Source organism: Sebastes umbrosus, chromosome 20 (genome assembly GCF_015220745.1).
Source record: "Sebastes umbrosus isolate fSebUmb1 chromosome 20, fSebUmb1.pri, whole genome shotgun sequence".
Taxonomy (NCBI): domain Eukaryota; kingdom Metazoa; phylum Chordata; class Actinopteri; order Perciformes; family Sebastidae; genus Sebastes; species Sebastes umbrosus.
In genome coordinates, this window is record NC_051288.1 from 26,865,366 (window position 1) to 26,966,657 (window position 101,292).

At 40.6% G+C, this 101,292-nt stretch overlaps 5 protein-coding genes and 1 long non-coding RNA gene across 8 annotated transcripts; 2 read left to right on the forward strand and 4 right to left on the reverse strand.

The window, feature by feature from the left end:
• Window positions 1–9,915: 9,915 nt before the first annotated feature.
• LOC119479214 (poly [ADP-ribose] polymerase tankyrase-2-like) lies at window positions 9,916–10,417 on the reverse strand. Its single transcript, XM_037754567.1, has 2 exons — window positions 10,318–10,417; window positions 9,916–10,221 (listed from the first exon to the last, which is right to left on the reverse strand). The coding sequence occupies exons 1-2, from the start codon at window positions 10,412–10,414 to the stop codon at window positions 10,025–10,027; spliced, it is 294 nt and encodes a 97-aa protein (XP_037610495.1). The 5' UTR covers window positions 10,415–10,417; the 3' UTR covers window positions 9,916–10,024.
• A 4,267-nt stretch (window positions 10,418–14,684) lies between these two features.
• LOC119480008 (neoverrucotoxin subunit alpha-like) lies at window positions 14,685–24,986 on the reverse strand. Of its 2 annotated transcripts, none has more exons than XM_037756068.1 (4): window positions 24,909–24,986; window positions 18,657–18,756; window positions 16,538–18,001; window positions 14,685–15,402 (listed from the first exon to the last, which is right to left on the reverse strand). In XM_037756068.1, the coding sequence occupies exons 2-4, from the start codon at window positions 18,730–18,732 to the stop codon at window positions 14,858–14,860; spliced, it is 2,085 nt and encodes a 694-aa protein (XP_037611996.1). In that variant the 5' UTR covers window positions 18,733–18,756; window positions 24,909–24,986; the 3' UTR covers window positions 14,685–14,857. The 2 variants fall into 2 exon arrangements, with proteins under 2 accessions (XP_037611996.1, XP_037611997.1); XM_037756069.1 differs by lacking the exon at window positions 24,909–24,986 and adding an exon at window positions 19,438–19,442.
• Window positions 24,987–26,460: 1,474 nt separating this feature from the next.
• On the forward strand, window positions 26,461–27,159 carry LOC119478984. The gene is made up of 3 exons (XR_005204581.1): window positions 26,461–26,552; window positions 26,609–26,951; window positions 27,117–27,159. It is a non-coding gene; the product is annotated as an uncharacterized LOC119478984 (long non-coding RNA).
• Window positions 27,160–27,674: 515 nt separating this feature from the next.
• On the reverse strand, window positions 27,675–30,300 carry LOC119478983 (hydroxycarboxylic acid receptor 2-like). The gene is made up of 3 exons (XM_037754100.1): window positions 30,177–30,300; window positions 28,593–29,200; window positions 27,675–28,504 (listed from the first exon to the last, which is right to left on the reverse strand). The coding sequence occupies exons 2-3, from the start codon at window positions 28,992–28,994 to the stop codon at window positions 27,812–27,814; spliced, it is 1,095 nt and encodes a 364-aa protein (XP_037610028.1). The 5' UTR covers window positions 28,995–29,200; window positions 30,177–30,300; the 3' UTR covers window positions 27,675–27,811.
• Window positions 30,301–35,621: 5,321 nt separating this feature from the next.
• LOC119479548 (hydroxycarboxylic acid receptor 2-like) lies at window positions 35,622–39,695 on the reverse strand. The gene is made up of 3 exons (XM_037755301.1): window positions 39,295–39,695; window positions 37,930–38,464; window positions 35,622–36,451 (listed from the first exon to the last, which is right to left on the reverse strand). The coding sequence occupies exons 2-3, from the start codon at window positions 38,272–38,274 to the stop codon at window positions 35,759–35,761; spliced, it is 1,038 nt and encodes a 345-aa protein (XP_037611229.1). The 5' UTR covers window positions 38,275–38,464; window positions 39,295–39,695; the 3' UTR covers window positions 35,622–35,758.
• A 1,149-nt stretch (window positions 39,696–40,844) lies between these two features.
• Window positions 40,845–94,695, forward strand: stxbp4 (syntaxin binding protein 4). 2 transcript variants are annotated; one of them, XM_037756012.1, is made up of 22 exons: window positions 40,845–41,473; window positions 50,605–50,678; window positions 50,808–50,903; window positions 51,011–51,080; window positions 52,005–52,079; window positions 61,509–61,588; window positions 62,578–62,725; window positions 63,869–64,001; window positions 65,745–65,851; window positions 66,680–66,899; window positions 68,487–68,568; window positions 69,190–69,272; window positions 70,885–70,981; window positions 71,962–72,086; window positions 73,243–73,332; window positions 73,472–73,537; window positions 79,801–79,980; window positions 80,100–80,216; window positions 81,343–81,392; window positions 84,871–85,007; window positions 92,244–92,301; window positions 94,163–94,695. In XM_037756012.1, the coding sequence occupies exons 1-22, from the start codon at window positions 41,418–41,420 to the stop codon at window positions 94,320–94,322; spliced, it is 2,304 nt and encodes a 767-aa protein (XP_037611940.1). In that variant the 5' UTR covers window positions 40,845–41,417; the 3' UTR covers window positions 94,323–94,695. The 2 variants fall into 2 exon arrangements, with proteins under 2 accessions (XP_037611940.1, XP_037611941.1); XM_037756013.1 differs by lacking the exons at window positions 92,244–92,301; window positions 94,163–94,695 and adding an exon at window positions 85,164–86,561 and having other exon boundaries at window positions 40,847–41,473.
• The last annotated feature ends 6,597 nt before the right edge of the window (window positions 94,696–101,292 follow it).

The following is a 101,292-nucleotide window of genomic DNA, read 5'->3' on the forward strand; positions in this document are numbered from 1 at the left end:
TTTTGTATTTATTTTGTATTATTTTATATTTAATTTAATTGTGTGTATTTATTTATGATCGATTTTCCCCTTACATTTCACGCCTTATTTATTTCCCCAAACTTATTTATTTCTGTATTCTTTTCTTTATACATTTCTTTATGCATTTCTGCCTCATTATGCAAATGAGGGGGCTTACACATATTAAGTACATTTTAAATTTAATAAAAATAAATATATAAATAAATAAATCAATGACTTCATAAATAAATAAACATGCCATTAAATGCGGCAAAATAGTATTAAAAATAAATGTAGCCATTAATTAGTTGATAAAATGTGACATTAATTGCATAAATAAATGCATAAATAAATGCATAAATAAATAAATAAATACATAAAAAATAGATGCAAAAATAAATGAATAAATAACAAAATAAAATGAATGAATAAATAAATTTCCCCTGGTAACCAGAGTAACCCTGTGTTTAACGTCACGACGCTGTGAATTGTGGGTAATTCCCTCTGGCAAAGTCTGCAGAAATGCGGACTTACGGAAAGAGTTCATAAAGGGCTGAAAATGTCTGCAAGAGCCCTCAAGGTCTTGATGATTTGACAGTGGGACGGTCCTGAACCCTCACGGACTTTGTGGGAACGCCCCTCAAAATCCGTGAGTCCATCCGTGCATCCGTGCGTCACATGACCCTCATCCTGCAGGTCTGAGCGGTCACTCGAGTGTCTCCTGCGATATCAATCAGGACGACGAGTGGAGACATTAAAACAGCCGAACACTGACACACTCTCGCTGTGAGAACCAGCAGTGATGTTGTGTCTGAGTCGAGTGCAGCAGTTAAGTGTCTTTCTGCCGTTTGAAGCTTCTGCTCCACTTCGTGGAAGCGTGGAAGCGGGGAAGCGTGGCTGCGGTCGCGTGGCGGCGAGGTCAAAGGTCAGGAAGACAACAAACACAACGGGCCCTTGAGAGCTGCTCGCCGACACACTTTGATCTGCAGGAGAAGAAGGAGGCGATTGTGTCCGAGCCTCTTTTCATGGCGTCAGCTCGCTGCCTTCACAACGCCGGCTTTTAAACAACGGTTCAGTCCGTCAGCAGAGACGGACTGAGACGCTGACACTCAATAGATCGTCCGTTTCATTACTTTATGTTCAGATAATGAATACACAAATGTCAATTACAGTAATCTGCATGAGATATAAAGAAAAATAAATGGTTATAATAATAATAATCATCTGTTTGATCTCTTTGGCCTGGAAATTTAATTTTAAAAATTTTAATAAAATATCCCAAAAATAGTCAGAAAATATCCAAAAAATAAATAACGTGAGTTCCACCTTAAATATTAATAAAATAAAAAACTAGTAAAATATCCAAACAATATTGGAAAAATAGCAGAAAAATATTAGTAAAATATCGTAAAAAGTATTAATAAATTATCAGACAAAATCTTAGTAAAATATCCAAAAAATAAATAAAATGAGCTCCACCTTAAATATTAGTAAAATTTTAAATAGTAAAATATCTAATCAATATTAGAAAAATATTAGAAAAATATCAGAAAAACGTTAGTAATGTATCGGACAAAATTTCATAAAATATCCTAAATAATATTAGTAAAATATCAGAAAAAATATTAATAAATAATCAGACAAACATATGCAAATAAATTCGTAAAAATCCAAATAATAAATAAAAGTAGCTCCACCTTTACCAACTGCAACATTAAAGTGATGAAAACATTAATGCATCAATAATTAGAATAAAATAATATATATATTATGAGTACATTTATTTAGTATTTTTGAGAAAGCTGTTATCTTTGCCACCAGACTGAAGAAAACTGTAATTTTAGGGTTAAATTTTACCTGGTAGAACACGGGAGTTATTTCCCTGCATCGACACACATCCCATCTGCAAAAACACTCAGAAAATACTTACATACGGACTCATAACAGCCTACATTGCGATCCTCTGTATGTTTTGACAGAAAACAGTTGTGAAATATAGTTTAATTATGAGTCTGGAAACTGTTTGACATGAAGACGTGTCAGAGGAAGACCCATCTGAGCAGCTCGTTATTGACGTCTTTGTTAATCATGACGTAACTGCAGTCGGCTGGAATCCCACTAAACTTCTCCTGATTCTCCAGTTTACAACTGAATGTCAGTCTGACGTGTCATTGGCTGCAGCAGGCCGTCCGTCAGACTGACAGCCGTACAGATTGTTTGAACACATGCCAGCTTCAGTCAGCGTCGCGCAGTGTGTACTCGCATCTGGACCGAGATGGTTGGTTTCCATTTCATCCTTTAGGAAACGGCTGCTGTTTGTCAGAATCATCACCTGAACTAACCTGCTGAACTTTGTTGTACTTTTTTGTGAACTCAAGTTGTTAGTCATAAATCATAATACACACACAATAAATTGTGAAAGCATATAAGAGCTAAGAACATTATGATAGTATGTCATTAGATGGGCATCCCCATGCTCTTATTTCTCATAAGTTGTTGCAGCAGTGTTTGGGTTGAGACCATTTGTTACACAGATTTGGTGCTAAATTTAACCAGTTTTTATCACTTGAGAATTGATAAAAATTATCAATAATCTCTCCAAAATACCACATTAAGACACCAAGACCTTGAGGAACACCATAGAAAAAGACATGCTGTGATTTGGGATCAAAAACTTTTGACATTTCTGCAAGAATTGCATTTTTTAGTAATTAGATGACGAGCACTTCTGTTGTGTAAACTGCTCAGAAACCCCCTTATTGTCAATGTAGCTAGGAAAGCCATCCATCCTCTGAATGCTCTAGGTCTCTAGTTTGATCCATCCATCCTCTGAATGCTCTAGGTCTCTAGTCTGATCCATCCATCCTCTGAATGCTCTAGGTCTCTAGTCTGATCCATCCATCCTCTGAATGTTCTAGGTCTCTAGTTTGATCTATCCATCCTCTGAATGCTCTAGGTCTCTAGTCTGATCCATCCATCCTCTGAATGCTCTAGGTCTCTAGTCTGATCCATCCATCCTCTGAATGCTCTAGGTCTCTAGTTTGATCTATCCATCCTCTGAATGCTCTAGGTCTCTAGTTTGATCCATCCATCCTCTGAATGCTCTAGGTCTCTAGTTTGTGGCTGTAAAGTTTCATGAGGCTGTGATTATCCTAGAGGTCACCACAGGTCATTTTATACAGGAGATCAATGAAATGTCTCCTATGGGGACTAACCTCATCACACATGAATACAGTTGGGTTCATTGGATCCATCAGAGTCTCAGCTTTACAGTGAGACCCAATTTATGGAATTCAAGACTGTTTAGGGACCCCAGGATGCAGAAATATTCAAACCAATCATTTAGAATATATTGAATGAGAGGTCAAGGGACCCTTTTGTTTTTTCCTCACCAAATTTAAGCCTAAATTTGGAGCCTTATTTAACCTCCTTCCCAACAAGCTAGCATGAAATGGTAGCTACCACTGAATTCCTTAGTTTCATGATGCCAGTACCTGCCCAGGTGTAAGTCACAAGAACTCATGGTAAATGACAAAGCACACTAACAAGTTCAACTTCTTAGTCAGATGTTTTTATTAAGACTTTTCAACATGTAAACAATTCCAGGAAAGCTGAAGCACCGTCACCAAGTTCACCTGCAAAACAAGGAAAAGGTCAAGTTTAGTCATGATGAAATCAGTTATACAACAGCTTAAACCTCATTTTGATCCTTATTTGGACCCAGGCACTGGTCGAGTCTTGCGTTGTGCTTTGGCGGCCTTGTAGGGAGACTGGTGGTTCAGGGTACTCTGGGGAGTACTTGGTGTGGGAAAGGACTTCTCGTGCTCGCTGGTAGCCATTACTGGACTGGATGATGTAGGATGAGGGCGGCAGAGGGGACGGCTCACTCACGCTCTCTGGCATCTCAGAATTAGAGTCCCAGATGCTGAAGTCTGGGAAAGCATGAGACGGCATCCAGTTGTTCGGGTCAGGGAACGAGAAGTCAGCTCCGCCTGCAAGCTGCATGTACCAAGGAAGGTCGGGGGCAGAACCAGCTCCATCACCAGAGTTTGAAGTTGCAGGAGCAGAGTCAGGATAAGAGCTGTCTGTCTGGTTGGAGGACGAGGTGTCAGCTCCCTCTGCAGGCTGCGTGACTGAAGGTTGGCCAGGGCCAAAAGCAGCGCCATCACCAGAGTTGGAAGTTGCAGGAACAGCGTCAGGATAAGATCCATCCGTCGGGTCGGAGGACGAGGTGTCATCTCCCCCTGAAGGCTGTGTGACCGAAGGTTGGCCGATGCCGGAACCGTCACCAGAGTTGGAGGTTGCAGGAGCACCAGCATAAGGATAAGATCCAGCATAAGGATAAGATCCAGCATAAGGAACCAGTCCATCATCAAGCCCACCAGTGGCTGCTGTGTTAGGACTTGCCTGACCTCCTGAAAATGGAGGCAGAGTTAAGCAAATGGGAGCATGGACAGTAAAGTTAATGTCAAGCTTCAGAAGGATTATTGGGAGACTTACCACCTTTTGCCGGAGGGTAACTGTTAGCATGAGGAGAAGATCCAGCACCATAGTTGTAGGTTACAGGAGCATCGAAGTAAGGAACAGGTCCGTCACCAAAGTCCAAGGTTGGAGCCATCTGCCCAGCAGCAGGGTATGTTGAAGCCCAATAGAATGGGCTGGATGCTGCCTCACCTGAGCCCACATTGGAGTTTCCATTGGTGCCGGTAGCAGACTGAGGGACTGCAGGAGCACTCGGAGCACCCTGGGAGGGTGCCGCGGGAGCACTGGGAGCTCCCTGGGAGGGGGCCTGGTTTCCAGTGGGAGAGCTGACTTTCCAACGCTCTGGAGTTATTGGAAATGTTTGGATCAAACGAGTCGGTTAACAATCCTACGCAGCCACCACTGGAAACAAATTCTACTAATAGTCTAGTAATATTAGTGGAGCCTGATCTTTATCTGCAGCTGTAAACAAATACTGTATTTAAACAGAATGTGTTCTCCTAAGTAGCAAAAAAAACATTTGAAATAGTTTTATATACAGAATTTTGTGTAGATTATTCTGTACGTGTGATTTTATGATTTTAGTTATACATGTGCAAAATGCTTAGATGCTAAAGTTAGCATGCAAACGACATCATCAAGCACAGCTAGTTGAGACTAATAAGCTCAGTCTGACAGAGCTGAACCTTTAAATTAATAAATAGAAACCAACAGACAGAATCATTATGAAGTCTTTTATTTCCTTCCAACATGTCTGTGCAGAAACATCATCCAGCCTCCGAACAAACGGCAGCATTCAGCCTGATGCTGCAGATTAAAGACAGAGGAACATGGATCACACAGCTGGTTGATGACTGTGTTTCATACACGGCTCAACTTTATCATAACTTTAGTTTGGAGAAAATGCTGCATCTTCACTGTAATCAAACAAGACTTCCAGGCTGTGTTTAGTAGTTTAACGGGATTGTTTGGAAGGTTTGAGGTACTTACCATAGTCAGTGTATTACCTAGTTGGAGTTTAGAGAAACAGACGGGAGCAAAGTGATGTACTGCTGTGGACACCTACAAAATAATCAATACCAGTGTACTCTATATTTATATTTTCACGGCTTTACCTCGCTGTCAGACAGCCCTTTTATGACGGGGAACTGAAGGTGTTATCTGTGCTTCAAAGCCATCAGACTCCATTGACAAAACTAACCGACTAAGGCAGGAACTCCTGATCTGTCAAGTAAAATTACTGTTTTCTAAATGGAGTCTGGCTGCTTTGGCGAGAGCATAGATAACGGCTTCAGTTCCCTGACAGAAACACAGACTGTATTGCTGTCTGATGGCGAGGTAAATCGGCAAATATATTCTAGTGTATACTTACTTTTTTTATTGATTCTTTTAAGTGTCTAAAATGTGTTTTGCAGCTGTACATCACTTTGCTCCAAACTCCCGAACTATCCCTTTAATTACTAGATCTCTGGTCTGCTGCTGCTCGACAGCGGAGCAGCTGGGCTGAAATATTCGTAACATTTTGCTATAAAAGCAACACATTTGGCACAAATGTAGGTTTATATGTTATGAAAAGATATAGATATCGGGGTGCCGCAAATTTGGCCCCCCGAGGGCCGCGGCAGCCATTTTTCAAAATGGCCGCCAAATAGGTGCTAAATATTCCTAATGTTGCAGAAAACAGATTTTTTTTTTGCTGTTGATGATTTCCAAGATGTGTTCAAGCTGATTAGATCCGATGTCAGAAGACCACAGACATGTTTTTTCCTCTTTATTTTGAAACACATGAAAATCAAATAAAAGGAGCATGAAGGTCACCTCAGGGTCAAACTTCAATTAACCCTGTTCAACCCTGAACTTCAAGTTCTCAACTTTATCTCGTGATATCTCTGTCAATCTTACTGCTAATGAAAAGAAAAATGCACCGATGGAAAGCTGAAGATCTCACAGTTCTAATGGTGTATTGGTCGTCATTCCATCATAAAGGCAAGGAGGTAAAGTTTGACCTTGAAGTGACCTTCATGCTCCTTTTATTCGGTTTTCACCTTTTTTCTCAGGTTAAAAGCTTTTAAGCGGCACCCTTAAAAAATAAAGTGGGATAAAAAACATGTCTGTGATCTTCTGACATCTGATCTGATCAGCTTCAACACACCTCGGAAATCATCAACAGCCATGAAATCAGTCTTCTGCAGGAATTAGTAATATTTAGCGCCTATTTGGCAACCATCTTGAAAAATGGCTGCCACGGGCCTCAGGGGCCAAATTTGCAGCGCCCCTATATCTATATCTTTTCATAACGTATAAACCTACATCTGTGCCAAATGTGTTGCTTTTATCGGAAAATGCACAATTGTTATCGGCTAAGAGAGGAGGTCAACCAGCAGGAATGAAATCATGGATTAGATGATGATCCGTGATGATTTGTTCCTCCAAACTAAAATCATAAATGATGTAAAACAGCATTTTAATAAGTAGACCTTTCATTTGAGGATATATAGTTTTCTTTGACAGGCATTTATCTAAAATGAGCGCAACAGAAACACCAATCTAATGCACTTCATGGTTGAATGTTTTTCCCTTTAATGACCTTTTTAAAACACACAGCGAGGAGCTTGTTTCCAAAATGTCCACAAATCCTTAACGTTCATTTTTCATTTAGAAGATAAACGCTGTAAATATGAACAGATTTTAAACCCTTTAAATAGCACCATGTTGTTCTATCAACCGGTTTGAGGAGTCGGTGAGATGTTAACTGTCACATTTTGGATTCAAACGTTTCCCGTTGAGCGGATGGTTTCCTCCAGTCAGACAGCACCACAGCACTACAGCACCACGCATTAGGGCACAAAACGTCCCCCATTAGAGCCCATTAACTTCACATTACAGACGACAGGAGAGGAACTCACTACAGCAGAGCAGTCAGAGTTCATTAACAGACGTGGCATTCTTTTTTGTTTTGTTTTTCCTCCTTCGTAGGTTTTTACAGGCCGACTGCAGACTGCAGAGTGAGAACGTACGGTAGAAAGAAAAGTTTTTAAATCAGGTTTGACACACTGCAGAGTCAGCATGCTTCACCCACACTGAGAGGAAAGGGACGGAGATATGAACACAAACTACTGCTGCCAATAGAGATCTCAGGCCTGGTTAACGCATCATTAATGTGAGAGCTGTGAACTACAGGAGCGTTGTCACAACGCGGATATGCGGAGAGACAGAAATTGATAAAATTGCTGTAGAGTGAATCGTTGTCTCCGTCTGCTAGAGACAGAAAAAACAATGATAGAACGATGCTCAACCATCTGTTCAGATTGTTGTCAGTTAGTTACAGAAATAACAACTCTTATTGTGCAAAATAACTCCCAGCTAACAGCGAAGATGAACAGTAACGTCAGACTGAATAGGATTGAGCATTTAAAAGTGTTGTAATAATTAGATCCCCCTGAATGTTACACACTGGTCCTTTAAATCAACTTGATTTAATGAATATAACTCGTCAGTGCATTCCTCCCTTTTGTGTGCAGCGAGTGGGAGTGTAATAGCGTCCAACGCGGCGTTTATGCATATACAGTAGGTCTATGGGTGAGGCCTTGTCGTGGACATCCAGTCACGTGGTTCTGTATCAGATCTAACGCTCTCTAGCTGGACTCTGGCTTCTACCTCACATAAAGACATAAAGACATGAAATGTGATAATAAGATGAGATGTTGTGGTGAAGAGCAGCTCAGCCACGACGCTCCCCGTCCTGCCGCCCGCTCTCTAAAGCTACCGCATGTCATTTGACACACTAATAGCAGCGCTGATTGCCCGAGTGGACGTCTATTCACGCCGGATGCTCAAGTGCCACTTCTGAACCGCTGCCGGTTTCAGCAGAAGACATTACACGTCCAATCGTCTGAGAACAAGCTGTGCTCTCCACTTACAGGGCGACTATCTGGCATCCTGCTCTTCAGTGTCGGAGACAATCTGCCCTTCAAAGGAAAACTGAGGCTGACCTGACAGAGCTGCAGGGGTCAAAGGTCACCTCAGACTGCCTATCAACATACATTATACTACCAGGTTTCCACAGAGTGTTTGGGTGGTTCACATTATGAAAAAATAAAAACAAAAAAATAATAATAAAAATAAAAATGATATTAATATATGCACAAATTGATAATAAAATTAAAAAGACATATAAACATGATACAATTATAAATAAAAATAAAAAATAATAATAATGATACAATAATATTAATATATAAAAAATTAATAATAAAAATGAAAAAGACATATAAACATGATAAAATAATAACAATAATAATACAGATCAAAATTAAAATAATATATGCACAAATTATTAATATAAACAACAACAAATAAATATGATAAAAATAGAAATAGAAATACAAACTAATAATAATAACAAAAAATATTAATATATGCACAAATTAATAATAAAATGACAAAAGACACATAAACATGATAAAAACATAAAAAATTAAAAATAAATATATAAAACTAATAATACAATATAAATATGTATTAATATATGCACAAATTAATAATAAAATGAAAAAGACATAAAAATATGATAAAAAAATAAAAAAATAATAAAAAATAAATGCAAGAGTAATTAAAAATAATTTAACAAATAAATACATTTAAAAATTAATAAAAAAAATAAATAAAAGGGAAAATCATGCATAAATAAATAAATACATTTAAAAATAAATACAGAATAAATAAATCATAAATGACATTTATTTTCAATATTTATTTATTTATTGAGTCATTTATTTATTTATTAATTTATTTTTATTTTTGTGGCAAGTTCTGTCCTCCATAGTCCAGAAGGTGATGTCCGTCTAACTGACTCCATGTGAACTCATCTGTGTTTAATAGATTCCTGCTTGCTGCCTGCTACAATGACTAAACTTCTACCAACTGGAACACAAACAAATCACCAACCACAGCTTTCAGAACGTCTGCTTTCTGTGAAAAACTGTAAATGTATTCAAATGTGATGAGTCACTTTAACAGAAATACAAAGGAGCGTTGTATAATCAAGGACGTTTTAAATATGGAAGATCTGCTCTGCTGTTGCTTCTTCTACACACAACGAAAGATTTCAAACTCTGAACAGGTTCTTTTTATATTTTTTTGTGCCATTTTTCAGACTTTTGTTCGAACATTTGTCACACTTTTTATTGAACATTTAAAAAAATGTTTTTAACAAAAGCCCTCACACATTCACATATCTGGAGGTCAGAGGTCAAGGGACCCCTTTGAAAATGGTCATGACAGTTTAGAGCGTTATTTAACCTCCTTCATGACCAGCTAGTCTGACATGGTTGGTACTGATGGATTCATCAGGTTTTATAGTTTACTATGATACCAGTATCTTCTCTCTAGCTTTAAAACTGAACCGCTACGACCTAAAAATCACAAGTTCCGTTAATGCGTCAAATAAATTAGTTGCGTTAAAACGAATTTGCGTTACCGGGTTATTATTAACTTTGATAGCCCTAGAAAACACGACAATGCCGTCTCACTACGTACACCTTCAACTCCGGTGACCCCCCCAAGCACAGTATCTGTACACCGAGTACACATTGACATCTTGATTCTTCTTCTTCTCATTATTAAAGGTAGAAACGTTGTTTACCTCCTCCACCGACTGGAACTCTTTGTCGTCGGCTGCGAGGTCGATCAGGATCGTCCCGCTGTTGGCTGTATTCAGCGTCAGGTAGGGGTTCACACCTGACACACACACGCACACACATTATTACACACATTGATGAATATGTGGTGTGTTAGAAAGTGTGTCTTTAGTGTGTGTGTTGTGTGTGTCCTCACTCTGCGGCCCGCTGATGAGCCTCTCCACTCCTTTGAGGATCTTGTGTCGGTGTCCGTAGGCGTTGACACCGATCTCCTTCAGCTCGCGGTGACCCATCTCCACCAGCACATCCAGAGTGATCTGCACGCACACACACACACACACACACACACACACACACACACACACACACACACACACACACACACACACACACACACACACACACACAAACTACATTAGCCATAAAAACTATTGTGTCTTCAGTTTGCTCTGCTGCCCCCCAGTGGCCAAAATATCAATAAATGCAGCTTTAACATGTTGAGTGGAACCAACAGCACTGTTAGTCTGAGTCAAGGGTTGTTTTTTTTATTACCTATAAATGCAACATTTATAACTGGACTCTATTTCACTCACTATTTTCATGTGAAAACTTGTTGTCAGCAGAAATGAGTTGACAGAAGCAGCTTGTTTGGATGCAGCTGCAGAAACAGCTGTCGTAGAGAACAACCCCCCCCCCCCCCAAAAAATCAGGGAATTTATTTATAAATTAATTAATCAGCTGATAAAATGTAAAACACATTCGTTGTTGATTGTTTGTCTGGGGGTGAAAGTAGATTGAAGTTCCTCTCTTCATGCTGCCTCGTTTTGAATGAACCTCGTTCCTCTCCTAATCCGAGGCAGACAACGACAACTTGAAAATACCAAACTGCTGTTTCACTGTAAAAAAACAGGACCCCAAAATAAAGAGAAAAATAAAAGAGAGAGTGGAAAAGAGAGGAAAGGATGAGCTGAGAGAGAGATGGAGAGGGATGAATATAAAACGATGGTTCAGTCTCTGTTTTAATCAACTGGTGTGTTTGTGTCCACTTCCTGTCTCTTCAATCAGCAGCTCATCATTCAGAGGACACGACGACTGTACTGGAAGAGTGTGTGTGTGTGTGTGTGTGTGTGTGTGTGTGTGTGAGAGAGTGTGTGTGTGTGTGTGTGTGTGTGTGTGTGTGTGCGTGTGTGTGTGTGAGTGTGTGTGTTCTCCCCTCCTCAGCCCGTAGGAGGCGGCGTTGTGAAGAGGAATCAGTCCTCCTTTGTCTTGAGAGTTGACCTCAGCTCCGCACCAGGTACTCCGCCACCTCCAGGTTATTGTAGCCCGCTGGGACACACCGGTTCAGATCAAGGTTATATATACATATATATATATGTATATATGTATATATACATATATATAAGAAAAGTTTTTTGTCAGAATAAAAGTCTGAAAAAAGTCCAAAAAAAGTTTGAAAAATGTCCGATACTTGATTTACATAAAAAATACTCTGTTACAGTAAAAGTACTAATTCCACCCTAAAAAGTCCTGCATTGAAATGTCAGTTTAATCAGTAAAATGTTAAAGTATTAAACTATTACTACTACTTATTGTTTTATTATGATTTTACTGGTGTAGCCGGTTGAGCTGGAGCTCATTTTGAACTATTAACTAATGATTATTTTCATGATGGATTAATCTGCTGATTTATTTATCCATTAATCGATTGATTTTTTTGTGTTGTAAAAATAGTGAGTAATGGCGTCGAAATGACCCAAAGTGACACCTTCACAATGTTTGTTTAGTCCAAACCTCAACATGTAGTTTTCAGTAAATATCGCAGTATAAAACCTGTGTTTTCTGTTTAAAAAACACAAACGTCGGAAGATAGCAAGTAACTAGTCCCCCATCTTTTCAGCAGTTTAGTCTCTAGTCTGATCTGGACAGCTGATGGTACGTGGTTTATTTACATGACGTGACAGAAGTGCATATTTCAGGGTATGTGGACAAAGAGTCCGATGTTATTAGCCTATAAATAAATAAAAAGACCACAAATCTGTCTTCTTATCTTGTTGGTTTCTTATTCTGTCAATAGGAAGACACAACAAGGTCGATATTATTCATCATTACAATAAATTATTAGTTCTGCGTTATTATAAAAAATATAAGATGCATTTCTAGGCAACGTAAACTGCCCCTGTGACCGTCAACCTGACAGTTCTTCATAAAGTGAGACTACAGGTTAAATGGGACAAAACGTATAAGCATTCAAAACTACACAGAGCAATGAGTCAATGAATCAAAACACTACAACAGTCTTAACTTTATGAATTTATTTTAATAATGTATTGAGTAAATATGTGTAAATATGTGATTACATTCAGTGATAGCTCTTGTTTATATCAATTAGCGTACAGGATATAACAAGCACACAGCCAGAAGTGAAATAAAAATATCAAGTAGAGACAAGAGGGAAATAATAATACACCATCCACAACAGGAGCTGTTCAAATTATTTCAACTTTGACCTCGGTTGCCGCTGACCTTCCAAAGTGCAATCAATGACATAACAGCTGCATCTGTTGTTGTTGCCTAGAAAGAGTAAACATACTTGCATACTTTTTAATGGCACATTATACCTGCACTGCCAGTCAGCGTTGCACTATGATTAGCCAGGTGTAATTCAATGGTGTGACCTGACTCCGCCTCTTCCTGCTACCTCAAGCAAGCCCAGCAAAAACAGGAAAAGAAGTAGAGCTCATACAATCAGCCAGCCCTGCCTTACCAATATACATATTGAGATACAATCACATTGGAGGCACAATCAAGATATAAAGAACACATTTGAGACACGTGGATCACATTTCATTATCAGGAACAAAAGTTCTTTCAATTGTTGATCTGAAGTGATATTAGTCTTCCATAATTGCTCTTGGTCTTACTTGATTTTTTTCAGGCATGTCTGACCACAGAGGAAAAGGCGGTCTTCACAAGTGACCAAAAAAACAGCGGACCCCACTACAGATAAAAACAAGTGTGTGTGTTAAGTGCTATCTACTGCCCTCCACCTGGACCCACCACCCAGCTCACCTGGACCCACCACCCACCTCACCTGATGATCTCACCAACCACCTCAACGCCACCCTGTCTGCCTCCCTCAACTCACTGACCCCCTTGAGAACCAAAACTGTTTCATTCAACACCTCCTCCCCCTGGTTCACACCCCACCTCAGAAAACTCAAACAGACCGGCCGCCAACTTGAACGCCTCTGGAGAAAATCATCTTTCACTGTTCACCTTGAAGCCTATAAATCTCACCTCATCACCTACAAATCATCACTGCTGCCAAATCTGACTACTTGACTCAGCAACCATTGCCAAACTCATCAGCACATCCAAACCCACCACCTGCTCCCTGGACCCCCTCAATCACTACCGCCCTATCTCCAACCTCCCCTTCCTCTCCAAAACCCTCGAACGCCTCGTCTCCACCCAGCTCCAATCCCACCTGCATTCCAACAACTTGTTTGAACCCCTCCAATCCGGCTTTCGCCCCCTCCACAGCACAGAAACTGCACTCCTCCAAGTCCTCAATCACCTCCTCACCTCTGCTGACACCGGAGCCCTCAACCTCCTCATCCTCCTGGACCTGAGTGCAGCCTTCGATACCGTGAGTCATAACATCTTACTCACCAGACTCCAAGACATCGGTATCGAAGGTACTGCACTCAGCTGGCTCCGGTCATACCTCACCAACCGTTCTCATTTCATCTCCCTTCACAACAACTCCTCTGCCACATCCACAGTCACACAAGGTGTCCCCCAAGGCTCTGTACTCGGTCCACTCCTTTTCATTATCTACATATTCCCCCTCGGTCAGATCCTACGCCACTTCAACCTGGACTTCCACTGCTATGCTGACGACACTCAGATCTACCTCAGCACCAACCTGATTCCCTCCCCCTATTCCAGTCCCGCCTCAGAACTCACCTTTTCTCCTCTGCCTACTCCTAGCCCCCCCCACTCCCCCACTCCCCGTACCCATTTCTCCCCGATATTGTAAAGCGTCTTTGAGTTCTCTAAAAGCACTATATAAGTTGAATTTATTATTATTATGATTATTTTTTAATATAATAATCATAAAATAATAATAATAATAATAGGGCCGTCAAACGACTAAAATATTTAAGCGCGATTGATCGTAAACTTGGCACATTTTTTTATCAGTTCAAAATGTCAAGAATTTATTACTCTTATCAACATGGGAGTGGGCCAATATGCCAAAATGTAGTGTACGTTTGGAGCGTTATTTAACCTCCTTCATGACAAGCTAGTATGACATGGTTGGTACCGATGGATTCATCAGGTTTTATAGTTTCAGATGATACCAGTATCTTCACTCTAGCTTTAAAACTGAGCTGCTTCAACCTAAAAATTGCAAGTTGCGTAAATACGTTATATAAATTAGTGGTGTTAAAACAAATTTGAGTTAACGCGTTATTATAGTGTTTACTTTGACAGCCCTAATTCTACTATTACTACTACTACTACTACTAATAATAATAATAATAATAATAATAAGGATGGGGCGGATGTGTTTACATTTTGTTATTTTTGTATTTAAGTTGTATTTTGTTTGTAGATATTTTCTTGCGTTGTTGTTTTACATTGTGTCAACATCTTGGTGCTTCACAATAAAAACAATCATTTTGTAATCAAATTGAACTGAATTTGGATTAAATCATGTGGTGTCACATTTACAGACACAGCAACACGCAGTAGGATTCATTCCAAATCCTGAAGGCTGGGTAAACAGGCTCAGAGAACTTGTTGCGGAAGGTGTGGATGTGACTCAGTGTGTCGGATGAGACCTTGTAGTAAGACAGAGTGCCGGCAGGCCAGTCCAGATACACTCCCAGCCGGGTGAAGTCAGGAAAAGGCAAATAATGGCTCTGACTATCATACATTGCAAAGAGAGTAGCTTTGGGTGAGAACCACAGGCGGCCGAGACACCAGGACATGGCATTATTTCCAAGCCTGCACCAGTCATCTTCTCCTTTCCTGAACAGTCCTCTGTAGCAAACACCAACAGCAACATTCTCAGTGCCGCCAGCACTCCACTCCAACTCCCAGTAACAGCGCCCAGTCAGCTCCTCTCTGCACAGAACCTGAGGATAAGGATCAAATCTCTGTGGGAGTTCAGGATACGACTGCCGTGCTCCGTGTGTCGCCTTCTTGTTGTCCTCAGACAGAGTTAGGGTCGGGCAGGCTGTGTCTGGGTCCAGGGTGAGCTCACGGGCATCTGATGGAGAGAACAAGACGTCATAATCTCAATGTGTCCAGGTTCACAAGTTACATTTGTTGATTATTATGAACTAGGACTGTCAAAGTTAACGCGATAATAACGCGTTAACACAAATTTGTTTTAACAAGCATAGATATACAGCATATTGTTTTATGCTAAATGCAGTACCTGTGAGGGTTTCTGGACAATATCTGTCATTGATCTGTGTTGTTAATTGATTTACAATAATAAATATATACATACATTTGCATAAAGCAGCATATTTGTCCACTCCCATATTGATAAGAGGATTAAATACTTGACTAATCTCCCTTTAAGTGGAGCGGATAGTGGAAAAATCATGCAAATAGTGACACAAGCACCAAATTTGGCATGATGATTCCCGAGGGGACGCTTAGCAAATATAAACGATTGGCCACCTAAAAATCCAAGATGGCGGCCATTTTTCAACATGGCTGTCAAATTTACTCACGGAGAATGTTTTTCTTAAAGAAATGCATGTACTTGGTCAATTTAAATGATTGTGATGTAGAGTTATATGTTTTCTGGTATGCTTGATTTTTACAGCTTTAACATCCTCCAATAAGTTTTTTCTTACTTTTTGGCTGTCCGGTGAGTCTTTGCTTTGTGGTGTTTGCATGGCTCAATTGGTTTATAGGCCTACTGTTGTAGACAGATATCAATAGCTGCTGTTGCCATAGGTGTAGGGGCTTAGTGGTAGAGGTAGTACCTTTGTTTCAGAAGTCAGCCACTTCCTCCAGGATGGACTACTGGCATTGGTTCTCACTACTTGCCCACTTTGAAACACATTTCCATTCAGAATGGGGCTAGATTATGTCCCATATCACTTTAAACTATCACTTTAATCTCTTTAGAAAGTGATCTCTTTGCCACCAGTATGGGCAGCAGGAACAATTACCGCTAAAACTAATGGTTTCAGTGTAAATTTTGGCATGAGTAATGTTTTAAGACAGACTTGAAAAAACATGAACAAATTTAAACAAATCTTGAAAACAAAAGCTCAAAGTGGGGTCTGTAATAGAATAAAAGGTATAGCCAATCCTGTTTCTGAAGGAGAATAATAGAGGGGTGCAGGGATGATGACAGTAAAAATAATTAAGTAAGTACTTACACCAGATTAAATCTCTTCTGTCTGTTACATTTTCCACATCAGTGATGTCAGGCTTTGAGAAGTCATCAGTGACCAGATTGCCGTTCTTGTAATGGTAGATGCTTGCTCCTTTGTATTTCTCATTTGCAACGGCAGCTACAAGGAAAGAGAATCTGCTGCTGTTCTTCAAGGCTTTGGGAAGATCTTGGAAAGCTTTGGCTTTGTCTCTCATTTTGGTTATCACTTCACTTGAGATGTACCACGGATCTTCATTTGTACATCTTGAATTGGATGAATTCAAGTAGTTTGCCATCTCATCAAGGCAGGGGTCAGCACTCTCCAGGGAGGTGAAAACAAAGCACAGAGCATCTTCTACATCTGGAGCAAAAACCTCTCTGTCCAGCTCGGACTGATTCAGGACGATCTTTACTCCCTCCATGGTCTCTACACAGGACCGGATGATGGTGATTTCTCTCTCTTTATTATCCAGCCACTCGGTTAATTTCTCGTGACTGAATGGTGACTTGTCTCGGTCTTCTAAGACTTCTTTTAATTTGCTCTCATCTTCTTCACCTGCCCTGATCAAGGGAATCTTCCTCGTCATGGTCTGTTGGAGTACAGATCTGAAATCGACACAGAGTGTCTGGAAACTGCTCAACTTTTCATGAATTTGTGGAAAATCTGTCACTACCTTGTCCTCCAGAGAATCATTGCATCGTTTTTCCAGATGATGCAGGTCCTGTAGAGCTTCTTGAGCCTTCCTCACTATTCCAACGCTGATCACACTCGTCAGCTCAGCAGCTTGGGGATTCAAGTTCTTCAGTGGCATCAGCCAGACCTTCACTGGCACACCGTTCTCTGCCTTTTCTCCCAGTAGCTTTGGAAGTTGTATGTAGGTCTTCACTGCATCTACAAATGTTGAAGGGTTGCTTTCAAGAATGAAGTCTCCAAAGAATTTGCAGGAGAATTTCTCAGACAGGGCTTTTTCTTTATCAGACAGCTTGATGTCAACTTTTCCCTCAATATTAAATGAGGGGATCTTATTTATCACAGCTTTCATGCTGCCCTGGATGTCCTGAACGCTGCTGGCTTCCAACTGCTCACTGTCAAACACAAAGAAAGCATTTGCCCCATAAAGGATACCTGTGACTACATGTGTTGCAAAGCCCTTTTCAATAACATCCGTCTGTTGGGTATTCATGGTTGCAATGTCAATCATTAACAGCTGTGTGAAGTCCGTGGTAGCTTTGTACTGACACGTCACTCTGCTCTGATTCTTGAATTTCTTATGTTCATTCAGATACTTGGCAGATCCTTCAACTTCAATCAGTCCACTCAGGAAACTGGCCTTCAGAGAAGCATCAACATCCAGCAGGGAGGACTTGTCTTCAATAGAATCAGATGTGGTTATTTCGAATTTACTGCTGTGGTGAGAGCTCCTAACAGTGTTCTTTTGCAGAGTTGTTTCATTCCACAATGTGGAACCTACCAACACAGACCACGTGTCAAAGCAAATCAATCAAATCAAATTGGGCTGTATGTGGCCCATGAACTAAAACGAGTTAGATACCCCTGGCCTAAACATGATCATAACAAGTTTGATAATGCTGTAGTTTTAACAAGCAGATGATGTATTGCAAGATATATATTGGATATTTTGGTTGGAAACTAATGAAATGTTGTCAGTGACCATTATTGATACATGTAACATTTTTACAATTTGCCAGATCAGAATCAGAATCCGGTCTATTGCCAAGTAGATTTTCACATATAAGGAATTTGTTTTGGTTAATTGGTGCATAACATACACACAGTAAGAAATGAATGAAATTAAATTTAAATAAAAGCAAGTTTTGCAGATATGTTCATTAACAACATTTGCTTATCATGTTGATAACAAATGTAATCCAGGTAGCATTATGTAATCTTCAAAACATATTTGCTGTTGCAAATCAGCTGTATCTAAATTTAATTTCTAGGAGATAGGGTTGCCTCAGGGACAGGACAGTTAAAACACTGATTTTCAGTCTGATGTTTGCTTACTCTTTAAATAATTTTATGCACTTTGTAAACTGATGAAGTCAGACCTCAGACAGATATGTAGATACCAAATACTTATTTTATTCCCCTCAAGATTTACCTGGTATCAGTTCATCTTTGCGACCGTCATACAACATTCCTAAGGTGAATGGTCGTCCCAGGGCAGCCACCGCCATGTCGTCTGAGGACAAGTCTTCTCGCTGGTGGTAAAAATTCCACAACATTATGTCAATGTACAGCGATGCCTCCAACCTTTGATCAGGTAGGAAATGAGTGAACTGTCAACCCTGCCACAGAGACTGGTAGACTAGTCAGAGAGTGTTTTGTTATCTCGCACAAAGACCGGTAAAATCAGGAGAAAGTTAAGGGAACTTGTTCCTGTAAAGGGTTTTAATGTCTTATAGAAAGTTTAAACAATTACACTATCAATGTACCAACTTTTCTCTAAGAGATCACAGTTTACATAACGTATTCTGGCAGCAGCCCTCTCTAAACTTATTTTACTTATTTATCCATTACATTAAGTTTACTTTATGTCCAATGTTAAGTAAGGGATAATGTACAACGAGCGAGTTATTTTAACTTAAACTTTATTAGCATTGTCATATCCATACAAATACATACATGAAATTAGACTTCTGTATTTAACCCATCCTGAGCGTTAGAACCTTAGTGAGGCCAAAAAATTGTCTCACCACAATGAAACGGCTCCTATGGGGACTAACATCATCACACATGAATACAGTTGGGCTCATTGGATCGGGATTGTGTCTCACTGTAAAGCTGAGACTCTTGTGGATCCAATGAGCCCAACTGTATTCATGTGTGATGATGATAGTCCCCATAGGAGCCGTTTCATTGACCTCACTGTATAAAATGACCTTGTGATGACCTCTAGGATAATCACAGCCTCATGAAACTCTACAGCCACAAACTAGAGACCTAGAGCATTCAGAGGATGGATGGATCAAACTAGAGACCTAGAGCATTCAGAGGATGGATGGATCAAACTAGAGACCTAGAGCATTCAGAGGATGGATGGATCAGACTAGAGACCTAGAGTATTCAGAGGATGGATGGATCAGACTAGAGACCTAGAGCATTCAGAGGATGGATGGATCAAACTAGAGACCTAGAGCATTCAGAGGATGGATGGATCAAACTAGAGACCTAGAGCATTCAGAGGATGGATGGATCAAACTAGAGACCTAGAGCATTCAGAGGATGGATGGATCAAACTAGAGACCTAGAGCATTCAGAGGATGGATGGATCAGACTAGAGACCTAGAGCATTCAGAGGATGGATGGATCAGACTAGAGACCTAGAGCATTCAGAGGATGGATGGATCAGACTAGAGACCTGGGGTCTTTCCCATTTGTTCTTTTATACGGCTTGACTCCTCTCCTCGCGTCTTAGTCCCACCCATGGGAGATGTGAGCGGAGGAGGCGAGGAAATATGTTTTTAGAAACATGAGACGTCGTTTCCTCTGAAGTGTCACGTGAAGCGACGTCCGTTTCTGATGACAACAGCAGCTGATCACAGCTGGATCAGCTGTCAGTCGGCTTCAACAGCTGTTTTTATCTGAACTGTACTAATAATACTAATAAAGAAACAGAGTTATCAGAGGAGCAGTGTTTCCTCTCTGTTTAACAAACACCTGCACATGAATAACAGCTGCAGTCTGTATTTCTACTGTGGACTGTGTCCTGCTTAGAGGACCAGGAACCATCTCTACTGTGGACTGTGTCCTGCTTAGAGGACCAGGAACCATCTCTACCGGATCAATATCTTATATTATTTATTCATTATTAGCGTCTGTAGTTATTGATATTCTGACAGTAAAAGTTATGTATTAGGCTGAATGTTTCAGGGAAAAGTGAAATGGTAACTCATATCAAACCCGACGCTCAGAAATTATCAGCCACATGTGACTGAATGGAAATGAGGATAAATGATGTAAAAGGTGAAAAGGTATAAAAGACAGACCCTCCTTCTCTCTCTGACTTTAACTGGATACTTAATAAAAGTGAATGAGTGAAATAACAGATGATCAAAAGAAAACTCTTTCTAATAAATGAAGAAAGTTATTTTAAGTCAGTTCGTTGTCATGTTTTATAAACCCCTCTCAGTGTCAGACTCCTTCAGTGACGGTGTGTGAAGCAGAGCTCCTGCAGGTCCTCCTGCTGCTGGATCACTTCACCATCAACATGCTCCGTCTGCTGTTCACACAGATTATAACTAGATGGTGAATCAGAAGACAACTAAACTATAAAACTGTTAATCTCTGATCTGTCTTCACTCCGGTATAAAACTCCAGTGATGTTGATGTATCTGATCAGTCTGATCGGCGCAGCGGCCAATCAATAACTGATATCCAGTAAGGGGGCGTGTCGGTCGGTGATAAACTTCCGTGGAGGAAACACTGGAGGATACACTGGTGTATCCTCGCTCATAGCTCCTCGAGCAAGCCTCCTCGCTCCTCGATCCTCGCTCCTTGATGTGTATTTTATGAATTGGGACGTCCTTCAAGATGGAGGACTGAGATCGATTTCCGGGTCACAGCCGGAGGATCGAGGAGACGAGGAGGCGAAAAAGGCTGAAATGAGAAGCACCTCTAGTGTTCTGCCCTCATCAAAGAGTCCCCTTCCTTTACTTGACAGACATAACTCTTCAACACACTGTAGTCAATAAATGATGGCTTTATTGTGCACCACTGTTATTATTAACAGCATGAGAATGGAGTAAAACTGAAATGAAAAAGGAAATAAAGGAAACAATGAGTGAGATAAGCCTCATCAATATACATTTCCATCATGCCTATCATATGCTTCATAAAGCATATATGCTATATATGGCTATCAATATATATTTAGTTAGCGGAAAGCCATTAACAGAACAGGTTGCATGTTGAACAATGACTAGTGCATTACACATAAAAAACATGGTTTAATTTAGCCATCCACACAAAAATAAACATTGATATAAATATGGGCATCTTATAAAGGCAGTACTTACAGACAATGCTTCCAAAAGTGATTCCAAAAGAAGATGGATGTAGATGCTTACTAGAGAGTTCCACAATGTGCTTTCTACTCAGGAATGCAAGGAAAAACAAAGATGGCAGCTAGGGTCTTCTTCTTCTCTCAGTTTCTGGCGGATCGCAACCAACTTCAAGGTGCATACCGCCACCTACTGTACAAGAGTGTGTAACATCATGTCATTTGCTCTTTACTCCTACTCTTAAATTCTATCCACCAATCCTGTGTCTCTTAAGAACATTAATAATGCCTTCCTGGTGCCTTCAGCCCCCTCACCCTCTGTTCCCAGTATCCCCATCAGATCCACAGTCCCGTCCCTCCTCTCTGACTTGGTCCTGTAGTCTTTTTCTTTCAGCCTCATACTTTTTACATTCAATTAGGATATGCTGCACATTTTCTTTAACACCACAATCCCCACACATGTCACTGTTCCTTTTCCCCATTAAAGCCAAAGTGCCATTAAGACCTGTGTGATCCAGTCTGAGTCTTGTTATGATGATTTCTTCCCTTCTGTTCCTTTCTTTATACGTCTTTGTTATGACCGACTTTTGTATTTTGAAATATCTCCTTCCTTTCTGGTCCTCCTCCCATCTTTTCTGCCATATCTCAACTCCTTTCCTTTTAATCACAGCTTTTCCTTCTCCTTTCCCAAGTAGAACTGGTACTGTAATGTCTTTTTGCAGTGAACTTTTTGCTAGTTTATCTGCAAACTCTTTTCCTTTCACCCCCTCGTGTGCTGGAACCCAACAGAATAATACATCTATACCCCCTCTGTGTAGTCTTAGCAAGCTATAGTACAATTCAATGATTAGATCTTGCCTTACAGCTTTTGTTGAATGTATACTTTCCAAAACAGCTTTTGAATCCGTGCATATCACCACTCTGTCAGGTCTGACCTCCTCCACCCACTGCATTGCAATGATGATTGCCACTATTTCTGCTGTGTACACTGATACCTGGTTTGAAATTCTTTTGGAAATAGATATTTTAAATTCTGGAATATAAACACCAACTCCCACACACTCCTGTTTATTTTTGGATCCATCTGTATATATTTTGAGATCATTATTATAGCTGTTCCTTAGGTACACACTTGTTTTAACTCCCACTTCATTTACTTGCCATTCCCTTTTCTTTTCAATGATACTCATGTCTATTTTAACTTCTGGGAGCAGCCAGGGGGGTACGTGTGGCCCGGGGCCAACAGCCAATGGCAAGGCCGCAACTTAAAGTACCAGTTAGATTTAACAATGAATGTTTTTGCTTAGAGCCGACAACGCCACCTAGGAAATACTTAGAGCCTAGGACTCTGATAAATTCAGGTTCTTTTAAATCAGGTGAGCAGAGTTAAAAAACAGGCAGAAGTCTAAAATCAAATTAAAACCAGATTTATTGCAATTAAAATAGCATGGGTCTAAAAATGAATGATTAATCTAAAAGCTAAAAGGAATAAAATGCTACTAGCAACAAAGTTAAAAACCCTATAAAAAGTCCAGTCCAATCCAGTGATCAAGTCCAACCCGGCTCTTTAATTCAGTCCAGTCCACTCCACTCCAGTCCAGTCCAATCCAGCGATCCTACCGTGTACGTGTCTTAGCTCCTCCCGTACTCTAACAGCCGTCTGCCCGTCTCGGCCTTCTCTCCAGCACCGTCCGAAACTGTGAAATAACAGAGACCAGGACCAGTAGTGTGTTCTCCACTACTTTGCTATCACAACTCCAGATAAAAGCTATCCTGGTCTGTTTTCAGTGTGTCCGCCACGTAAATGTACCAAAAGGGTACTTACGTTTTTTGAGTGAATCTGCGTTGGCGGACACGGTCTGCTGCATGTAGTCTCACAGGACTCTCAGGTCACTGGGCTGGTAGGTAGTAGTCAGGAGAGCTTTTCTGCTGCACTGCTGTCTCTGGACTGTCTCTGACTGAAGATCTTCTCCCTGCTGCGAGCCGCTCTCTCCTTTTGTGTCCTCTCCACCTGTGCTGCATCCTGCTAATTGCAGGCGCTCCGCCACACCTGCCGCTCCTCTCCTAATCAGTCTTTGATTGGGGGTGTGGCTGTCCATGGGTCTAGTTCATTACATCTTAAAACACTTCAATCTACATATTAAAAGCAAGCCAAACAACCAACATGCAGGATAAAACACAAAACAGAATAAAAACAATAAAACATGCAAAATAGAATAAAATCAACCATAAAATATAAATCATGCACAAGTAATTTTTTTGACCCTGTCACATACGCAGCTTATTGGTGTCGACCTGGTGAACTCTAAGGCCTCTAATCCATATGTCCTTACTTTTTCTTCCATTGTCCATCCAAATCCATACCCTTGAAACTTAGAGTATTCCCAACAGTTTTGTAATGTTACCTTTGTAGGATTTTCTTCTCCGCTTCCTTTTAACCTGACCCAGTATGCTAGAGCTAATTTCTCTCTTAATTCCAGTGTAGTCTCTCCTGCTTCAATTAATACTGCATTAATGGGTGTTGACTTGATAGCTCCGATACATAACCGTAATGCTCTACACTGTACTCTATCCACTTTTTGTAATGTCTTTGCTGCTGCTCCATAAACCATTAGCATTCAGAGGATGGATGGATCAGACTAGAGACCTATAGCATTCAGAGGATGGATGGATCAAACTAGAGACCTAGAGCATTCAGAGGATGGATGGATCAGACTAGAGACCTAGAGCATTCAGAGGATGGATGGATCAAACTAGAGACCTAGAGCATTCAGAGGATGGATGGTTTTCCTAGCTATAGATTGACAATAAGGGGGTTTCTGAGCAGTTTACACAACAGAAGTGCTCGCCATCCAATCGCCGAAAAAATGCAGAACTTCTTGCAGAAATCTCCAAAATGTCAAAAGTTTTTGATCCCAAATCACAGCATGTCTTTTTCTATGGTGTTCCTCAAGGTCTTGGTGTCTTAATGTGGTATTCTGGAGGGATTATTGATCATTTTTATGAATTCTCCAGTGGTAAAAAATGGTTAAATTTAGCACCAAATCTGTGGAACAAATGTATCAACCCAAACCTTGTTGCAACAACTTATGAGACATAATAGAGCATAGGGATTGACCATCAGATACTTCTATCACAATGTTCTAATCTAAACCCTTATACACTTTCACAATTTCCATCCATCATCTGCAACCGCTTTTCCCGTTAGGGGTCGCGGAGGGGCTGGAGCCGATCCCAGCTGACATTGGGCGAAGGCGGGGTACACCCTGGACAGGTCGCATGGCTTCAATAACCAGCAGGAGTTGAGCACAGTTAAAAGCAGCATTAGCTGTTAACATTAGCGTTTCTTACCTTCTATTGACTGGTCCTCGGTGTAACTTTACTGTCAGAGCACCTTCTTAAATACATCAGGCAGGTGCCACCTGTATGCATGTTGTGGCTTGAAGCAGCTCTGTGATTGGATAGATGGCAGGAGAGGGGCGGGTTGCACACAACGACAGTCAGAGTCACATGGAAAGATTTGTTTTTGACACGTGTATTATTTTTTTTCTTTTTCTTTTTTCAGATCTGGCTCAATAGCTCAACATAGCTGATATGATCAGTTAAAAAATGCCTTTATCTAAAGGGCCCCATACCAATCTTTGAGGTCGGATCAGGACATCCCTACCATTAACTACTGTTAAATAACAAGACCGCTCTTTCCAGTGTTCAGACAGGCCAGAAAATAATTTACATTTACTCCAGGAAGTTTAACAAAACCCAGCTCCTCTTCCCTACACTGACACTACTAACCATGTACGTGGCACAGCCAGGAATTCAAGGATGGTTGAGTAATTTGGAGGAAGTCATTTTTCTCATGTTAGAAATTAACCCTAATGGATAATAAGAAACTCAAACATCCCGAAGGTATCTACGACTTCCTCGTCCAGTATCAACATCCAGTATGAACATGCACAAACTATTCCAATACATGGAATTGTGCTATTATTCTCTTAAATATTTATTTGTTAAAAACTGTGAAAAGTATAATTGTTTTGTAATAATGAGAGCATCAGCAGGTTCCCTCTTGAGCTACGACACAATGTTCAGGTAAAATGGGCTGATATAAAAAGAGGGCAATTTCAGCTGAAATCATTTTAACAGTGAATGAACACTATTGTCTTTGGTGTAGCATAGTAACAACACCATAAATACATTTCATGCAATTAAAAAGTTGAACAAATATTTCATTGAGTAATGCATTTAAAAAGTAACTGACAATGTTGTATGTGTGTGTGTGTGTGTGTGTGTGTGTGTGTGTGTGTGTGTGTGTGTGTGTGTGTGTGTGTGTGTGTGTTTGTGTGTGTGTAGCTGTGTGTGTATAGGTGCATGCTTGTGTGTGTAAACCTTATTAGAATCATCGTATACTATATATACATGTACATATATGAAATGTGACCTCTGCATTTAATCCATCCTAATCATTTAGGAGCAGTGAGCTGCTGTGAAACGTCATCAGAACACCTTCGACAAAAAAAACAACACCAAAATGCATTAACATTTCCTGTAGCTCAGTCTTAACATCTCGTCTAGTCAGGTCTTGTTAGGTCTTAACATCTCGTCTAGTCGGGTCTTGTTAGGTCTTAACATCTCGTCTAGTCAGGTCTTGTTAGGTCTTAACATCTCGTCTAGTCGGGTCTTGTTAGGTCTTAACATCTTGTCTAGTCGGGTCTTGTTAGGTCTTAACATCTCGTCTAGTCGGGTCTTGTTAGGTCTTAACATCTCGTCTAGTCAGGACTTGACATCTCATCTAGTCGGGTCTCGTTAGGTCTTCACATCTCATCTAGTCGGGTCTCGTTAGGTCTTAACATCTCGTCTAGTCGGGTCTTGTTAGGTCTTAACATCTCGTCTAGTCGGGACTTGACATCTCATCTAGTCGGGTCTCGTTAGGTCTTCACATCTCATCTAGTCGGGTCTCGTTAGGTCTTAACATCTCATCTAGTCGGGTCTCGTTAGGTCTTAACATCTCGTCTAGTCAGGACTTGACATCTCGTCTAGTCGGGTCTTGTTAGGTCTTAACATCTCGTCTAGTCGGGTCTTGTTAGGTCTTAACATCTCGTCTAGTCAGGACTTGACATCTCATCTAGTCGGGTCTCGTTAGGTCTTCACATCTCATCTAGTCGGGTCTCGTTAGGTCTTCACATCTCATCTAGTCGGGTCTCGTTAGGTCTTAACATCTCGTCTAGTCGGGTCTTGTTAGGTCTTAACATCTCGTCTAGTCAGGACTTGACATCTCATCTAGTCGGGTCTCGTTAGGTCTTCACATCTCATCTAGTCGGGTCTCGTTAGGTCTTAACATCTCATCTAGTCGGGTCTCGTTAGGTCTTAACATCTCATCTAGTCGGGTCTCGTTAGGTCTTAACATCTTGTCTCATCGGGTCTTGTTAGGTCTTCACATCTCGTCTAGTCGGGTCTCGTTAGGTCTTCACATCTCGTCTAGTCGGGTCTTGTTAGGTCTTCACATCTCGTCTAGTCGGGTCTTGTTAAATCTTAACATCTCGTCTAGTCGGGTCTCGTTAGGTCTTGTCCTGTGTTCCCTTCAAACACCGTCTGCAACGCATAATTTAAAAAAGCATTTTTAAGATTTTGCTTGGTTACATCTCTAGACATATGAGCCTGTTTTTCACCCTCAATTTCGATTTAGCTGACATGTTTAAGCTAAAACGGTTCAGTACCTAAAAAGGACATTTGTTTTTCATAAATGGGTTTTTTAAATTTCAACTTTTCTCCCAACAGCTAGGTGTCAATGCAATCCATACAGACAGAAAAAGACCAGCTGATGTAGTTGATGATGTGTCCACTAGATGGTGCACATCATCCATCACCATCTACAGTGAACTGAGCAGAGGACCATGTATAGTGTATGTTGACGTACAAAACTGATGATAATACAGCAGGAGATTGTAATTATTTTAAATACAATTGGACATTCAGACTTTTCTGTGATAAAAATACTGCTTGTTGTTGGCTTAGCTGACTATTTTATCTGTGAGTTCAGCCTCTGAAAGACAGTAACGTTGGTCGGGATCGCGGGTCTCAGGGGGTTAACAGATGATCATAATTAAATGGACACAGATGACAGATGTGAACAAAACTTTAACAGCATCAAAAACAAATAAACACACAAAACAAGTAGATAACTTAGTACAAAATACTACACAAGGACATGAGGACAGTGCTCTGCCTGATCCAGTCATAATTATGGAGGGAAAGCTCTACATGGCTTCACTCCCTCTGTCGGCCCTCATGGATTTCAGTTCCTGCTGGGTGGTCGACTGAGATGCTGACAAGGACGCTGCGTTCTCGCCGTCGCCTGCATCCTGTCTGCAGCGCACGGCGCGTGGCAGCGAGCTGCAGAGGGCCTTCCTGAACATGGAGCTGGAGAAGACGTAGACGATGGGGTCCAGGGCCGAGTTCAGGAAGTTCAGGCCCAGAGACACGATGGTGAGCTGGGTGAAGGTGTAGAAGGAGGCGCAGTCCCACGGCCGGTACGAGCGGATGACCCACACCCCGATGGTCGTCACCGTGGTGGGCAGGAAGCACACCATGAACACCGCGACGATGGCCACGCACACTCGCATCGCCTTTCGCACCTTGTCTGGTTTCCCCATCTGTCGCTGCTTCAGGAAGCAGGAGATCCGGACGGAGCAGAACAGCAGCATGGCCATCGGGATGATGAACTCCAGCACCGTCAGGATGCGGTGCATGCCCACCAGGATGATGATGGCCCGCGACGCCTCTTTGTACGAAGTGAAGAAGAAGCACTGGGTTTTGTCCCCGCTGCCCTTGATGTGGTTGTACGCCAGCATGGGAACCCGAGGAATGATCACCAGCAGCCAGACGAACACGGATACGAAGGCAGCGTGGCGCTTGGTCATGCGGTTGAACCGGTGGTGAGGGTGGACCACCTGGAACCAGAGGACAGAGATGATGTTCCTCAGCATACGTTTGGACACATCAAACTGAGCATGATATAATAATACAACCCATACTCACCTTAAAGTAGCGGTAAATTGCGACCACGGTCATGAGTGCGATGCTGGCCGAGCGGTTGGAAAACATCAGGAAGAGGTTGATACGGCACATTCCGTCTCCAAACACCCAGTGGCCCCTGATCAAGGCGTCGATCCTCAGCGGCAGACTCACCAGCGCCAGGAAGTCGGCGATGACCAGATTGAAGAGGAACAGGTTGTTGGGGTTCCACGCCTTCAGTTTGAAGCAGAAGATCCACAGAGCAACTACGTTTCCCAGCAGCCCCAGTATGACATCAATGATGAGGACTGGGGGCAGGATCACACCCTCCAGTTGGATACCGACTGGTGGACAGCCGCCACCAGGGATCGGGGTCGTCAAGTTTAACACTGTGGTGTTGAAGTTTTCACTTAGCTCTGATTGCATTTTGGCTAATTTTATAATGTGTTTTTATGGGAAGACGATTAAAATCAGATTATTTTGATGTGCTTCTATTAAAAACCGTTGTGGGTTTAGTGGTTGAATACTTAGGAGGAAAATAACTGTATGACCACACCGAGGAAAGTTAAGAGATTCAGGAAATTTGCCCCTTCCTCTTCTCACCTCCTTCCTTTTTTTCTGTTGAATGAAATCTGTGTTAAAAAACAAACAGAGGGTAGTTTAGTGTTTGAACATGAACCAGCTTCACTTCTCCATAATTAGGTATTTTGGACAAAACGTGTGGAGTGACACAAGTCTAAATATCTTTTAAGATGAAAAACATTTAATCAAAAACAAAATAGAATAGATAGGTCTTAGTAAAAGTGGATTATTATAATGGCATATGATTTAATAATTAAATTAAATCAAATCAAATCAAATTAAATTAAAGTCCATGAATGTGAAAATTTGCCTTCGGCCTCACAGATGGTTAAATTACAATAGTAGCGGTATTAATATATAACAGTATATAATAGTAAATCATAATACATACAATAAATAGCACAACATGCCGTGTACAGACAACAATAATGGACATGGTTCCAGTGTGAATGTTTATGATTTGCATATATATATATATAAGTTATTGCATTTGGTATGTAAAGACTTTTAGTAATTTGTTTATTTTTAATTTGTCTGGCTTTTTGTTTAGCCTGTGTTTTTATATATATATATATATATTTATATTTCACCAGCCATATATATAATTCTGGATGGTTTATTTTTGTTCTTAGCCCCCAGGTGCTCATACCACGTACACGTTAAAAATTAAGTCACTTTCTAGTTCCAATTTTAAGTTGGAATGATACTCTACAACTTCACCTGAACATGTGCTTTTATTTAAGAAATTTAATTCACCCAATATACCAAAAATACTGACTACTCTAAACATTGAAAAATATCACAAATCAACTAAAACATCATATAACCTTACAAATCAAATTAAAGAACAACAACAACTGTAACTATAATAACTTTGGCTTGTTTGCTGACTGTAGGACATTAAAGAGTTTCTATTGAAGAAAAAGTAATTTATCATAAAACCCGTTTGTCACTTTACACACACACACACATATAGGTTAAATAAGACTATATACAGAGTGAATTATAGTAATATCAAGAACTCACCGGTCAGCCGTATGAAAGGATTTCATTGATAAACTGTTGATAAACCGCCGTCTGTGTATTTATGTCTCTGACAGGAGGATGTTCCTGTTTCATCATCTGACGTCAAGCAGTTACCACACCAGTACCAGTACACACAGTGTACACACAGTGTACACACAGTGTACAACCAGTGACATGATGTGGAAGATCAGAAGCCTTGCAAAACGTGTCACCACGGGCGAGGCATGTTTATGCTACATAAAATAAAATACAATAATTCAAGAGTTATAGTTTCATTGAATTCAAACATAAAAATCAACGTTGGTGTTCAGTATCAGCAGGTAACACTGATATAATTAGGAATTAATAAATTATCTGTTCTGGTTATGTTTATTTATTTGTTTCACACATAAAAAGACAAAAAAATACAATTCACATGAAAGGAATGTAAAATACGTGTGAGGGTAGAAACCTATAACGGCTTATATAAAAAAACACACCCAAAGTACGTACAATAGGTAAAAATACTATCATGACCAAAAATCACCAGTACATTTCAGATATTAGTGTTCAAAACATTTCACATATAAAAATATACAGTGTAAAGTGTCGGAGTAAAGTTCAAACAAAACAAAAAATGACAAAGAAGAAGATGAGTAATCACCATATTTACAGTTTCTAAGAGCGATCTTTTTTTTTTTACAAATCAGATGTTTTTGTCAGCAGAACATTTCTACGTCTCTTTTTATACACAGATAATCACACAGAGGAATCGATTAAATGGACATATTTTCATTCAAAAAGATAACTCCACGAAATCTGATAGAAAACTGACCACGGGATGTTTTATACGGAGGAAGATGAAGATTATCAGCCTGTCTGGTAATTGTGGAACTGAGAGTTGTTGTTAACAAATAATATCTAAAACAATGAGGTAAATCTGCGTTGAGTAGTTAAGATCACGATTTAGTTCACTAATGAGAGTTGTCAAATCTTCTATTTGAGGCAAAAAGGTTGGTGTCATCTGCAAAGAGCGATGGGAATGTTGGTTAACGCCGTTAAACTTTGTCACAGAGGATGGAGTTTGTGTTTGCATTGCTACTGAACCACCTCCTGTCATTTACCATTTGGAACATCTTTTTATTACATAACATAATGTTATATTTATTTCGTGCAAAAATCACAACTTAAAAAGTAATATTTGATGAGAGATAGTTGACTATAAAGTCATACAATTGTATTTCTATTGTATCTTAATATTTAGATGCAGATACACGCAGAAATATGTCTTTTTATTTGATTTTTGATCTGAATCAGAAATACTTTATTGATCTCGCGGGGAAATTGGGGTCTTTAATGAAGTTCTTTAAAATATATTTGGGAGTGAAGAAAAAATTGCAAGTGCTTCGCTGGGTCAGGAAACTCGGTGTTGGAAATGTTAAAGTAAAAATACAGGTGCTCTTCAAGGAGTCAAATATCAATAAAAACAGTGAATGGCCAGCTTATCCAATCCAAATTTATTCATAAAGCACATTTAAAAACAAAAAGTGTTGTACAATTAAAAATAAAAAGCATAAAAACAACACAATAAAACACTAAGACCATTTTAAAACCAACAGGACATTAAAATAATAAAAGCGTTAAGACCAATAGAAAGGAAAAAGGATTAAAATAGTCAACTCTCATGCCGAGCCAAAAGCCAATAATGTGTGGGGGACAGACCAACATGTGGAGGATGAGCGGTCCAGAGCTGGAAAGGCTCGGTCACCGCTGAGCTTGAACTTTGATCAGAAGTTACTGGTCAGTGGATCTGAGTGTCCTCGATAAAAGATGTGGTTTGAAAAGGTCTGAGAGATTTAACGATTTATATGTTAATAATAAAATCTTAAAATCAATCCTGAAACTCGCTGGCTCCCTGTGCGTTTACGTGAACCAGTTAAAAGACGAGCTGCCGCATTCTGAACAAATCTGCAGCCGAGACAAAGAGGCTCGGCTAACACCAACGTAAAGTGCATTACAATAATCAAGACGTGTGGAGATAAAAGCATGCACAACCCTTTCACTTTTCACTCACTGGAAGAGGAAGTCCTTGGTGGCAGTCTGGAAAACATCCGAGGGACTCTGACTGTGAAGTAAGAATCCTTTACTCAGACCTGGATAACACCGACCAACACGTTTCCACTCAACAAGTCTTCATCAGGGTGTTCAGTTTAGTGAGAACAGGTGTTTAGATTTAAAATCTAATCAGAGTCACATGACATGAGAATGCTACCAACTTGAAACAATAAAATGACAATGGATATATCAAAATATATGTATAAAGCGTGAAAAGACAAATAATGTGATAATATAAATTATAATGCTCACAAAATATTTTTAATTTAATTTTTTTAATTTTTAATTTATATATTATTTTGTATTTTACTTTTTTAAATATTCCTTATTTATATACTATTTTTTTGTGAGCATTATTATTTGTATTTTCACACTTTATACATATACAGTATTTTACTGTGTCCCTGACTGCCATCCTTTACCAAGGACTTCCATTCAAAGTAAGCTGGACACTGTTTTTTATTGTTATTTGGGAGTAATTCCAATTAGCCTAACATGCATATCTTTGTATTTTAGATTGTGGGAGGAAACCTGAGAATTAGGAGAAAATGCTGTCTTTGTGCTGATAGGATAGGTTATATAGTTACTCTCCACTACTGTCTAAAGCTAAAGCTGCTAACTTTAACCATCATGAAGACTGAGCCACTGAGAAAGACACTTCAAGGATATAATACTTTAAATATTTATTATATTTTCCAGATTTCAAGACAGCCAGTTACCAAATAAATGGTTGTGTTCTAGCTTGTGTTTTTCTGGGTCAATGACAGGTCACACTTCCTGTCATTTTCCTGCCTGCCGTCGTCTCTGACGCGTCATTGATGAGGCACCGCAGGTCAACTGGTGACTGACATTTAGAAATGGGTTTCCTTTCTGGGTACAAATGTACAAATGTACAAATGATGGGGGAAGTTTTTAAATCACAGATTTACTGCTGTTGCTCTTATATGTGACGTAACAGCATACTGGCATCTTCCAGTGTATGTCTAAGTTAAAATACGCTACAATAATATGGCTCCATATTATTCTGTTTCAGTTAAACAAGTCATTTTATTAAACTGTAAAAATATTCTCTCCCTTTTCAGTTATATATATATATATATATATATACACATATATATATATATATATATATATATATGCTGTTTTCTATTCGAAATTTAAATTTTCCGTAGGCTTTGACACAGCCATAGGCATTTGATACCGCCACACAAGGCACCCGATGGCGCCGGTATGATACGCACCGCGCATTCCATTAACTACAACATGAGTGTGGTGATGTAGTTTAAAGAACGAAAACACGGGAGGTGGATGGGTCCAACAACACAAGGCTTTCATCAAGGAGACCGCTGTTCATGTCCCGTGCGTCAAGTTTCACTTTCACATTACAATCAGCTGTTTTTTTCGTGTCGCGTTTTCACAACATTCAGCGTCACTTTCACTGTACAAACGTAGTAGTTTAAAGCCCAACCACGTAGTTTTTACCAAAACCTAACTGTAGCGGTTTTGTTGCTTAAACCTAGAGTGACGCCAAGGGGCGTGACACCAACGCCGAGGGGCGTGACACCAATGCTAAGGGGCATGGGGCCGTAATGCCAACGCCAAGGGGTGTGACGCCAACGCCAAGGGGCGTGACAATAACGCCAAGGGGCATAGGGGCGTAATGCCAACGCCAAGGGGTGTGGCGCCAACGCCAAGGGGAGTGACACCAACGACAAGGGGCATGGGGGGGTAATGCCAAGGGGTGTGATGCCAACGCCATGGGCGTTGGCATCGTGACGCTAAGGGTAACTATAGTGGTTTTGATGCCAAAAATATAGTGACGCCAAATAAAATGTCAAACGTGTCATTCTTCCACCAACAACACTGAACACGATAGCCCTAAATAATTTAGCATAAAAGGAATTCAACAAATTCAGGTCATGAACTGGCTCATAGTTCAGACAAAGAAGGAGGAAGAACACGTGGTTTGAACACAAAACTGAAAATACTTTATTAAAGTAAACTCCGTGGTGGAAGAAGTAGTCAGATCCTTTACTGAAGTAAAAGTAGAAATACCAGAGTCTAAAAATACTCCATTACAAGAAAAGTCCTGAAATAGAAAAGTTACTTCAGTACAGAAGTATTAGTATCAAAATACATTTAAAGTAAGAATGGCTTCTTTAGCAGTGTTATATTATTATAAATTATATTCTGTTTTTATCACTGAGGAGTACATGTAAGAGCATTCTACTGTTGTAGGTTGTCAATGTGGAGCCAATACTGTGTATACTACGGGGTAGATTAGTAGTATTACATCATATCATATATAGCCTAAGCGTAACCTATATGTTGTTTTTTCATGTAAAAAAGTGACAAGTAACTATACATTCTAAATAAATGTAAAAGTGAGTAAACTATAGAAACTACTATATACTAAATACTAAATTGAATCTATTTGATTTGTGTACAAAGACACGAATTTCCCTTTTGTTTTTGTGACGTGACGCATTCGTCGATTTCTGCTGCAGTCTTTTCAAAATAAAACAATTTAGGATTAGGAATATATCAAGTTGGTTAAGTTTAGGCAACAAAACTACATATTAGCTTTAGGAAAAAATTATGGTTTGGGTTAAAATAACTCCAGAAGTGCTGTACTTTAAGTACGGGAGATACGTGACAAATAAATCAACGATGACTTCTGGTTTCACACGGGACATGAACAGCGGTCTCCTGGTGAAAGTCTGGTGTTTTTAAACCCACTCATCCAACCCTGAGAGGGAACTTTATCATGTTGTATCCACCAGTGAATGTAGATGAGTGATGATGCTGAAAACTAAGAACGCAAACCAAACAAACAAAGGGGACCCTGCAGGAGAGGCCAGGTGTAAGGGCTACCGCGGCCTGCAGCCAGGTGAACCTCCACAGCAGATCTAGAAGCAGCAGATCTACATTAGGTTACTGCATCTAAAGGGACCAGTCAGAGAGAAGCTGATTACTCCGTCTGTGTTCAGGACATCTGAGGTCGCGGTCACATCCTCATATAACATCACTGCTGACAGAAAAAGACCAGCTGATGTAGTTGATGATGTGTCCACTAGATGGTGCACATCATCCATCACCGTCTACAGTGAACTGAGCAGAGGACCATGTATAGTGTATGCTGAAGTACAAAACTGATGATAATACAGCAGGAGATTGTAATTATTTTAAATACAATTGGACATTCAGACTTTTCTGTGATAAAAATACTGCTTGTTGTTGGCTTAGCTGACTATTTTATCTGTGAGTTCGGCCTCTGAAAGACAGTAACGTTGGTCGGGATCGCGGGTCTCAGGGGGTTAACAGATGATCATAATTAAATGGACACAGATGACAGATGTGAACAAAACTTTAACAGCATCAAAAACAAATAAACACACAAAACAAGTAGATAACTTAGTACAAAATACTACACAAGGACATGAGGACAGTGCTCTGCTTGATCCAGTCATTATTATGGAGGGAAAGCTCTACATGGCTTCACTCTTTCTGTCGGCCATCATGGATTTCAGTTCCTGCTGGGTGGTCGACTGAGTTCTTGACAATGATGCCGCGTTCTCGCCGTTGCCTGCATCCTGTCTGCAGCGCAGGGCGCGTGGCAACGAGCTGCAGAGGGCCTTCCTGAACATGGAGCTGGAGAAGACGTAGACGATGGGGTCCAGGGCCGAGTTCAGGAAGTTCAGGCTCAGAGACAGAGAGAGGGTGACCTGGATGAGTTTGTAGTACGAGGCTCCGTTCCGCGTCGTGTACGCACGGATGACCCACAACGCGATGGTCGCCACCGTTGATGGCAGGAAGCACACCATGAACACCCCGGTGATGGCGACGCACATTAGCATCGCCTTTCGCACCTTGACTGGTTTCCCCATCTGTCGCTGCTTCAGGACGCTAGAGATCTGGATGGAGAAGAACAGCAGCATGGCCATCGCGATGAAGAACTCCAGCACCGTCAGGACGCGGTGAAAGCCCACCAGGATGATGGTGGCCTGCGACGCCTCTTTGTAATTAGTGAAGTAGCACTGGGTTGTGTTCCCGCTGCCCCTGATGTGGTTGTACGCCAGCATGGGAACCCGAGGAATGATCACCAGCAGCCAGACGAACACGGACACGAAGGCAGCGTGGCGCTTGGTCATGCGGTTGAACCGGTGGTGGGGGTGGACCACCTGGAGCCAGAGGAAAGAGATGGGGCATCATTTTACATCATTCAAAGCAAAAATGTGTCAAAGAGCTGATGTTATACTGTCACATGATTCAGTCACATGACTGCTGTGTTTATAAGCTTCTGTTCCACCAGCAGGGATATTCTCAGACAGAGATTATTTAAATTAGCAAAACATAAATGAGTATCTGCTTCTGTATGGGATTAAATTATTTTTGAAACTGAAAAAATATATATTTCAAAGTCTCCTGGGAGCTGTAGTTGTTCAATGCTGACAGTCTTTTAACTTAGTTGACAGTAAACAGGCTGTTCTCATCCACCGTTTGTAGCTATACTACAAAAAGCAATGCTCTGTAATTCATATATATATATCATGAAATCAACTAATCCACGTAATCGTGAACCAGGAAGTATATAGAGCGACAAAAAAACACCAGATTTTCACCAGGAGACCGCTGTTCATGGCCCGTGTGAAACCAGAAGTCAACGTTGATTTATTTGTCACTTAACTTCAGTACTTAAGTTAGAGCCGTTCTGGAGTTGTTTTAACCCAAACAGTAATCTTTTCCTAAACCTAACCAAGTAGTTTCCTGTGAAGGCAGAAGTTTATTTTGAAAAGCCTGTACGCATGTAACGAACCATCATAGGCTCACAGCAATTCATGAAATTGTCACGAATTTTAATTTTTGACTTGTTTAGGTTTAGGAAAGATTGACTTGTTTAGGTTTAGGAAAAGATTGACTTGGTTAGGTTTAGGAATAGATCGACTTGGTTAGGTTTAGGAAAAGATTGACTTGGTTAGGTTTAGGAATAGATCGACTTGTTTAGGTTTAGGAATAGATTGACTTTGTTGGGTTTAGGAATAGATCGACTTGGTTAGGTTTAGGAATAGATCGACTTGTTTAGGTTTAGGAATAGATTGACTTTGTTGGGTTTAGGAATAGATCGACTTGGTTAGGTTTAGGAATAGATCGACTTCGTTAGGTTTAGGAAAAGATGTTGGTTTGGATTAAAATAACACTGGAAGTAACGTAAGTTAAGTACGGATGTTAAGTGACAAATAAATCAATGTTGACTTCTGGCTTCACACGGAGCACCAACAGCGGTCTCCTGGTGAAAGTCTGGTGTTTTTTGACCCGCCCATCCACCCTGACCTCTTCCCTACATGGCGTTCGAGGCTCTTTATACTTCCTGGTTCACAATTACATGAATTACATATGAATTGGTTTTGTGCTAACCATCACAAAAAAAATGTGTACAAATCAATTACAATTGATTTTCGTGACTAATTCACAAACTGCCGTGCGACCAGTTCCCCTGGCTATGATCACTTCACATAAACGTCTCTAAACTACTGGAAAGCCACTTGGTATCATACTGTAACATGGACGGTCTACTGAAGCGTAACAAATATGTCTGACATGTTAGAATAATTTTCAGATTCACCAGCAGAGTGAATATAATAATACAACCCCTCCTCACCCTAAAGTAGCGGTAAATTGCGACCACGGTCATGAATGCGATGCTGGCCGAGCGGTTGGAAAACATCAGGAAGAAGTTGATCCGGCACCAGACGTCTCCAAACTCCCAGTAGCCCTTGAGCAAGGAAGCGATCCTCTGCGGCAGACTCACCAGAGCCAGGAAGTCGGCGATGACCAGGTTGAAGAGGAACAGGTTGTTGGGGTTCCACACCTTCAGTTTGAAGCAGAAGATCCACAGAGCAACTACGTTTGCCAACAGCCCCAGTATGACGTCAATGGCGAGGACTGGGGGCAGGTAAACACCGTCCAGTTTAAAGGTGGAGTTTTCACTTCGATCTGATACCATTTTGGCTGATTTTATAATGAAACAGATGAATCAGGGTGGAGACGATTAAAAGCTGATTATTTTTAGGTGCTTTTATTAAAAAACGTTGTGGGTTTAGTGGTTGAATAAGTAGGAGGAAAATAACTGTATGACTATGATACAATTTGTCCCTTCCTCTATATACCTCCTTCCTTTTTCTGTAGAATGAAATCTGCATAAAAACCAAAACAGAGGGTAGTTTAGTGTTTGCACATGAACCAGCTTCACATCTCCATAATCAGGTATTTTGGACAAAACTTGTGACACGAGTCTAAATATCTTTTAAGATGAAAAACATTTAATCAAAAACAAAATGAAAGGGATAAGTCTTGGTAAGAGTGTTTCAATAGAATGTCATACGATCTCATAATAATGATAATAAAATAAAATAAAATAAAATATGTATTTAATTTAATATTTGTCCATAAATGTGGAAATTTGCTTTAATTTGTCGGGCTTTTTGTTTCACCTGTGTTTTATATATATGTATATATATATATATATATATATATATATATATATATATATACATATATATTAGTTGTTTTACTTTTTAAATGAATGTTTGTAATTCTGGATAGTTTATTTTCGTTCTTAGCCCCCAGGTGCTCATACCACGTACACGTTAAAAGTTAAGACGCTTTCTGTTCTCAATTTAAAGTTTGAATGATACTCTACAACTTCACCTGAACATCTGTTTTTGTTTAATAAAATTAATTCACCAAATTCAAAAATACTGACTACTCTAAACATTGAAAAATATCACAAATCAGCTCAAACATCATATAACCTTACAAATCAAATTAAAGAACAACAACAACTGTAACAATAATAACTTTGGCTTGTTTGCTGACTGTAGGACATTAAAGAGTTTCTATTGAAGAAAAAGTAATGTATCATAAAACCCGTTTGTCACTTTACACACACACACACATATAGGTTAAATAAGACTATATACATTAACATTTACTAGAGTGAATTATAGTAATATCAAGAACTCACCGGTCAGCTGTATGAAGGGATTTCATTCATAAACTGTTGATAAACCGCCGTCTGTGTATTTATGTCTCTGACAGGAGGATGGTCCTGTGAAGTTGATTTCATCATCCTGTTGTTGATATTATCCAGAATTCAATGTCAAGTTAAGGACAAGTGGCACTTCCTGTCATTTTCCTGTCTGCAGTCGTCTCTGATGCGTCATTGCCGTGGCGCAAACGGTGATTGACTTTCTGGGTAAAAATGTACAAATGATGGGGGAAGTTTTGAAATCAACTGTTTTTGCTGACTCAACAGCATACTGGCGTCTTCCAGAGAATCTCTGAGCTGCATTATCCTACAATAATATGGCTCCATATCATTCTGTTTTTTGTAAGTTTCAGGTTTCCTTTGAGACATTCAGACGAATGTTAGTCTTATTAAACAAAGAGTGTGGTGATGTAGTTTAAAGAGCGAAAACCAACACACCGGGCAGGCGGGCGGGGGGGAGGGGAGGTGAATCTGTCAGACAACACGACCTTCATCCAGGAGACCGCTGTTCATGTCTCGTGCGTCAAGTTTTACTTTCACGTTACAATCAGCTGTTCGTTCCTGTCCCGTGTTCACAACATTCAGTTTAATTTTCACTGTGCAAACGTAGTAGTGTTAAGCACAACCATATATACAACAATAGTGGTTTTGTTGCCTAAACCTAAAGTGACGCCAAGGGGTGTGATGCCAACGCCAAGGGGCGTGACGCCAACGCCAAGGGCCGTGACGCCAACGCCAAGGACCGTGACGCCAACGCCAAGGACCGTGACGCCAACGCCAAGGGGTGTGACGCCAAGGGTAACTATATTTATTTTGATGCTGAAAATACAGTGAAAGTACATCAGTAAATATCCCACTGGTGAATTTTGAAGCTTTTATGTGTCTTAAAAAAGGCGGTAGCTAACGAGTGGCTAAACGAGACTACTGTCATCACGCCGACTCGTCCTCCTTTACAGCCTCGTTGTGTTTATACTCACGCTCATGTGACCGTGGTGTAGTTCGTCTATAGCCCAACGTTAGCTTTTTACTTCTGATTGCATTCACACTTCAAAAATCATAAAAGTAGTGTTCATTAGTATCATAAACGTTTAGCTTATTTTCTGCAATAATCCAAAACCTAATGGAACAATCCCATTGGCTGTTAGTGGAGGGAACCAGGGAGATACTAACTTCCTGTTAGCCTACAGAAATACGTCATCCCTGGAGCACTCTGTTGTGTTTCTAACATTTAGTCATTGATATAAATGTGACAAAGACCACCGTATAATGTTATACAACCCAACACCACTGCAAACTACGGCCTCCAAGATGATCATCTCTAAAAGAGTGAATAAAGAGAAAGGGTCAGAGTTTGATCAGGTTTTAATTCGCTGATCCATTAATATGTCTGGATCAGCCCGGTACCATCCTTCACATTTGGTCAAGACATCTCTGACTACTAAAGCTGGCACAGCTCTCACTTTCTCCCCTTCCTCTTTCCCTCCTCTCCTTCCCATCTGTCTTTTTAATCTCACAAACATTTCCCGGCGATGATTCATACCCTGTTGTGTACTCAGTCAAATGAAATTTGAATTTCAATCTATGTGTGCTGAATCCAACCGCCTGCTCGCTCCCTACTTTTTAAGAAGGCATCAGTGCAGATTCTCCGGCGTGGTGTTTACAGGTGATTTATCTCTCCCCAGTGCGTCCCCGAGACTCCAAAGAGGCGACATTTTTAAGACATTTAAGCTGTTTTTAACGATAACGCTCTAATCTTTGAGCTGGAGAAAGGACGCACGCGTCTTCAGGAAATGTTTAAAGTTTCTGTGTGCATGTGCTTATGTTGTGTGTGTGTGTGTGTGTGTGTGTGACGGACGGGTATCAGCATGGATTAGTGAGTAAAGGTAAGCGTGTGTCTCTCCCTGTCTAGGCGGATTTCCATCCCTCTCCTCTCCACTCCGGTCACACACACCGACCTCGTTTGAACCGCCGCCGCCGTCTCATCTCATCCTCCTCCGAACCACCCGCTGCCGGCTCATGGCGCCGTAACACTCGCGTTTCTTTGTGAGTGATTGGTTGGTTTGGTGGTTGTTTTGTTTTGGTGCTCGGACCGTCGTGCGATGCCATTACTCCCTAAAGACACCGAGCGATTTGATGGGCTGTCTCTCCTCTACTGGTAAGCTAATTCCCACTCTGCTCCTCCTCCCTTCCTTCCCTTCCTTCCTTCCATCCTTCCTTCCTTCTCTCCTTTTTAAAAAAAAGAGGAACACTTGTCTCCTTTAAGGTGGTTTTGTTTTTCTGCCTCCATGTTGGGCTGCAGCAGTAGTTCATGTGGGTCACAGACTTCAGAGGTGAAATAGGTTTACAGCCTGTTTACCGGCAGATGCCTCTGAGTTTAAGTCCACATGCTTGTACTCGGTTCTGGGTCATGCATGTAAGAGCTGTTTTAAAGGGAGATACCAACAGTTTTTATTATAACAGCAGCACATTCAATCCAGTTTGCAGACTTTTCCTCCACCTGATTGCAGGAGAACATTGTGTACTTTTTACTCCACTGCAGCTGGAGTTTGTTCTTTTTTTACAGATTCATATTTAACTTCAACATGAGATAAATGTGGCAGGTAAAATCTCAAAATGATAAACTGTGCATGAATGATGCGAGCTAAATGTCTGCTCTAACGGGAGGGTTATAGCATCAGTAGGAATGTGCACCCAACATGTCGCACGGATGGACTGTAATACCTTTTTCTGTGTATTGGGGAATGTAGTGATGGGTAATTTACGTATGACATATAAAGTCATATAAATGTAAGGAAGCGTAAAACACAGTTAATAACTTTTCAAAATGTAACTTTATGGTTTTAAACAGTTTGTATAACATGAAATGCTCTTATTTAACAATCAAATCTTTGAATATACACTAATAGTGATAAAGAGGAAGTTCTTCAGGGTTCTCTTAACCCTTTAAAGCCCAAATATTGAAAAATCTAGATGTTGCTGTTGCTGTAGGAGGCCTCTGATACAGGAATTAAAAGGTTTTCAATTTTTTTTTATTAAAAAATATGAATATATATATATAATATATATATATATATTATATATATATACATATAAACTGTAGATAGTAAAACACTAAAGACCATAAAGACTCTAAAGACTCTAAAAACACTAAAGACAAAAGTGAGACTAAAACACTAGAGACACAAAGACACTAAAGACTCTAAAGACACTAAAGAAACTAAAGACCATAAAGACTCTTAAGACTCTAAAGACTCTAAAAACACTAAAGACTCTAAAGACTCTAAAGACTCTAAAGACACTAAAGACAAAAGTGAGATTAAAACACTAGAGACACAAAGACACTAAAGACTCTAAAGACACTAAAGACACTAAAGACCATAAAGACTCTTAAGACTCTAAAGACTCTAAAAACACTAAAGACTCTAAAGACTCTAAAGACTCTAAAGACACTAAAGACAAAAGTGAGATTAAAACACTAGAGACACAAAGACACTAAAGACTCTAAAGACACTAAAGACACTAAAGAAACTAAAGACCATAAAGACTCTTAAGACTCTAAAGACTCTAAAAACACTAAAGACACTAAAGAAACTAAAGACCATAAAGACTCTTAAGACTCTAAAGACTCTAAAAACACTAAAGACACTAAAGACTCTAAAGACTCTAAAGACACAAAGACACTAAAGACTCTAAAGACACTAAAGACACTAAAGAAACTAAAGACCATAAAGACTCTTAAGACTCTAAAGACTCTAAAAACACTAAAGACACTAAAGAAACTAAAGACCATAAAGACTCTTAAGACTCTAAAGACTCTAAAAACACTAAAGACTCTAAAGACACTAAAGACTCTAAAGACACTAAAGACTCTAAAGACTCTAAAGACACTAGTGAGACTAAAACACTAGAGACAAAAAAAGACTCTAAAGACACTAAAGACACTAAAGAAACTAAAGACCATAAAGACTCTTAAGACTCTAAAGACTGTAAAGACACTAAAGACACTAAAGAAACTAAAGACCATAAAGACTCTTAAGACTCTAAAGACTGTAAAGACACTAAAGACACTAAAGAAACTAAAGACCATAAAGACTCTTAAGACTCTAAAGACTCTAAAAACACTAAAGACACTAAAGACTCTAAAGACACTAAAGACTCTAAAGACTCTGAAGACACTAAAGACACTAAAGACACTAAAACACAAGAGACAAAAAAAGACTCTAAAGACACTAAAGACACTAGTGACACTAAAGACTCTAAATATATACAGTATATACTATATATATATATATATACATATATATATATTTATATACACACACACACAACAGTGAACAATAGGACCCATTGACTATTGACTAATGTGGTGTGGTGTGTAATTTTGGGCCTTACGGGGTTAACATGAACTGGGTCGGTGCTGGTTCCTGCTGGCCTGCTGGCTCTGCGCTGGTGTTACAGTGTGAGGTCAGTGCTGGCTCTGCGGTGGTGTTACAGTGTGAGGTCAGTGCTGGCTCTGCGGTGGTGTTACAGTGTGAGGTCAGTGCTGGCTCTGCGGTGGTGTTACAGTGTGAGGTCAGTGCTGGCTCTGCGCTGGTGTTACAGTGTGAGGTCGGTGCTGGTTCCTGCTGGCCTGCTGGCTCTGCGGTGGTGTTACAGTGTGAGCGTCCCCCTGGCAGCCGGCCTGTGTGTGATGTTAATCACTCGCGGCAGGTAACACAGATTATCAGGTATTAAGTGATCAGTTTAATTGCTCCCTCGTGTCCCAGCAGGCAGCAGTTGCACGTTGTCTGCTGTTTGTGGGCCTCAGAGATCTGCTGCTGCTGCTGTCAGCTGATTCATGTGAAAAACCACTTTTGTTTTGGTAGAGAGAGACATGCAACAACAGTCCAAAGGTCGGAATCCAACCCGGGACGTTGCGGTTATATGGCGCTGTCACCACCAAGTCGCCGCTCCGTGTAAATGTGTCGTAAACCCGAGTCCATCTCATTATCCTCTGGTCTATTTCAGACCGGGTCTCACAGGGATCAGGGTTTCCTTTGGTTTATGAACATCAGGTTCAGGTGGGTTGAGCATGGACTTGTTTCCAAAGACTGGACCACTGAGGACTTTTAGCCGTAAAGAGGGAACACCAACACAGATCGTAATCCGATTTGTGATCTGGAGATGCACGAACTGTATGTGGAGTCATAACTGAAGGTCTGTTGAATCTTATCCAGATATGAGACACAAGAAATCTAACAAATATTAAATAAATATTGAATCAACACTTTAAAGACACTCTAAAGACACTATAGACTCTAAAGACTGTAAAGACACTTAAGACTCTAAAGAATTTAAAGATACTAAAGACTCTAAAGACTCTAAAGACTCTAAAACACAAGAGAAACTAAGACACTAAAGACTGTAAAGACTGTAAAGACACTTAAGACTCTAAAGAATCTAAAGACACTAAAACACAAGAGAAACTAAGACACTAAAGACACTTAAGACTCTAAAGACTGTAAAGACTGTAAAGACACTTAAGACACTAAAGACTCTAAAGACACTAAAACACAAGAGAAACTAAGACACTAAAGACACTTAAGACTCTAAAGACTGTAAAGACTGTAAAGACACTTAAGACACTAAAGACTCTAAAGACACTAAAACACAAGAGAAACTAAGACACTAAAGACTCTAAAGACACTAAAACACAAGAGAAACTAAGACACTAAAGACTCTAAAGACACTAAAACACAAGAGAAACTAAGACACTAAAGACACTTAAGACTCTAAAGACTGTAAAGACTGTAAAGACACTTAAGACACTAAAGACTCTAAAGACACTAAAACACAAGAGAAACTAAGACACTAAAGACTCTAAAGACACTAAAACACAAGAGAAACTAAGACACTAAAGACACTTAAGACTCTAAAGACTGTAAAGACTGTAAAGACACTTAAGACACTAAAGACTCTAAAGACACTAAAACACAAGAGAAACTAAGACACTAAAGACTCTAAAGACACTAAAGACTCTAAAGACACTAAAACACAAGAGAAACTAAGACACTAAAGACACTTAAGACTCTAAAGACACTAAAGACACTAAAACACCAGAGAAACTAAAACGCTAGAGAGACTAAAGATGCTCGTGACACTAAAGACATTTAAGATTCTAAAGACTCTAAAGACACTAAAGACTCTAAAGACACTAAAACACAAGAGAAACTAAGACACTAAAGACACTTAAGACACTTAAGACTCTAAAGACACTAAAACACTAGAAACACTAAAGACAATGTACACCTTCACTCTCATTCTTCCATATCTCTTACTATATATACAGTATATATATGTATATATATATACATATATATACTGTATATATTACAGGTGGTCGTTGGCTGTATGTTAAGATGGATAATGTTATTATTTCACAATAAGCCTCTCCAGAGAGATCAGAGTAACCTCCGTTTCACCTTGAAATCTTTATTCATCCACTTCTCTGTACATTATCCCTTACATAACACACAGTATACAGTATGTAACCTGCTCCTGATGGCAGCAGCGCCGCCTCTCCGCTCGCTTTAAACACCGAGATGACACCAGAGAACAGTCAAATGGTCCTGAACGCTGATCCATACTGGAGCTTCTCTTCCATATCGGAGGCTTTTATCTGACGGCTGGAGATACACGCTGCTTTGCAGATTCAGGATAGCATGAAGCTACAGTAAAGATGAGTCAGTCAGAGACGTCTACATCAATGATCTGACCATAAACATATATATATATATAGTTATACAGTTAGATTGAGCACAAAGGGGTGTCAAAGAGTCTGAGCAGCCAGGAGGATGCTGTTGGGGAAATAATCCCCCCTTTAATAAACACATGCATGAACATTAAATCTGTGACGGCTCAGCAGAGAAACAGGTCTGAACCCAGATGTACGACTCAGAGACGGACAGGATGAGTAAAAGTTCACATTCAGTACAAAAACAACACGTCAAAAGACAAAACCAGGCAGGCAAACAGGGGTCAGACTGAGGGGCAGAAGAACAGATGGCTGAAGCTCTATAGAAGAGTTCTCATAGACAGTATGAAGCTCCATAGAAGAGTTCTCATAGACAGTATGAAGCTCCATAGAAGAGTTCTCATAGACAACAGACAGTATGAAGCTCCATAGAAGAGTTCTCATAGACAGTATGAAGCTCCATAGAAGAGTTCTCATAGACAACAGACTGTATGAAACTCCATAGAAGAGTTCTCATAGACAGCAGACAGTATGAAGCTCTATAGAAGAGTTCTCATAGACAGTATGAAGCTCCATAGAAGAGTTCTCATAGACAACAGACTGTATGAAACTCCATAGAAGAGTTCTCATAGACAGCAGACTGTATGAAACTCCATAGAAGAGTTCTCATAGACAGCAGACTGTATGAAACTCCATAGAAGAGTTCTCATAGACAGCAGACAGTATGAAGCTCCATAGAAGAGTTCTCATAGACAGTATGAAGCTCCATAGAAGAGTTCTCATAGACAACAGACTGTATGAAACTCCATAGAAGAGTTCTCATAGACAGCAGACTGTATGAAACTCCATAGAAGAGTTCTCATAGACAGCAGACTGTATGAAACTCCATAGAAGAGTTCTCATAGACAGTATGAAGCTCCATAGAAGAGTTCTCATAGACAGCAGACTGTATGAAACTCCATAGAAGAGTTCTCATAGACAGCAGACTGTATGAAACTCCATAGAAGAGTTCTCATAGACAGTATGAAGCTCCATAGAAGAGTTCTCATAGACAGCAGACAGTATGAAGCTCCATAGAAGAGTTCTCATAGACAGCAGACTGTATGAAACTCCATAGAAGAGTTCTCATAGACAGCAGACTGTATGAAACTCCATAGAAGAGTTCTCATAGACAGCAGACAGTATGAAGCTCCATAGAAGAGTTCTCATAGACAGTATGAAGCTCCATAGAAGAGTTCTCATAGACAGTAGACAGTATGAAGCTCCATAGAAGAGTTCTCATAGACAGCAGACAGTATGAAGCTCCATAGAAGAGTTCTCATAGACAGTAGACAGTATGAAGCTCCATAGAAGAGTTCTCATAGACAGCAGACAGTATGAAGCTCCATAGAAGAGTTCTCATAGACAGTAGACAGTATGAAGCTCCATGGAAGAGTTCTCATAGACAGACAGTATGAAGCTCTATAGAAGAGTTCTCATAGACAGTATGAAGCTCCATAGAAGAGTTCTCATAGACAGTAGACAGTATGAAGCTCCATAGAAGAGTTCTCATAGACAGTATGAAGCTCCATAGAAGAGTTCTCATAGACAGTAGACAGTATGAAGCTCCATAGAAGAGTTCTCATAGACAGCAGACAGTATGAAGCTCCATAGAAGAGTTCTCATAGACAGTAGACAGTATGAAGCTCCATGGAAGAGTTCTCATAGACAGACAGTATGAAGCTCTATAGAAGAGTTCTCATTGACAGTGCGGTGCTGAAGGCCTGATGGGTAACCTGGGAACAGGTGAGCAGGTAGGCAGAGGAGAAGTGCTGGCATCACTTTTTTGGTTGACGTTAACTTCACTGACTAATGAGTCACGGGACTAACGATACTAACAACCCACGTGACTCTCTGGGCTGACGATACTAACGACTCACATAACTCCCTGGGCTGACGATACTAACGACTCACGTGACTACTAACAACTCACGGGACTGACGATACAAACGGATACTAACAACTCACATGACTAGGCACTTACGTGACTAACAATTCACGTGACTACCGACTCACAGGACTGACGATACTAATGGATACTAACGACTCACATAACTACCGACTAACATGACTCACGGGACTGATAAAACTAACGATTCACGTGACTACCATCTCACGGGACTGATGATACTAACGACTCACGAGACTGACGATACTAACGATTCACCTGACTACTGACTCATGAGACTAATGATGCTAAAGACTCACGTGACTCTCTAAGCTGACGATACTAACAACTCACGTGACTAGGCACTTACGTGACTAACAATTCACGTGACTACCGACTCACAGGACTGACAATACTAACGACTCACGTGACTCAGGACTGACGATACAAATGGATACTAATGACTCACATAACTAACGACTAACATTACTCACGGGACTGATGATACTAACGACTCACGGGACTACTGACTCATGACACTGACGATGCTAACGACTCATGTGACTCAGGACTGACGATACTAATGGATACTAACAACTCACATAACTAATGACTAACATGACTCACGGGACTGATGATACTAACGATTCACGTAACTAATCAACGTAATGCCCTGACTAAGACTGATGTGACAAAATAAGTCAACGGTTTCACACAGGAAACTAAAATTTCCACCTGTTCCCACCTGTTCCCACCCGTTCCCACCCGTCCCCACCTGTCCCCACCTGTTTCCACCTGTTCCCACCCGTTCCCACCCGTCCCCACCCGTCCCCACCCGTTCCCACCTGTTCCCACCTGTTCCCACCCGTTCCCACCCGTTCCCACCTGTTCGCACCCGTTCCCACTCCTCCATCAGCCCTGCAGTATATACTGTACACTCTGGTTCATCCTCATTAACTCTCTGCCAGATCGTCTAATGTTCTTGCTGCGTAGCGTTCCAGCCTTCATCGTCTGGACTTGGACTTCTGCCTCTTTGTCTGATCCCTAATTGGTTTAAGAGTTTACCTTCTCCTACTCACCTGTCTGGTGTTGACCTCTGCCTGTTGGAGAGACTAGATAACCGGGTCATACTGAGCCGGTACTGTACTGTGTGCCCATCATGCTCAAACCTGCCCTGTAGAGGAGAGTGGGATGAGTTGAGCTTGAGGCATATTTAACCCTCTGAGACCCACAACAGACCTGTTTTAGTCTTCTTTAGGGGGGTCCAGGAGGTCTTTAGGCGGAGATAGCAGGTCGACAGTAGATGTCACATAGAGGTGGTGTACATCATCTGAATGCTGGGAACATGAAGATGCAGCTCAACAATGTGTGACAAGTTGTATAACAAGTATATGATGGTCATCCCCATGCTCTATTATGTCTCATAAGTTGTTGCAGCAATTTTTGGGTTGATACCATTTGTTACACAGATTTGCTGCTAAATTTAACTATTTTTTACCACTGGAGAATTGATAAAAAATTATCAATAATCCCTCCAGAATACCACATTAAGAGACCAAGACCTGGAGGAACACCATAGAAAAAGACATGCTGTGATTTTGGAGATTTTCTGCAAAGATTGCATTTTTCTGCGATTGGATGGCGAGAACTTCTGTTCTGTATCCCCCCTTTATTGTCTAATCTAGCTAGGAAAGCCATCCATCCTCTGAATGCTCTAGGTCTCTAGTTTGATCCATTCATGCTCTGAATGCTCTAGGTCTCTAGTCTGATCCATCCATCCTCTGAATGCTCTAGGTCTCTAGTTTGATCCATCCATCCTCTGAATGCTCTAGGTCTCTAGTTTGATCCATCCATCCTCTGAATGCTCTAGGTCTCTAGTTTGATCCATCCATCCTCTGAATGCTCTAGGTCTCTAGTTTGATCCATCCATCCTCTGAATGCTCTAGGTCTCTAGTCTGATCCATCCATCCTCTGAATGCTCTAGGTCTCTAGTTTGTGGCTGTAAAGTTTCATGAGGCTGTGATTATCCTAGAGGTCACCACAGGTCATATCATACAGTGAGGTCACGTTTAAAAAAATGGGTTGGGCAAGGAGGCCCCAAAAACGCTCTCATACCGGCCCTGAAATGAAGTCAGTCTGTCCACAACAATAGATGCTGTCTCTACACAAACCCTCTGACACACACACACACATACGTAGGCATCTGAAACAGGCTGTGCTCTGACGGCGAGCTGAGCCTCGGGACAGGACCAGCAGACAGCAGCATCATGTTAACCACGTCTGAGGAATCTCTTCGGCTTTAACCTGAACCTCTTCACCCCACACAGCGACCATCCAGGATATAATAACTGCTCCGTAATGCTCCTTTGATTATTTCTGATCACTGTTGTGGCTTCCGAACATCCAGGTCACCGTACGGTTCAACCGTCGTTTAAGAGGCGACAGATTTTATTGGTTTGGATGGGGATGTGGCTGGGTGGAGGAGGGAGGGAGGGGAGGAGGGCGAAAATGACCAAATCCTGTGATGATTTGATTGTTTTGTTGCAGCGGAGCACGGAGGAGAGTCGGAGGCTTTGGATGAGGCAGGATATGTTTTTGAATCTGTAGTGTTTTTTCTTGTTGCCAGGATGATCATGGGCCCGCACGGCATCAACCGAGCCGTACACAGGCTGGAGTTCTGCGACTGCAAGAAGGGACTCGGTGAGCATCTTCCCCCCGTGACCTGTCTGACCTCTGAATCATCCTTAACATATATACTCTCACGTTTCTAAGCTGCACTTCAGCATTGTTCAAATGTTTCCTCACTAACCTGAGCTCGTCTGTGCACAGGTGTGAAGATAATCGGAGGTTACCGAGAGCTGACAGGAGAAGAGTTTGGCATCTACATCAAGCGGGTTATAGCCGGTGGGCTGGCCGCTCTGGACGGTAGGTAGTATTTTGGTGTTTTGTCATTATTGTTATTATTATTATTATTATTATTATTATTATTATCATCCTCGCTCACCAGATCTGTCTGTCACTCTCTGTTCCAGGTCGGCTTAAGTCAGGTGACCTGATTTTGGATGTCAATAACACCAGTCTGATGGGCGTGACCAATGAGAGGTGAGTTTGATGTGTGCTGTGTCTGCAGTTTATCTTCTAGTGCGTGTGTGTGTATGAGGTATTTTGAATTTTTAGCCAGCGTGGCTCCGGGATGACAACGTCAGAATTGCCATGACATTTGGTTGAAATATTCCTGGTTCCTAGAGGATGTTTACTTTGGTTTGTATGAATGAAGCGGCTCAGTCGAAGCAGCGTTGATTAGTCATCCCTGCTAACTCCGCCCTGAACGTTCTGGTACTTTCAGAAAAGCCCCGTTTCGACCACAGGAACTTTCCCCCCGGAACTAGGAACCTTTTGAGGAACGTTCCTATGTTTCCACCACAGGGACCGGGGTCTAAATTAGGTCCCTGGGACATTTTCTGGGTCCCAAAAGGTCCTGGCCGGACAATAGTACTTTTTGAAAGAACCAGAACTTTCGGGTTGGAGTCTGCAGGGTTGACCGTCACTGATTGGTCAAACTGCTTCAACTGTACCTCTTCATTCATAAAACAAAGAAGTACTCTAGTATGGATTTAGGACTATTTTAGGACGAGGGGAGGACATTTCTCTTTATCTGATAACATTGAAAGTAAAGTCAGACTCTGCTGTCGGCTTCACGACTCATTAAAAAAAGTCTTTAGAGCGCCGTGGAAACGCGGACAACAGTGGGCTGAAGGAACCTTTTAGTTCCTTGAAAAGTAGTTTCAGGGATTAAAACTCTGGCATACTGGATGCCACAGCCTTTTTCAGGAGTAAAATGTCCTCAGAACTTAATTTCGACTTTGGTCCCTGCAGTCGAAATGCAATGAGTTTAAGCTGAGGTTCTTAGTTCCTGGGGAAAGTTCCTGTTGTGGAAAGGGAGCTTTGTTCTGTATGTATGAACTACAAATATGTTCACCTGCAGACCAGGTGTTGACGTTACCTCTCTGTCCTGTCTCCTGATAGGGCGGTGGAGATCCTGAGGACGGCCTCGCTCTCTAATCACATGTCCCTGCTGGTCGCCAGAGACGACGAATCCAGGTGAGTCTCGCTGTCATGATGCCTCACCCCACGTTTTGTTCTACTTCTTTTCTTACAAGTCAAACACTTGTTCACTTGTTGCATGTCTTCCTCCAGTCACATCCTGGAGGACACACCTCGTTGTTTGAGTTTAGATTCATCTAAAACTAGTCCTGTTTTAGTTAGAACATAAAGCTGTTTGGGTTCACCCACACAGTTACTGTTAGTCGTCCTCAGTTAGTAGAAAAGTCTCTAGAAATACAAAATGAGTTTAAGGTATCAATGGACTGAGACCAGGTCTCTAGACCAACCTGGATGCCCCCGGTCTCTTTATTCTATATTCACTCTTTTTAGTTTTTGTTGGAGATGGAGATGGAGATGGAAGCGTGTAACAGCGAGCGTCAGTGAGACAGTTGATCTACAGTAGAAGAAGCAGAGTTCAAAACCCTGTTTCTATTGGCCTTAATTAATTAAAGTCTTGTTCACACTACATGACTGACCGGAGACAGGAAGTCACACACTACAAGATCTTTCACCAGGAGGAATCCCTGATGAGGTCAACAAACTACGTTTTATCACGAAAACATACAAGAAATACACAGTAGATGACGTGATACCATACGGCAAGGTCTGAAATTAGCAGCCGCCACCTGCCAAATGCGGGTTAATTGTTGGCATTGGCGGGTGAAATCATCAGGACATCCGTCACTTTGGCAGGCAGGGAAACTGCTAGTGATGGGAATAGAGAACCGTAGTTGTCCTCTTTCTTGGCATCTCATGCCTCTGTGATTATCGATTCCTCTTATTGATGCTTTCCCACAGTTACGCTGCACAATGAAGCGTACGCAGGCTGGATCATGTTTCAGTTTGTTTGGGACCGGAGACACGGAGGAGAGAAAAAACAAGTTTTTTCTCTGATAAAGCCACTCTGTGAACAACAAATCAGTGTTTAAATCAACAGGAGGAGAGTTAGTAACTTTAGCTGTTTAGTTGCCGGTGGGCAGCACAGTCCTGACTGGATAAATACTGGAGATACTGACGTTAACGGAGGTGCCATTGAGTTATTGTTATGAGGCGTTCAAAGTCTGCTCAGCAAAATGACCAATGGGTGAAGTTAAATTACAACGTTATCATGATGTGTTCGAATGTAATCTGGTAAAATGTAGTTTTTGGTGAGAAACTTGAATAAATCCAGTTGTTTTTAGGAGATGTTTTCACATCAATATAAAATAGATATTAGAGAGAGAATTATGACCTGTTGAACTTCATAACAACTTACCAAGATTGTTTTAATCAAAGCAAATATTTAAATAATCATTAGAATTGTGTGATTTTATGGAAATAAACAGTATAAATGACAATAACAAAGTACAGTACAGTACTGTGTACACTACCCTCCCTCCACAGTGTAATTCCAACACTGTAATTTACCGTGTATATAATGTTTTTTATGTTAAATATATTGAACATTGAATGACATCAGATCTAAAATGTTATTGCTTCATTTAGCGTAGAAATTTCAAAAGTAGCAGACAAAAAAAATCCTTGCCTGCCACGGTGGATTCCTGCCAGGAAGTGATGAAAGTTCTGTTTCCTCACTCTTTTTACTATTAATTCCTCTTGGTGCAACAACAACTTTGCTCCGTGTTGCAACACATCCAGTAAGTTCCTGTTGTTACAGGCAACCCCTCCTCCTCCCCCAGGTTTACCATCAACCCGTGTCTTGCGCTCTCATTTGCTGCAGCCCGTGGCCAGAGTCCCCGACAGGTCCAGATATTTAGCGTGCTAGATATCTGGAATGTGGGACGCTTAAGCGCCGATGTGTGGCGAGCCAACAGCGATTTGTTTCTGATCTGGGGCTTTTTGTCGGGGAGCTCCAGAAACTGTCGGGGAGCAGTGAATCAGGGCTAAAGTCTGGAGTGTGAACCAGGCGTTAATAAAACACAACATGTCTTTGGACTAGGGATGCACCGATACCGATACCAGTATCGGATATCGGGTATCAGGTTTCAATTCAATTCAATTTATTTTATTTTTATATAGCGTCAAATCATAACAGAAGTTATCTCAAGACGCTTTATATATAGAGCAGGTCTTAGACCGTACACCATAGTTTAGAGACCCAGCAAGATCCACCAAGCGCACTGTGGCCAGGAACAACTCCCCGTTTAGCGGGAAGAAACCTGGAGCAGAACCGTTCACGATGCTGTGCTCATGTACTCGTACTCGCGCGCGCCGGCCCTCACTTTAATTGCGCCACAGGGTTTTGCTTGCGCCCTCTGACTCGCTCGTGCGTTAGACTCCTTGGTCCGTGTTTCAAGGCGGGTCGGGTGGGTTGCCGACAAAAACTCACTGTCTCACTTACTGCTGTTCTTTTTACTTTGGTGCACATGAAACCTAAAAGTGTTGTTTGTGTACTTGATGAAGGTCATGTAGACCGAAACACCGTGAATAAATATACCAGCACAAAGCACAGAAGTTTGCAGGACGTTCTGCTGCCGTCCAACACACCTGTCACACACCTGTAGTGCAGAAGTTACTTCAGTTATTTGTTAAACTTCTGATACAAACAGTGTTTGTAGAAGAATCCTCGACAGTGTGTGTGACGGGTTTATGAAGTTCTTCGGGACGATTCCCCAACACCAGCCGATGTCTCAGAGTCCAGAGGAGAAGACAGGTCTTATTACCTGGAGCTTTTTCCTGCCTTTGGGTTTGGTTTGATCCGTCCTCGGCGTTTCGCTCCGAGCTGACAGGCGGCGTTCCTGCGGTTTTTAACCAGCAGGAGATAAACTGACCTGGCACTCTGCTGTCGCCGCTGCTTTTCCACGTCAGCCTGAGACAAACACACAGTGACACAATAGGGACGCTCTGCTGACGGTCCACGGTGTGAGGGGTGGGGGGGGGTTCAGAGCTCCAGCTGATCACAGATGTGAAGCAACACAGAGATCAGCAGAAACTACATCCGTTTACAGGTTGCACTTTTTGCAGGGCGCCCGTCAGACGGCGTTTTCTGTGACTTATTTAGCTTTTAGATAACCTCTTTCTTTCAGCCCAGTATCCTTAAGAATTATATGATTCCCCACCTCATGATCTACATCCAATGACATGACGGTGCCAATGCAGGAAGTCATGTTTCCTTTATTTACAACATGAACATCAAATGGTTCACTTCCTCATCACTGGTCAGTCCCGTCTAACGGCGAAGTGTGTGATAGAGCTGCCGGTCCACAGGAAGAAATCGTGTCAGTGTCACGTTTTGTGTCGTCGAGACGTGAATATCACTCGTCTGCATGAAGACGCAGAGTTTTATAGGGACTGTTGTCATTTGACGTTTGTCACGTGTTGTGTAGAGACTGTAGTCTAACTCCAGAGCGGGTTACGTTGTGTATAAAGTGAGTAAGACCACTTATGGTGGACGGGTCCAACAAACACAGGACTTTCGACCAGGAGACCGCTGTTTGAAACTGGAGTTTTGTTGTGCAAGTTATGTGACGTGTGTAACGTATTTTCCGTACTGACATTATGTTGTTTCCGTGCGTTGTTTCCGTACATTGTTTCCAACAAACACAGGACTTTCATGCAGGAGACCTGCGAGTCACGTTTGTGACGTTTGTCACGTGTTTTCCATACTGATGTCACGTTGTTTCCGTATGTGTTTTATTTAATTTACCTACTTATTTTAAGCCCAACCATGACGTTTTCTCTTAACCAAACTAAGTGGTTTTGTCGCTCTATCACACGTTTTGGCGTGATATCGGGTTGCACTGGTTGTATTCCAACCGATTCGCCAGAAAAATGTACGTTTCTGCAAAACCACAGATACGTTGAATGAAGGACTGAGATGATTTAATGCTGTTAAAGCTCTCAGCGTGTTGAAGGGAGTCCTTTCATTTTCATCCTTATTATCACCAAACTAAAGCTGTGTGTGTGTGTGTGTGTGTGTGTGTGTGTGTGTGTGTGTGTGTGTGAAAGCAGCTTTGTCAGGTATTCACCTCAGAGCTCGACCTCGACTGTTGTTTGTTTCACACTTCAAAACAAATTATGATGATTATGTGCAGCTGCTGCAGCTGCTGCTGCTGAGCGGCGGGACGGCGGGTCACAGCGAGGACGCCACCGCCACTGCCGCCATGACATCATGGGATTTGTTTCTGGCGTCCTCACAGGTTCAACACATAATAATAAAAAAAAACAGGAAAACAAACTCACTGATGGAGTTCAGGACTCTGAATCAGATCGAGAATGAAAGAAGTAGTAGTATGAAGTTAGTCACAGTTAGTGCCACTTCAATAATACATTTTAAAGAAAAAACACTGAATACAAGGTGTTTTTATTTTCTAATAAGTAAAATAAATCTGCCAATTGCACATGGAAAATTTCTCTTGGTGAGATTTCCTGAAAAGAGAAGTAATATTTAGGTCTTTCGAGATAAAAACAGATGTTGAAATTAGTTGTGAAAACTCATTTAGAGCCATTTTTCACTAGGAATGAGGAAGTGCTGTCATAATGAGCCGTAAGCAGGACTTTCTTAAGATATTCAAATGCATTGTCAAATATCTCACTGGAATGTTACTGGTTTGGTAATTGTGTCTTAGAGGTAAAAGATATTTTTTAAAAGATGTCCTTATTTTACAAGAATGTCCTCACTTTCCAAAAGTGTCCCCACTTTGCAAAAAAGTCTCTATTTTTCCAAAAATGTCCCCACTTTCCAACAATGTCCCGTATTTGCAAAAATGTCCCCTCTTTGCAAAAATGTCCCCACTTTCCAAAAATGTCCCCACTTTCCAAGAATGTCCCCGCTTTGCAAAAATGTCCCCACTTTGCAAAAATGTCCCCACTTTCCAAGAATGTCCCCGCTTTGCAAAAATGTCCTCACTTTGCAAAACTCTCCCCACTTTCCAAGAATGTCCCCACTTTCCAACAATGTCCCGTATTTGCAAAAATGTCCCTACTTTCCAAGAATGTCCCCACTTTCCAACAATGTCCCGTGTTTGCAAAAATGTCCCTACTTTCCAAAAATGTCCTCACTTTCCAAAAATTTCCCCACTTTCCAACAATGTCCCGTATTTGCAAAAATGTCCCTACTTTCCAAAAATGTCCCCACTTTCCAAGAATGTCCCCACTTTCCAAAAATGTCCCCACTTTGCAAAAATGTCCTCACTTTCCAAAAGTGTCCCCACTTTGCAAAAAAGTCTCTATTTTTCCAAAAATGTCCCCACTTTCCAACAATGTCCCGTATTTGCAAAAATGTCCCCTCTTTGCAAAAATGTCCCCACTTTCCAAAAATGTCCCCACTTTCCAAGAATGTCCCCGCTTTGCAAAAATGTCCCCACTTTACAAAAATGTCCCCACTTTGCAAAACTCTCCCCACTTTCCAAGAATGTCCCCACTTTCCAACAATGTCCCGTATTTGCAAAAATGTCCCTACTTTCCAAGAATGTCCCCACTTTCCAACAATGTCCCGTATTTGCAAAAATGTCCCTATTTTCCAAAAATGTCCTCACTTTCCAAGAATATCCCCACTTTCCAAAAATGTCCTCATTTTGCAAAAATGGCCTCACTTTGCAAAAATGTCCCAAAAATGGCAAAAGGGTCCTCACTTTGCAAAAATGTCCCCACTTTGCAAAAAATGTCTTCACTTTGCAAAAATGTTCTCACTCTCCAAAAATGTCCCCACTTTGCAAAAATGTCTTCACTTTGCAAAAATGTCCTCACTTTGCAAAAATGTCCCCACTTTCCAACAATGTCCCGTATTTGCAAAAATGTCCCCTCTTTGCAAAAATGTCCCCACTTTCCAAAAATGTCCCCACTTTCCAAGAATGTCCCCGCTTTGCAAAAATGTCCCCACTTTGCAAAAATGTCCCCACTTTCCAAGAATGTCCCCGCTTTGCAAAAATGTCCTCACTTCGCAAAACTCTCCCCACTTTCCAAGAATGTCCCCACTTTCCAACAATGTCCCGTATTTGCAAAAATGTCCCTACTTTCCAAAAATGTCCCCACTTTCCAAAAATGTCCCGTATTTGCAAAAATGTCCCCTCTTTGCAAAAATGTCCCCACTTTCCAAAAATGTCCCCACTTTCCAAAAATGTCCCCTCTTTGCAAAAATGTCCCCACTTTGCAAAACTCTCCCCACTTTCCAAGAATGTCCCCACTTTCCAACAATGTCCCGTATTTGCAAAAATGTCCCTACTTTCCAAGAATGTCCCCACTTTCCAACAATGTCCCGTATTTGCAAAAATGTCCCTATTTTCCAAAAATGTCCTCACTTTCCAAGAATATCCCCACTTTCCAAAAATGTCCTCACTTTGCAAAAATGGCCTCACTTTGCAAAAATGTCCCAAAAATGGCAAAAGGGTCCTCACTTTGCAAAAATGTCCCCACTTTGCAAAAATGTCTTCACTTTGCAAAAATGTTCTCACTCTCCAAAAATGTCCCCACTTTGCAAAAATGTCTTCACTTTGCAAAAATGTCCTCACTTTGAAAAAATGTCCCCACTTTCCAACAATGTCCCGTATTTGCAAAAATGTCCCCTCTTTGCAAAAATGTCCCCACTTTCCAAAAATGTCCCCACTTTCCAAGAATGTCCCCGCTTTGCAAAAATGTCCCCACTTTGCAAAAATGTCCCCACTTTCCAAGAATGTCCCCGCTTTGCAAAAATGTCCTCACTTTGCAAAACTCTCCCCACTTTCCAAGAATGTCCCCACTTTCCAACAATGTCCCGTATTTGCAAAAATGTCCCTACTTTCCAAGAATGTCCCCACTTTCCAACAATTTCCCCACTTTCCAACAATGTCCCGTATTTGCAAAAATGTCCCTACTTTCCAAAAATGTCCCCACTTTCCAAGAATGTCCCCACTTTCCAAAAATGTCCCCACTTTGCAAAAATGTCCTCACTTTCCAAAAGTGTCCCCACTTTGCAAAAAAGTCTCTATTTTTCCAAAAATGTCCCCACTTTCCAACAATGTCCCGTATTTGCAAAAATGTCCCCTCTTTGCAAAAATGTCCCCACTTTCCAAAAATGTCCCCACTTTCCAAGAATGTCCCCGCTTTGCAAAAATGTCCCCACTTTACAAAAATGTCCCCACTTTGCAAAACTCTCCCCACTTTCCAAGAATGTCCCCACTTTCCAACAATGTCCCGTATTTGCAAAAATGTCCCTACTTTCCAAGAATGTCCCCACTTTCCAACAATGTCCCGTATTTGCAAAAATGTCCCTATTTTCCAAAAATGTCCTCACTTTCCAAGAATGTCCCCACTTTCCAAAAATGTCCTCACTTTGCAAAAATGGCCTCACTTTGCAAAAATGTCCCAAAAATGGCAAAAGGGTCCTCACTTTGCAAAAATGTCCCCACTTTGCAAAAAAATGTCTTCACTTTGCAAAAATGTTCTCACTCTCCAAAAATGTCCCCACTTTGCAAAAATGTCTTCACTTTGCAAAAATGTCCTCACTTTGCAAAAATGTCCCCACTTTCCAACAATGTCCCGTATTTGCAAAAATGTCCCCTCTTTGCAAAAATGTCCCCACTTTCCAAAAATGTCCCCACTTTCCAAGAATGTCCCCGCTTTGCAAAAATGTCCCCACTTTGCAAAAATGTCCCCACTTTCCAAGAATGTCCCTGCTTTGCAAAAATGTCCTCACTTTGCAAAACTCTCCCCACTTTCCAAGAATGTCCCCACTTTCCAACAATGTCCCGTATTTGCAAAAATGTCCCTACTTTCCAAAAATGTCCCCACTTTCCAAAAATGTCCCCACTTTCCAAGAATGTCCCCGCTTTGCAAAAATGTCCCCACTTTGCAAAAATGTCCCCACTTTCCAAGAATGTCCCCGCTTTGCAAAAATGTCCTCACTTTGCAAAAGTGTCCCCACTTTGCAAAAAAGTCTCTATTTTTCCAAAAATGTCCCCACTTTCCAACAATGTCCCGTATTTGCAAAAATGTCCCCACTTTCCAACAATGTCCCGTATTGGCAAAAAATGTCCCGTATTGGCAAAAATGTCCCGTATTTGCAAAAATGTCCCCACTTTCCAACAATGTCCCATTTTTGCAAAAATTTCCCCACTTTCCAAAAATGTCCCCACTTTCCAAGAATATCCCCACTTTGCAAAAAATGTCCCCACTTTGCAAAAATGTCTTTATTTTTCCAACAATGTCTCGTATTTGCAAAAATGTCCCCACTTTCCAAGAATGTCCCCGCTTTCCAAAAATGTCCCCACTTTGCAAAAATGTCCTCACTTTCCAAAAAATTCCCCACTTTCCAACAATGTCCCGTATTTGCAAAAATGTCCCTACTTTCCAAAAATGTCCCCACTTTCCAAGAATGTCCCCACTTTCCAAAAATGTCCCCACTTTGCAAAAATGTCCTCACTTTCCAAAAGTGTCCCCACTTTGCAAAAAAGTCTCTATTTTTCCAAAAATGTCCCCACTTTCCAACAATGTCCCGTATTTGCAAAAATGTCCCCACTTTCCAAAAATGTCCCCACTTTCCAACAATGTCCCGTATTTGCAAAAATGTCCCCACTTTCCAAGAATGTCCCCACTTTCCAAAAATGTCCCCGCTTTGCAAAAATGTCCCCACTTTGCAAAAAAGTCTCTATTTTTCCAACAATGTCCCCACTTTCCAAAAATGTCCCCACTTTCCAACAATGTCCCGTATTTGCAAAAATGTCCCGTATTTGCAAAAATGTCCCCACTTTCCAAGAATGTCCCCACTTTCCAAGAATGTCCCCACTTTGCAAAATTGTTCCCACTTTGCAAAAAATATATTATAGATATTTTGATACAAATGTACTTAAAACATTTTTTTTTTTTGCATGTTTTCAAAGTTGAACCGTGAATTTGTTTATTTCTACTTCATGCCACTGCCTCTATTTCATCATGTGTCTCTGATACTGCACCACTGAGCACCTGTTGCTTCATAAAAGAGGATTTAATAATGATTTAATAATGATTTAATAAACTGTTAACGTCTCTGTGTGATTCATTTTAGCTCATTTAACTCAGTCAGGTGTATTTTCTGTTGAAACTGGTCCGACAGGTGCTGAGAGTCTGTGACCTCTGACCTCTCAGATTAAAGTTTTAAAGGCTTTAACCGGCGCTGGGATCACATCAGCTCTCTTCGTCGTCCATGTGAGGGAGACAAACACTCACAGATCTGCTGCTCTGCTCAAACTGCACAGAATAACAGGACTGATGGTGAAGAAGTCTAGTTTCACATCTTGTTTTCATTTGGTCAGATCAGCTGATGAAAGAAAGGAAACAAGAAAAGGACAGAGACGCAGATAAATACAATATCTCATGTTTCAGTACAAACTACAGTTTACAGGTCGAACACATGAAGATGTCTGAAACAGACGTTTCTCTCTCTCTGTGTGTGTGTGTGTGTGTGTGTGTGTGTGTGTGTGTGTGTATGTGTGTGTGTATGTGTGTGTGTGTGTGTGTGTGTGTGTGTTTCAGGAGGGAGTTTTCTGAGCTGATGGAGAAGTACGGCTCTAATCATCATTCAGGACGAATCTCTCCCACTCAGCTCTGCACAGGTACAACACACACACACACACACACACACACACACACACACACACACACACACACACAGGTACACACCTGTGAGGACCCTCATCAGTTTATTAATCTAATAATCTCTACATTTACCAGCCGTTGACCTTCACCTCTACCTTTACCCTAATCCTTAAACCTAAAAGAGTCTAGACTCTTCAGCAGCTATCTGAAGAAGTGAGGACCGTACATAATGTCCTCACTTTGCAAAAATGTCCCCACTTTGCCAGGATGTCTCTGACCTTACTAGAATGTCCCCACTCTCCAAGAACGTCCTCACTTTTCAAAAATGTCCTCCCTCTGCAACAAAAAAGTCCTAACTTTGCAAAAATGTCCCCAATCTCCATAAATGTCCCCACTTTCCAAGAACATCCTCACTCTCCAAAAATGTCCTCACTTTGCAAAAATATTGTAATTTTGCAAAAATGTCCCCACTCTCCAAAAATGTCCTCACTTTGCAAAAAAGACTTGACTTTGGAAGAGTGTCCCCACTCTCCAAAAATGTCCCCACTTTTCAAAGATGTCCTCACTTTGCAAAAATGTCCTCACTTTGCAAAAATGTCCTCACTTTGCAAAAATGTCCTCACTTTGCAGATACAGGATAGGATGTCTTGACTGTATTTGTGAAGACTTTTTGTAAAATGTCCTCACTCTCAAGGTTCAAATGTGTCCCTGCAGGGACAGAAATAGGAGACACTCACACTTTATTCTCACATTTGATTTTTTCTTTGATGTCACAATAAGAAATATTTTTGATTACCAATATTGTTAAAGTGACCTGATTGAACCCGTGCTCTCTTTCTTCTCTACCTCCATCACGCTCTCCCTCCCATCATCCATCACTCTCCACCTCCGTCTCCGTCTCCCTCCCACTCTCTTTCTATTTCCCTCTCCCTCTTTCTTCTTCTTGTCTCCCACCTCTTCCTGCTCACCTCTCTGGTCCTCTTCTTCTTCTCTGGTGTCTGTGTAGGGAAGTTGACGGACACGGCCTCGTCCTCGTCCTCCTCCAGGTCGGAGAGCCCCCAGCTGCTCAGTCCTAAAGAGGGGGGGGTCACCGCCTACACCCACGCCTCCACGCACACCGTGCACACCGTGCACACGCCCACGCACGCCTTCAGGTACGAACCACAGATTTTGGTTCTTCGGTACACGTGTACATGCAGTAGTACATCTTCATGCAGTAGTACATGTCCATGCAGTAGTACATGTCCATGCAGTAGTACATGTTCATGCAGTAGTACATGTTCATGCAGTAGTACATGTCCATGCAGTAGTACATGTCCATGCAGTAGTACATGTTCATGCAGTAGTACATGTACATGCAGTAGTACATGCAGTAGTACATGTACATGCAGTAGTACATGCAGTAGTACATGTCCATGCAGTAGTACATGTCCATGCAGTAGTACATGTTCATGCAGTAGTACATGTCCATGCAGTAGTACATGTCCATGCAGTAGTACATGTTCATGCAGTAGTACATGCAGTAGTACATCTTCATGCAGTAGTACATGTACATGCAGTAGTACATGTTCATGCAGTAGTACATGCAGTAGTACATGTACATGCAGTAGTACATGCAGTAGTACATGTACATGCAGTAGTACATGCAGTAGTACATGTTCATGCAGTAGTACATGCAGTAGTACATGTTCATGCAGTAGTACATGCAGTAGTACATGTTCATGCAGTAGTACATGTACATGCAGTAGTACATGCAGTAGTACATCTTCATGCAGTAGTACATGTACATGCAGTAGTACATGTTCATGCAGTAGTACATGCAGTAGTACATGTACATGCAGTAGTACATGCAGTAGTACATGTTCATGCAGTAGTACATGCAGTAGTACATGTTCATGCAGTAGTACATGCAGTAGTACATGTTCATGCAGTAGTACATGTTCATGCAGTAGTACATGCAGTAGTACATGTTCATGCAGTAGTACATGTTGATGGACAGTGTAGTCATTTGTATTCAGGACATTCAGCAGTTACAGGAAGTAAACAAAGAGCTTCTCTCTGAAGGTCATTTGTCTTTTTGGAAGGCGGTTATATAAACTGTTACATTTTATTTCTGCAGCAACGACTAAAAATAGTGAGAAACATCTTCAGCTATTTCACAGAGAAGTGTAGGAAGACCTGAGAGAGGAAAAGGAAGAGGAGGAAGAGGAGGAGGAGGAGGAGGAGGGTTAGAGACTATCTCATGGTGGGATTTAATGAGTCAATCTTCCTGTCATCCTCTCCGTCTCTCTCCACAGCGACAGCGGCATTCAGTTGATATGCGTTGCCAAGGGAACCGGCCTGGGGCTCATCATCAAGGGCGGAGCCAACCGAGCAGAAGGACCAATGGTGTTCATTCAGGAAATAGTGCCTGGAGGAGACTCCCAGAAGGTCGGCGTCCTCACGGCTTTGCTTTAACATAAACACAAGGATTTGGGTTTTGTTATAAATATACTTCATATGTTTTTTACAAAAACTGCTTGTGGTGTCCTCACTCTCCAAAAATGTTCTCACTCTCCAAAAATGTCCCAAAATTTGCAAAAATGTCCTCACTTTGCAAAAATGTCCCCACTTTGCAAAAATGTCCCCACTTTGCAAAACTGTCCCCACTTTACAAAAATGTCCTCATTTTGCAGAAATGTCCCCACTTTGCAAAAATGTCTTCACTTTGCAAAAATGTCCTCACTTTGCAAAAATGTCCCAAAATTTGCAAAAATGTCCTCACTTTGCAAAAATGTCCCCACTTTGCAAAAATGTCCTCACTTTACAAAAATGTTCTCACTCTCCAAAAATGTCCCCACTTTGCAAAAATGTCTTCACTTTGCAAAAATGTCCTCACTTTGCAAAAATGTCCTCACTTTACAAAAATGTCCTCATTTTGCAGAAATGTCCCCACTTTGCAAAAATGTCTTCACTTTGCAGAAATGTCCCCACTTTGCAAAAATGTCTTCACTTTGCAAAAATGTCCTCACTTTGCAAAAATGGCCTCACTTTGCAAAAATGTCCCAAAAATGGCAAAAGGGTCCTCACTTTGCAAAAATGTCCCCACTTTGCAAAAATGTCTTCACTTTGCAAAAATGTCCTCACTTTGCAAAAATGTCCTCACTTTGCAAAAATGTCCCAAAATTTGCAAAAATGTCCTCACTTTGCAAAAATGTCCCCACTTTGCAAAAATGTCCTCACTTTACAAAAATGTCCTCATTTTGCAGAAATGTCCCCACTTTGCAAAAATGTCTTCACTTTGCAAAAATGTCCTCACTTTGCAAAAATGTCCTCACTTTGCAAAAATGGCCTCACTTTGCAAAAATGGCCCAAAAATGGCAAAAGGGTCCTCACTTTGCAAAAATGTCCCCACTTTGCAAAAATGTCCTCACTTTACAAAAATGTCCCCACTTTACAAAAATGTCCTCACTTTGCAAAAATGTCCCCACTTTACAAAAATGTCCATACTTTCTAAAAGATGTCGTTGTGCTGCCCATTATTTACAATTGCATTCAATAAAAACAAGAATAAAAAGTGAAACTGGCGTTTAATTCCAACAAAATAATAAACTGCATCAAGAAAGTGCCATTAGGGCTTAAAAACCAACAACGACTAAAACATCATGACAGTAGTTAGACATCATTCAGGCTAATTCAGGATTCTGAGGCTGTTTTTGACAATAAGATAGATAATATAAGATAAAACTTTATTTATTCTGAGAGAAATTGTTGTGCAGCAGTTTCAATACAAAGAGGGAAAGAGTGAAAATAAACTAAATATACCCAGTAAAAGTTCAAAAAACTAATGTATACAATGTCAGAAATGTAAACGGCCTGAGAGACCAGCGGGATCGCCAGCTTTCTTTCACTTATATCTTCCGCAAGCACAAAATTCATCACCACTTTTATGCAGATGACACCCAGATTTACGTTAAATCTCAACAAAGTAGTTGACTTGCATTATTTAATATTATTTACTCTAAACTCACGTCTTCAGCTGGTACAAAATGCAGATTCTACGCTTTTACTAAAAAATCAAATATTGTACCCAGAAGTCACCTAAAAACATGGACTACTTTTCTGTGTCTCAGTGGCTCAGTTGGTCCGTTGGACACCAGGACATGAACATCTCTGTGTATTTGTGTCGTTTCAGGACGGCAGGCTGAAGGTCGGAGACCAGCTGGTGTCCATCAACAAAGAGTCCCTGATCGGAGTGACGTACGAGGAGGCCAGGAGCATCCTGACACGCACCAAACTCAGGTCCAACACACGGGGACACTTTTACTAAGACTTCCAAAAGTCATGAAATGTAATCTATTTGATCCGTGTACAACCTTTTTTTTCGTGATGCTCAGCACGACTTTCAACAACCTACGTTTTAGTGCTTTTTCCTACGAATGTCCAGCAACACGTGATGCACGTATCAATTTCCGCTCCAGTATTTTCAAAATAAAACTACTTAGTTACGTTTAGGAATAGATGGTGGTTTGGGTTAAAATAATTCCAGAAGTGCTTTAACTTAGTACAAAAGTGACAAATAAAGTCTGTTGTTTTTTGACCCACCCATCCACCCTGACCTCCTCCCTAGTCGGCATTTGCCGCCCTCTATACTTCCCACTTTACAATGTGAAATTCGTGTCTATATACATGAATCAATACATTAAATTTCGTGACCGTTTCACGAACAGATGCATGACTCGGACGATATATTTTATGGTTTCAGATTTAGTCATTTCGAGTTGGTGAGAAATATAATTCAGTTCAACACCTTTCAGACTTTACTGGGTCAGTTAATTTGCTAAGAATACTTATTTTTTTTAATGTAGTTTAACACAGCAGATTGTAAGGTTATTAATGTTCACAGACAGTACAATTTGTATTTTTATTTTGACATTTTTTGCAAGGTCAAAAATACAAATTTCAGTATTTAAAGTTATATTTTCTTTTGTTTTCATTGTTTTCTGTGTTACATATTTGTGACATAAATGTTGTCTTAATTTAAGGGAAACAAATTAAGACCAATACTCTTGATATTACAGTTAATGTGAAAGTTATATATTTAAAACTTCACTGTCCTGTGTGTCGTAGACCGGACCCCACGGTGGAGATCGCCTTCATCAGGCGGCGGTCGTCGTCCAGCTCCAGCAGCGGGCCTCACAGCCCCATCTCCCTGCAAGGAACCGCTGGCGGACCCCAGACAAGGGCCCCGGGGCCGGGCTCCGTGCCTCCGCAGCCCGCCGTGGTCACCAAGATCACCTCCAGCAGGAACCCGGCCTGTGAGACGCTGCCGGCCGTCAACGTCAGCCAGGTGGGAACTTCAGAGCCGCACAACGATAAACACAAATATATTCAACCAAAACTTTAAACCCAGATTCAGACTAAATATGAATCATTTTAAACTTCATGCTGCATAAGACTTTACACAAATAAAACTCTTTCTAGGAACTTTCTTTGACATTTTGATGCACCATTTAGATTTTTGGAGCAAATTAAATGTATTAGGAGTTTTTCTTTTCTTTTGTTTTTACATAAGTTGCACACATCTTTTTTTAAAAAAAAACATTTCTAGGACAAATTGACATGAGAAAGTTAAATTTAAACTTAGTTTACTCCTCAAAGTCAGATTGTTTCAACTCAGTCTCACGGCAGTTTGTGAAATAATCATGAATTTTGATTTATGTGATTCGCGTTCATAGACACGAATTTCCCTTTTTTTTCCGTGACGCTCAGCACGACGTGTCAATTTCCGCTCCAGTTTTTTCAAAATAAAACGACTTAGTTAGGTTTAGGAAAAGATCGACATGGTTAGGATTAGGAAGAGATTGTGGTTTGGGTTTAGATAACACTAACTAAGGGCTGCAACTAGGAAGTTACTTGACAAAAACTACTTAGTTAGCTTTTGGAAAACATCGCGGTTTATGTTGAAATAACTTCGGAAGTGCTGTAACGTTAAGTGACAAATAAATCAACATTGACTTCTGGTTTCACACGGGACATGAACAGCGTCTCCTGGTGAAAATCTGGTGTTTTTAGACCCACTCATCCACCCCGACCTCCTCCCTACGCGGCATTAGCCACACTTTATACTTCCTGGTTCACAAGTACGTGGATTAAATACGAATAGATTACGGCTGACCATCACGAAAAAAAAAAATTAATTTGTGTATATATATACAAATCAATACGTTCAATTTTGTGACTATTTCACAAACTGCTGTGCGACTGGGCTGAGTATTTTCATCTCTGTTATTTACTTCCAAGCACACACGATAAAGCTCACCATCTTAGTTTACAGCTATAAGTAATCACAGACTCCGGCTGAGGCTGATGGGAATCATGTAATTAGTTTTGCAGGTATTTGGTCATAAACCAAAGTATTGGAGAGAAAGCAAAATTTGTATTTATTGATTTTGATGCAAGCACTAAATTCACCACCACTTTTATGCAGATGACACCCAGATTTATGTTAAATCTCAACAAAGTAGTTGACTTGCATTATTTAATATTATTTGTTGATTATTATTATTTTTTCTCAGACGTGAAGCACAAAGTCTTTTTCCATCTTATCAAAAACAAATCTGAAATAGTTTTATTCTGTCATCGTTTGTTCCAACCTGAAGCCAAACATCTTCTTCAAAAGGGAGAATCAAGTTCTCAGATACATGAAGAAGATTTTAGGAGAATACGTTCCTCAGGTCTGTCTTAAGGTTTCCTCAGAAACGTGAACGCTGTAAGAAATGTCTCCATGTCTTCTTTATGTTACACAACCACCTTCTGTGATGTCAGTCATCGCTCTCGCTGCGCTGAGCTGAGGTCGTGACACACCAACACGTGAACACGTACGTGAACACACTCTTATCAAACCACTATTAATATGTTGTGTTAATGTTTGCAGGTGCGAGTGTCTCCAGTCAGAACGGAGCCGACACGTGTCTCGTCTCCACCGGAGAACGACAGCATCGCTGAGACCAACCCTGGTACGTCTTCTATCCATCATTCTCCCTTATGAATAATAGAATATAGCATAATATATATTTAGAGGAGGTGATTATAACGATGGAAAAACATACGTCATCATTTATTATGTGGATTTAAAATGCTCAATCATTTTACAAAACCGTCAGGATATCATATATGATAATAATGATACTCTGAAAATGGGGTTTAGACACGTGCACATATGACCTGCTTTAAACTGGGAGGTGTAAATGAAAACCGGGCAGCAGTTGTGATGGAGACAGACGAGATGGGGGGGGGGGGACAGATGGCGTGTGGTTGGCTGCCTGTCGGAGGAGGAAGTGAGACAGGCGGGAGGTCTGGCCTACGATTGGCTGAGGAGGTGTGAAGCGTCATCTCGTCTCTGTGTGAGAGAGACAACCATGAGGTCTTTCTCCGTGTGGACATCGGAGTCTGACGTCAAACTTAAAGGAGGACTCGTTTACTGTTCAGTGGTCCCAGTAAACCAGTAAACCAGTAAACCAGTAGACCAGTAAACCAGTAGACCAGTAGACCATTAGACCAGTAGACCAGTAAATCGGTCAAACTCTGTTTCTAAAGTTTTAAATATCTAATATCTGTATTTCTATGTTTCTGTCTAGAGGCGGCCGGCAGTCAGCAGCCTCCTCTGAGGAAATGTTCCCTCAACGCCAGCTGTCGCCTCAAACTGGAGAGACTGGAGCAGGTGGGTGTCTTTCAGAGATACACTGATATATACTGGTGGAGACAGACAGGTAGATGATCCTGGGACATGAGGACAGGTAACATCAGGTAGATGATCCTGGGACATGAGGACAGGGAACATCAGGTAGATGATTCTGGGACATGAGGACAGGGAACATCAGGTAGATGATCCTGGGACATGAGGACAGGTGACATCAGGGAGATGATCCTGGGACATGAGGACAGGTAACATCAGGTAGATGATCCTGGGACATGAGTACAGGGAACATCAGGTAGATGATCCTGGGACATGAGGACAGGGAACATCAGGTAGATGATCCTGGGACATGAGGACAGGGAACATCAGGTAGATGATCCTGGGACATGAGGACAGGTGACATCAGGTAGATGATCCTGGGACATGAGGACAGGTGACATCAGGTAGATGATCCTGGGACATGAGGACAGGGAACATCAGGTAGATGATCCTGGGACATGAGGACAGGGAACATCAGGTAGATGATCCTGGGACATGAGGACAGGGAACATCAGGTAGATGATCCTGGGACATGAGGACAGGGAACATCAGGTAGATGATCCTGGGACATGAGGACAGGTGACATCAGGTAGATGATCCTGGGACATGAGGACAGGTAACATCAGGTAGATGATCCTGGGACATGAGGACAGGGAACATCAGGTAGATGATCCTGGGACATGAGGACAGGTAACATCAGGTAGATGATTCTGGGACATGAGGACAGGTAACATCAGGGACATAGCAGCAGGAGGAAGGTCACAGAGTTAACCAGACTGAGAAGCCTGAGCCGTAACCTCTGTAGCTGAGTCAGTGATCTGGAGAAGACTGAGTGAAGCAGCGAGGTTTATATCTGACTGCAGCGCTGATGAGGAGACGGGCTGCAGGTGTGCAGCTCGAAGCAGGTGAATCAGGTGAAAGCAGGTGAATCAGTTCAGAGGCAATCGGAGAGCCAGGAGGTGTTAGAGGCAAAAAAAACAAGCTAAAAATAAAAGCTATGATAGAAATAAATAAATTCATAAATAAATACATACATTTAAAAATAAATAAAAAACAAATGCAAAAATAAATAAATAAACTTGAAATAAATAAATAATTACAAAATTTATAAAAGAATAAATACATAAATAAATACTAACATTTAAAAATAAATTTGAAATAAATGCATAAATAAAAAATAAATTTGAAATAAATAAATAATTAAAAAATGGATACAAAATAAATACATAAATAAATAAAAGGGAAAATTAAACAGAAGAGTAAAAAATAAGGGAATTAATAAAAAGATAAATTAATAAAGACGCCAGTTAAAACAGAAATATAAATGTATGTCACATTTCATCAGTTAATTAATGGCTACATATATTTTTTATATTATTTTTGCTACATTTAATGACATTTATTTATTTATCGAATCATTAAATCATTAAATTAATTAAAAACGTTCATATCAGAGCCGCTCCATCATCTCAGACATCGTCCCTAGATTCAGAGATACAGGCTGATGTGTCATGTGACTGTTTCAGGGGCATCACCACTGTGTGTATTGATCTGTGTGTGTATTGATCTGTGTGTGTGTGTGTGTGTGTGTGTGCAGGCTCTGGATCTGCTCGGTCTGAAGCCGACAGATGCTCAGCGGCAAGCGCTCCGGTCCAGACTACGAGCTGATCCAGCGGGGACGGTGGCCTTCACAGGTAGGACTCACTGAACCCCCCGTTAACCCTTGAATAGATCACTCCATCTTTATCAGTGATATTTAACCCTTTAACCCCCCCCCCTCCTCCTGCCTCCATGTAGCCTTCCTGTTGTCCAACCAGCGTTTGTGAGGAGAGATTCTCTCCAGCTGAACATCCTGAATCAGATGTTACTGTACTACAGATATTAGAAGCACCAGCCGAGGTTTTAAAGGGACTGTTAGTAAGAATCATAAATGTCTTGTTAACAGCTTCACCTGTGGCCGTTAAGTCAACTAAAGTCAGCGTCCTGTTGCTGGCGCTTGTGCTCGCTCTACATAGACATGAAGGAGCATCGCTCAACACAGTGAGGAGACACACGTCAGCTAAAAGCACAATATCATTCTATATTTCAGCTGCTTGGCAGTAATGTTAGCTGACCAGACCAAGGTCTCTCCATGAATCAATGCTGATCCTAGTGTTGGCTTTTCCTGCCTCAGCCTCTCGACCGCGGCCGGAGGGAACGGGGGAGACGCCGGAGTTTTGGTGGGAGACGACAACGTTTCTCTCCGCGGAGCCCCGTCACTTCACAAGACACGGGAAACCTCTGTTGGTCTGGAGGAGCTGCAGCAGTTATTTCTGCACAAACGTCCACTGAACATTCACTAGATATTCTCAGAGCTAAACTAACTCTTCTGCAGTGTGGAGTGAGCAGCATGCACGTGAGAGGTGGAGCGAGACAGCGAGAACGCGCGCGGTGTGTGAGTGAAGGCAGGCAGAGGCGGAGAGACTCCGGCCAAACGCTAGCATGGGATCCCGACCCGGTAGATTTATACCTGTAAAAAGTTACAACCAGTCCCTTTAAAGGAGCCGAATGTCAGTAGAAACATGCAGATATAAACTGTGTCAACTTGTGTGTGTGTGTGTGTGTGTGTGTGTGTGTGTGTGTGTGTGTGTGTGTGTGTGTGTGCGCGCGCGTGCGCGTGCGCGTGTGTGTGCAGACTTTGAGAGCCAGATCAGGGATCTGTTCAGGCCTCAGCTGGAGGAGTTGTCCGTCAGCCAGCCCGGGTCCCGGTTCACGTCTGACGACCTGTCCAGTTTGTTGGAGTCGCCGACCAACCAGAGGGTAGGACATCGATCTGTTGATCTGTGAACCGTCCAATCAGCACGCTGTAAAGATCCTCTACACAGAGTCAGAGCAATAATCAATCACAGCAACTGTACACGCTCTTATTCTGAAAAACAATCATTCATCACCGTGAACACACGCACGCACACACACACACACACACACACACACACACACACACACACACCGTCCTGCTGCCATTAACACTCACTAGAGAACCACATGAGGATTCAGAAAATAGTCCCACACTAATGCACCGTTTCCTCCTGCTGGTCTGAGAGAATCTGTTTGAGGAGATTAATAATGAAACTATAGATTAGTGTTTTTAAATATTGACGTCTTCAGTAGGAACCAACGGGCCACGGACAGGAAGTCAGACCGTATTGAGAGACGAACCAACATGTTGTTGGTTTGATGGGATTTGATGATAATGACGACAATACAGAATAACATCAGACTGACCCTAAACTAAAAAATAAATAAATAGATAAATAAATAAAAAAATAAATAAAAAAATAAAAACAAAATAGATAGATAAATAAATAAATGAATAAATAAATAAATGAATGAATAAATAAATAGATAAATAAATAAATGAATGAATGAATAAATAAATAAATAGATAAATGAATTAAAAAAATAGATAAATGAAAAAATAAATAAATAAATAAATAAATAGATACATTAATTAATTAATAAATAAATAAATAGATAAATGAATAAAAAAAATAAAAACAAAATAAATAGATAAATGAATAAATAAATTCGATGGATAAATGAATGAATGAATAAATAAATAAATAAAATTACTGAGATGTCCTGGTGACTGTAGAAAACAAGGTATTTAATTTATTATAGATAATTTAATTTTTCTTATTAAGAGAAATGTCCAAACGTCCTTTTTAATGTCTTTATGATGATTTATTCATAGGTTGATTGATAGCAGGGTTTTGATGACTTACAGAGTTATTAGTTATTAGAGAGTATTTTAATGTAATATATTAATTGTACTAATGAAATGTACCCTGACTGAATGAATTGGACTCAGTTTAATAATTAAAGGCACTCAGTTACGTGATCGTGACCTCACGTGTTCTCCAGCACCTTTATACTACGCAGCTGCCGTTAATTCATGTAAATGTGTGTTTGTCAGCCGTCGCTGTCCGACTCGGAGGACCTGGAGGAGATGGAACGGCTGAGGAAGGAGCACATCGAGGCTCTGAGGGAGATCAAGAGGCTGCAGGTAAACGCACCTGAACACTTTTATACTTCCTTTATTTATTAAACATTCAAATAAAAAGCTGCTGCGTTCGTCGCCCCGCTGTGACTCCACGTCTCTCCACAACTTCCTGTTGACTTCCTGTTTGTTGCCGCCTCTTCAGGAGCAGCTGGTGGAGTCTCAGAGAGTTCACCGTCAGATGGAGGAGGAGCTCAGCAAGGTCACGCAGGTGAGTCACACCTGCTGCATCTGCAACTACTCTATTTACATATTTGTTTTTAACTTGTGTCTTAAAATATTTTGTTTCCCATAAAGTGTAATAAATTAAATGTAGTTTGTTTAGGTGCTTCTTTAATGGAGGTATTTAATCTAAATTATTTTGACGTTTATTGCTTATTTCTTCCATTTTAACATGTTATATGTTACAATTATATAACGTGAAAATGCAGTTAATGTACTAATTGTAGCCCAGTTTATATTGGATGCAACTTTAACAAATATATAGAGGCATAAAAACAACAACAAATCTTGTGATTAATATATTTAGTTCTTCTATAAGTGTCCTGTTTTTTTTTTTCTTTTAAACTTGCATTTATATATTCTGTCTATAATTTTATTATATATTTTGATTTGAAATATTTTGACTTTAATTGTATTTATCCCATTTCAGCGCTCTTAACATTATTGTTATTATTATTATTATCAGAATTTGTATTATTTTATTATTATTATTATTATTATTATTAATAATAATAATAATAATAATAATAATATTATCGTTATTATATCTTTGTTATTATTATTATTATTATTATTATTATTTTATTATTATTATTATTATTATTATTATTATTATTATCATTATTATTATCATTATTATTATTATTATTATTATTATTATCATTATTATTATCATTATTATTATTATTATTATTATTATTATTATCATTATTATTATCATTATTATTATCATTATTATTATCATTATTATTATCATTATTATTATTATTATCATTATTATTATCATTATTATCATTATTATTATCATTATTATTATTATTATTATTATTATCATTATTATTATCATTATTATTATTATTATTATTATTATTATTATTATTATTATCATTATTATTATCATTATTATTATTATTATCATTATTATTATTATTATTATTATTATCATTATTATTATCATTATTATTATCATTATTATTATTATTATTATTATTATTATTATTATTATTATTATTATTATTATCATTATTATTATCATTATTATTATCATTATTATTATTATCATTATTATTATCATTATTATTATTATTATTATTATTATCATTATTATTATCATTATTATATGTGAGTGCAGGACACATTTGTTTGAGAAAACATGAAGAAGAAAATATCTAATTTGCTCCTAAAATATTTCCAACATTCAACAACGTCCATAAAGATGAATGTGTGTGTGTGTGTGTGTGTGTGTGTGTGTGTGTGTGTGCGTGCGTGCGTGCGTGCGTGCGTGCGTGCGTGCGTGCGTGCGTGCGTGCGTGTGTGTGGGATGCTGGTTGTGTTTTATAGTGAGTCACAGCTGAAGCTCTCTCTCTCTCTCTCTCGCTCTCCGCTGCCTCCTCTCAACTTTTATTCTGTTGCATAAAACGATCGATATCCACATTTAGAGTCGGCGGCTCACCGAGGAGACTCTGTCCTACCTGAGGAGACTATGTCTTACCTGAGGAGACTCTGTCCTACCTGAGGGACTCTGTCCTACCTGAGGAGACTCTGTCCTACCTGAGGACTCACTTCATGTTCAGGCTTTTATTTTGCTGACCTGTACCTGCTCTTAGTTTAACGTCCTGCATGCTGCTGCAGGTTTTAATGTCCTGTCGCCTCTCCAGCAGTTATCCGGACCGTTCTACCTGAATGTTAAAGTCCTGGTTGAGTGTTAGTTTGCAGCGGAGTACCTCTAATCTTTGCTCTAATCTTTGCTTTATTATTGAGAAATACTAGATAGTTCTACCTCTTCAGGTGTGAATGAGAAGGAGTTGCATCAGTTAGTGTCAAAGTTGACTCTTTTAATGATATATATGCAGCCCTGTCTCCTAAACATTACGTTCCTATAAAACTAAACTGCCTTCTCAGTTACGTTGGGGAGGAAACGTGTTTTGTTGTGGATTTGTCTTTTATGTATCACAAATACCTACGTGACACAGCGTCACGCCAATTCTCGCTCCAGTTGAAAATGTTTAACTCAAGCAAATATGTGAATGAGCACATGTTGCGTTATTCGCCTCTTTGCATTGACTCTGTGTGTAACAGCACGTACAGCGCTTCAGTTGTGGTTTTGCGTTTTTATCTGGATGGATCATCTTTTTTTAAATCCGTGCTTGTGTGTACGATATTTTTTTAACAAAATACAAAATACCAGTGTAACGCGTCGGCATGGCCTTAATGTTTTCATTTTAATTTTCTTTTAATGTCTTCAATTTTGTTCAAAGGGACGACCATGTCTGTCCCTCTGACTTTATTTTGTCTGATTTAAAGTGAGTACAAGTAATCCAAAAAACAGGAAGGCAACAAAACTTAGAGCGCAGGAAGTCCAAGAATAAAAGAATAAAAGATAAACACAACAAAACTACAACAAGGACAAACACAGATGATCTGACAACAGACTAAATACACAAGAGACTAATTAACTAACGCATCACAGGTGAGGTAGAAAACAGTCGGGAATTAAAACAAGACATGACACATGAGGAGAGTGACTTTCAAAATAAATCAGGAAACAACCAAAACCCAGGACGATGACAGAAAGTGTGCAGGATGTTTTGGTTCTTCAGAGCTGCAGAATCAGGACGAGAATCAGTCTCCAGAAACACGGAGATGCTTTTAGTCAAAGACATGGAGAAGTGACAAAAAGAAAACAGAGAAGAATACGAACACACAGATGAAACAGGAGTTGTCCTGAACACACTCTCCTGAATAACCTAAAGTGCATTTAATATTCCGTCCTCCGAGGGTGGCATCTCTCCGCCGCCGTCACGGCTTTCAGTGCAGCTCAGAGAGGCGTTACATCAGTGTTACATAACAGACAAACAAAGAGAGACAAACTGACAGAAATGCACGTATGAGAGTCAGAACTCGACCCGCCGCCGCCGCTCTCGTACCGCCGGGCTGGACGGCGTGTACACAGTGTGAGATTCTTCCTCCGTGATGTCGTCCTTTCTGTAGAGCTGGAGGGTGAAACGCTGCCTCATTAGAGCCGGAGGTCAGGCTTCGACATGGGGGGCCTCTCAGGGCCCCACAGACCTCCCCGAGGACACAGCTAGAGTCAAAGAGCTCACGCTGGGATCCATTAGTTACCCAACCAGCCGACACACACACACACACACACACACACACACACACACACACACACACTTTCTGCCAGCTGCACCTCAAATCATCCACAAAGTCTCATCTGAACTCCGACTGTGATGAACACACTCACTGTGCTGATGCTGACAGTGTGGTGTTTCACTCTGCTGCGTCTCTGCTGAAGCCGTTAAAACAGGATCTTAGTGTGTAGCTGTTGTTTTCATACGCTCTGGAGGTTCAGGAGAATCTGGTCATTAGTGGCTGATATGAAGAGTCAGGAGAAAGATGGAGGACAGATCTGATAGAGCGGTTTACAGGAGGGCTTTCAGGGATTGTTTTGGATTTGTAAAGGAGAAAAAGTCTCTGAAAAACAACCTTATACAAACACATATATCAGTTCATACATAATCGTGAACCAGGAAGTATAAAGAGCAACAAACGCCGCGTATAAGGTCGTGGTGGACGGGTCTAAAAACACCAGACTGTCACCAGGAGATGGCTGTCGGTGCTCCGTGTGAAGCCAGAAGTCCACGTTGATTTAATAATCAGCTGTGAGAACCTAAGATGTTTAATTGATCACCTTTAAACTCGTAGAAGTCGTCATCAGAGCCATGTGTTGGACTTTTATAAAGCAGCTTGTGTTCCAGTCTTATCTCCGTCTATCTGTGTCTCGCTCTATTTGTCTTTCCAAACACACACACACACACATACACACACACACAGACACACACATGTATGAAGCAGCCTCCCGTCGTATGTAGAGAAACAGGACACACATGAAGTAAAAGCAAGACGTGTTTACTTCTGAACAACACACGGAAATCACACTCTGTGGACACACACACACACACATACACACACACACACACACACACACACACACACACACACACACACACAGGGGGAGTGAGAACAGTCCATCTGTCAGTTTCACTTTTCTCAGCAGGACGACGATGCACTTTTAAAATACCGAAAATCACTGTTCCAAGAAAAAAAGGCTGTGTGTGTGTGTGTGTGTGTGTGTGTGTGTGTGTGTGTGTGTGTGCATGCGTGACGTGCGCTCAGATCACAGAATGTAAAACCTCATTAACAACATCTTTAAAATGTTGGATAAATTAAATCTACAATGTGCTGAAACACTGAAACGTTTATAGCACTAATAATTATAAAAAATCAAGATTAATAATTATAGCAGTATGTTTTAAATAGGTGATGGGATTTTTTTATAATTATCAATTTTATTATTATTTTTTTTATTTTCAATTTTATTTTTTGTCATTTCATTTTTTTATTTTTCCATTATTATTATTATTATTTTTTTCGTTTTTGTCTGGGTTGTCAAATTTCACCTGTCTCGTCTTGCTTCACTAAATAAAAAGATAAAATTATAAAATCAGTTAAACAGGTGATGGTTTGTTAGGATTTTATTGACACTATTACTCTTTATTGATACTCTTATCGGTTGTTTTTCATTACTAAATAACTGCTTAAAAAATAAATTATTTTTGTTATAAATTATTTTGAAAAAGAATAAATTCAGAACAGGATTAGAATTTATTTATATTTTAAATATAACCAAATGTTTCTAGAGCAGCAACAATAATGTTTGTAAACCAAACAAAGTGGTACAAATAAACAGCGTGTCAATGACAACAACAAAAAAAAGCATTCATATCATCACATCCAGTGTCAGCCACCGTTATGAGAGTATTCAGAAACAAAACAATAAATATAAACATATATAAACTCAACAATATCTCACTGGAAACTAAAAATAAATAATATTCCTGAGTGAAGTTGATAAAGACTGTAGAACACAGACATCAGTCAGTATCCAGATTATCAATACTCTGGTCTTTAATAACTAATCACCGGTGCCCGTTTATCAGCGGGTTTTGGTTCCCTTCCATAGTTTTAAATCCTACTCCAATGATTAAAGTATATTTAGTTGTGAGTTTGTAGAGGAGGAATAGAGGAGCTCACTCCTCCAGCAGAGCTTTAGATCGGCTATTTTAATATTTAAGAGAAACTATTGAGACGTTTTGTTATTAATGTGGTTTCCTCCAGTAGCCCCGATGAGAGCTGGTTCAGTGTTTGTGTCAGAGCTGGAGGGTTTAGAGTTACTGGTTGCCAGTGAGCCAACAGTACTGGGAGTGGTTGCGTCCCAGTCAGGAGACGGTTACAGGCTCTTCATGTCGCTGGTGTCTGTTTCAGTTATATAACGTCCACTTCACCTCCTGACCTCAAACACTGACTGGAGATCAACTGGAGTTCTGTTGATGGACGGACTCACTGGTTTCACCACCGTATGAAACCAGTGAGTCAAACCAGTTAAAACAGTTAAAGCAACATTATGGTTTATAGTTTGTTAACCCAGACGTTGACTTCTTTGTCACATATTCCACGATCGTTTCCTGAATGTAACCACGCTGTTTCCTGTGAAGATGGAAGTTTATTTTGAAAAGACTGGATGCATGTTACTGAGTTATTGACGCGTGTTTCTGGACATTTGTAGGCGAACACACAAAAAAACCCAATTATAAATAACTTTTAGGGAAGGAACTCTGGATATTATCGTTTTAAGATATTTTTGTGACACCAAAAAGAAAAGGTCAAATAAACAAATACAATTTTGTCCGTCGCCAAAACAACTTACTGAGCATCATGCTGTACTGAAGAAGAAGCATCTTGGTTTTTGTCCGTCACCATCTCTTCACTTCTCGGACCCGAAGGTTGACCTCTGGTTTGGACTGTTTTGGGCGGTTAAATAATCTTCTTTAAAATGAGTTCTATAATGAATGAATGAATGAAACGGGTTGTTCCACTCTGCAGGACCGCCGGGTCACGGCTGTCCTTATCACAGGTAGGAATCTGCTGAGTGGTGACAGGCCTGCTGGGACTCGCCTGCTGATCCAGTGAAAGACCTTCGTCACACTAACTCAACCCGACACCAAGAACTCAAAATCACCACTCCAGCACCTTGAAAGATTTATGAGGGTTAAGAAGCTTTGAGCGGGTCCCTGAACGCACCGCTGATACTCTGCTGAGTAATCTGTCCACTTGTTGACCTGTGATGATGACTCTCTGTCCTCCTCTTCCTCCTCTTCCTCTTCTTCCTCTACGACCTTTCGGCAGGAAGTGAAACTGGGAGCGGAGGAGAGTCGGGCTCTGAGGACTCGGATCCAGCTGGCCGAGGCGGCTCAGAAGCAGGCCAGAGGGATGGAGATGGACTACGAGGAGGTGATCCACCTGCTGGAGGCCGAGATCGCCGAGCTGAAGGCTCAGAGAGTGGAGCAACCGGCGCCGACCAATAAGGTGACCGACGCCGACTTTGTTTATAAAACGTTTGAAAATAGTGAATAGATGTTCAGTTCACCGTCACGGCTTCATCACACACCAGAGGAGAAGGTTTCATATCTCTGTTTTCATCTCAGGACGAGACGGAGGAGCTGAAGAAGAGAGTCGCCGTCCTGGAGTGTCAACTACGGAAGAGCGAAGCAGCCAAAAAGGGCTTCGAGATGTCGACGGGGAAACTGTTGAGTTTTGTGGAGGTAGACGGTTAAACTTTAATTCTATGTTTCACTTCATGTTCAGACTCAAACCAGCTGTGAACGTTTCTATGAGCTAGTATCCTGATAGCTCTTCTTCCTCTGTATAGAAGCAAAGACACAAAACAGCTGCTGCCACCATTTTGGACTGAAAACGCTTATTATATTTATAATATTTTTAGCGTTCAACATAGGCCATTTTGGTAGAGACATAAAATATGACAAATCATTTTGTTTTATTTTTGTACGGCACTTTGTGGTGTCCAAAATGGTGGAAGCGTAGCTCTGCTGACGTCCCAATGGAACGACCGATTGACTTTCACTTCTCGGCGATATATCACATAACACATCAGCCCGTTCTCAATCCCAGGGCGTTAAGGACGGAGGGTTTGTCACAGTGGTCTGCGTTCGGTACCACCACACACGGCACCCTTTTGGCAGTGGTATGAAACGCACCTGCTTTCATCCAGGAGACAGATGTTTGTGTCTCGTCTTTTACGTTTCACTTTCACGTTACAATCAGCTGTTCATTCGTGTCCCGCGTCCCAAACGTCAGGTCCTATTTTCACTGTACAAACGGGTTAGTTTTAAACCAAAGAAAGAGTCTTTTAGGTTTATTCTGGGCAATCAAACGAACGCGTTTCAGCTATAAGCCGTCATCAGCGTCAAAAGTGTTCTCTAGCTGAAACACGTTCATTTGATTTCCTAGAATAAACCTAAAAGACTCTTTATCTGTGAGAGCCGATGATTTGTTTCTTCTGTTCTTACCACTACCTGTTCAAGATTTGGAGACGTGCTCGCTGCTATTTTCTATTTAGTTTTAAACCCAACCATGTTTTCCTAAACCTAACTAGAGTGGTTTTGATGTCTGAACCTCAACAATGATCCACCCCGACCTCTTCCCTACGCCAACTGTCAATCATATCTGTGATGCGTTAAAAACCAACAGAATCTGGGAGAAAATACCTCAAAACGTAACGGACGTTTAGTATGGGAACGTCATTTTCAGGAGGCCAGGATGAGACAGAAGACTTCCAGCAGGATTATAGTTTATACAACGACTGAATACAACAAACGGAGAAACGAAAGAATGAAAGAACTTCAGTTGGTTTTTCTTTGTTTTCTGCAGAACGTTCAAGAGTTCCTGCTGGAGAGTCACGGACCAACGAAGAGCTACAGGTAGAGAGAGAGAGAGTGTGTGTGTGTGTGTGTGTGTGTGTGGCTATGCTAATGAGTACGAGTTGCTAAACTGGTTGCCGTTAGCAACCACCAGCTCTGCGTCTCAAATGTGTGTTTTCAGGATGTTTTAGTGTGTGTGTGTGAATTTATATCAGTCATCAGTGTGTGTGTGTGTTTACAGTAGAATACAATGTGGTGTGTGTGTGAGTGTGTGTATGTGTGTGTGTGCGTGCATGCGTGCGTGCGTGCGTGCATGCGTGCGTGCGTGTGTGTGTGTCATAATGAGCAGTCCTGCAGAGAGCCGGGCCCATTAGCCCACTTTAGTTCAGACTCGCCCTCAGTGGTCCAGCTTGGCCCACTTCAGTCCAGGTAGGCCAGCGGTCGGCTCCCGTTAATGGCCTCACACCGTCAGCGCAGCGGCGTTATGAAACGCCTCGACCTGCGCTGACAGCGTGAGGTCACTGAACACACCACTGAAGAATAAAGAAGAGTTGCTCGGTGCTTCAGTTTGGAAGGTCAGATAACAGCTGTCTCTAAGTCACGTGTTTGGTTTAACCTCTCGGTGCTCAGTTAACGGAGGTCAAACCAGCCGCCGTTTGGATTCTGGTGAAGAATGAAGAAAGATGTTTCATCAATCATCTATCATCATCATCATAAACCAATCAAGTCTTGTAGAAACATGTGACGTCATTAAAGAAGAGAAAGAAAACCAGCATTGAGTGATTTTAACACATTCATCTTTTCCTCTTATTTGAACTGGAACATTGGTTCTGATCAGAGATCAAAGTTTACCCTCCGAATCCAGACTGAGCAGCTTTCTGGCCCAAACCAAGTCCATCTTTTCCAAATCCTAACCAAGTTGGTTCCTGTGAAGTTTATTTTGAAAAGACTGGAGTGGAAGTTGAGGCATTGTCGTAGGAAAACACATAAGATGAGGAATAACTTTTGGTACGGACCGTTGTAAGAGGATACTTCCTGTTCCCTCGTCTGGAGGTGAATGGGGTTTTTAGTTAGATGTCTGAAATAAAGTCTTTGGTCTATACTGTATAACACCAGCTGAAGAGATTTGAACGTTTTGTTCTACGATATAAAATACGTCAGTAAATATTTATATTTACTTTAATGGAACAATGGCATTAATCTCCTTCTCTTTTCTCTTCAGTCTTTGCTCCTGTCCTTCCTTGTCTTCTCTTATCTTTCCCATCTTTCTTTCCTTTTTCTTTCCATTCTCCTTTTAGTTTTTTTTTTGCTTCCTTTTTTCCAATCGTTCTTCCCTCCTTTCTCAAACCTTTCCTTCCTCTCTTCTTTCCTTCTGTTCTACCTTGAGACCTTAAACCTTTTCTTTCTTCCTATGCTTCATTCTTTTCTTATAACCTCATGTTTCTTTTTACTCCATCTTCACTTCTTTCCATCCTTTCCTTCTTTCCTTCTGTCCACCCTCCATTTCTGCTGTTTCCTTTACTTACATACTTTTTTCTGTCCGTCCTTCATTGCTTATATGTTTCCTTTCCTTTTTTTGCTTCCTTCTTTAACTCCCTCCCTCCCGTATAATTTATTTCCTTTGTCTTTATTTCGTTCTGCCTGTTTCATTCCTTATATCTTTCCTTCCTCCCTTTCTTTCCTTCCTCCCTTTCTTTGCTTCCTTCCTTACTCTATTCTTCTTTGCTTTCAGTCTCTTTGCTTTCTTCTGTCCTTCCTCCGTTCCTTAAACCTTTCATTCCTTATAACGTTCCTTTGTTTCTTTCATTTCTCTAATCATTTCCCTCTCATCCCTCCTTCATTCCCTGTTGTTCCTCTCTTACTTTCCTCTCCTTTAGTAGTATATTTTAAGCGGTGAAGTCTGTGACCCTGTGATGTCTCCTGCTCTATATCCTCCTGCCGTATTGAGTTCTGATCCGGTACTTAGTGAAGCATAACAGGGAGTTATCAGCACCTTCTGCTCGGTTGTGTAAGTCAGCGTTTGTAAATCAGGTCTGTTGGTCGTGTTTATGAAGTCACCCGGCCGTGACGCCTCCTGCCTGGCTTCCTTTTATTATTCCAGTCCAGGTCAGTGGGACACCGCGTCCTCCTCCACACGTCTTTCATAACCGCGGGACCCCCTGCTTGTGTTTTTTATTCACCTGTCGTCCATCTGTTTCTAGGCCACGCGTAACAGGAAATGTAGGTTGTGTTTAGTGGATCAGCAGGCGAGGCGTCGCTCCTCTTTGTCGGTGATAAAAGTCTCCATGCTGCTCATTCACTCCCAGTTAATGACTTTAAATATCACGCTCATTAAAGCCATTAGTCATCTGGACGTCAGCGATGGATAAATAAAGAGTTGCATGAAAGACGCTCTCACTATCTAAAGAAATCTGTTTTAATGAATGAATTTAATAATCTGGACTTCAGCACAACGTCTGACCTCCTTATGGAACCACTATGTCTTATCTAGTCTGTTGATGGTCTACAGTTCAACTACAGAATCCCATCAAACCTTCTTCCTTCCATAAACAACTGCTACTGTCTTCATCTTTCATTTACAAACAGAACTTCACTCTTCTGTTTTTTAATTAAACCTATTAAAAATAAATCTATTTTTCCAGCAGTGGTTTAGTAATAATATTTTATTGTTAGGTCAGTTATTCACCAACTAACATGGTCAACTCTATAATTAGGTTGAATTTATCAACCCATTCTCACTCCCAACTCGTCAAATACCGTGGTTTGGTCAGCTCCCCTCGGCATCGGAAACCAACGCACAGAGGCGCCCATTGGCAACAGTATGTGACGAACTGGGCTTTCAACTAACTGTTTCCACGGTCGGAGCAGTGACGTACTATTAATAGCGTGACGTCAGTTGTTCTGAGTTACGTTAGTGACGTTTGTCACATGTTTTTTAGTGACGTGACGTGTTTCCGTATGTGTTTTACTTAGTTTACGTACTTATTTTAAGCACAACCATGATGTTTTCCCTTACCGTAACTAAGTGGTTTTCTTGACTAAACCTAACTGCGGACATTTGCCCGTCGTACAAATGACACGCAAAACAGCTAAAATGTGTACTCATGACACATTATACACCTTCCTGTGAGACTGGGTTGAGTTACTATACAGTATATAGTTACCCTTGGCATCATTGTAGTGGTTTTGATGCCAAAAATAAAGTGATGCCAACGCCAAGGGACCTGATGCCAATGCCAAGGGGCGTGATGCCAACGCCAAGGGACCTGATGCCAATGCCAAGGGGCGTGATGCCAACGCCAAGGCACCTGACGCCAACGCAAAGGGGCGTCTTCTTTTCAGAAAGACTGACGAAAGAAACAGAGGCTCCAGACATTACGCCAACTCTTTATCTGGCAAAACCTAGCGACAAGTAAAAATGAGACGAAGGCATCATGTAGGTCCATTAACTCTCTCGGGGACCTCCATGATGGCTCCATCTGTAGCTGTATGCAGTCATAGTCTTTCACTGTTGACTCATCCTTCTCTTATTTTGCAGCTCCGGAGACGTTAAAGTCGGAGCCTCGTCACAAGGCCTCCCTCCTCGCTACAAGAAGAGTCCCTGGACGGCGGCGACGCTCGCCCAGGAGGCGAAGGAGCTCACACGGACTGTCAGAGCCATCCTGGAGGTCGACTGTAAGTGAACTCTGCTCGCCCTCCACGCATGCCGGTCTGCACGTCCTCCTCCTCTTCCTCCCTGTTTCTGTGCTGCCCTGCATGCGACTCCCGCCGGATGAAGCTGAAACCAAAGTGATCCTGCCAACCTGCAGTTAACTGTCCTCCCCGTTGCAGTGCTGACCTTCTAGAGGACGCCACTGTCAGCACGACTCGGAGACGTCTGCAGGACGGCAACCACCAACCGTCAACCCAAACTCTCTCTGTTCCCTGACAACTCCTCGTCTCCTCCTCAGTATCTGCTAGCAATGGACTCATGTCTTAACTCTGCATGAAACACCGTCTTCTCAATAGTCAACACCAACTAAACAGCACTTTTACTCCAGTGGTTTAACCTGAATGATGTGGAGAAGAAATGCACGAGGTGCACTCATTGTACATATTCAAATTCATGATTTGCTGTAGCGTGAAAACGTAATGTTTTTATTGAACGCTCGTCACTCAAACTGCAGTTTTATCTGAAAACATTGATGGAAACAATCAGTTCATCTTTTGAGGTTACTACACAGGAAGGAGACCATCGTAAAGTAGACGGACTACATGAACGTTTAAATCTTTTGGTCACCTTATTAAATATGTGATGAGAGTTCTGTTGCATAAAGTCTGTCAGCTAAGATTATCGGCCAAGCTACTGAGGCTAAACGTGTTAGCATTCATCAGAATCACAGTGCCAAAACACTCGTCAGATCGTCGGTGAAGTGAGAGATGGACAAAACTCCCAAACGTTGGTGTAGTCCTTTAGATTCTACCCAACCTCTAGAATCTGTTCAGCATCAACACATAACCTTCATTCAACAAGCAATATAAACGTCATACGGTAGCTAAACTTAGACAATAACTCACAGTAGCTCTCTGTCAGTCTCACGACTCTCTGTTATCTGATCCATGTTTAGCTTTGTGTTGGAGCGGCTGAATGCTCGTGTCTGTGCTTTAGATTATAGCCAACAAATCAAAGACTAGAAGCATCATCCTGACAAACCTCCAAACACGAGGTCAGGAAGGAAGGACGGAGGTCAAGGAACCACAACATTCATATGGGAATGCAGCCGTCGGTGGTGTGACACCAGCAATGATTACGGGACACTTCCAGCCTGATTGGACGCTTTAGACGCTCTCATCATGTTTGGACTTGTTTGCTGTTTGTCCTTTTTCTGAGTAAATATTCTGAAACAAACATATCGTGAGTTCTTCTTTGTGAAGAGGAGCAGCCGTTAGAAGCTGTGTCGTTATCATTTCTGGATTATTTCACAGATTATAGCTGCTGGAAGAGTCTGGATGTAGTTAGTTAGTCAGTTAGATCGATTTCAATAACCTGTAAAGACCTTCATTTTCATATCAACATTTATACATCAACGTTGTGTGTTTTAAATATTCGCTTGTGGTGCTTTTGCTGTTTCGAAACTGCTTTCTCAATTACGTTTAGGTTTAGGCAACAACTCTACCTTTTGGGTTTAGTAAAAGACCATGTTTTGAGTTAAAATAAGTATTTCTGATTTCACACAGGAAACGAACGATCTCCTGAGTCTCCTGAGTCCCGTATTTGACTTCATCCACCTCCTCCCTACGCTGACTTTGATTATTCGTGATACCTCAAAAAAAAACATAATCCAGAAAATACGTTCCCTCGAAGTGAAGACAAACAAAAGCACCAGTTTTAGTCGAAAGAGAGTTTTCTCGTTTACCAGATTGATTTTGAGGGATATATACGAATTACAGTGCATTTCGTAGGTATAGCTACGAACCAACCCGGTTTGACAGGAAGGAGTATAAATACCACGACATTACACAGACATTATGCGCGCAAACATCCGCAGTTAGGTTCAGGCAAGAAAACTACTTAGATAGGTTAAGGGAAAACATCATGGTTGGGCTTCAAATAAGTAAGTAAACTAAGTAAAATATGTACAGAAACAACTACGGAAAACACGTCACATCACTGACGTAACTTACAAAACAAAACGCCAGTCAACAACGGTCTCCTGGTTAAAAGTCATCCCGCCATCAGTGGTCTTTCTCTCTTTTTATACTACGTCACTAAGACGTACTTATTGCGCGCTAAACACCTCGAGCATTATCGTGGCATTTATACGCCTTTTCATGGGAACAGGCTGAGTTTTCTTACAACAATGCAGGGATGAAAATGATTAACCGACCAACCGACCTGTGACGTAACAGAAATAGTCAAATCAACGCAAAAACACTCTTTCCACTAAAACCGGTGCTTTTGTTTGTCTTTACTTCTCAAACAAACTCTGAGTGGCAACACCTGAAGCAGCGGACTAACCAAAGCTAGGTTAGGAGCCTGGTCTCCTAAAAATGACGTTCCCATACATTGAAACTGCGTCGTCAATTTCGCTTCAAGGGAACGTATTTTCTCCTGGATTACGTTTGTTTTGACGTATCACAAATAATCAAAGTCGGGATAGGTTGGGGTGGATGAAGTCAAACACGGAACCAAAAGTAAACGTACTTATTTGAACCCAGAACATGATCTGAGACGTTCTTATTGCACGCTAAACACCTTGAGCATTATCGTGGCAGTGTGTGTGAGCAGCCTGACGGAGCCAGTAGGTACAGTATGTAGTCTTAAGGTAACGTTATTCTCTTCCTCTGGGTGGTTGAGAGGAGTATGAGGAGCTCAATTCAGATGAAATGTTCAAATCTCAGCAGCTACTGAGCGAACAGAGTGACTGACGGACTCGTGTGTTCCAGTAAAATGTGATTCTATTCTTTAAATTGACGCTGAAGGTCTTCCAGCACAGTTTGTGGGTTTTTATGACACAGTCACCTAATTTCCCTCCATCAGTGGGAGGACGTGGGCGCCAGTTACATAATTAACAGCCGTGATTCAGGACCACAGGCCGCGAGACGGAAGACGTCCTCCAACATTCACAATGTCCTGTTAGAGGTTGCGGGGGGGGGAGGAGGAGCAACAGCAACTAGGTCAGTCTGATCCAGGTTATCTCAGCTTGTTTACGTCTGCTGTGTGTGTTCATTACATGTGAACCTATAGCTCGTCTTCATCACCGCCCTGGTTGCCTGGGAGACGAGCTCCTTTGTCTTCTTCACTCGCTGCCAGTTAATATGATCAGCAGGACACACACACACACACACACACACACACACACACACACACACACACACACACACACACACACACACAGCGACAGATTGCACGGTAAACAATCAGACTGAGAGGTTTCAGACACATCCAGCAGCTCGTTTCGGACCCCTGTTACCATGACGACCATGAACTCCCGTTCGGCTACGACCCAGAGTATTATTATAATGTTTAGGTTGTGATGAAAGCCCGTCTGGGTCCTCATGGAACACGTTCACGGCCAACGTATTTCTCCACCTGATTAACGTTACACAATAAAAAAACTTTCAATGGAACAGCGTCTATTTATGATTTAATATGAATGACTCATTGCTCATAACATTTAGAAATAAGTGGATAAAAACCTGCAGATTGTGACCTTTAGAGGTGCTAAGAGTCGAGTAGAAACACAGCTTTACTCTCTACGTCTGTGTGGAAGACATAAAGAAAACTGAGTTTTGATTCATGTTGGAGTAAAGAGCTGCAGAGTGCACGTCTGCAGAGTGCACGTCTGCAGAGCTTCAACCAACATGATAGAAGTAAAATTAGAGCTCAGTGATATCTTTGTTAACCGAGGGGTTAATACCAGACAGAAAACGGTGGTTGAATAATAAAAACATCATCATCAGTACAAACCTGCTGAACTCTGAACATTAATAATGCAGAATATTGAATATTTTCACTCCAGACGAACAAAACACATCGAAGAAATCAGCCTCTGTGACCTGAAGCAATAATCAAACAATAATCACCATCAGTGCTAACCACCGTGCAGCTCTTTAACATTCACATTTAGATATGGTTTCTTATTTAACTACACATCAACTTTAGTTGTCTTTAAATAAATAAATGAATAAATAAATCAGCCTTTATGAACTCATATCAGTCGAACACTAGCAAGTTCATTTACTGTTGTTTTTCACTATGAATAAAGTTTATATTAAATAAATAAATAAATGAGACGGACACAGTGTGAATAAAGTTTATTTGAAGGTAGAAGGTGTTTAACTTTGGGTTCGTCTGTCATCATCACAGCTAGGATCTTTGTGTTTCTGTTGCCATAACAACAAATTAAAAATAAAAAAAATTTCTATCAGCCTGATGAATAGAATACCTGAGTCCTGATGTGGAGGTGATGAAGGTGCAGAACCTAAAGACAGTGTTTTAGGGTGGATGTGTCTCTAGGAAGGAATAGAGACGGAGACAGAGACAGAGAGCACCTGGAGGGACCAGGTGAGCTTCATCAAGCTGACGAGCTGCTAACAAGCTGCTGACCTGCAGCATGCTGAGCTCGGTCAGGAAGACGTCCTGAGAGGAGTCTCATCAGACGGGTTAACTGGGAACACCTGAGTGGATTTAACTAGTTTTAATGTCTTTCCTTAGACTACATCATATTTTGCACGTTTGTGGGAGATTGTTTTGATATTTCCACAGCAGGTCACACCGAGCTGCCGGTGTCTGTTAGTGATGGTGCTGCTCAGAGTGACCACACGACTGATTGAATACGTCCTCGGCTGCAGAAAGCGTCTCCAGGGAAACACACATTCACACCCACAGAGACTGAAGTGTCTTTATTCCAGTTTAACGTGCAAACAGACAAACTGTCACACATCGGTAGGGTCCTCATGTCTGCAGACTTCTGCTGTAAAACATCAATCTGTAAATTGATAACTGTGGAGCTGCTCAGGCCGGCTGTCTCTACCAATCACTATTATATCCCTGACATGAGATCTAGAGCTCTCTGTAGTCTGGTCTAGTCTCTGCGGTACGAACCGGTCTAGAGATTCAGGTTTTCCAGGAACTTCTTGAGTCCTGTGAGCGATCGGTCTTTACTCTTTACTCTCTGACGGACCACCTGACACCGGCCTCTCGTCCCTCCTGTCAGCGGCGCTCAGACTGACGGCGTGAAACCCGGTCTGTGAAATGTATCGCCGGAGCTTCACAGCTTGTTATTCACAGCGACACAAAGCAGCTTCCCGCCTCAGGTCGGGTGTCTTTGTTCCAGCGGTGAGAACCACATTGTTGTCTCCGTGTACGTACATGAAGATTATTGAGATGAGCGGAGAGGACACGGGAGAGCGTTTGACTTCCTCTAGAAAAGGTTCATCAACGGTGAAAGAGGTCGAAGGAAACATCCACTAATACCATTTAAAACCATCTCCGTCCAGACGAGTGTTTTAGGGCCGTCTCAGTATTAATCTCCGTCCATACTGCCACGCCTGAAAACACATATCACATTAAAAGAAAAGCTTGAAGTTTAGAAAAAGTTGCAGAAGTGTCAACGAGGGTTAAACACCACGGGAGTAACCAGCCCGTTCTCATTCCCAGGGCATCCAATACCGTTCATGTCCCATGTTCACAACCTTCAGCGTCATTGTCTCTGTACTAACGTAGTAGTTTTAAACCCAACCATGTCCTTTTTTCCTAAACCGAACTGAAGTGGTTTTATTGCCTGAACCTAAGCAAGTGTTTCTGTTTATTTCACTTCATTAAGACGTGTTTACTGCGACCGAAAAGTGATCCGTTCTCATTCCCAACTCGTCAAACGTTGCCGTTTTTTCAGCGCCCCCCCGGCATCACAAACCGACGCAATGAGGCGCCATTTAGCAACAGTATGTGAAGAACCGGAATTTCAACTAATGAGCTGTAATGAGCGTTTATACACGCCGTCACTGGTCCGTCCAGAAGTAATGCAAGAGGGGTACCTAGAGCGTCGGTCTCCGTTGCCGAGGGGCACTGACGAAGCGGCGGTATTTGACGAGTTGGGAGTGAGAATATGTTGCTTTTCCGTACTTGTTTCCGTACCCTAACTAAGTGGTTTTCTTGCCTGAACCGTTTTTTTGTTTTGGTCGTGTTTAGAAGGGAGCCAGCAAATTGCAAAATTTAATCTGAGATCTGAGATCTGCAAAAACTTGCAAAATCTCTCGCGAGACTCGCATGCCCGGCGACCTATCCTGACCTTAACCATCTTGCGAGAGTTTCCCCAGTTTGCGTGCTCCCTTCTAGCCACTATACCTTTTGGGTCGTAAGTCACGTTAGTGACATTTGTCACATGTTTTTTATCGCAGTTTGTGACGTCTTTTCTGTAGTTGTTTCAGTACGTGTTTTACTTAGTTTACTTATTTATTTTAAGCTAGCGTTTTCCCTTAACCTAACTAAATAGTTTTCTTGCCTGAACCTAACTGTGAACATTTGCGTGGTGTACAAATGGCATGTGAAAACGCTAAAATGCGTCCTCATGACATGCACATGTCCATTTGATATTGTGGTATTTATATGCCTTCTTGTGAGACCGGGTTGGGTAACTATATATACAGTAGTTACCCTTGGCATAATTTTAGTGGTTTTGATGCCAAAAATAAAGTGATGCTTACGCCAAGGGGCGTGATGCCAATGCCAAGGGGCGTGATGCCAATGCCAAGGGGCATGATGCCAACGCCAATTGTCATGATGCCAACGCCAAGGGCTGTGATGCAAATGCCAATGGGCCAGGTTGTTCGGCCACAAAGTCAGTTTATAGTGGGAACTTCCATTTCTCATAATGTTGATGATGTGTCTGAGCGTTTATATAGTGATGAACAACACGTCCAACAAACTTCATCACTACCCACAGCTCTGTGCACAATATCTCTGAATGTCATAGGTTGGTTGGATCCATCATACCTGTCATAACATATCATTTATCATATATCATGTCAGCATGTCACTGATACACCATTCATCACAACTCTTCTTTTCTGGACGTGTGAAACGTTTGGTTTTAGTTTACGAGCTGATGTCCGCGGGGCAGCAATTGAAACTTGGCCCCCTTTTGTTCTCTGAAACGGGGTTAAGAGACGCTTCGTCCTGCAGCTCGTACAGTAAGTGGAGAGATGGGAGCGATACGGTGGAAAAGTAGAGTAGGAATCCTCTCACGCTGGTTCCTGTAATACTGGAGCTCCTCAGGGAAAACCCGATCTATGTGTGAGGAGTGTTTGTGGCGATCCGCTGGCCTGATTAACGTCGATCTCAACGTGGTGGAAAAGTGGAAAAGTGAAGCTGCATTAAACATGACAATCCACTGAATACTTTAATGACATCTTGTTTTCCTCCTGCAGGTCTTCCTTACGGCTGGGAGGAGGCCTACACTGCAGACGGAGCCAAATACTACATCAAGTAAGAGCAGGCTCACATTTTCCAGCCCCAAATATCAACTTATCCCTCCTGGAGTTTATGATGTATATCAGAGGTGAAACTACGAACACCCGACGGACTCGTCCACTAAACAGACACTGAAAATAACAATTATGTGTAAATGAACATGAGAAGTAATAGTACAGTATGTATTTATTGGTTTCACTTGTTTTCCATACAGTTGCACAATAATACTACATTTTATTAAGAAACTACTGTCCTGAATATAAACATGACCTCCTACAGGATTATTTGTCATCAGAATCTGAAGTGTGGTGTCAGGGGAGAACACTTTTCATTCATCTTTCCATCATATTGGTATTTTGTGTAGTTAAATTACCAACCTGATCTCATGGGAAGGCGACATTTTAACAATCCGTGTGTCAGGATGACACATTTTAAGCCTTTTGCGTGTCATTTGTACGTCGAGAAGTTCAGGCAACAAAACCACTTAGTTAGGTTTATGAAAAACATTACGGTTGGGCTTAAAATAAGTACGTAAACTAAGTACGTAAACTAAGTAAAGCACCTACGGAAACAACGTAACACAACTACAGAAAACACGACACAAACATCGCTAACATAACTTAGAAAACAAAACAGCGGTCAACAGCGGTCTCAAACGCGGGTCTCTTGGTTATAAGTCTGGTTTTTGTTGGACCCGTCCACCATCAGAGGTCTTTCTCTCTTTTTATTCCACGTCACTAACTCTTACCGTAGCATTTATACACGGATGTGTTTACATCACAGTCAGTACAGGATACAAGGTGTAAAAAATGACACACGAAAATCAAGAAAGGCCTACTTATTGCACACTAAACGCTATTGCTAAATTGTCGTGGCATTTATGCGCCTTTTAGTGCAAACGGGCTGAAATAGCACAACATTTGAAAGACATTCCACGTGTCATGAGAACACAATTTTAGGCTATTCACTTTCACATTTAACGCCACGTCATTACCATCAAATGGTCACGGAGATGTTCAGACAATAAAACCACTTAGTTAGGTTTATGAAAAATATCACGGATCAACGTAACATCAGCACCGTGACAAACGTCACTAATGTTACTTAAAACATTACTAAAGTAACTCAACAACCCTACAAACAGCCCGTTTGCATGTAAAGGCGTATGAATGCCGCGATAATGCACAAGGCGTTTAGCGTGCAATAAGAACAGCTTTCTTGATTTCCTCGTGTCATGTGTACGCCATGTATCCTATAGCCTACTGACGGGGATGTAAACACATCCACGTATAAATGTTACAGCAAGAGTTAGTGACGTAGAATCAAAAGAGAGAACGACCATTGATTCTTGATTGTTTTGTTTTATAAGTTATGTTTGTGACGTTTGTTACGTGTTTTTTATTGACGTTTGTGACGTGTTTTGCGTAGTTGTTTCCGTACGTGTTTTACTTCGTTTATGTACCTAACTATGACGTTTTCCCTTACCCTAACTAAGTGTTTTTCTTTCTTAACTGCAGACGTTTACGTGGCATACAAATGACACGTGAAAACGTTAAATGACATGTGGAATGTCGTGGTATCTATAGGCCTTTTAACCATGAGACCGCTGTTACACTAATGACATTTGTCACATGACGATTGTCACATGGTTTTTAGTGACGTTTGTGACATGTTTACTTAATACATACTTGGGAAATATACTTGAACTTAACTTAAGTTTACTTCATAAAATGAACTTAAAGTATCCTACTTTCATAAACCTCCCATGACGACATTTACACCTCTGGAAAAGAAATAGCCGAGGCAGTTTGAGGGTGAAAATGCCGTCTGTTTGGTGATCAATAACATCCAGCGAGCGTCTTGTCGTGTGTTTCAGTCACGTGACCCAGACGACATCATGGAGCCTCCCTGTGACGACGACCAGCAGCAGCAGCAGCGGCGCCGCAGGTCCTCCGCCACCGCCGGAGACCTCAGAGCTGAAGGCGGAGCGCAACGGCGAGACGACGGACCGACGGTCCATCGAGACGGATATGTGACAGCCCACTAAAGCTATTCTAGTAAATCCGTCTATAAAGTCGTCATAATATAAATCTATTATGTTTCTTTATTCGTCAAGACGTCATGAGAAATTTTATTCATTAAAGAAAGATCTAGTAAAAACAGACTAACTCTCACTAACTCAACTTTAATACACTGAATCACTTTATTCAAACGGAGGATTTTGTTGGAGGATTTGTAATGTTGTCATGGTAACGACGTCAGCGGGTCTCAGCAGGAGAACAGGTTGAATGAGGATTTACTGGACGCTGGTTTCCATCGGTTCTGTTACCTGGTCGTAAAGCTCCTTTAGTCCGAGGTGTAAACGTGATATTAAAGACATAATGTGAAATGTTTCTGAATACATTTCTGCTGTAACTCATCAGTGATTCAGACTCCATTCATAAATCTTTTTCCACATTCGGTCTGCCAGATGTTTTCTGCTGGACGGTTCCAGACCTCTGAATTACTCATAATGTTCCCTCAGCGGGAGGATTGTGTTGCTCTTTGACACTTAATGCACTAATGGCAACTAACGTTAGACAAAACCATCATCTGTTCCAACACGGAGAAAAAACAGGACTCAAAAGCACGACTCAGAACAGAGCAGGTCTTACCTGCCAAACGAGGTTCGGTACACAGGTGAGCAATCAGATAAGGCGACCAGAGCCAGCAAGGATAAGGCCAAAACTTACATTTATGTTGCATTATTTATTTATTTATTTTGCATTTTTGCATTTTTTTATTTATTCTCTATTTATTTTGAAAAGTATTTATTTATTTATGTGTTTAAGCATTTATTTATTTATGCATGCTTTTCCATTTCACCACTTATTTATTTCCTCAAACTTATTTATCTCTATATTTCTTTATACATTTATTGATACATTTTTTTTACATTTTAATTCTTGCATTTCTGCTTCATTATGCAGATGAGGGGGCGTTGCTTAGTAATCAAACTCAGAAATCCTAAAATAAATACACAAATAAAAATAAATGCAAAATTAAATAAATGCATTTAAAAATTCATTAAAAAAATAAATACATAAATAAATAAAAGTGAAAATTAAACAGAGAAGTAAATAAATAAGGGAATTTATAGAAAGCTAAAAACATATTTTAATCAATTATTCAATGACTACATTTATTTTTAATATTATTTTTGCTACTTTTAATGACATTTATTTTTTATGTAGTTATTCATTTATTTATTTATGCATGATTTTCCCTTTGCATTTCTTATTTATTTCCTCAAACTTATTTATCTCTATGTTTCTTTACACAGTCTTAGCAATCAAACTCAAACAAAAATAAATACATAAATAGAAATAAATGCAAAAATAAATAAATGCATTTAGAAAATTCATAAAAATAAATAGTTAAATAAATAAATAAATAAAAGTGAAAACAGAAGAGTAAATAAATAAATTAATACAAAAGTAAATACATAAAAAAAGCTAATTAAAACTGAAATATCAATTTATGTCATATTTTATCAGTTAATTAATGGCTACATTTATTTTTAATATTATTTTAGCTATTTTTAATGGCATATTTATTTATTTATTTATTTATTTATTTATTTATTTATTTACTTTAGATTTTGGCGGGTTCCCTCCTCCATATGACTCAGGGGACAAAGACGAACTGACACAGAGAAACACAGACTAAAACCACGGGGGAGGTGAGGTTAATTAAGGATCAGGTGAGGCTAATTAAGGATCAGGTGAGGCTGATTAAGGATCAGGTGAGGCTAATTAGGGAGCAGGTGAGGCTAATTAAGGAGCAGGTGAGGCCAATTAGTAGCAGGTAAGGCTAATTAAGGAGATAATAAGATAAAAGAGGAAATAATAAGTGAATATGGTAGAAAATCAAACCTCTAACCTGAGGAGCAGGAGGAGACGTGATATTATCATTAATAGAAACCTAAAGAAGACGGTATCTTCTTCAGTCCGTCTGGACTCTGTAGCTTTGTCTCTCCTCCGCTCTGTCCAACCTGTCCAACCTGTCCAACCTTTACAACCTTTACAACCTTTACAAGCTTTACAACCTTTACGAGCTTTACAACCTTTACGAGCTTTACAACCTTTACGAGCTTTACAACCTTTACGAGCTTTACAACCTTTACAACCTTTACAACCTGTCCAACCTTTACAACCTTTACGAGCTTTACAACCTTTACGAGCTTTACAACCTGTCCAACCTTTACAACCTTTACGAGCTTTACAACCTTTACGAGCTTTACAACCTTTACAACCTTTACAACCTTTACAACCTTTACGAGCTTTACAACCTTTACGAGCTTTACAACCTTTACAACCTTTACAACCTTTACGAGCTTTACAACCTTTACAAGCTTTACAACCTTTACAAGCTTTACAAACTTTACGAGCTTTACAACCTTTACGAGCTTTGAGACTGAACAGTCGGTGTGTTTTTATTCGTTGTCTCTCCTCCGCTCCCTCTACAACCTTTCAGTCGGTGTGTTTTCATTCCCAGCGACAGGAAGCCTGAATCTATTCTGAGTCTGTCTACATTCCTGCCTCTGTATTGTTCTTCTGAGCCACAAAGGAGCCTGAAGGTTTTCTGCCACGAGCTCGTCCGAACTAACGAGACGCGTTTGTCCTCTCTGCAGCGACTCCAGGGTCAAAGGTCAGAGAGTTAAAAACAGCAGCCAATCACAACGTCCGCTTTCTGACAGAAGAGAAGACAAACAACGAGGTAACAACGATGTTACACACATTATAACATCTGATATAATATATTACGTTTTTGTTAATGATTACTAAATGATCTGTAAAACATCTATAAACATTACGTAGATAGATGGATCAGAAATCAACTATCAAAGTATTATCTATCTATATAAAAAATGTTTATACATATTTATAAATATATATATATATGCAACAATAAGCCTAAAAATTTAAAATATATTTAAAATATTTTATATAATATAATTAATTTAAAATAATTTTATATAATATAAACTATCATTATAAAATCAAATTAAATAATTAATAAAATTACTAATAATTAGTAATTATTATTAATTATTGAATTGTTTGTTAACAGTAAAATAACTACGAACTAAGTTTAATTAACTACCAATTTACCATTTATAAATGATGGTTATTATAAGTATAATTGTTACCAAATATGACAATTAATTTTTTATTTTCAATCTTCAATCAATATTTTTATAATCAAGATATAAAAACTAGAACATGTGATATTATAAAAGTATAAAACTAAATCAAACCTTCATTATTGGATTTTTTAATGGAAACATCAGCTGAAAGTTTGTTAGAGTAATACCCTATCAAAATAAGACTCCCGGTTTGAGCTTCTAACCTTCAAAATAAAAGTGCTAAAGTGTTACAAAAACTGATTTACTGAAATGTAATAAATAAAACAAGCTTGTTGAGATACAGAAGGTAAATATTTGATTGATCCTTTCTTCAATATATGATCTAAAATCATAAACTATATGGAAAAGCCCCCCAAGCTGTGCACCACATTATCTTTTCTAAGTACTAAAAGCTGTTTCTGAACCAACAGCAGCACTTAAAGAGTTCTGCTTCTTCTGCAAACTGTCGCTGAAAAAGACGTAAAACTAAAACTTGAATCTTTCACTGAATTATGTCACGTTTTAATTTCTTTCTTTTATGTAATTTCTTGACTTCTTTACTGTTTTAAACGCAGCTTGTGAGTCTCTGGATGACAGCGTTGGCCCCGCGTGTCCTCAGCAGTCGTACTGTACCGCGTACCGGAGTTATTATTGGACTGTAACGTGTGTTATGTCACAGAGAGGCAGATCGATACAGAACATCTGATGAGGGATTAAAACTCATTCTGCTCTGTTGTCTTCTCCTGCTGACGTCTTTACTTGGTAGTAACACAATAAAGGTCTGTAATAATCAGATAGTCGTACTGTTTAGCTTCAGGTGAGGAAGTCATCAGGGGAGTCGTGTGTTAACGCTGTGCGTGCGGGGGGGTGAATGGTAGTAGTATTTTTAGTGAGTGTGCGAGGGCTGGAAGTGGAAGAGGCCGAGCCAATATCCTTCCTGCCTCGGGCTCCCAGTATTGATTTCCCTTCGCGCTCGCGAGTGCAGCTATAAATATCTGTCGCGCTTGGAAACACTAATGACACGAAACACTCAGAAACACCTAAACACAGAGCTGGATGCATCACCACGGTTACCGGCGTCTTTTAGTTTCTTCTGTTTCCGACGGCATGAAAACATCTTGTTCACTTTTGTTGTGGAGCGATTTGTGCAAAAAAACATATCTACATTTGCATCTCGGTCAACTTGTCAAATACCGCCGCTTGGTCAGCGCCCCTCGGCCTCGGAGACCGACGTACGGGGTACCCCTCTTACGTTACGACGTGTCAATATACTCGGGTTTACATTGGAGTTAGTTTAAAGCCCGGTTCTTCACATCCTGTCACTAGAGGGGCGCTGACCAAGCGGCGGTTTCCGATGCCGAGGGGCGCTGTTGGCATTGAGAACGAGTTGTATAAATACCACGCGACATTACACGGACGTTCCGCCGTGCAACTAAACTACAGTAACGCCCGCAGTCAAGTTCAGGCAACAAAACCACTTAGTTAGGTTAAAGAAAAATGTCTTGGTTTGGCTTAAAATAAGTACGTAAACTAAGTGAAATATGTACGAGACAACGTAACACAACTACATACATTTAAAAATAAATATAAAATAAGCAAAAAAATGAATAAATAATTAAATAAATGCAAAAATAATGAACGAATAAAAAAAAAATTCAAAAGTATATAAATTAATAAATAAATACTAAATGCATGCAAAAGGTATTAAATAAAAAATAAATAAAACATAAATGCAAAAAAAATATTAAATGAATAAAACATAAATGCATGAATATATAAATTATAAATGCAAAATAAATAAATGACTAAAAAATGAATATAAAAATAAATAAATCCTCAGAGAATGGCAGGCAGTGACAGTCATAAGCTATTCTTTCTGGAAATAAAAGAGTAAAAGGACGATGCTTTAATATCATTATTCAGATATTGTGAGGATAAAGGATGATGGAACAATGACGGACGTGGAGATATTTATAGATCATCTGTTCACGCACACACTTTACAACCAAACCAGCGGAGAGGTTACACAACCTGCAAAGCCTCTTTCCCTTGATTCAACCTGGAGAGGTCAAAGGTCACAGACTGCATCCAGCGCTCTGTCGGGATTGGATCAGACAGCTCGACCCAAACAGATCACAGTTTAACAGGAAGCCCCAGATGACTCCAGTAACACGTCTCTGTCGTACTAACGGATGAAAATAGGCATCGGCTCGGCAGCGGCGAGTCTTAAGACGTACCGGGAGGTCGGTGCTCTGACTGAGCTCTTTCAGGTCAGCTTTGGTTACGTAAACCGTCGTTTCAGAGCCGTCACAGCGCTCACGCTGGGATTATGTGACCACATTGTTGTTTACAGCACAAAAACAAAACTGACCCACAAAACAAGAGCTTCAGTGTGAACGAGCTCCTGAAGTAAACGACCTCCTCAGCATGAATTAGACCGGAGACAAATCCTTTCGTTTCAGCAGCAAAATCCAAATTACTCCTCTGGAGGTTTCACAGTAGAGTCGTTGTGGCACCGAACGATGCTCAGAACAAGAACCCAATTATACATCCTTGTTTTGACCCACCCATCCACTCCTCCCGCGTTCGGTCTCCAACAGCGGCCTGCTGGTGAAACGCTGGTGTTTGTTGGACCCGTCCATCCACCATCAGAGGTCTTATTCTACGTCACTAACTCTACCAACTCTTATCGTAGCATTTATACACGGATGTGTTTACATTGCAGTCCGTACAGGATACATGGCGTAGAAATGACATGCAGAAATCAAGAAAGGAATTCTTATTGCACGCTAAATAAATAAATGCATAAATAAATACATACTTTTAAAATATATAAATAAATGCAAAATGAATGCAAAAATAAATAAAATATAAGGCGAAAATAATTAATGAATAAAAAATAAATGCAAAAATAAATAAATACGAAATAAATGCAAAAATAAAAGATAAATGCATGAATAAATAAATAATGCAAAATAAATGAATAAATACAAAATAAAATAAAATGAATAAATACATTTTAAAAAAATTCAAACATATATAAATACATTTAAAAAATAATAAAAATAAATACAGAAATAAATAAAAGTAGGGAATTAATACAAAGATAAATAAATAAAAAAGCTTTCAATGTTACAGTAAAAGTACTAATACCACACAGTAAAAATACTCTTTTACACTAAAAGTACTAATAGTGTCTTTATTAAAAACATATGTAGCCATTAGTTAATTGATTAAATGTGACATAAATTGATATTTCTGTTTCAATTTCAACAGAAATATCAATTTATGTGCACATTTTGTCACTTACTGTTAAATACAGTATATTTTTAATATTTTTTTTTGGCATATGTATTTGTTTATTTATTTATTTATTTATTTATTTATTTATTTATTCATTCAGGCAGCTTCTGTCCTCCATACAATAAGTCCCATTAGATGTAGCAGAAGGTGTGATGTATGGAGACAGATGTGCTCCAGGTGATGACGGTGAGCGGTCCAGAGATGGACGGAGAGCGTATCAGAGGGATGAGTCAGAGTCTTTGTGTTTGGACGGGTCACCTCTCAGCGAGTCTGAGCTCTGTCCTACTTTCCTCTCTCACAAAGGTCGTCGCCACATCATCACTGTGCTGTAGCAACGGTTGCTAGGGAGGTTTTAATGAGAGCGGTGCTGATGGCTGACGACCGCGTCTTTATTTCCTGCTGGATGTCAGAGGGTCACACTGATCACCTCATCCTGCACTATAACTATATTTACATATTATATTATTTTATCTTTAAAGGAATATTGCAATGTTATATAAGAAGCCTTTAATCCTCTCCTCCTCTCCTCCTCTCCT

Coding starts and splice junctions, on each gene's coding strand:
- LOC119479214 (XM_037754567.1), bottom strand. CDS start 10,414: ATGGGTCACCGCGAGCTGAAGGAGATCGGTGTCAACGCCTACGGACAC. Junction 10,222..10,317: donor GCTCATCAGCGGGCCGCAGA/GTGAGGACACAC, acceptor TGTGTGTGTCAG/GTGTGAACCCCTACCTGACG.
- LOC119480008 (XM_037756068.1), bottom strand. CDS start 18,732: ATGGCGGTGGCTGCCCTGGGACGACCATTCACCTTAGGAATGTTGTAT. Junction 18,002..18,656: donor CAAAGATGAACTGATACCAG/GTAAATCTTGAG, acceptor CTGTGTTGGTAG/GTTCCACATTGTGGAATGAA. Junction 15,403..16,537: donor CAGAAGAGATTTAATCTGGT/GTAAGTACTTAC, acceptor TCTCTCCATCAG/ATGCCCGTGAGCTCACCCTG.
- LOC119478983 (XM_037754100.1), bottom strand. CDS start 28,994: ATGCAATCAGAGCTAAGTGAAAACTTCAACACCACAGTGTTAAACTTG. Junction 28,505..28,592: donor CAATTTACCGCTACTTTAAG/GTGAGTATGGGT, acceptor CTCTGGTTCCAG/GTGGTCCACCCTCACCACCG.
- LOC119479548 (XM_037755301.1), bottom strand. CDS start 38,274: ATGGTATCAGATCGAAGTGAAAACTCCACCTTTAAACTGGACGGTGTT. Junction 36,452..37,929: donor CAATTTACCGCTACTTTAGG/GTGAGGAGGGGT, acceptor CTCTGGCTCCAG/GTGGTCCACCCCCACCACCG.
- stxbp4 (XM_037756012.1), top strand. CDS start 41,418: ATGCCATTACTCCCTAAAGACACCGAGCGATTTGATGGGCTGTCTCTC. Junction 73,538..79,800: donor AGCTCAGCAAGGTCACGCAG/GTGAGTCACACC, acceptor ACCTTTCGGCAG/GAAGTGAAACTGGGAGCGGA. Junction 79,981..80,099: donor AACCGGCGCCGACCAATAAG/GTGACCGACGCC, acceptor TTTTCATCTCAG/GACGAGACGGAGGAGCTGAA.